The following is a 116,685-nucleotide window of genomic DNA, read 5'->3' as shown; positions in this document are numbered from 1 at the left end:
GAGAAAGAAACAGGCCAATTGCTCCTGTCCCTTGTTCCTAAACCCTCTCCAGAGCCCAACCTGTCTGTCCCATTCACCTGCTACTTGTTATGCTTTGTTTTCTGTCTTTATACTCCTGTCCCTCTAGGAAGATGGGAGACAGAAACCTGCCTCGTACCTGCTTGTGTTCCTGCCTCTGGTGTTTCTATAATGAACTTGGTGTGGGGGAAAGTAAGAGTGTGTTTGATTGAGTTCTGGTCCCAGTCCTTCAGCCCCTTATAGTAGTAGTATACATCCCAACCCTGGCCATAGCCTTGTGAGGAGAGGAGTATTTTCCTCAACTTGATCTTGAGCTTGGCCATGTGACTTGCTTTGGTCAAAGAGATATTAGCAAAGATGACACACACAAAGAATGGAAGGGTGCCTGGGTGGTAGGATTTGCCCTGTCTCTCTTTTGCCATCTCCATGAGCATAGTATACCTCTGGCAGCTTAGTGGTCCAAGAAAATGAAAGACGTGGAGTACAGCTACCCTAGAGGACCTACAGAACTTCTGTCAGAGACAGAGAGCTACTCCAGCCAAGCCACAGACATGTAAATGAGAAATGCATGCTAACTGTTGCATGCCACTGCAGCTCATGGTGGTTTGTTTCACAGCAGTAGCTGGTCTATATGGAGAGAGATAAAGAACTGTAAGGAAGGCATCTGAAGGTGTGGAAAGTCACCGAGGATGGGGACTTGGTTCAGGGTGGGATAGAAGATAATTGATTATGCAGTGATCTCTCATGTGTCTTTTCTGGCTTGAACATTTTAGGGTTCTGCAGTCTCTTGTAACTGGATCCTGTTCACTCTTTCTTGTTCTTAGAAGGAATGACTAGGGGTGCCCGTGCCTGGGTGCAAATCTGATCCCCGACCTTAAGAAAGCTGAACAGAACTCAACGTTGTAGCAGCGTAGGTCATGGAGAAGACAACGTGGACTCTTGTTAAGAAGGATGGAGATTTTTTCAAATAGCCACAAACTCCTGATGGGAATAGATTGAATATGAATGTGATTCAACCATCATAACCCACTTTTGGTTGGTGGGTTAGCTGAATCTTAACAGATGCCAGGGGTTTTACTAACTTCCATTCAGTGGCTGCTTCCACTGAAAACAAACTGGTTCATAGGCTGCTAAGATGACCCCCATGCCCCTGCCTCCTGGTATTCATGCCTTTGTGTAATTCTCTCCCCTTGAGAGTGGGCTGCACCTAATGACTTTCTTCTTTTCTTTTCTTTTTTTTTCTTTTTTTTTTGAGACAGAGTCTTGCTTTCTCGCCCAGGCTGGAGTGCAGTAGCACAGTCTCGGCTCACTGCAACCCCAGCCTCCTAGGTTCAAGCAATTCTCCTGCCTCAGCCTCCCAAGTAGCTGGGATTACAGGTGCCTGCCACCATGTGTGGCTAATTTTTGTGTTTTTAGTAGAGACAGGGTTTCACCATGTTGGCCAGGCTGGTCTCGAACTCCTGACCTCAGGTGATCCACCCACCTCGCCCTCCCAAAGTACTGGGGTTATAGGCATGAGCCAGCGCGCCCAGCCATAAAGGCACTTCTAAGTGTGGCTCGCTGGCTGCCATCTTGGTGTGAGACAGGTGGTTGGGTAGCCCCCAAGTCCTTACTGTATGAAGAATCAGGAAATCTGAATTCCTTAGAGTGGGACCTGAGAAACATGCTTTCTTGAGGCCATTTCCTCCCTGCCGCCCACCTCCACAAACTGGTTTGGGGGAAGGATGGAGATAATGATTTGAAGCCCTAGTATCATCCAACTTAAAGCTCAGAGCTCTGGGTCTCATAGTTTCCCCCCATGAGTCAGGGGGTAGAGCCATACCTTTTGAGTCTGACCTTTCCTGCTTCCTTTTGTCTCTGATTTCCGTCACAGAAATACCTACAAACTGCTGTCATAAAACATCCTGCAAATGCAATAAGAATGAACAGTACAAATAGTGTCCATTTGACTTATGACAAAGAGGGTTTGACTAAGCACCAAAGGCAACAACCGCAGAATTTCCAAACTTCTGGAGAAACAGCCCCAAACCATGGTGTCTTAGGCAGTTTCGTGTCTCCTAAAGCCATGACATGAAATGAATGCAAATGTCTGTGAGTAGAACAAAGGTAAGTGGCTGTGCCTGGGTTTTTCCCATCATAGAAACATCTGGCTGCTTGACTCCGGTTCTGTTTTCATCAGGAGGTTTCGCACCACAGAAATGGAGCTTCAGAGCTCTCCCAGATTTGAATTTCCCTGAAATATGGTCAGAAAGGATAACAGGAAGCAGGGGGTGGGGGTTGTGCTCCACCACCAGAATCATTACTACCCAAACATCTGGAACCCAGCGTGGCTCATGGGATGTTCTTGGCAAGTCACAGAAGAAAGTTGCCAGGTGTCCCCAGAGTGGCAAGGAGGACGGAGGCCGGCTCTCTTGGCCTGTCTTCTGAAAAGAACAGTTTGGCACTGAAAAGTTTTGCAAAGAAGAAGAAAAAAAAAAAGATGTTTCTGTTGTTAATAATGTCCCAGGAGTGGGCTGTCATTTTCCCAGTACAGTCATAAAGGCGATCCTTCAGCCTATGAGAGTATCCTTGTACTTTTCTTACTTAGACAGAATCCCACTCAGGCTGGAGGCAGTAGCATGATCCCAGGTCACTGCAACCTCCACCTCCCAGGTTGAAGCAATTCTTGTGCGTCAGCCTCCCGAGTAGCTGGGATTACAGGCACCCGCCACCACACCCGGCTAATTTTTACATTTTTGTTAGAGACGGGGTTTCCCTACGTTGTTCAGGCTCATCTCGAATTCCTGAGCTCAGGCAGTCCCCACATCTCGGCCTCTCAAAGTGCTAGGATTACATGCATGAGCCACTGCGCCATCCTTGTACTTTTCTAAACATATATTTTTTAATTTTACAAAAAAAATTCTTTCCCTTCTGCCAGGAAAGTGATTTTTTCCAATTGTTCACTCAATGTATACATATTTTGAATACAATGCACACAATAACGTGTGCCAGACACTATTGGAGACATTGGGAACACAGCAGTGAGTGAACCAACTTGTCCCCAAAGCCCCTTGATCTCACAGAACTCACTAACGAACCTGCTCAGTTCTGCTCATTATCCTTCTTCACACTGATATGTGTTTTATTTTTCTTTCCAAGATTGCTGGGTATCTTTCTGTGAGGTGTCTCTTAGTCTATAAAACCATGGAAATATCTTCCTAATCCAAGTGACCTCAGTTGCCTACCCCCCCACAGGCAACTTCAACCTTAGGACTCTGGCCAGACTCTCGCATCCTTATGAATCTTTGGATGTGGGGAAGTGCAGATGCCTTCCATTTCTACCCTACTGCCCCATGCATGGTCCAGCAGTTCAAAATTCAAAGAATGACATGGCGGGAGGAGGCCTAGGAATTCCTCCCCACTCTCCCCTCCTGGCAGGAAGTTATGTAAACTATTCTGGATGAATGAGATTCTCGATCTTAAAGGCCTTATACATTGACATTCTGGAATTCCCTCGTAATGTGGGATTAAAATCCTTTTGGACACAGTCTATGTCTATTTGCTTTTGTTGGTTCCTCTGTTGTTTGATGTCCTCTGAGGTAGGGGTCCGAGATAAGGCAGCCTCGGCCTCCAGACTCCAGCCTCTGCCGTCAGCAACCAGCACAGTGGAGATGCTCACGTGAGGGGCTTTTCTTCCATAATGCTGTTTCCAATCTGTAATTAGATCTGTATTTTTTCAAGTGCGTGCTTTCTTGCTTATTGTCTTCATTCCCCAATAGAACACAAGCTTACCGAGAGCAGAGGTTTCATCCATCTTACCCGTGGCTTTTCCACCAGTGTCTTCACATAGTGGGTGAACAATCAGGGTTCCTGTTAGTCTTTTAAATTTTAATTTAATTTTTATTTTATTTTATTTAGAAATGGAGGTCTCGCTCTGTGGCTCAGGCTAGAATGCACTGGTGAGATCATAGCTCACCACAGCCTCAAATTCCTGGGCTCAAGTGATCCTCCTGCCTCAACCACCTGAGTAGCTGGGACTACAGTTGTGTGCCACCATGCTCGGCTAATTTGCTTATTTTATGCAGAGATGAAGTCTCACTCTTTTGCCCAGGCTGGTCTCGAACTCCTGGGCTCAAATGATCCTCCTGCCTCAGCCTTCCAAAGTGCTGGGATTACAGGTGTGAGCCACTGCACCCAGCCCCACTAGTCTTTATATTGCCTATATGAAAATTAGAAAAAGGTGCCTCTTCTGAGCCAATGATTTAGAAAATAGTAACCTCTCAGGGCAAATAGCTTGACAAATAGATAGCACCTTGGTGCAAAGGGGAAAAAATGCCCCTTCCTCTAGACAGACACAACCCCAAGCCAGGCATATAGCTTCGTGAAGAGTCTGTAGGCTGCATTTCACCCTCTAACCTCTTGGCTGGGAATCCTTGTGCAGGGTACAAATGATACAAGGGGAAGGGGCATGAGAACCAATAAATATTTGATGAATGAGTTAATGAATGAAAGGCACATCCTCGGGAGATGTGTGGTGGTTTTTAAAAATGTCTGCAAATTCTATGACAGCCCATTGAGAGCTTTGGACCCATTGATTGGCATCCAGTCAATCAACAGTATGGTGCAAGCAAGTATGTAGCTTCCAAGACTGGGTCACAAAAGACCATGCATGCTCAGCCTGGTTCTCTGGAGGACCTACTTACTGAGCACCTACTTATTGGCATTGACCCAGGCACCAGGACTACAATGATGAGCAGAAACAAATACAGCTCAATACCTCATGAAGTTTACAGTCTGGTGGGATGCACTACTATTAGGATGGCCACAACATGTATCATCCAAAGTAGGACCCTTCTGAGAGTGAAAAGGGTGCTGTTAGTAATTGCAGTGGGACAGTAAGCATACCTAGAACCAGCCCAGGGTGACAAGGGTGTGCAATTGCCCTAACTATAATCAACTAAGTAATCCCTCAACTAAATGTGAATGTATCAGTGTGACAATGTGCTATGAAGGAAGAGAAACCCAGGGCTCTGCAAATCTAGCGTAAGGGGATTGACTCAAGCAGAGACATCAGGAGGGCTTCCCTGAGGAAGGGTGCTGGAGCTTAGGCCCGAGACCCAAATGGTAAGTAGGAGTTGTTTGGTAGAAAGCAATGAGAGACAGCACCAAGTGGAGGTGGCAGCTCGTGCAAAGGCCTCGTGGATGGGAACATGAAGGGCAGGAGGGCCTGAAAGAAGCCACTGCAGCTAGAAAGGCCAGAGTGAGGATGAGGCTAGAAAGATGGTCGGGCTATCGTAAGGCTGGGGAATTTGTTCTAGAAGCAATGGAACACCATCGAAGGTTTTTTCTTTTTCTTTTTTCCCCTTTTTTTGAGACAGAGTCTCACTCTCACCCAGGCAGGAGTGCAGTGACATAATCTCAGCTCACTGCAACCTCCATCTTTTGGGTTCAAGTGATTCTCCTGCCTCAGCCTCCTGAGTAGCTGGAATTACAGGTGCCCGCTGCCACACAGGGCTAATTTTTGTATTCTTAGTAGAGACGGGGTTTCTCCATGTTGGCCAGGCTGGTCTCGAACTCCTGACCTCAAATTATCTGCCCGCCTCAGCCTCCCAAAGTGCTGGGATTACAGGGGTGAGCCACTGTGCCCAGCCGAAGGTTTTAAGTCAGTAGCAACATGATCTGATTGACTGCTGTGTGGAGAAGTTTGGGAAGGGAAAGCGTGGGTTCAGGTTGAGAAATAAAATGAGAAATGATAGTAACTTGAAATTCAAGATTTCATTCATACTGCAGAATGATGTTGGGTCTGGGGGTAGAATAATCCAAAGGGGACTCTGAGGTTCTTTTGGGGAGATGTCTAGAGAAAATCATGTTATTTATAGGACTGAAGAATCTGGGGGTCAGATGAAATGGTCACTTCTCTGGGGGTCATATGTGAAGGGCTAGGTGCCTTGGAGTGTCTGATGGTGCAGATGTTTCTTAAAGTGCTGGGGACACACTGAACTCTGGGGATGGTCTAACTCAGGTAATAAGGAACAATTCGCTGGGCAGCTTCTATGTGAGCTGCACTTTGATGATGGATTAGTTGGCCGGAGAGCAGGGGGCAGGGGTGGTTCCCTAGGATGCCTGGTCACAAATGAAGCTTCATGTATTTACCCGTCTGGCTTCCAAAGGGAAGCTTAGGGCAGCTTACCATCAAAGACACAGACACAATAGAGCTGACACAAAAGGAATACAAACTACACAGATGGAGGAGGAAGCAAATACATGAGCCCAGAGATTTGGAAAGGTGAATGCACCTATGAGTCACCAAGGAACACAGTAACTATGTAAATTTCTAGACCCCACTTCCTAAGGTGCTGGTACAGTAGATCTGGGGTGAAAGCCCAGGGATCTGCATATTTAACAAGCCTCCCTCCCCTGCAAAGTGATTCTGACATAGGTGATGAATGCACCACATTTCAAGAAACACCGCTTTAATCCTTTCAGCAAACGCAGCCATAGTAACTGAGTATCAAATTTAACGCTGGAGCCCCTGACACCGTAGGCACGATGGTGAGCTGACATCCTATTGAGAAAGGTTTTCTTGGCTGATGGAGAGCCGCCTTATATTCCCACAGAGGTGGCCCACAGGAGAGCATCATTGGCTCAGTTGAACTACCTTGACCTTCAATTGCATCTCTCTGTTGCTAGAGAGGGCTTTGTGTCAATCCTTGCCTAGGGTAGGAGTCAGATTTTGCCACTAAGTCACTGTGGCACAAACAGCACCAGAATAATCAGCCTAAGTGTGTAAACTGCTGGAATATGCGGGGTCAACTTCGCATTGAGAATGACGATGAGCTGGTAAGATAAGGGTTAACATTTCCAGCCCTGGAACAGCCACTCTCCCTCCTGGGAGAGATCCTGGGCAGACAAGGTGGGACCATGTTTGCTCAGCCTCCAGGACCAGAAAAACTGGGAAGTGTAGGGATGTGATGCCTTTGAAAATCTAGTGTGTGTGCTGGCCTCAGCTAAGCTTCCAGAGCATCTTTGATTCTGTGCTACTTGCAATTTCTCCTACTTCTTTATTAATCCTTTCTTAGGTTTCAGTAGCCCTTTCCTTGCTTCTGAAAAGCTTGAAACCTCTCCCCAGGCATTGAGAAATGGGAGGGAGACATAGATGGTGGGGTGGCGGACTGATGAGGACAGAATTTATCTAGGACATTGCTAATTAAAAGTGTGGTCCATGGACCAGCAGCATCAGCGTCCCTGGGAACTTGTGAAAAATGCAGACTCTGAGGTCCCACCCAGCCTTGGTGGCTCAGAATCTGTATTTTCACAAAATCTCTAGGCGAATCACCTGCATGTTAAAGTTCGAGAAGTGCTGCTGTACTTATTCCTTCATCCCACAACTATTTTTTGAGGGCCTCCCAAGGACCAGACTCTGTCCCAGTGCTGGGGCACAGTGACAAATGAAAATGACATAGTCCCTGACTCAGTGAAGGGAACAGACTAGTGAGGGAGCTATGAGATATTAATAAATACCCAAGCAAACAAACATTCAATTACAAGTTGTAGCAGCTACAATTCAAGAAGGAAAAAAAGATCCAAGTGATAAAGTATTAAAAAAGTTGTGGCCGGATGTGGTGGCTCATGCCTGTAATCCCAGCACTTTGGGAGGCTGAGGCGGGCAGCTCACATGAGGTCGGGAGTTCAAGACCAGCCTGACCAACATGGAGAAACCCTGTCTCTACTAAAAATACATAATTAGCCGGGCGTGGTGGCACATGCCTGTAATCCCAACTACTCGGGAGGCTGAGGCAGGAGAATCGCTTGAACCCAAGAGTCGGAGGTTGCAGTGAGACAAGATTGCGCCACTGCACTCTAGCCTGGGCAACAAGAGCGAAACTCCATCTCAAAAAAAAAAAAAAAAAAGGTCGTAAGACAAACAGCAGACTTGGAGAGGGATTTGTAGCAGACAGAATAGACAGAGTTAAAAGGAGAGGAAAGACTAAGGACAGCCAGGGCCAGGGAAGGCCTCTCTGAAGACCTGTCTTTTAAGCATGGAAAGTGGGTGGTCCTTGAAGGAGTTGGAAGATTCTAGAATGGATGCCCAGGTCTTGTCCTGGATCATGCAAGTGAATTAGAACCTGAAATGTCAGAGCTCAGATTGTAAGATTCCTGGAGAAGCAGCTAGCACTGACCATACACGGTTATAAGTTCATCCCATCCATCTGCACCCATAGGATCCTCTTCAACCCAGCCCTATTCAGCCTGGTGCTGAAGTATGGAGGCTGAGTTTCCCCGGGCTCATTCCTTGCTCCAGGATTGTAAAAGCCTGTTAGACATCAGTCCTAGGGCTTGGAAACTGTTATTCTAGGGCCTCCTTCTTCTAGGGTGGATCCAAGGTTTTGTGGCCAGAAAACTGGCAAATCAGCCTTTGGCTAAAGATTAGGGAAGGAGATGTTTTGTTCTGTTTTTCCTGAAATGCTTTCTAAATGTTCCCCCTCCCAAGGGTACTAATCACCTCTCCAACCAGCCAGTTCCGATGGCATGACAGGAGCCCACAGCATAAGTCTCCACATGGTCACCCCCTCCCCTGGCAGCACTCCAGACTCCCCTAACCAGAGAGAGGAGGCATCAGGTGGGAGGGGTGCTCAGAGCTGAAAAAATCCTGGGAAGCTGGAGAAATGAGGGAGGGAACCACAAAGACTTTTTCCCAACCTAATACAATGGAGGTGATCCCCTGAGTGGGGGTGCATTGGGCGGGAGGGGAGTGTTTGTTAAACATTTACATCACTGGGTCCATCATCCAAACCCACTGAATCAGAATCTCCAGGGGAGGGGGCTGGAAACTATCATTTTTAGAAGTAAGGGGTGGAGCACTAGGCCACTGTATGTCCAGGCAAGTTGGAAAATCTGATGTGGAAGGAACAAGCTCAGAGAGGACTTGACTTGCTCAAGGGCGCATGGCAGGTCAGGAAAAAACACAAGATGTTGGTCAAGAAAACCAAGCTCCTGGTCCAGTGGATTTTCTCTTAATTTGGTTGGTTTCAACCTTTGTTTTTTTTTTTTTTCTTTAAAGAGATGGGGTCTCACTTTGTTACCCAGACTGGTCTCAAATTCCTGGGCTCAAGTGATCCTCCCATCTTGGCCTCCCAAAGCGCTGGGATTACAGATGTGAGCCACCATGCCTGGTCTCAACCTTTTAAGAATCAGAATCTTTTATCTTTTTGTTCGAATGAAATATTGTGGGGAGCAGAATGTATAAGTCAGATCTAAAGGACTGGGGGTTGAGGGGGCCATGGCACGTAGTAGGTGCTCAACAAATACCTGTTGAATGAATAAAGAATAATATCTCTCCTAAAGAAAGAGCACACAGGCCTCAACTCAGAAGTTTGGTTAGGCAACAGCCTCCAGGTAGAATTGAAAAACATTGTTTTGCTTTGGCTCTATTTTTCTAATATCCTTCTATTAAGTCTAGAGATTGTGATTTTCTATTTATGGTAGTGGTAAAAAAAATTCATTTTAAAATAAATTTAAGTCAAAAACATAAGGTGATGTTTTTTTTTAGTGAAGTAAAATCAAAGGTCATGAAACTTTTTCTGTAAAGGGCCAGATAGCAAATATTTTTAACTTTGCAGGCCATACATCTCGACTATAAATGGGTGGGCCTGGCTGTGTTCCAATAAAACTTTATTTACAAAGGCAGACTTGGGATCATATCTGGCCCACAGGCTGCAATTGAACAAACTCTGAAATAATAATATAGGTAGGAGGTACTGAAAAGGCAGTAACTGTGAAGGTGGTATTGGGATGACCACATTCAGAACTCTAATCCAGCATAAATCTAGGAAATCAAGGACAATAACACGGAGGAGTAGAGAGTGAATCTTGGGGCCTCTTCCCACGTGCAGCCCCCAGAACTTTCATGGCACATCTATTGATCCTGCCCTTTTGCGTCCCCCAAAGGGGATGTTAAAGGATCCCCCCAGAAACATTCTAAGGGCTTTAGTTCCTGTCTTTCCTCTTTGCAGTTGTATCCAGTGCCCATCCATTTAATAAACTGGGGCTGGGTCTAAGGACACTTAGCAGACATAGGAGGGCCAAGGAAGCGCCCTTCAACCCAAATCACCCTCTCGTATCCCCTTCTCTGTGCCAGGCTCTGCAGAGAATGTTCCTTTGGCTTCTCGAGGTGTCACTGGGTAAAATTCTTAGATGGGAAACCCGCTGAAGCCATTATCAGTCATTATCCCATTAGCTACACATCACCTGTTAACACCTTAGCTAGAGCACGAACAACCAGCTTTGCAAAGTGACAGAACAGAATATAGAGTGGAAAGAGTCCAGAGAGGTGGGGCCCATCCTTGCATTTTCTAGGAAGGGAAAGTAAAACTTAGGTGAGAGAGAAAGGAGACATAGCAATTGATAACAGACACCAGACTGTCCTCAGTATCGCCCATCTAAGCTTCTCTTCCTTATTCCCACCTTATTGAACACCTAAGTGCTGAACGCTTTTTACATGCCCTGGCTTCATCTAATCCTCGCCACACTAGAAAGTAGGTGCTGTGACCCCTGTTTTGCAGATGAGGGAGCAGAGGCTCAGACAGGTTAATTAAGTAGGTGGCAAGAGCCAAGACTCAAAGGTCTGTGGAACTCCAAATTTTATTTTTTTCTTTTTTTTTGAAACTTAGCTTCGCTCTTGTTGTCCAGGCTGGAATGCAATGGTGCGATCTCAACTCACTGCAACCTCCACGTCCTGGGTTCAAGTGATTTCTCTGCCTCAGCCTCCCGAGTCGCTGAGATTACAGGCATGCGCCACCACACCCAGCTAATATTTTTTTTAGTAGAGACGGGGTTTCGCCAGGTTGGTGAGGCTGGTCTCGAACTCCTGACCTCAGGTGATCTGCCTGCCTTGGCCTCCCAAAGTTCTGGGATTACCACACCCGGCCTCCAAATTCTTTAAAAAAATTTTTATTATTATTGCTACTATTTTTAGAGACAGGGTCTCACTATGTTGCCCAGACTGGTCTTGAACTCCTGGGCTCAAGTGATCCTCCCACCTTGGCCTCCCAAAGTGCTGGGAATACAGGCATGCGCCACCATGCATGGCCGAAATTAGGTTTTTCATTTAAGTTAATGTATTTATTTTTAGTGATATATTAGATGTACATATTTTTAGGGTACATGTAATAATTTGATGCATTCATATAATCAAATCAGGATAATTGGAATATCCAAGGAGCTCCAGATTCTTAAAGACCACACTCAACTGTCTTGTGTCCCCCTCAAGGTTTCTCTCCTTACTGGCCTCTTCATGTATTTATCTTGACCCAATCTCCATTTCATTTCCAGCCCTGGAATACTTCCTCCTTTCCCTCCACCAGGAGGTGAGATGCTCTCAGAAAGCCCGACTCAAGTGACCTCATGCCCAGCAGGAAGGATGCCAGGGAACCTCTGGGTCCTTTGAGTTGATGGTCTCAAACCCAGAGTCAGTGCAGACTAGGGCTGCTCTGAGGGTGAGAGATCAGGTGCCTCCCCATCTGCAGGGCAGGAGTGTCACAGTTCACTGGCTGGCACCCTCACCAGCCCACACCCTACACTCACCCAACCAGTTGGACCACACCACCCACATGCCAGGCGGATCGGTTTGGACGGGCGCACAGCATGACCCAGCTTGTCTGCCGCCTGTCCTCGTCTGCTGGGTTCCTCCCATCCTCCCACCTCCCAGGTGCCCCAGGTCCAGGTGTTCAAAGGCTCCTCCGTGCACACGCCCCTCCTCCATGAGAACGCTTTGTGTGTCTCTCAAAGAAGAGAAACAGATCGTTTCCTGGAAGCTCAGGGAAGATCACTGCTGGGGATTCCCTGCCCCTGGGTGCTGGGCTCCCCTTTGTGGGAAGTGATTCTGAAGCCCAAGGATTCCTGTATAGAGGGAGGTTGGAGAAGTTCTTCCCCAAGGGGATGGAAGGCCAGGTTGGCGTTCTGATATGCCTTCCTTGTCTCTTGCCTGGCGTCAGTTTCCCCGTTTGAAAACAGGACAAATAATTCCCTCATTGTAACTCCCTGAAGTATTCCACAGGAGGATTACTTGGCATTACACACACTCCATTGCCCCCTTAATTAATTTATTCATTTATTCAAATATTTTTAAATTTTGTATTTTAAAATTTTATATTTGTATTTTTTTTGAGATGGAGTCTCACTCTGTTGCCCAGGCTGGAGTGCAACGGTGCCGTCTCGGCTCACTACAACCTTTGCCTCCCAGGTTCAAGCGATCCTCCTGCCTCAGCCTCCTGAGTAGCTGGGACTACAGGGGCCTGCCACCACCACACCCGGCTAATTTTTGTATTTTTAGTAGAGATGGGGTTTCACCATGTTGGCCACGCTGGTCTCAAACTCCTGGTCTCAAGTGATCCACCCGCCTCGGCCTCCCAAACTGCTGAGATTACAGGCATGAGCCACGGTGCTCGGCCTCAAATATCATTTTTTTGAAACGCTGGCCAAGTTCCAGGGGCTCTGCCTGGCCCAGGAATGTAGGAGGAGGCACAACACTCAGAGAAGGGGCTTACACCAAACAGGGGAGGCCAACAAAAACAAATCAACATATAAGGCAGCCAAGCAACCCCAGCTCGCGATATGTGCCCTGAGGAAAAACAGCTGGAGGACGTGGTAGACACTGAGGGGCAGGGCAGGGCCTCTCTGAGGACACCACAGATAGAGGCTGAAACAACCAGAAAGAACCACCGTGAGAAGGAAGTTCTGCCGCTGAATGTTCTGAGCGAGGAAGCAGCAAGTGCAAGCGCCCTGGGGTGACTAGGAGCTTGCCCTGTCCGAGGTATAAACAGTGACAGTGTTGCTGAAACATGGTGCACGATGGGGAAAGTGGCAGGAATGAGGTCAGAGGGAAAGGCTGTGGCGGGAGCCTATGGGGAGCCCTCTGAGGATTCTGCGTGCAGCAAGAGCCTCCCCAGCCACGGGAGATACAAGATCTTGCATGACTTGGGAGGAGCCTAGAAGTGGGTACCACCTTCCTCCCTCACCCCTGGTTCCCTGGGGCTGGGACTCCTATTTGGAGAGAGGATCTGATCAGTTTAGGTTGGGTTATACGTCCACCCCCATGGACATAGGGAAGCCAGAACCCCTTATTAGACACCCCCTGCCCCCCAGATCTGCACAGCGTGGCCAAAGGGTAGTTCCCAAATGGGAATGCATGCAGCTAGCAGAGAAAGGAGGACTGGGCACTGGGCAAACAGAAGCCACAGCTGTGCACTCCTTTCCACCTGACTCTCACTTCCGACCTAGATTCCGATGCCTTTCTCTGCTGTCTGAGCCCCACTCGCCACCATTTCCTACCCACCCCAGGAGTTTCTGGGATACTGGGTGGCACTCATTTGTCAATTAATAGAATCATAAAACCAAGAGAAATGCCCAGGACCATCGTGTCACTGTTGCACTTTGGAGCTGGAGAAACTGAGTCTGGCGTGGTGAGAAGCCATGGGTCCTAGAACTCTGTGCTTCTCATTTACCCACCGTGGAATTCTGCTGCTGCTTTTAGGATTCCTGAAGGAATTCCTTGTCCCCCGCTCCCACCTTCAGCAGCCTCATTTCACCCATGTGGGTGTGGCCACAATGTAAGGAGATGGTTTTTCTTTTCCTTGTGCAACCCAGCTAAGAAGTCTGCATCACACCTCATGTTTCCCCATAGACATACTACAGCTTAGGGAGCTGGCTATGCCTGGGTTTGACTGACTGTGTGACGTTACACAGGTCATTTAACCTCTCTGTGCCTTCATTTTCTCACCTGTAAAATGGGACTACTACTACTGCTCCCTACCTCCTAGGATTGTGGAAAGGTCGAGTTCGTATACGCAAAGCACTTAGAATAACCCATGGGGTATATTACCTTCAGAGTGGTGATATGTAATTTCTAAGCCCCTACAATGACTTGCACACACCTCATGCTTTGAAACTCTTTGTGAATTTCTTTTGTTCCTTCATTCAACTAACACCTTTTGGGCATTTGCCAGGCCCAGGCACTCATGGTGAACCGGCCAGACAAAGTCCCCACCCTCTCTAGGGGTAGAGATAGACCATAGGGCGGGGGGGGGGGGGGGAGCCAATCAGTCAATAAACAAGAAAACAAGACACTTTCAATAGTGACAGGTGCTAGGAAGAAATGAAACAGGGTGACAGAGAGAGAGAGTGGTGAGGGCGCTGTTTAGGCAGTGATCTGGGAAGATCTCTCTGAAGGGTGACAGTTAGACTAGAAGAGTAACCAGCCATGGAACAAAAACTTCTTGTAGAGGACATAAACAGCAGGTGCAGAGTCCCTGGGGTAGGGAAGAGTCACGTGTGTGTGATGGAAAGGAGGAAGCTGTTATGGCTGGAATGAGTTGGGGGAATGGGAGATAAGGAGAAACCAGAGAGGCAGGCAGGGACCACATTAAGCAGCTCTCCTTGACCATGGTAGGAATTTGAATTTGATCCTGAGGATGGTGGAAGCCTGTGAACAGCTGAAGCAGTGGAGTGAATGAGCCAATTCATGTTTTCTGGCTACTATGGGAGAAATGGATTGGAGGAGACAAGACTAGAAAAGGAGAGACCAGCCATGAGGCTGCTGAGAAACGGTGAGACATATCCTTGGGTCCCTACAGAGCACTTAGCCAGGCACCTGGGGCGCCTCATCAAAGAGCACTGCTCACAGCCTGCAGGTGGTCCCTGCTTGCGAGGCTGCACCACTCCACGAATGAAAGAGGATAACTCCATACAACCTGGGATGCCCTGGGCAGAGAACTGGAGATGTGTCCCTGCCTGGAACCTGCTCTGGGATCAATCTTTTTTTTTTTTTTTTAATGAGATGGAGTCTTGCTCTGTCGCCCAGGCTGGAGGGCAGTGGTGCAATCTCAGCTCACTGTAAACTTCGCCTCCTGGGCTCAAGCGATTCTCCTGCCTCGGCCTCCTGAGTACCTGGGATTACGGGCACCCGTCACCACACTAGGCTAATTTTTCTGTTTTTAGTAGAGACAGGGTTTCACCACATTGGCCAGGCAGGTCTCGAACTCCTGACCTCAAGTGATCCACCTGCCTCAGCCTCCCAAAGTGCTGGGATTCCAGGCGTGAACCACTGCACCCGGCCAGGAATCAGTCTTGTTCCAGCAGCCCTGCTAGGGCCCTGGCTCTGGCCTCCTTCCAACTTCCGGGGAGTGCCCAGGGCAGAAATCCGGCCCTGCCCACCCTGGGCTGCACACCGATAACCTCCCCAAAGGGAAGCCGTTTGTTTGGAAGGAAATGGTGCAGAATGAGCAGTGGCCACGCTTAAAATAGGGCTCGGGCCTGGTTTCCAGGGCTGAGCTGAGAGCGCTGGAGCTGAGATTTCAGTGGCTGAGATGTTCGGTGGCCTTTCCCGGGGCTGTGGAGATCAGATTTGGTTCAGCACTCTCTGCCTTGCCCCAAGGAGCTTCCAAGAGTTTGCATATAATGTCATTCTTGTGGCAATGCGCTAAGCACTCAGGGACATAATCACTTTTTTTTTTTTTTTTTGAGATAGAGTTTTGCTCTTGTCACCCAGGCTGGAGTGCAGTGGTGCCATCTGAGATCACTGCAACCCCTGCCTCCCAGGTTCAAGCGATTCTCCTGCCTCAGCCTCCTGAGGAGTGGGGATTACAGGCACTTGCCCCCACACCTGGCTAATTTTTGTATTTTTAATAGAGACGGGGTTTCACCATGTTGGCCAGGCTGGTCTCGAACTCCTGACCTCAAGTGAAGGGGCATGATCACTTTTAATCCTCAGTCCTGGGAAGTGGGGGCATCATAAGCCCTCATTTCAAAGAGCAGAGCACAGAGGTGTTGATGGGTTTAAAGTCCTGTCCCAGAGCAAGCTCCTCTCAATGCCTTGGGAGGCTCGGGAAGAAGATGACAGTTCCACAGAGGGGTCTTTCGGGCTGACCCATGACACTTTACTCTCCCTGTCTCCATGTCCTCCTTCATTCTGGCATTTTCTTGTCCCCATCTCACCCCATGATGAGGAAGAGGGTTGGAAGTTGGGAATTATAATCGCCTGGCTGCACACTGGCAACACCTGAGGAACTTTTAAAAGCTGCTGCTGCCAAGACCCCACCTCTGACCAATTCAGTCAGGTACTGGGGTGGGGCCCTGGCACTGGTCTTTAAAAAAAAAAGAAAGATCTCTCCGGGGCATCCTAGCATGAAGCCAAGGCTGAGAGCCACTGCTTTAAAGCCTTTCCATTTCCAAGCCTGCAGTTCCCAGCCTTGAGGCATTGTCGCAAGTCACCTGGGTAGATGTCATTATGAACTCACGTCTGAGCCGCACCCCGGGCCAATTAAGCTAGGATCCCTGAGGATGGGGTCTGGGCACTATATTTTTAAAGAGCTCTCACAGGTGATTCCCAAGGGCAGGCAAGGTGGGGAAGCTCTGTGAGTCCAGTCTCGTAGGTGTACAGATAGGGAAAGTGAGGCTCAGAGGAATGTGGCCACTTGTCCAGGATCACACAGCAGCTAGTGGAGTTCAAACCCAACACTCTAGACGCCCCCAGGCTAGCACAGCCCTGATGGATGAGGTCTAGGGGCCTACTGCCTGCTGTGATCGTAACCATCAGCCCTCGTGACCCTCACCCTTCTGTAATTTCCCCTTTGAGGATGGGTGGGACCTGATAATATACCAAGCTATCGCTCCTGTGACTATATTACCTTTATTACCTTACTTAGCAAAAGGGATTTATCGGTTGACTTTGATTTCCTCAAAAGGGACTTATCTAGGTGGGCCTAATCTAATCAAATAAGCCTTATAGAGGCAGAGTATGGCCCGGTGCAGTGGTTCATGCCTGGAATCCCAGTACTTTGAAAGACTGAGATGGGCAGATCGCTTGAGCCCTGGAAGTTGAGAGCAGACTGGGCAACATGGCAAAGCCCCATCTCCACAAAAAAAGTACAAAAATTAGTTGGGCATGTTGGCACACACTTATAGCTCTAGCTTTTCGGGAGGCTGAGGATGGGAGGATTGCTTGAGCCCAGGGGGTTGAACTGCAGTGAGCTGAGATTGCACCACTGCATTCCAGCCTGGGTGACAGAGCGAGACTCCATCTCAAAAAAAAAACAAACAAAAACAAAAACAAAAAACCCACCACCCTTCCCGGTGGGTGGCCCATGGTCCCCTCCTGTGCCTAGGTAAGTACAGGCAAATGCAGCAAGGTTAGTGCACCCAGTCTCCCCAACAAAGGCGTGACCCACCTTCTGAGGCTCTTTCTCAAAAAGACAGCTTTGCCCACTCCCTCCCTTCCTTTACTCAAAAGTCCCAGAGACTTTCCCTGACCCCAGTCCACACTTGATATACTGCACCCCACCAAGCCCACCTTCCTTGATCCCTTTCTTTGCATCATCCTGTTGTATTTCCCCACAGCGCCACCTGAAATCATCTGCTTCATTTACTCGTGCGTTCATTGTCTGCACTCACCCCCAACCCATAGCCACAAGAACCCAAACCCAGAAAGGCAGGGACCTTGTTGATCTGGAGCCTAACGCAGTGCACCAGCCAGATCGGTGGGACTAGTGAGGGGTTGGCAGGGAGAGGGTTGGGTTGAGAGGGAGGGGAGGAGCCCGGGGCAAAGAGTTGACCCTATGCCAGTTGCCTTATGCATCCCACCCCAGGATCCTGGGATCCGCTGAAGGACTCCTCGGTCCTCCAGACTTCAGCCAGGCCATGCGCACTTCCTGCCTTTCAGAGAAGCCCTGGCAGGTCCCCTGGAAGTTCCTGGAGGGTCTGAGCTCAGAGACATGGAGGGAAGGAGATGAGGCAGGGTGAGCTGCCAGGGGAAACTCCCTGCTCTCTTCCCGCAGGTCCCTTAGCTCGGTGTTTTTCAAATGATTTGTGAAGGACCAGTCTGTACATCTGTTTTCAGTTGCTGATTCATCACGCACCAATACTTTCACAATTTACCATAAAAATCCCCCTGTGCCTACATGTCGCAGCAATGGCTAATTGCTATGTAGGTTTCCAAACCCTTACTCTGGGAACTGCACTCAGCCCTTCGGGAACAGATAACTGTTTGTGAATGGCTTGCAGGCCACACTTTGAGCTTTACAGATCTGGATACGCCAAGGCCCAGGATGGGTGGGTGGGTGTTGGCAGCTACAAGGGCCCTGACACCTGCCCAGAGGCTGGGCATTGGAGGGATGAAGGGCAGCCGGTGAGGCGGGGACCTGATGTGCAAGCCTGTGCCCCCAGCAATAAAGAGTGAGGGCTGGGAAGTAGGAGAAGGAATCTCCTCTGTCCTCAAACCACAGGAGACAGGCAGACAGGAGTGGGGAACTCCTCCAGCTCCGTCCATGCCTCCTGGTCCTTCTCACAGTTCAGGGGAAACTTCTTTGGGGGAGGGAGCAGTTTTGCCCCACTCTGTACTTGTCATCACCATGCCACTTTGGCCTGGAGTCATTAAACTCCACTCGAGATGTTTGCCTTGTACCTTCTAGTGCAGATTCCAGTCCAGGAGGAATGCATGCTCATGCCATGAAGGCAGTGTCAAAGGGCCTTGCATCTCTCTGCACCCAGCCTGGGGACAGCTGGCTTCCATCTGCCAGACGTCAGGCTGTTCACAGGGGTGGGGTGGTGATACCGTCCCAGCCCAGCATTCAGGGAGCTGGCATCTCAGATTGCCCCACCCTGCCCCTCCCCGGCCCTCAAGAAGCTGAGAGGAGAGTGAGATCAAAACTCCACTCCATCAAGAGTGGGCTGACCAAGCCCCCTCGATTTCTGGGTGGGGTCCCAGGAATGCCTCACCCCCGTCTTGCACACAGTAGGCACTTGGAGTATTCGCTAAGCACATGCAGGGTCCTCAGCCGGTCTGGAGGGAGCCCCAGCCCAGTGGCCTTCCCCAGGGACACCTTAGTAGCCTTCAGGCCTTGGCTACATTGTTCCAATTCCTGCAAGTTTGGAATGTCCCTGTTTACTGTCAATGTCAATCTGACTGGGAGAACATCCAGTTCCCAGAGGCCTTCTGGGGGCCAGCGGGGGACCCAAGGCTGAGAGATGGGAGCAGGCCACACCTGGGCCCCCCAGCTCCCTTCAGGATCCCCTATGTTGCAGACCCCAATCCAGGCACACTGTCACTCTGGGTCCTGGAATTGCACAAGCAGATGGGTGGCAGCCAGCAGGAGTTCCACAGGGCCTCATACCTCTACCCACGCTTTCCAGCCCCTCCCTCCTTGCCCTTTTATCTGGCAGGATATGGGCAGCAATGGCTCCTTCTGAAAGGAGATGCCCCTCCTCCTATGCCTTTGATCAGAGTCCCTCTGCCTCCCACCTCCACCTGTACAAACCCTCTCTGACTCACAGATCTCAGCTCTGTATCCAGATGGCTTGGATTCAAATCTTACCTCCACCATTTCTAACCGTGTTGCCTGGGCAAGTTACTCAACCTCTCTGTGCCTATTTTCTCACCTGTAGAGTGGCATGTTGGGGACATTTCTTCTATTTCTGGCTGCCCATTATCTCGGAATCCCATTTCTGTAACTGGAGATTTCTACATTTGCCCACAATGTGAGTCTGTACTCGTTAATGTAGAAGTCAGAATTCAATTCCCCAACCCGTTTGATCATCAATCTGGTGCAATCATGTAGGACTTCCATGGAGAGAGAGATCATTAGCTCAAGCACTATCTTTTCTTTGGTGAACATGGTAGCAGGAACAACTGGATCTTTGTGTCTGAAGAAGCAGTTGCACAGTTGCTAAAGCATCCCCCATAGGGTAGTTGGGTGTTCTCTCTCACTACCTACCACCCAGACCCGGTTTTCTGTCTCCTCACCCTGAATTCAGAGAGCTGCCTACTTTTAAAAAGCCTTTGCTGCTTAAATTAGCTAAAATTCTGTTATTTGCAACGAAGACCCTTAAGAAAGTCATGGGGACAATAGTAATATCTGCCTCTTGGTGGTGTTGTAAAGATCAAACCCTCCTACAGGCTTGGTGGGAAGTCAAGAGGAAGCCAGCCCAGCTCTTTGAATATCTTCCTTGTGTCTGCGGTGTCCAGCTTTATGGTTTGGGGACAGTGTCCTGTGCCTGTGTCCCAGAACACAGCCTCACTTGCAGGCAAATTGCTTTTCTGAGCCTTCCCACTCCTTTAAGAAGCACAAGAACCCCAGGGTTGCACTAGGTCCCAGGGTCAGTCACTCACCTCCCCGAAATAAAACCAGGACATCTGACCCATATGCCAAAGAGCTCCATTCTCTGAGGGCAGAATCTGAAACAAGACCTGTTTGCTACAGGAGATGCTATGGCAGCCGGGGCTCCTGCAGCTGGGAGCAGCCCCTTTCCCCTTGGGAAGTTCAGTGGAGACCGAGAAGCATTGAGGCTCCTGACACAGAGGCACATCCCCAGTCCCAGAAATACCTAACTGGAGTAGACCTGGGACTTCTAGGTCCCTGCTAGTTAGTGACAAGGCCAGATCTTGCATGTGGCTCCTATATTCTTGGCCACTTCCCTGGAGCAGCCATGGTGAGCTTGACCGGGCGGATCTTAGAATCCACTGCCTTGCAGCCCCAGAACTGACATCTTCCCTTAGTATCCCAACTTTCTGTATACGGAGACACGCCCCCACACAGCCACTCTCGGGCAGGTCTGGCCTCCCAGGCATCCTGAGAGTGACCCATCAGTCACTGAGAGAATCGATGCCAACCCTTGTCCACTGGTGATGCCCAAGTCATGGCCTCTTTCCATTTGCCTCTTATTCACCACAACAGGTCGCCTTGGAGAAGACCTTCAGTGTCCCACTCAAGTACGTCTCTGTACTTGGTTGAATGGTGTCCCCCCAAAACTCACGTATACTTGGAACTTCAGGAAATTACCTTATTTGGAAATGGGGATCTTTGCAGATACAATTATTAGTAATTAAGATGAAGTCATACTGGATTAGGGTGGGCCCCAATCCGATGATTAGTGTCCTTATAAGACAAGGGAAATTTGGACACAAACACACAGGAGAGAAGGAGGCAGAGGTGGGAGTGATGCAGCCGTAAGCCAAGGATTGCTGGCAAACGCCAGGAGCTGGGATCAGATTCTCCCCCAGCCCTTCCTGCAGGAACCAGCCCTGCCAACACCTTGATGTTGGACTACTGGCCTCCGAACAGTGAGAGGACGCATATTGGTTGTTTTAAGCCTCCTAGATTGTGGTAACTGGTTACAGCAGCCCTGGGAGATGAATGCAGTTTCCTTTTAATTAATCTTGTTATGAACAGCAAAGACAGGATTGTGGGAAGGAGTGAGTGCCAGTGATACTTTTCAGACTTGGGTTCTGTAGGCAAATAAAGATGAATTGCCCATCTTTTCCTCCCCGTGGTGTTTAATTGTAATTTAAACATAATTGTAATTGTGATGTGTAATTTAAAGGTGGCGACAGCCGGTCGTGGTGGCTCATGGTGAAATTCTAGCATTTTGGGAAGCTGAGACAGGCAGATCACTTGAGGTCAGGAGTTTGAGAACAGCCTGGCCAACATGATGAAACCTCGTCTCCGCTAAAAATACAAAAATTAGCCAGGCATGGTGGCATGTGCCTGTAATCTCAGCTACTCTGGAGGCTGAGGTGGGAGAATTGCTTGAACCCGGGAGGCAGAGGCTGCAGTGAGCTGAGATTGCGCCACTGCACTCCAGCCTTGGTGACAGAGCAAGACACCATCTCAAAAAAAAAAAAAAAAAAAAAAAAAAGAAAAACAAGGTGGTGAGGATTGCAGTTAGGAAATTTTGCACAAAGAGCTCATGGGCCTTTGGCAAAGGAAGCAATTGAGACACCGTCCCCGATCAATGGGTCAGGGATTGTCCAAACCCTTCCCAACCAATAGATGTCAACTCTGTAACCAGGCAGCTTGGATTCAAATCTTACCTCCACCATTTCTAGCTGTGTTACTTGGGCAAGTTACTCAACCTCTCTGTGCCTCTGTTTTCTCACCTGTAGAGTGATGTGCTGGGGCCTTTCTCCTATTTCTGCCTGCCCATCATCTCTGAACCACCTTTCTTTAACTGGAGATTTCTCCGTTTGCCCATAGTGTGAGTCTCTACTCATTAATGTAGAAGTGAGCTCAACAGAAATATAGTAAGAGGCCGGTGGCTCACGCCTGCAATCCCAGCATTTTGGGAGGCTGAGGCGGGTGGATCACCTGAGGTCAGGAGTTCGAGACCAGCCTGGCCAACATGGTGAAACCCCATCTCTACTAAAAATAAGGCTGGGTGCGGTGGCTCACACCTGTAATCCCAGCACTTTCAGAGGCCGAGGTGGGTGGATCACGAGATCAGGAGATCAAGACCATCCTGGCTAACACGGTGAAACCCCGTCTGTACTAAAAATACAAAAAATTAGTTGGGCATGGTAGCACGGGCCTGTAGTCCCAGCTACTCGGTAGCTGAGGCAGGAGAATAGCTTGAACCCGGGAGGCCGAGGTTGCGGTGAGCTGAGATCGCGCCATTGCACTGCAGCCTGGGTGACAGAGCAAAACTCTGTCTCCAAAAAAAAAAAAAAAAAAAAAGTCAATTTATTTTATTTTAATGTATTAAATTTTTCAGAAACAGGGTCCTGCTCCCTGCTGTGTAACCCAGGCTGGAGTGCAGTGGTGCAGTCATAGCTCACTGCAGCCTCAAACTCCTGGGCTCAAGTGATTCTTCCACCTCAGCCTCTCAAGTAGCTGGAACTGCAGGTGCATGTCACCATGACTAGCTAATTTTTTGTAGAGATGGAGTCTTGCTATGTTGCCCAGGCTGGCCTCAAACTCCTAAGCTCAAGCAAATCCTCCCTCTGCAGCCTCCCAATGGACTGGGATTACAGATGCAAGACACTATTCCCTACCCAAATATCTCAATTTAAACAGTAGCATCTAATTTTTAAGTTTTGTGTGGAAAAACTGAAGATGCCAGTTTGCACTAATTTTTATGAAACAATTGGCCAAAAACTGATGGTGTAACTATCTCCAAGCTGTAGATATATTTCATCTTCTATACTCAGCAAAAGACTCCCATTATCCTTTATTTGAGTAGTTCAACCAGTGACTTTTGGAAAGTGGCTTAGTGGCTTCACGCCTCAGTTTTTTCATTTGCAAAAGAGAGATAATAATAGTTCCTACTGCATAGGGTTGCTATGAAGATTAAATGAATTAATTTTGTAATTCACTTATACAGAATAAGTGCTCAGTAAGTATTGGCTGTTATTATTATTATTGTCAGCCAAAGCGGCTTGAAGGGGGGAAGTTCTGTGTTACAGAATGTTCTCAACTTAGCCACTCTGAGCCTCCTACAGGCTTCCTACTGCCTTCTTGGGTTCTCTCCCTGCCTATGGAGACTCAGCCAGAAGAGATCCTTCTTCCTGACCCACCCCCACCAGTAAGTGGGGGTCCCAACAAGGCGCACACAGTCTTCGTGAAGACAGAGATTACATCCTGGTTTTGGTGTGTTTGGGATGTAGCCTCCTGAGCACTGTGCCTCCAAATCATGTTTGCAAAGTGATTGTTCAAGACCAATGGTTGGGAAGCTGAATGGTTCAGGATCTTGGCTGGACGATAGATGAGAGGAGGCCCCTGGCTTCCCAGAGGAAGGGGAAGAAAGGGATGTGAGTGAGTTAGCGGACTGGCAGGGAACAGAGAGCAAGCGGGTAATAGCTTGGGCTGGTGGCTGACCCACCCACCTGGGGCAACCCCCACACTGCATCACGAAGCTCTTACTCACAATAAATCCCCAGCCCCACTCCCATGCTTGACAGCATCCCTAGCTCCCAAGCACATTCCTTAGCATCCAAGAGCTTCCTGGTTTCCCCTGCTGACTGCCACCTTCTTCCCAGCTTTGAACTTGATGCTGCCTGGAGCCCCTTTCACAGAACACACTCTCTCATGCGCACCAGCTGTTCCTGCTGCTCAGAAACCTCTCTCACCTTGCTGGATTCTTGTCCTCCTATGAAACTGCCTCCAGGAAGCCTCCTAACTCCCCACTGGGGTCATGCTCTTCCAGGATGAGGAGGACATTTCTGTTCACTTGACCATTTCCCTCATCGAGGCTGGCAGCACCACAAAATGGCAGGGAGGGGTCTGAGCCCCCGGCTGCATACTATGAGGTGGACCTGGGAACCCTGAGGAGGACCCCTTAACCTTAGGTCCTCCCCTGCCCCCCCGAAACTTTATTTTTTACCAAAGATCATCTAAGGATCTCTATTGTACACCCACTCGGTTCTGCACGGGGTGCAGGGGAAGGAGGAGGCTCTCCCTACCTTAGGGAGGTATTATGGGGTGAATTATATCACTCCCAAAATGCATATGCTGAAGTCCTGACCCCCAGTAGCTCAGAATGTGACTGTATTTGGAGATAGTGTCTTTAAAGAGGTAAGTTAAAGTAAGGCCACTCAAGTGGGCTGTAACCCAATATGACCAGTGTCCTTATGAGAAGAGGAAATCTGGACACAGACATGTACAGGGGGAAGACAATGTATAGACACAGGGAGAAGAAGGCCATCAACTAGCTAAGGAGAGAAGGAACCATCCCTGCTGACACCTTGATCTTGGACTTCTGCCCTCCAAAACTGTGAGAAAATACATTTCTGTAGTTTAAGCCAGGGTCTCCAACTCCCCAGGGAACCAGTTAGGAATCGGGCCACACAGCAGGAGGTGAGCGATGGGCAGGCAAGCAAAGCTTCATCTGTATTTACAGCCACTCCTCATCACTTCCATTACCACCTGAGCTCCGCCTCCTGTCAGATCAGCAGCAGCATTAAATTCTTACAGGAGCTGGCTGGGTGTGGTGGCTCACACCTCTAATCCCAGCACTTTGGGAGGTCAAGGCAGGCAGATCACCTGAGGTCAGGAGTTTAAGGCCGGCCTGACCAACATGGCGAAATCCCGTCTCTACTAAAAATTCAAAAATTAGCTGGGCTTGGTGGTGGGTGCCTGTAATTCCAGCTATTTGGGAGGGTGAGGTGGGAGAATCACTTGAACCTGGCAGGTGGAGATTATAGTGAGCCGAGATCACGCAGCTGCACTCCAGCCCGGGTGACAGAGCAAGACTCTGTCTCAAAAAAATAAAAATAAAAAATAATTCTTATCAGAGCATGAACCCTACTGTAAACTGCACATTCGAGGGATCTAGGTTGCGTGCTCCTTATGAGAATCCAATGCCTGATGATCTATCACTGTCCCCCATCACCTCCAGATGGGACCATCTAGTTGCAGGAAAACAAGCTCAGGGCTCGCATTAATTCTACCTTATGGCGAGTCGTGCAATTATTTCAGTATATATTACAATGTAATGATAACAGAAATAAAGTGCACAATAAATGAAATGCACTTGAATCATCCCCAAACCATCCCCCGACCCCCATGTGTGGAAAAATTGCCTCCATGAAACCAGTTCCTGGTAACAAAAAGGTTGAGGACCGCTGGTTTAAGCCACCCAGTCTGAGGTGCTGTGTTAAGGCAGCCGTGGCAAACTTACATAAGGAATTGATAGTTCTTCGTTTCTGCCTTCATAAAACAGAGATAATAATGGTCTCTACCTCATAAAGTGGTCGGGAACACTGAACAAGTCAAATGCACATAAAACAGAGCTGCAATCGACAAATACTACCTGCAGATCTTGTTATTGCTGTCATCATCTTCATTCATCCATTTGGGACAGATAAACTTAGCAACGAGAAATAAGAGAATGCCACAGATGAGAGCTATGAGGAGCTGATACTGATGCATCAAACAATCCCAGGATTTCAGAGCCGGGAAGCCCACTTGGTGTCCCCCTCCCTTGTCTGATGAATGAGCAGAAGAGAAGGGACTTTCTCAAAGTCTCATTGTAAATGGGGAACACCAGGGCCAGAATAGAGCTTCCAGGCTCCAAGCCTTGGCCACACCATCATGCCGCTCGTGGGTTTCTATTATTAACCAAAATGCATGCTGGTTCTTGGTTGCACAGCTTGCATCAGGGCCTGGCCAGCCCACTCTTGGGGTGCTGGATTGATCCTTGCTTGATGAGACACAGACTGCAAGGAGGAAACAGTCTGGCCAGTAGGGAGTGGGAAGTAGCTGCTTCCAGCTTTGCATCTGCTAAGCTACTTACTCTAAGAGCCTCTCCACACCCAGGCAGCCAAGAGCTTCCCTCGTGTGGGACCTCTGCCCAGGACCTGGAGCTGAGCAGACAGCCATGAGGGGTCCTCCCTCTGCACACTATCTGGGAGCAGGAGAAAATGGGGGCCTCATGGGGCTGACCCTAGAGCTGGGCTAAGCCACAAGGGCACAGAAGGCAGGCAGGGTCCGGTTCTCATTCTGCCAGTCCTTGCCCCCTGAACTAACAGTAGTTCATGCCGGATTCCTGCTAAGAAGAGATGACTCCTGCTGTGTGGAATGAGAGCTGCTTTCTAGGCCACTTCCAGGAAGACAACGAGCTGCTCTCTAGCTATGCACTTAGCTGTGGTCCCAGAAGCCCCTACGCATCGAGGAGACCCAGGAGCTGAAGAAATCTACGAGTTCTCAACTCTGATGTCATCACATGCTGTCCCTACTTCCCAATCATCCAATCTCGGCTTGAAACGCTCTCAGAACAGGGAACTCACTACTCCACAAACCATTCTATCCCATTGTAACAGAGGTTTTAATCAGTGCTACCCAACAGAAATACAATGTAAACATGTTAACATTACTTTTTAAACGACATTTAAAAAGTAAAAAGAAACAAGTCAAATTAATTTTAATATTTTCTTTTTCCCAATAGATCTAAAATATGATCATTTCAACATGTAATCAATATTCAAAAATTTAGGCCGGGCACGGTGGCTTACACCTGTCATCCGAGCACTTTGGGAGGCCAAGATGGGTGGATCACCTGAGGTCAGGAGTTCGAGACCAGCCTGATCAACATTGCGAAACCCTATCTTTACTAAAAATACAAATATTAGCTGGGCGTGGTAGCATATGCCTGTAATCCCAGCTACTCAGGATGCTGAGGCAGGAGAATTGCTTGAACGTGGAGGGTGGAGGTTTCAGTGAGCTGAGATCATGCCACTGCACTCCAGCCTGGGTGACAGAGCGAGACTCAGTCTCAAAAAAAAAAAAAGTTAGAAATTTAATGGGATGTTTTACATTCACATGGATTGTACTAAATCTCAGAAATCTGGTGTGTATTTTACATGTCACCACTTCTCAATCAGACTAGCTAGATCAGTGCTCAGTGGTCACTTGGGGCCGACGGCTACTGTGTTGGATAGTACAAGCGTAAATTATGGTTTTTTCTTGTGTTGAATTAAAATCTAACTCCCTGCTATTTTTACCTGTTGATCTGTTTTTTTGTCCACTGTGCTTAGCGGGCTTAACTCCTTTTCTATATACTAGCTATTTGGTTGTTGTTTGTTTGTTTTGGTTTTTTTGAGACAGTCTTGCTCTGTCACCCAGGCTGGATTGCAGTGATGTGGTCACAGCTCACTATAGCTTCAACCCCCAGGGCTCAAGCGATCCTTCCACCTCAGCCTCTAGAGTAGCTGGGACAACAGGTACACACCACCACACCCAGCTAATTTTTGTTTTATTTTGTTTTGTTTTGTTTTGTTTTGTTTTGTTTAGAGACAGGGTTTTGTCATGTTTCCCAGGCTGGTCTCGAAATCCTGGGCTCAAGCAATCTGTCTGCCTTGGCCTCTCAAAGTGCTAGGATAACAGGCATGAGCCACCACGCCTGGCCCCTGACATTATCTTTTTATTGGACTGTGTTGCGCTAACCCGTTTCCTTCCATGCTAAATATTCTCCATTCCTGCAACAGTTCTGTGCGTGACATCACTTCTAATCCCTTCCCCCGGATGCTTCTTTTGATCAGTGTTTCTAGGAGTGAACAATGATCTATTTTTCTGTAACTTGGTAGCTCATGTCCTTTGCCCAATTTGAGCATAAGTGATTTTTCCTTTTGTCCTACTGATGTTCAATTCAATTATTTCTGTAATTAGGAATATTTACCTTTGTCTGTTGCAATGTTGTAAACCTTTTCTCCCAGTCATTGTTGGCCTTTCAACTTTTTCTATGCTATCTTTGGCTATACAGGTTTCTGTTTTCAGGAAGTCAATCTGCAAATATTTTCCATTTGTAGCTTCTGGACTTTGTGGCATGCTAAGGAAAGTCTTGCCCACTCCCATGTGTATGAAAAAGTATTATCCTGCATTTTCTTTCACTGTGTCCACTTTTTAATACTTCCTTCATCTAACTGGAATTGTTTTGTGATACGAGGAAAGGGTCTAACTTAATTTCCACCCCCCCAAATGTGTAGCCAGTTGTTCTATTTTGTGAATAATCCATTTTTTCCCCACTCATTTAAAATGCCATTAAAAAAAATCATTCTTAAGGCTAGGCATGGTGGCTCACTCCTGTAATCCCAGCACTTTGGGAGGCCGAGGCGGGTGGATCACCTGAGGTCAGGAGTTCGAGACCAGCCTGGCCAACATGGTGAAACCCCGTCTTTACTAAAAATACAATAATTAGCCAGGTGTGGCAGCGTGCACCTGTAGTCCCAGCTACTTGGGAGGCTGAGGCAGGAGAATTGCTTGAACCCCAGGAGGCAGAGGTTGCAGTGAGCTAAAATTGTGCCATTGCACTCCAGCCTGGGTGAGAGAGCCAGACTCTGTCTCAAACAAACAAACAACAAAAATTAATTAATTAAAAAATAAATAAATAAAAATAAAAAAATCATCTTTAGCGTCTACGTTCTCTTTGTCAGCAGAGAAGCAAGACTCTAGCAGCTCCAGGGTTGCATATGATCAGCTCAACAAACTCAGCAAAAAGAGGTTTCCTCTTCTCTAATGGTCCCAGGAAAAGAGTCCTAGGACTGACTCCCAATGGACAGCCTAGACCAACATGGAACCAATGGGAGAATAGAATCTGCTGACTGACCACGTCTGATCCCCCTGTCTCCCTCAGGAGCGGAGGGGAAGAATCACTTTAGAAAGGCGGAAGCGTAGATACTCAAGGGGAAATTAGGATGCTGTGGACAGAAAGAACAGATGCTGTTCAATCAAAATGCTGCCTACCACAACGCAGCTGCCCTCTTGGCCTGACACTGGGTGCCCCACAGCCCCATCTCTGCAGGCATCTGGGGAGTCCAGATCCCCTCTGCCCTATCTAGACCTCCCTCTCCAAGATCAGCTAGACTTGTGTCTGCCCCAGGAATTCAGATCTGAGGCTGGGCATGGTGCCTCACACCTGGAATCTCAGCACTTTGAGAGGCCAAGGTGGGCACATCATTGGAGGTCAGGAGTTCGAAATCAGCTTGGCCAACATGGCGAAACCCCATCTCTACTAAAAACACAAAAATCAGCCGGGTGTGGTGACGTGTGCCTTTCATCCCAGCTACTCAGGAGGCTGAGGCAGGAGAATTGTTTGGACCCAGGGGTGCAGGTTGCGGTGAGCCGAGATTGTGCCACTGCGCTCCAGCCTGGGCGACAGAGTGAGACCGTTTCAAAAAAAAAAAAAAAAAGAAAGAAAAGAAAGAAATTCAGGTCTGGTTCCAGATGCCTTTTTAGGGGGATCCCACAGCCTAGATAATCAGCCCAGCGAGGTTGGGTAGGACACTCCTGCCCCCTGCCCCTCCTGCCCCCTCCCTCCTGCCCCCTGCCCCTCCTGCCCCAGGACCTTGTCCACATTGCTTCTCTCTGCCAAAAAGAGCAGAGTGCAGGAAGGCCAGGAGGAAGGAAGGATGCCAGTAGGATGTGGATGCTGTTTACAAACAGAAAGTGGCTCCTTTCTGCCCATCTCCAGGAGTGGTGCTGCCTTGCTCAGCTACTGCAGGGAGGGTCCCTGGAATGCCCCTTCTGGCCTCTTGCCAAAGACCCACAGCCAATCCCTGGGTCACCAGGGGACAGCTTGAGAATCCAGAGATCAGGCTCTCTAGAGAAAGGTTTGCAGGCCAGACTGCAGACCCAGAGTGTTGACCTAAGAGAACAGATGGCTGTGTTTCTACACGGGGACGCCCCAGCCCTTGACACCTCATACCACAAGGTGGGCACGGTGGGCCCCTCCCTCTCACTCTTGAGGCCTCAGGGAATCAGGATGTGATTTGGGAGGAGTCAGTGGATGAGAACAGAACCCCAGTTTTTTTGGTTGCCCCCTCCATCTCCATCAGCCCCTACAAAGGCCGCATAATAATAATATGCTAAGCAGAACAATAGTAAGTGAAAACACCATAGAAAATGGAAATTGAAACTCTCTTTAGGTCAGGTGCAGTGGCTCATGCCTGTAATCCCAGCACTTTGGGACGCCGAGGTGGGCAGATCACCTGAGGTGAGGAGTTTGAGACCAGCCTGGCCAACGTGGTGAAACGCCATACCTACAAAAATAATAATAATTAGCTGGGTATGGTAGCGGGTGCCTGTAATCCCAGCTACTCAGGAGGCTGAGGCAGGAGAATTGCTTGAACCTGGGAGGTGGAGGTTGTAGTGTGCAGAGATTGCGCCACTGCACTCCAGCCTCGGCGACGGAGTGAGACTCTGCCTCAAAATAAAAGCGGCAGAGGAATAAAAAGTCTCTTTAGTAAACTTTGCTCTGTTGGAAGACGGGTAGCACTTCAACTAAACAAAAGCAGGCTGCTTGCCTGCAGTGTGAGGGATGCTTGAGTTCAAAGCTCAGCCCTGCCACTCGCTGACTGTGACCCAGTGACTTGCAGAAACTTCCTTGGCTCCATAGACCCCTGTGACATGAGGCTGAGGACCGTCTCCACCTTATAAGACTGTTGTGAGGATTCAAGACATGAGTAACTGCAGTAAACCAACGATAACAGGAACAACGTGTTGGGTGCTTATGGGTGATGACAGCATTTGCAGAAGTGAAATGAATGGCAGCAACATTATAAAGGAGGGGAGGGAGGAATTGCAGATACTCAGCGAAGCCCTTGAGTGTTATTAGAAAGTGGACTCAGGGCTAGGTGCAGTGGCTCATGCCTGTAATCCCAGCACTTTGGGAGGCTGAGGCAGGAGGATCACTTGAGGTCAGGAGTTCAAGACCAGCCTGGCCAACAGGGTAAAACCCGGTTTCTACTAAAATTACAAAAATTAGCTGGGTGTGGTGGTGAGCACCTGTAGTCCTGCTACTCCTCCTGGGAGGCTGAGGTGGGAGGATCGCTTGAACCCCAGAGGCGGAGGTTGCAGTGAGCTGAGATTGTGCCACTGCACTCCAGCCTGGGCAACAGAGTGAGACTCCATCTCAAAAAAAAAAAAAAAAAAAAACCCACAAAACAAAAAAGTGGACTCAGATGACTTATAAATGTATAGTAAACGTATATTACAAAACCTCTAGGTCAACCACCAAAAAGTTGCTTAAAAGAAGTATAATTGATATGCTAAGAAAGGAGAGAATATGGAATCACATAAAACACTCAAAACCAGAGAAGGCAGAAAAAGAGAAGATTTTTTAAAAGTAAAAACAAGTGCACTGAATGCAAAGTAGTTACAAATGTGGTAGGTACTAATCCAACTACATCAACAATCACTTTAAACGTGAATGGTCTAAATACACCAATTAAAGACAAAGACCTCAGAATGGATTAGACAAATCAAGACCTAACAATGTGTTGTCCACAAGAAACCCACTTTAAATACAAACAGGAGTGCTAGGGTGAAGGGCGGTGGAGCCAAACTGCCCAGGATTTATTGGGCCCCTTCCCTTCCCCTTCCCCCCCTCCCCTCCCCTCCCCTCCCCTTCCCTTTCCTTTCCTCCCTTCCCTCCCTCCCTTCCTCCCTTTCTCTTTTTTTGAGACAGCGTCTTGCTTTGTCACCCAGGCTGGAGTGCAGCAGTGCAATCACAGCTCACTGCAACCTTGACCTCCTGAGCTCAAGCAATCATTCTTTCTCAGCCTCCTAAGTAGCTGAGACTACAGGTGCACAGATGCACGCCACCATGCCTGGATAATTTTTTGATTTTTTATAGAGACAGCGTTTCACTCTGCTGCCCAGGCTGGTCTCAAACACCTGGGCTCAAGTAATCCTTCCATCTCAGTCTCCCAAAGTGCTGGGATTACGGGCATGAAACACCACACCTGGCCAATTTAATTTTAATAAGCCTCAGTTTCCTTTTCTATAAAATCAGAATAGTAGTAGTTCTGATGAAAAACAGTATAATTGATATGCTAAGGAAGGAGATTAAATGAGCTAACTCACATAAAGCATTTATTTATTTGAGAAGGAATCTCACTCTGTTGCCCAGGCTGGAGTGCAGTGGCACAAGCTCGGCTCACTGCAACCTCCACCTCCTGGATTCAAGTGATTCTCCTGCCTCAGCCTCAGAGTAGCTGGGATTATGGGCACCCGCCACCACGTCTGGCTAATTTTTGTATTTTTAGTAGAGACGGGGGTTTTCACCATGTTGGCCAGGTCAGGTCTGTAACTCCTGACCTCAAGTATCTACCCCCCTCAGCCTCCTAAAGTGCTGGGATTACAGGTTTGAGCCACTGCGGCTGGCCCCACATAAAGCATTTAGAATAGTGACTGGTACATAATAAGTGCTATAAGAATATGCTGTTTTTGTTATTGTTATTATTATCCAAGTGCAGCTTCAGAATAAATTGCGGAGACCTCACTCCTAATGAGCCTTTTACTTCAAAGCTTCTCCTAAATAGAAATTTTAGAGCCACTAATTTTTCCTTGTTTTGTTTTTTTTGTTTTTGTTTTTTTTTTTAAGAAGGAGTCTCACTGTCACCCAGGCTGGAGTGCAGTGGCGCGACCTCGACTCACTGTAACCTCTGCTTCCTGGGTTCAAGTGATTCTCCTGTCTCAGCCCCCCAAGTAGCTGGGACCACAGGTGCATGCCACCACGCCCAGCTAACTTTTGTATTTTTAGTAGAGACAGGGTTTTACCATATCGGTCAGTCTGGTCTCAAACTCCTGACCTCAGGTGATCCACCCGCCTTGGCCTCCCAAAGTGCTGGGATTACAGGTGTGAGCCACTGCACCCGGCCCGTTGTGTTTTAAGACCAGGATCGGCTACATAATTTTCAGGGCTCAGTGAAAAATGAAAACACAGAGTTCCTTGTTCAATATTACAAGGAATTTTAAGATGGTACTTCTGTGTGATTGTACAGGTAGAATGTCCATGAAGCCAGCCGTGTATAAGACCACAGATTAAGAAGGCAAAGTCAGAATCCACGATGCCAACTGCCCAGTCTGTTCCACCCCACCCGAGTCAGGAGGATTGTGACCTCCTGGCTATGAACACATCTCACCTCTCTGCCCCCAGGGAATCCCAGCCAAGGAGAACATTTTGAGAAAAAAAAAAAAAAAAAAAAAAAAAAAAAAAAGAACTTCAGCAAATGCTCTGTGGAGCCCTAATGCTGGCTGTCTTGTGAAATCCTGGATCCAGGATTTCCGGGGAGCTGGGGGCTCCTTTCTGGGCCCCATGTGAGCTGGAGGCCAGTCTTGCAGAAAGGAAGGGCAGAACTCAGACCGCTTCTGAGAAATGCGCTCAGGAGTGGGCTGAGAAGTTTTGGTTTCCTGGGACGCCTGCTCCAGGGAGCCCGCAGCAGCAGGAGCAAGTCATGGCCTGTCCAACACTCTCACCCTTCACCCTCAAGTCACCCAGTTGGCCACACTTTCCTAGGGGGGCGGAGGTGAAGGGTGGCAGAGTCTTCAGAGCCTTTTATTAAAACCTTTTGGATGCTTTGTTTACCAGGCCTGGCAAAGTCCAGGGCTCTGGCTTACCCTGGTCTCTCCCTGTCCTGCCCCAAAGGTCACCACCCAGAATCCCAGTCCCTTGTCCTTTGGGGCACTCTCAGAGCTGCCCTTCTGGGGAGGGGGAGCCAGTGAGCACAGAACTCCTGTTAGCGGCAACCTCCGCCTGGGGTGCCGAGCCACACAGGCGATTCCCAGAGAGTGTGGGCGGCAGACAAACAAGCGTTCAGTGTCAGCACAGCCCACCCAGCTCTGAAATGCGTCCTTTCTGTCTCCCGGGGGTGGGGCCTGACAGTAACCCCTGGGGCCCAGTGACAGCAGGGACCACCCACTCCCTAGCGCCCCTACCTCCCACTCCTCCTACTTTGCAGATTCAGCCCTCCCCTCCCATCAAGGGACAGGGACAAGTCCAGCTCTGCAGGGTGTGGGCCAGTTGGTTTTTGATCTGAAAGATACTGTTCATCCCAGCCTGGGCAGGGCACTGGGAAAGCCTCTGGCTCCTCCCACCCTCTCTTTCCATTTCCTGCCCCCTCTGGCGCCCTGCCAAGCTAGAAATCCTGAAATGCAGGCTGCAGCCTCTTGTGGGTGCCGGCCTGGCTGCAGGGTAGGAAGCGAAGAGGCAGGAGAGCTGGGGAAAGAGGCCGGCTCTTTCTGCTACCCCCAGTCCCTCCTCCCTTCACCCCTACACTCTCACAGCAGATGGGGGAGCCCCACTACCACACCTGACCTCCAGAGCAGAGGCGATGTTCACAGAACCCGAAATTAACAAATACAGACGGAAAGGGGCTCCCATGGAGAGATTGCCAGGGAGAGAGGAGCTGTTTGAAATCCAGGATATATCGTGGTGGAACGAATAGTTCAATTCCAAGTTTAACACTTGGAGGAACTGGAAGGGGAGGGAAAAAAGAGGAAAGCAGTGCACGGCAGGAACTGGAAAGGGAGAGGGAGCAAGGGAGCAGGTGCAGCTACTAGATTGCATGACCTGAAGTGCAAAATGCTCAAAGCAGTGCCTAGCATTACCCGGATGCCCAAAAGGCACATCTTCATTGCTGTCGTTGTTACCCTGTCCTGTCTGGGTCATCAGTTTCCCACAGGTGTAACTGATTCTCTGCCTCCCCCTGATTTGGGGGAGAGATGCCCTCCCACCAGGAGGTGGGTCCAGCTACATCAGGGTGGGTACTTGTGTCCTCTTCCCACACTCGCCTCGATCCTAGACCCCATTTGGGTTTTATTAACATCCTGTTCACTCTCTCTCAGCTCTGATTCCCAGCGCCCACATCATCCACCTTGGCATTCTTCTTGTGGGCTAGTCTTGTGTAGGCCAGGTAAGAAGTACGGTATGCTCAGAATTGAATCACAGTTAGTTACTGTGACTAATTTCATTCATTCTATAGCCATCCATCCACTTAATAAAGATGTCTTGAGCCAGATCCCATGCCAGATGCTGTGCTGGAGGTGGGGTTGCAACGATAAAGAAACGGTGGTGCCCACTTTCTGGTGCTTAAAACCTAGGGTAGGGGCGTCCCTCTGCTGCCAGCCCGTGGTGGTTGTTCAACATCACCCAGCTCCCTCCTTCGGAGCTTCTGACTCTACGGATAGGAAAGGGTCAAGCAATCTGTATGTTTAAAACATATATATTTCAAATGACTCTATTTTCAAGGCAGTTTGGGAAACTGCATCCTAAGGAAAGGAAATCTACTGGACTGGGGAAAAAAAGAAGCTGAGAGGACCCATCAGCGAGATCCGGTAAGGCTTTCCTGGGAAACTGACGGACAGCTGTGACCTTAAGCACAAGGCTGTGAAGTGGGGCAAAAAGGGAGGGACAGGGACCAATGTTCCCGGAGGAGGGAACAGCACGCGCGAAGACCCTGATGTGGAAAAGTGCAGCTCGGGGATAATGGGGAGCTGGAGAGGTGGCTGTGAGTTGAAGTCAGAGATGGGGTGTCCTAGGAGCCCTGGGAGGGTTTTGTGCAAGAGGCCTGCTGTGATCATTGTTTTGAAAAGGTTTCTCATTCAGCAGATGCCTGTACTTAGCCATACAGGCCCCGTGCCAGGTTCTGGCAGAATCAGGCTTCTCTCCCAATTCCCTCTTCCTGTCGGGCCCTGGCTAGCCCCGCTTCTGCAGGCCTTGGCAGTGGGAGGAGGGGAAGCCCAGGCGGCCTGGAGGCCCCAGCTCCGCTCCTCTCCCTGTCTTGGCAGACAGAAAGCTGTAGACTGGGTTTTGGCATCTCCCACCGGCTGTGTCTGCCTCAGCATCCCCCCAGACCCAGCGGTAGGTGGGCACCCCTTAGGGAACCTGTTGGCCCTACTGCCAAAAACTCCTTTGCTCTCCAGAAGGTGATGTCAGGTCTACCCCCCATCTCCCGACACACATTCCACCCACCTCCTCCAGCCCAGAAGGGGTCACCTGCCAAGACGCTAACTGAGGGCCGCGGGGAGCTCAGAGGAGCAGGCATGCGGCCCCTCGGGCAGAGTCCACATCCCTGCACCTGACTCAGCCCCGCGCTCCTACCACCACCTCATATGCTCCAAAGTCTTGGGGAGCAAATGGGGAGCAGGGGGATCCCCAGCGGCTTCTCAACCCCGCAGAAGCTGGTGGGTAGGAGGCAGTGGCAGTGGGGGGAGCAGGTGGGCAGTGCCCGCGGTGGGCTGGGCTGGGTTGGAACAGAGCTGGCCAGGTGCCTGAGGTCTGCGCAGGGCCGTGGCGGGTGTGGTGCGCACCAAAGGGCGGGGCTACAGAGTGGCTTCATTTGCATGCCACCGTGAGGGGCAGGGCCCTGCCGCCTACCATAATTCTTGTCTGCGATCTCCCCACCTCCGCAGCAGCCAGACTTTCCCCCACCCAGCCTCGTTATCTCCTCTTTTATTAGATTTAATGCTCCTAAACCAAATTCCTGGAATCCAGGGAAGATAGATGGGGGTTGGGCACAGAATGAACCCCGCCCTGCAAACTGATGATATGCTCCCTATTCCATTTCTGGAAAAAAATCAAGTCCACGGGGATTTCTGAGAAACCAGTATGGAGAGGTGCGACACGGAGCGGGTCATATCCGAACAGCGTGTTCTGCATCCTTCCATTCCAAGGGTCATTTACTCTCTTCCCCAGCCTCATGGGGTCCTCAAACTCTCTCCTCCTCCTCCTATTCCAGAGGCAGCGGTGAGAAGCCCCCTTCACCCAGCATGCACCACTGTCTTGCTAAATCTGAGTGCAAGTCAGCGAGTCCTAGGTGGGCAAGGCCCCTGCAGGGTCTCCCACCTGCCAGGTAGCTCTCCGTTTTGAAGCAGGGTGTCCCTAACAGCTCCTAGGCCAGCAGGAACAGCTAGTGAGCACCTGCTGTGTGCCAGTCTCTGTGGCCCCGACCTCATATACATTCACTCAAATAACCCTTGCTAAATAAGCCCTTATGAGTAGAGACTATTGTCATTGTCCCCATTTTACAGATGAGAAAACCGAGGCTTGGAGCGTGTAAGTGAGTGGCAGAGGCACCCAGAGGGGGAGATGAAGAACTCGGATTTAAATCCAGGCAGAGGGGCTTCAGACGTGAGTGCGTGCTTTAAACTCAAGTGCTGACCCACAAAGAGGGTGAAAAGCTGTCATCTGTGCTGGGAGGGACATAGGGTGACAGGATGCAAAAGCACAGAGCACCCTTAAAAGGTGACAGGGGCCTGAGTCGGGACTAAGGTGAGCCAAGGGAGGCATACAATGTGATGAGGTCCATGGGTTTGTGCCAATGCAGACCCTATAGTTGAAGGGCCAAGACAGCAGGTCCTCCTTATGTGTATATAGATTTATTTATTACGTAAATTTTCAAGATATTTTCCAATTTTTTTTTTTTGAGACAGAGTTTCACTTTTGTTGCCCAGGCTGGAGTGCAGTGGCACGGTCTCAGCTCACTGCAACTTCTGCCTCCTGGGTTTAATCGATTCTCCTGCCTCAGCCTCCCAGTTAGCTGGGATTACAGGCATGCACCACCACGCCCAGCTAATTTTGTATTTTTAGTAGAGATGGGTTTTCACCATGTTGGTCAGGCTGGTCTCGAACTCCTGACCTCAGGTGATCCACCCCCCTCAGCCTGCCAAACTGCTGGGATTACACGCATGAGCCACCGCGCCCGGCTAATATTTTCCAAATTTTTGATCACTAAGTTTTCTTGTATCTAATGGAAATTTCCATGCAGAAATTTCCTTAGAAAGGTCCAAGAATAAGGTTGGAGGAAGGAAGAGAATGGGCTGCACCAGCCATAACTGACCCTTTCTCTTTCTTAAAACATCAAGGTGAAGGCCGAGCGCGGTGGCTCACGCCTGGAATCCTGGCACTTTGGGAGGCCGAGGCAGGTGGATCACGAGGTCAAGAAGTTCAAGACCAGTCTGACTAACATGGTGAAACCCCGTCTCTACTAAAAATACAAAAATTAGCTGGGCATAGTGGCATGCGCCTGTAATCAGGAGGCTGAGGAAGGAGAATCGCTTGAACCTGGGAGGCGGAGGTTGCAGTGAGCCGAGATTGCACCACTGCACTCCAGCCTGGGCGACAGAGCGAGACTCTGTCTCAAAAAAAAAAAAAACCACCACCACCAACAACAACAAAAAAAAAACAAGATGAAATTAGTATAACATAAAATTAACTATTTTAAAGTGTTCAGGAGTATTCACAGTGAATTCACAATGTTCATCAGCTCTATCTAGTTCCAAAACATTTTCATTGCCAACCGGAGACCAGGTACCCTTGGGCAGTTGCTCCCAGACCATCAAGAGTGAAGTGAGGCCAGGCATCATGACTCACACCTGTAATCCCAGCACTTTGGGAGGCTCTTTAGGAGGATGGCTTGAGGCTAGGAGTTGGAGACCAGCTTAGGCAACACAGTGAGACCCTGTCTCTACGAGAAATAAACAAAATTAGCTGGATATGGTGGCGTGTGCCTGTAGCCCTGTAGTCCCAGCTACTCTGGAATTGCTTGAGTCCAGGAGTTGGAGACTGCAGTGAGCCATGATCACACCACTGCACTCTAGCCTGGGTGACAGAGTGAGACCCTGTCTGGGAAAAAAAAAAAAAAAAAAAAAAAAAAAAAAAAAAGGCCAGGTTCAATGGCTCACGCCTGTAATCCCAGCACTTTGGGAGTCCGAGGCAAGTGGATCACTTGATCTCAGGAGTTCAAAGGCCAGCCTAGGCAACATGGTGAAACCCTGTCTCTACAAAAAATACAAAAATTAGCCGGGTGTGTTAGCGTGGGCCTGTAGTCCCAGCTACTTGGGAGGCTGAGGCATGAGAATCGCTTGAACCTGGGAGGCAGAGGTTGCAGTGAGCCGAGATTACACCACTACATTCCAGCCTGGGGGACAGAGTAAGAACTTGTCTCAAAAAAAAAAAAAAAAAAAAAAGGTAAGAAAAGAAAAGAAAAAAAAACTTGAAGTGACCCAAAGTGAAGACTTCTTAGATTTTGCACTCCCAGGGTCCTGCCTGCCTTGCCCTGGTCCTCCCTGATCTGCCTTTCAGTTCGTGGATAAGGACAGCCTCTTATCTGCTCTCAGCTCCTAGATAAGGGCAGCCCCTTATCAGGAGAGGAGGCCCACACCCCTGAGGAAGGCAGGTCTCTCTCATTCACACCCTCAGCTGATGGGTCTCCCTTATCTTCCGAGACCACCAACAGCCCAGGGCCCAGCAGGGGCGGCTGCAGACACCCACTCCCAGCACACACACACACACACACACTGCCAGGTGCTGACCTACCAGGCATGTGGCCTGGGCCAGCAGCCCCTTGGATATCCCCGACTCAGGCTGTCCAGGGTTCTGCAGCCCATGGGTGCCCACACCCGTGCCTGCCCCCGGAGGAGCGCCAGGAATCCCAAGCAGCCTTGCTGGGTGTTGGGGGAAGGGAGGGGCCAACTGTCTCGGAGACGCAGAGAATTCCACCAGGGAGCTAGTCTGGGGTCACATGGGATCGGAGAAGGTGTGGCAAGAGGCTTATAGCCCAGCCCCCTGTGCCATATGGAGACCAAGAATGTCCTGCATGTGGAATAAGACTCCATATCGCCCCTTAGGAATTTTAATTGTGTGCTTTCAACCTGTCTCCCATTCCTGCTCTGCCCCCCACCCCTCACCCTGGGAGCAGGGACACTTATTTAGAGTGCCTTGGGAATCACAGGAGCGAACAGCCAGGACTTTGTGTGACAGTGACGCACTGATACTTCTGGACCAGGCAAAAAATGCAGCCGCCTCCCTCCCAGGCAGTGCCTTGTCACTGACACTGGCTGGGAGTAGAGGATCGGGGACAGAAGCGCCAGTGGGGGGCCGCCTGGGTGGTGGGTGCATAAGCGCTGAAGGCCAGGGCCAACCCATCCTATAGCTGTGTAACTGTGGGCAAGGGAATTAGACTTGCTGTGCCTCAGTTTCCTTATCTGTAAAGCAGCGTTGAGCGTGGGGATTAGATAGAGAGATAGAGCACTTGGCATCTATCTCCCAAGCGTTCAAGCTGTTAGTGCCAGTCCAGTTGTTTTATTTTTGTTTATCTTTTTTTTTTTTTTTTTAGAAATAGGGTCTTGCTCAGTCACCCAGGCTGGAGTGGAGTGGCACCATCATGGCTCATTGCAGCCTCGAACTCCTGGATTCAAGTGATTCTCCTGCCTTAGCCTCCCAACTAACTGGGACCACAGGTGCACACCACCGTGCCCAGCAAATTTTTTTTTTTTTTTTAGAAATGGGGTCTTGCTATGTTGCCCAGGCTGGTCTTGAAGTCTTGGCCTCAAGCAATCCTCCCACCTTGGCCTACAATTGTTATTGTTATCATTACTCTTTTCTCCAGAGAATGGAGAAAGGTTTAATCAAATCAGCCCCTCTGAGAGCAAGGCTGTGGGGTCCTCTGCTCTTTTAGAGGCCCCTATGGGGCTTGGCTTTTGCCTGACCCTTTTTGGTCTGTGGGTCCACCCTAAACAACAGTTTTTTCTTTATTTGGGAAGCTGTGGTCAGTAGTAGTTCAGACCCTGGATTCTCATAACTGGACTTAAATCCTGTCTCAGTCATTTATTATTTGCAAATCCTCACTTATGGGGACCATTATATAGATAAGGAGACTGTGTGGCCATGGGTTTCTTAAGCTCTCTGTGCCTTAATTTCCATTTCCATGTTTCAGGGCTGAGTGATGATTAAAATGAGATGGTACTTTTAAAATTGCCTGGCACAGAGCAAATCCTCAAAAAATATGAGCTGTTATTCTTAATATATTACTGAATACCCCTTAGATATGGAGGTATTAGTCCTATTGTCCTAACTTCGTCCTCACAGTCACCCATGAATGGGGGAAATGAATATTGGCCCCCTTTGACAGATAGGGAAACTGAGGTTCAGTGACTCAGTGACTTTCCCAGGGCAACACAGCTAGTGAGGAGTGGAGTCAGATTAGATCTAGTGTGAAAGTTCTGCTCATGCCAGGATCAGTGGGTAGCACCTGACATCTCAGTGCTTTGGGAGACTGAGATGGGAGGATCTCTTGAGGCCAGGAGTTCAAGACCCGCTTAGGCAACATGGCAAAACCCTGTCTCAAGAAGGAAGGAAGGAAGGAAGGAAGGAAGGAAGGAAGGAAGGAAAGAAGGGAGGGAGGAGGGAGGAAGGAAGGAAGGAGGGAAGGAAGGAAGGAAGGAAGGAAGGAAGGAAGGAAGGAGGGAAGGAAGGAAGGAGGAAGGGAGGGAGGGAGGAAGGAAGGAAGGGAAGGAGGAAGGGAGGGAGGAAGGAAGGAAGGGAGAGAAGAAGGAAGGAAGGAAGGAGGGAAGGAAGGAAGGAAAGGAGGAAGGGAGTGAGGGAGGGAGGAAGGAAGGAAGGAAGGAGGGAAGGAAGGAAGGAAAGGAGGGAGGGAGGGAGGAAGGAAGGAGGGAAGGAAGGAAGGAAAGGAGGAAGGGAGAGAGGGAGGAAGGAAGGAAGGAGGGAAGGAAGGAAGGAAATGAGGAAGGGAGGGAGGGAGGGAGGAAGGAAAGAAGGAAGGAAGGAGGGAAGGAAGGAAGGAAGGAGGGAAGGAAGGAAGGAAAGGAGGAAGGGAGGGAGGGAGGAAGGAAGGAAGGAGGGAAGGAAGGAAGGAAAGGAGGAAGGGAGGGAGGGAGGAAGGGAGGGAGGAAGGAAGGAAGGAGGGAGGAAGGGAGGGAGGGAGGGAGGAAGGAAGGAAGGAAGGAAGGAGGGAAGGAAGGAAGGAAAGGAGGAAGGGAGGGAGGGAGGAGGGAGGAAGGAAGGAAGGAAGGGAGGAAGGGAGGAAGGGAGGGAGGAAGGAAGGAAGGAAGGAAGGGAGGGAGGGAGGGAGGAAGAAGGAAGGAAGGAAGGAAGGAAGGAAGGGAGGAAGGGAGGAAGGGAGGGAGGGAGGGAAGGAGGAAGGAAGGAAGGAAAGGAGGGAGGGAGGGAGGAGAAAGGAAGAAAGAAAGGAAGGAAGGGAGGAAGGAAGGAAGGAAGGAGGAAGGGAGGGGGGGAGGAAGGAAGGAAGGAAGAAGGAAAGGAGGGAGGGAGGAAGGAAGGAAGGAAGAAGGAAAGGAGGGAGGAAGGAAGGAAGGAAGGAAGGGAGGAAGGGAGGGAAGGAGGGAGAGAGGGAGGGAGGGAGGGAGGGGAGGGAGGGAGAGAGGGAGGGTTCTGCTCTTGACCATGGTGTCATCCCACCACCTCTTTTAAATAATGACAGAAGAGGAGAACCCCATCTCCACATGAGATTAGGTGGCCTCCTTCTTTATATTTTCAGGATGTGTCAAAGAAAATCTATAACAACAGAAGGCCAGTATCAATTCAATAATGTATTGGTTGAACCCAATGGCATCCACGAACATTTCAGTAATAGCTTAAAAAGTGTTGGAGATCTATTATTTTTTTCTACCCATGTTTTGGTGCTCAGATGGGCTCAAGGATTCTGTCCCAATAATGCTGAGGTTTTCCTAGACGTCTTCACATTGGGGGAACCATTATACAGACAAGGTGACTGAGGCTCACTGAAGTGCAGGAACCTTCTCAACTCAAGCGCCTGACTTCAAAGTTGATTTTTCCTGAAAGATCACTGGCCCCCATCTGCCTAAATGTAGCTGCATCTGGGGGTGTATAGGCCCTGTGTCTCCTCGTAGCACTTGTAAGTGCCTGGGGGGTCACAGTCCAAGTTGACTCATGTTCATTCCCCACTGTACCTGTTGCCCAGGTGAGACACAATAGGTGTTTATCTCAGATGGTAACAAGAAAGACGAGCAGTGGCCAAATTTCAGGAAAGATTAGGAAGGTAGTATGCACATGACTTGCTGATGAATTAAATGTGGGGTGTGGGAGAAAGAGAGGATTCAAGAATGACTCCAAGGTTGGGGATCGGCTGGTGGGGCATTTACTTAGGGAGGAACAGAAAGTGGCCTGGAGCTGGACGGGTAAAGCTAGAAATGTCATCATGAGCTGAGTTCAGGAGTCTGGATTTAGAAGCCAGAAATGTGGGTGTCAGTGGGGGGATGAATGGGATTAAAAGGAGGGGAAGGCACGCTGGGCTCATACCTGTAATCCCAGCACTTTAGGAGGCCGAGGTGGGCCGATAGCCTGAGATCAGGAGTTCGAGACCAGCCTGGCCAACATGGTGAAACCCTCTCTCTGCTAAAAATACAAAAAATTAGCTGGGCACAGTGGTGTGCGCCTGTAGTTCCAGCTACTTGGGAGGCTGAGGCAGGAGAATCACTTGAACCCAGGGAGGCAGAGGTTGCAGTGAGCTGAGATTATGCCATTGCACTCCAGCCTGGGTGACAAGAGCAAAACCCCATCTCAAAAAAGAAGAAAAAAAGAAAAAAAAGAGGAGAAGGAGTAAAATCCCCTATGGAAGAGGTATGTTAAGAAACAGAGGCCTGGCTGGGTGCGGTGGCTCATGGCTGTAATCTAGCACTTTGGGAGGCCGAGGCAAGCGGATCTTGAGGTCAGGAGATCGAGACCATCCTGGCTAACACAGTGAAACCCTGTCTCTACTAAAAATACAAAAAATTAGCCAGGCGTGGTGGCGGGCACCTGTAGTCCCAGCTACTTGGGAAGCTGAGGCAGGAGAATTGCTTGAACCCAGGAGGCAGAGGTTGCAGTGAGCCAAGATTCCACCACTGCACTCCAGCCTGGCTGCAGTGCAACAATTCTATGTCACTTAGTGTATTCACAATGCTGTGCAACCACCTCTCTCTAGTTCCAAAACATTTTCATCACTCCAAAGTAAAACCCTGCACTCAATAAGCAGTCACTCCCGTTACCTCTCCCAGCAATCACATCTATTTCTTTGGATTTGCCTATTCTGAACATTTCATATAAATGGAATCCTACACTGTATGAGATCTGTGTCGCTTTTTTCACTTAGCATCCTGTTTTCAAGGTTCATCCACGTTGTACCATGGATCAGTGCTTCATTCCGTTTTATGGCTGAATCAGACTCCGTTGTACGGTTTCAGCACATTTTATTTTCCCATCCAACCATGGATAGACATTTGGGTCATTCCACCCTTTGACTAATGTGATCAGTGCTGCTCTGAACATTCGTGTACGAGTATTTGAGGATCGTTTTCACTTCTCTTGGGTAAACACCTAGGAGTGAAATTGCTGAGTCATAGGGCAGTTTTATGTTTAACTACTTTTTGAGGAGTGCAGTGGCATAACCTCGGCTCACTGAAACCTCCGTCTCCCAGGTTCAAGCGATTCTCCCACCTTAGCCTCCCCAGTAGCTGGGATTACAGGTTTGCGCCAACACACCTGGCAAATTTTTGGATTTTTAGTAGAGATGTGGTTTCCCCACATTGGCCAGGCTGGTGTAGAACTCCTGGCCTCAAGTGATCCACCCACCTCGGCCTCCCAAAGTGCTGGGATTACAGGCGTGAGCCACCACACCTGGCCTCCCATAGCTATTTCTCTTTTTCCTTTTTTTTTTTTTTTTTTTTTTTAAGACTGAGTCTGGCTCTGTCGCCCAGGCTGGAGTGCAATGGCACAATCTCAGCTCACTGCAAGCTTCGCCTCCCAGGTTCACGCCATTCTCCTGCCTCAGCCTCCCAAGTAACTGGGACTACAGACACCCGCCAACACACCCGGCTAATATTTTGTATTTTTAATAGAGATGGGGTTTCACCGTGTTAGCCAGGATGGTCTCGATCTCCTGAACTCGTGATCTGCCCACCTCAGCTTCCCAAACTGCTGGGATTACAGGCGTGAGCCACCACACCTGGCCTTCCATAGCTATTTCTAAAACACTCCATCAGCCAGACACGGTGGCTCATGCCTGTAGTCCTAGCACTTTGGGAGGCCGAGATGGGTGGATCGCCTGAGGTCAGGAGTTTGAGATCAGCCTGGTCAACATGGTGAAAACCTATCTCTCTACTAAAAATACAAAAATTAGCCACGTGTGGTGGCAGGTGAGTGTCATCCCAGCTAGTGAGGCAGGGGAACCGCTTGAACCCAGGAGGTGGAGGTTGCAGTGAGCCGAGATTGCACCATTGCACTCCAGCCTGGGTGACAGAGCGAAACTCCATCTCAAATAAATAAATAAATACTCCATCTACCAAGGTTGGCATTCAAACCTAGAACTTGTGATTGCAAATCCTGGTTATTTTTGTTTTTTTCTCAGCGCCACACTGCTGACAGTCCCCTGCACCTCGGACTACCCTCATTCCATAGATGAGGACCACAGGTTAGAAGCTTGTTCAAGGCCACACAGCTCCTAAGTCACAGAGCTGGGCTCTAGATTTTGAGCTGCCAAGTCTAATCTTAAAACACCATGGTCTACACTGTGCTCCTAAGGTGACAAACAGGTGAGAGAGAGAGAGAGAGAGAGAGAAGAAAGGAAAGAAAGAAAAAGAAAGAAAGAAAGAAAGAAAGAAAGAAAGAAAGAAAGAAAGAAAGAAAGAAAAGAAAGAAAGAAAGACAGACAGACAAGAAAGAAAGAAGGAAGGAAGCAAGAAGGAAAGAAAGAAAGAAAAGGCAGAGAAGAAACAGGTAAGTTAAAAAAAGAAATTCAGCCCTTTCAAACAAAATACTGTTTTACTTTGTTTCTCAGCCTTTTCCAATTTTACGCCAGCGTGGAACGAGGCACCAGGGCGGTGCTCAGGTGTGGCCCACCAGGCGCGGGGTGCAGGGGAAGGTCTTACGCATGCCCATGCACTTCTCCTTGTCAATGAAGAGGGTGTTGGCCTTGATGCCGAGCTCGTGCTCCAGCCGGCACTTGGTCATGACCAGCAGCTGCAGCATGTCCTGCGTCTCCCGCAGCCGCAGCTTGAGGGTCTGCAGGGTGTCGTCGATGGTGAACACCTCGTTCACCAGCCTGGGGTGAGGGCAGAGGAGATGGCAGGGGTTATTCATTTATTTTTATTTGTTTATTTTTTGAGACAGAGTCTCACTCTGTCACCCAGGCTGGAGTGCAGTGGCACGATCTTGGCTCACTGCAGCCTCTGCCTCCCGGGTTCAAGTAATTCTGCCTCAGCCTCCTGAGTAGCTGGGATTACAGGCGTGCACCACAACGCCCAGCTAACTTTTGTATTTTTTTTTAGTAGAGACGGGGTTTCACCATGTTGGTCAGGCTGGTCAAGAACTCCTGACCTCAGGTGATCCACCTGCCTTGGCCTCCCAAAGTGCTGGGATTACAAGTGTGAGCCACAGTGCCTGGCCTGGCACAGGTTATTCGGTTCAAGGTAGATGCACTCACTGTGCACTGGGAACTGTGCCTGGCACTGAGAGACAGCAGCGAGCAAGACAGGCAAGGCTCAGCCCTCCAGGGGAAGGCAGAGGCAGAACAGGTAGATAAGTAAACACACAAGAGAACTGTCAAGGGTAATGTACACAAAGGAAGAAATAAGACAGGACAGTAAAACAGGACAGGAGACCAATCCGGAGATTCCTCGGTAAGTTAGCCATAGACTTACCATACAGTCCAGCAGTTCTGCTCCTGGGTATGTACCCAAAAGAACGGAAAACAGGTGTTCAAACCAAAATGTGTACATGAATGTTCACAGCAGCCCTATTGACAATAGCCAAAAGGTGGAAGCAGCTCAAATGTCCACGGATGGATGGATGAGTGGATAAGCACAATGTAATCGAGCCACAAAATGGGAGATTATTCACCTATAATAAAAAGGAATGAAATACAGCTGGGTATGGTGGCTCACGCCTGTAATCCCAGCACTTTGGGAGGCCGAGACAGGTGGATCACCTGAGGTCAGGAGTTCAGGACCAGCCTAGCCAACATGGTGAAACCCCATCTCTACTGAAAATACAAAAAATTAGCCGGGCGTGATGGTGGGTGCCTGTAATCCCAGCTACTCGAGAGGCTGAGGTGGGAGAAGCTCTTGAACCCAGGAGGCGGAGGTTGCAGTGAGCTGAGATCACACCGTTGCACTCCAGCCTGGGCACCTGAGCGAAACTCCGTCTCAAAAAAAAAAGGAATGAAACACTAATACCTGTGACAACATGAATGAACCTTGAAAAACGTGATGCTAAACAAAGGAAGCCAGACACAAAAGGACAAATACTGCATGACTGCAAGCACAGGAAATGTCCAGAAGAGGCAAAGCCATACGGACAGAAAGTTAACTGGTGGCTTCCAGAGGTCAGGCGGTGGGGAGAATGTAGAAGATTGCTTAATGGGTATGGGGTTTCCTTTTGGGTTGATGAAAACATCATAGAACTAGAGACTGGTGAGGGTTGCACAACATCATGAATGTACCAAATGTCACTGGTGGTAAATTTTGTGTTACGTGTACTTTATCACAATTTTTTTTTTTTTTTTTTTTTTTTTTTTTTTTTTTTTGAGATGGAGTCTCGCCCTGTCGTCCAGGCTGGAGTGCAGTGGCGCAATCTCGGCTCATGGCAACCTCCACCTCCTGGGTTCAAGCAATTCTCCTGCCTCAGTGTCCCAAGTAGCTGGGATTACAGGCGCATGCCGCCACACCCAGCTAATTTTTCGTGTTTTAGTAGAGACAAGGTTTCACCGTGTTGCCCAGGCTGGTCTTGAACTCCTAAGCTCAGGCAATCTGCCAGTCTCAGCCTCCCAAAGTGCTGGGATTACAGGCATGAGCCACCACGCCTGGCCCTATAATTTTTTAATAAACAGGATAACAGGGCTAGCCTTGTCTAGATAAGAGCCTCACTCAGGTCTTCCTTACTGGCCAGGGCAGCATCCCTAGCTGCTACGAGTGAGTGTTGGCTGCTAATGGCCCACAGGTCCGCACTTCTCCAGAGAATTATGTTGCTCAGCCAATCGGAGCTATCTCACCTGGGAGGAGAGTCCCTGCCAGCGGCCACAGGCAATGGCTGGCTGACTCAGGTACAAAGGGCCTCTGGTGCAGACATGTCTGTGATGCACTTCACGGTCTGGAGCCCCTTGCAGGATCAGCTGGGACTGGGCTGCCCCATACTACTTCCCCACCCCTCTCCTTCTGAGGCTTTGCTTTTCTAGAACTTTCCGAGGAGAGGACTTTTTTTTTTCTTTTTTCTTTTTGAGACAGAGTCTCACTCTGTCTAGGCCAGAGTACGGTGGTGTAGTCATAGCTCACTGCAGCCTCAACTTGCTTGGCTTAAGCGTTCCTTCAGCCTCAGCCTCCCAAGTAGCTGGGTCCACAGGCATGCAAAACTGCACTCGGCTAATTTTACATTTTTTGTAGAGACAGGGTTTCGCCATGTTGCCCAGGCTGGTCTCAAACTCGCAGGCTCAAGCAATCTGCCCGACTCAGACTCCCAAAATGCTGAGATTACAGGCATGAGCCACCGCACCTAGCTGATTTTAATTTTTTTTTGTTTTGTTTTTAGATAAGGTCTCCCTCTGTCACCTAGGCTGCAGTGCATTGGTGCCACCATAGCTTACTGCAGCCTCAAAACTCTGGGTTCAAGAGATCCTCCTGTCTCAGCCTCCCAAATAGCTGAGGCTACAGGCATGCACCACCACACCTGGATAATTAAAAAAAAAGTTTTTATAGAGATGGGGTTTCTTTTTTTGCTTCCAGGTTGGTCTCAAACTCCTGGGCTCAAGTGATCCTCCTCCCTCTGCCTCCCAGGAGAGGACTTTGAGCAGAGAAGAAAGATGAGACTTAGCTGGACATGTGAAGGCCAAGAGGGAAAGTATGCTGCAGCAGTGCCGTGGAATAGAACTTTCTGTGAATATGGAAAGGTCTGTATCTGCACCATCCAATGTGGTACCCACCAGCCCCACGGGGCTAATAAACACTTGAATGTGGCCATGCAATTGAGAAGCTGAATTTTAGTTGTATTACTTTAATTTAAAATTTAAATTTTGGATGGGTGTGGTGACTCACACTTGTAATCCCAGCACTTTGGGAGGCTGAGGCAGGCAGATCACTTGAGGTCAGGGGTTCAAGACCAGCCTGGTCAACATGGTGGCAAAATGCCATCTCTACTAAAAATACAAAGAATTAGCCAGGTGTTGTGGTGCAGACCTGTAATCCCAGCTACTTGGGAGGCTGACCCAGGAGGCAGAGGTTGCAGCCTGTCATCCCAGCACTTTGGGGGGCTGAAGTGGGCAGATCACTTGAGGTCGAGAGTTTGAGACCAGCCTGGCCAACATGGTGAAACCCGGTCCTGACTAAAAAAAATATATATATATATATATATATATATATATATATACACAAAAATTAGCCAAGTGTGGTGGCAGGTGCCTGTAATCCCAGCTATCTGGGAGGCTAACGCAGGAGAATTGCTTGAACCCAGGAGGCAGAGGTTGCAGTAGGCTGAGATCACGCCACTACACTCTAGCCTAGGCAATAGAGCAAGACTCCATCTCAAAAAAAAAAAAAAAAAAAAGAGAGAGAGAGAAAAGCGCATGCAAAATTAAAGGGCTTGGGTTTGTTCTCAGTGCTGTGGGAAGCCATGGGGTGGGGCCAGGGGGTTGAAACAGGGGAATGGCATGCTGACTCGAGTTTCGGGATAACCTCCTCCAGGCAGCTGTGTAAGATGAGATTGGAAGGGGGCAAGAGTAGAGGCAGGAGAAAGGTTAGGAGGTTATTGTGAATCCACACAGAGTGGACTGGATGGTGTTCCTCAGAAAGATATGTTGAAATCCTAAGCCCTGGTGTGTGTAATGTTATTAGGAAATAGGGTCTTTGCAGATGTAATGAAGTTTAGGATCTTAAGATGAGATCATCCTGGATTTAGGGTGACATCTAAATCCAATGACTGATCTTCTTATAAGAGAAAGGAGAGGGAGGTCTGAGACACAGAGACATGCAGGGGAGAAGGTCATGTGGAGACAAAGGCAGAGATGAAAGCGATGCGGCTACAAGCTAAAGGACGCCAAGGATTGCTGACAGCCCCCCGGAGCTGGGAGAGCGGCAGGGAACAGAGCCTCTCTCAGAGCCTCCAGGAAGAGCAACCTTGATTTGGGACTTCCGGCCCCCAAAGCTGTGAGGGAATAAACTGTGTCTATAGCCACCCAGTTTGTAGTGATTTGTGATAGCAGCCCTGGGAAATGAATGCAGCAAGGTGAGCTGTGACGGTGGCTTGGTTGTGGGACTGTGCTGGGGGTCCCACCTCTGGGGAGAAGAGACAATGAAACTGTGCTCAGAACTGGAGGATATGAAGCTGGGTGAACTTCCCCATGGTAAGCCTGGGCTAGAGAGAAGCAAAGCGAAGTGACAGAAGCAGCCTGGAAACTTCCGCCAGCACTGTCCAATAGAACTTTCTAGAGCAAGGGAGATGTTCTGTGCTATGTTGTCTGATATGGTGGACCCTAGCCACATGTGGATACTGAGCCCTTGAAATGTGGTTAGTGTGAATAAGGAATTGAATTTTTAACTTTATTTAATTTTAATTAAAATTTAGTTTTTGGTTTTGTTTTTTTTTTTTTGACAAGGTGTTGCTCTGTTGCCCAGGATAGAGTACATGGCACGATTATAGCTCACTGCAGCCTCCAACTTCTCTGCTTAAGCAATCCTCCCGCTTCAGTCTCCTAAGTAGCTTGTACTATAGGCACGCCACCATGCCTGGCTAATTTTTGTATTTTTTGTAGAGATGGGGTCTTGCTATATTGTCCAGGCTGGTCTTGAACTCCTGGCCTCATGCGATCCTCCTACCTCAGCCTCCCAAAGTGCTGGGGTTACAGGTCTGAACCACCACACCTAGCCTTTAAAGTTCAATTTTAATTGGCCTTTCTTTCTGGGGGATAGGCATGGATGGGACCCTAGTGATTGGAGTAGGTCAGGAGAAGAGAGACCACTTGTAGAAGGAAAAGGAAAAAGATGGCCCAAAGGCAGGAATGGAGAGGACGGGGACAAGGAAGATCATGCACACATGGGACAATTTAGCCACTGGAGAAGGGAGACAGCCTGAATCCTATCATCTGCTCAATTCCCAAGACAGCCATGCATACAAACCAAAACACAACATACACAGATGCAGACACACACACACACACACACACACACACACACACGGCCCGGCTCCTGAACCAAACATGCTCCACCTCCTTGCTTTCTGTCTGTCCTCTTCAGTGGTATGACTGCTGAACGGGAAACGGGAAGGCAGAGAGCTTGTCTCAAAGCAGTAGGTCCTCCAGGCAACTCCCCCAGAAGCCCTGTTCTGTAGAAGTCCCCTGGCGGGGCCGGCCACTGTGGCTCACGCCTGTAATCCCAGCACTTTGGGATGCCGAAGTGGCTGGATCACTTGAGGTTAGGAGTTTGAGACCAGCCTGGCCAACGTGGTGAAACCCTGCCTCTACTAAAAATACAAAAATTAGCCGAGCATGGTGGCAGGCGAGTGTAATCCCAGCTACTCGGGAGGCTGAGGCAGGAGAATCTCTTGAACCTGGGAGGTGGAGGTTGCAGTGAGCCAAGATCGTGCCACTGCACTCCAGCCTGGGCAACAGAGCAAGGCTCAATTAAAAAAAAAGTCTCGTTGGGGAGGCAAAGGTATCATCTGAGCCCTCCACTCCAGGAGGTACTGGGGTTCAGCCTGAGCATCGAAGAAGCAGGGGCAGATGGAAGAGAGGTCAGCAGAGCCCAGCCCCCACTCTCCTGCACCCAGGACCTAAACCCTATCCATCTCACTTCCAGGGCTGAAGACCTAGCAAGCCAGCAGCAGGTCTACTGGGTGTTGCTCTGTTGCCCAGGGTGGAGTGCAACAGCACAGTCATAGCTCACTGCACCTCCAACTCCTGGGCTTAAGCAATCCTTCTGCCTCAGCCTCCTGAGTAGCTAGGACTACAGGTACATGCCACGATGCCTGGCTAAGTTTTGTATTTTTTTTTAGAGATAGTGTCTTGCTATGTTGTCCAGGCTGGTCTCAAACTCCTGGCCTCAAGTGATCCTCCTGCCTCGGCCCTCCAAAGTGGGACGGACCCCAGGCCCTCAAGTTCAAAGCCTTGGATCAATTTGCCTGCCCCTCCACCCCACCCCAACACATACCCTGCTTTTTCCATTTCCTAAATGGTTACTTAGGCAGTAACTGAGGCTGTGCAAAAATCATTGCTTCGGCACCACCCAACACTTTTTCTTGATTATCTATCCTCCTTCTCCTAACTGATAGCTCTCTTCTTGACATCTTTTCACATCTAGCAGTGGGGTCTCCACACCAGGACGGAGGGAGCAGGGTCCATCACTGGACCAAGACCTGCATTCCCTGCCCAGTAAAGCCCTGGCTTAGTGCTGTGTGACTGGGACAGCTTTTTCAACCTCTCTGGACCTCAATTTATCTTCCCATTTGACAACAGTAGGAGTAACTGACTTCCCAACTCCCCTAGGAGTAAGACTAAGGGGGAAAGAACTCGAAAGAAGCTCAAGGGATTGCAGTTAGTTAGACATCAGGGTGAACTTCCCTTGCTGTAGGCCAGGGCTGAAATAATGTGCCCAAGGAAGCCTGAGGATGGTCCTTTCCATCTTTTTCTCTTGGGGGATATCAACTCAGTACGCTGTCAAAAGAAGTACTGCTATGCAACCCGGTGAGCACAGCCCTGGGCACAGAGAATGCAGAATAAGGTTTATGGAGCAAATGAGCAGCTGAAATGGGGCCGGACTCAGTCTCTTGCCACTCCACCAGAAACTCTGTTAGTGCCCATAGAAGGATGTTTCAAGGATGACCCTCAATGATCCCCACCTCCTTGTATCACATCCTTGAGTGTGGACCTAGAGACTTGCTTCTAAAGAAGAGCATGCAGAAAGAGTGATGGGCTGTCACTTCCATGGTTAGGTTACAAAAGACAGTGTCGTCCTTGCTGCTGGTACTGTCATTGTCCTTCTGGCTTGCATGCTTTGTTGAAGCAAGCCACCATGCTGGAGAGACCCATGGGTGAATGAGGGTGGCTGCCAGCCAACAGCCAGCGAAGAACTGAGTTCTGCCAACAAGCATGGGAGTGAGCTTGGATGTGGAACCTTCCCCAGTCCAGCCTTGAGATAAGACCACAGCCCCAGCTGACACCTTGATTGCAACCTGTGGAAGACCCTGACATGTGGAACCTAGCAAGGAACCTAGCCCAATTCCTAACCCACAGAAACTGAGATAACAAATGTGGTTCTTTCAAGTCACTACCTTTTGGGGTAATTTATTACACAGCAATAGACAACTAAGATAATGCCCCTAGCACGGCGAGAACAGAGTGGCCAAGTGGTTTGCCCCAAGTCAAACAGCACGTTCATGGGAAATAATCCCCATGTCTGCTGAGTTATTCCTTCTTGGCCTGGCCATCATCGTATTACAATCCCCGCCCCTGCCCCCCACAAACATCCTTTCTGGGTTGGCATAAGCTTTTGACCCCTGTCCTGTGAGAAAGCCCTTCGTCAACAGATGCCAGCCTCCTTAGCACAGCAGGATGGGTGGGATCCATCAGCCAGGAGCTCATGAGGCTCTTCCAGGGCTTCACGGTGAGAACTTTACAAACAGGGAGGTGGGAAGTGAGTGAGGAATGGGTGCCTCTTTCATGGGAGCCTGGAGAGAGAAGGTAAAGCCACTGCCTGGGGGGCTACCATTCATTGCCTTGGCTTTCAAGGGAAACAGGAGGGTTTCTAGAGCACAACGGAGTTACAAAGCCACCCCTCGTTTAGGCAAGTGAGAAGACCACGGTGCCCAAGGTGGGACTCCCAGTGATGAGGAAGCCACGCAGTGGTACAGCCCGAGCTGCATCTCCGAACTCCACCCGCACCCTGCACTCTGTTGAGTTGTAGGACTGGATGTCCTGATTGAGGGAGGGTCCATTTTTCAGACCCAGTGCACCTGGGAGCTCCTGAGACCCACCCCTCCCCCTTCCTGGATTCCCAGGGGTTCTCCCACCTCCTCTGGCCTCCCTCGCTTACTTGAACTGCGGGATGTCCCTGCACAGCTCCATGTTGGGGCGCCAGGTCCGGCACTCCAGCCTCGTCTGGGCCACCTTCAGTGGGCCCTCCTTGGCCTTGATGGACCTTTCCAGCAGCATGATGGTGTTCTCGGCCTGGAAGATCTCCTGCAGCGTCTGCAAGGGAACACACAGGTGTCACCACCCACCAGGCCCTTTTGACCTCCTCTGACTGGGGGTCTGGGAGGAGCTTAAGTCAACAGGTCAGCCTCCAGCCAGGCACTTAAGATACCCCTTCCCCAGCCTTGAGCGCCTTTGAGGCAGGAAGCTCACCCTTCCTAAGAAACCCTGAGGCTGGGCACAGTGGCTCATGCCTGTAATCCCAGCACTTTGGGAGGCTGAGGTGGATGGATCACCTGAGGTCAGGAGTTCTAGACCAACCTGGCCAACATGGTGAAACTCTGTCTCTGCTAAAAATACAAAAACTATCCAGGTGTGGTGGCAGGCGCCTGTAATCCCAGCTAGTTGGGGGGCCGAGGCAGGAGAATCGCTTGAACCCGGGAGGCAGAGGTTGCAGTGAGCCGAGATTGCGCCATCGCACTCCAGCCTGGGAGACAAGAGTGAGACTTCATCTCAAAAAAAAAAAAAAAAAAAAAAGGGTTAGAAACCCTGAGAAGCCACTTCAGGTACCCTCTTGTCACCGGGGCACTGTGGACATGGAAGACCGGCCAGTACCATGGTTGGTTTTGTTCTGAATCTCCAATAGCCATTAGAGTTGCCAGTCAGTGCTCAGCAGGAAGAAAGCAAAGGAAGGGAGTGAGGGTGAGGAAGAGGGAGAGGAAGGAAAGAAGGAAGGCAGATTGACAGAGATTGACAGAGACTGTTAATCTGAAATAATCTCTAAGCCAATCTCTAAGCCAGTTTCACTTCATCTGGGTTTTTCCATATAGACTCAGAGTTTACCTTCTCAGCAATTACCTTCTTAATTACTGAGAAGGTAAACTCTGGATCTGTATGTATTTTCCATTATTATTATTATTATTATTATTTTGACACGGAGTCTCGCTCTGTCACCCAGTCTGGAGTGCAGTGGCATGATCTCTGCTCACTGCAAACTCCACCCCCCAAGTTCAAGTGATTCTCCTGCCTCAGTCTCCCAAGTAGCTGGGATTACAGGCACCTGCTGCCTCACCTGGCTGATTTTTATATTTTTAGTACAGATGGGGTTTTGCCATGTTGGCCAGGCTTGTCTCAAACTCCTGACCTCAAGTGATTCACCTGCCTCAGCCTCCCAAAGTGCTGGGATTACAGGCGTGAGCCACCGCGCCCGGCCCATTTTTTTTTTTTTAAACAAATCCAGAGTTTACTCTCTTAGTAAGTAGTAGATCAGTGAATGAAGAAGGAAGAAGGGAAGGAAATAAGAATGGAAGGAGGGAGGGAGGGGAGGAGAGGGAGAAAGGAAGGCAGGAAGGCAAGAAGGAAGACAAAATTTTTTTTTTTTTTTTGAGACAGAGTCTTGCTCTGTCGCCCAGGCTGGAGTGCAGTGGCCCAGTCTCGGCTCACTGCAAGCTCCGCCTCCCAGGTTCACGCCATTCTCCTGCCTCAGCCTCTCCGAGTAGCTGGGACTACAGGCACCCGCCACCATGCCCAGCTAATTTTTTGTATTTTTAGTAGAGACGGGGTTTCACTGTGGTCTCGATCTCCTGACCTCGTGATCCGCCCGCCTCGGCCTCCCAAAGTGCTGGGATTACAAGCGTGAGCCACCGCGCCCGGCCAAGACAAAATTTTTTATCTGTCAAAATATCTTTCCCAATATGATGTCACCATTGTACCCTACAATTTATGAAAGTGCAGATCTCAGGGATGGGCAGGCAAGAGCCTGCTGAGGTCTGAGAATGTTCTACATCTTGATCTGAAGGTTTCACAGATATAAACATAGATGAAAATTCATCTTCAAAATCCACCAAGCTGTGAGCTTTACTGACTGTTATGCCTCAACAGAAAATAGAATGAGAATCAGAAGTGTTTGTAACAAACCTGCACATTGTGCACATGTACCCTAAAACCTGAAGTATGATAATAAAATAAAAATAATAAATAAATGAAAGTAATTAAATATTAAAATAAAAAACACATTACATTATACAAAAAAAAAGAAAATCAGAAAAAGTCAAATACAAGGCACGATTGGTGAAATGTCAACATTTGTGCTGGGTACATGAACGTCTTTCATTTATTTTATTTTTTTGAGACAGGGTCTTGCTCTGCCACTCAGGCTGGAGTGCAGTTGCGCAATCGCAGCTCACCACAGCCTCGACCTCCGGGGCTCAAATGATCTTCTCGCCTCAGCCTCGCAAGTAGCAGGGACTACAGTCACACATCACCACACCTGGCTAATTGTTTAATTTTTTTCAAGAGATTAGGACTTGCTATCTTGCTCAGACTGGTCTCAAACTCCTGGGCTCAAGCAACCATCATGCCTCAGCCTCCCAAAGTGCTGGGATTACAGGTGTGACCCACAGCACCTCGTGGGAGTCTTTTATATGATTCTCTCTACTTCTGTGTGTTTGAAACTTTCCACAACAAAAACTAAAAGAATGAGAGAATGAACAAAGAAGGGGCTCAAAAGCCTATGCATTTATTCCAGAAGGAACCTGTCCCTGCACTTGGCCAACCACAAACACACCGGGAACTGAGACACTGGCACGAAACGATGTCACCTCACCGTGACTGAAACATCCACTCTCTACCCTCTTGTCACCCAGTGGCCCTCGACCTGTGAGCAGTTCTGCTGGTCACAGTGTCCCTCTCCTGTGACAAGGCCCTTTGAGGACAGGCTGTCCTGACACCCCTCCCCAGACTCAGCAGGACACAATGGCGAGGTTGCATGTGCTCAGTCTCTGAGAAGCCTAGAAATGATACAATGATGTCCTGTCATGATGGTCTCCAGCGATCAGAAAGATGTGCCAGTGCAACTCATGACCGTGAAGAGTTCGATTTCATTTGCCCAGAGACTCCATACTACCTAAAGAAGCCATTCATCAGCTCCACCAGGAACGTCTCCATGGGGTCACTGCTGGACATGCACCTGCTCTTCCATACAATGGCATCTGCCTGTGAGTGTGACTGCTACCTTGATATAAGACCACAGTGAGTCAACATCTTTGACCATTTCTACCCTGTTCACGTAATTAATGAAGAGGATAATTCAAAGAAACAACCAGTGAAGGCTTACTTGAAAGGTTCATCATCAAAACCATGGAGGTGTGGGGAAAGAGATAGACAAGATTATGATGTAAAACAAAAAGTACTATCTGCAAGTGATGGGGGTAATTAATTCAACATTTGTTCAATACTGTTTACCTTTTCCATTTTAGACTAGTGATAAGTGACAATGATTTACAACAGAAGGGTCCCAAAGGCATCTTCAAATCATACTCAAATTCGAGTGCAGTGGCTCATACCTGTAATCCCAACGTTTTGGGAGGCCAAAGTGGCAGAATCGCTGAAGCCCCGGAGTTTGAGACCAGCCTGGGCAACATAGCAAGACCTTATCTCTACAAAATAATTGTAAAAGTTAGCCAGGCATGGTGGTGCACATCTGTAGTCCCAGCTACTTGGGAGGCTGAGGCTGGAGGACCGTCTGAGCCTAGGAGTTCAAGGTTGCAGTGAGCTATGATTGCACCACTGCACTCCAGCCTGGGTGACAGAGCAAGACCCTATCTCCAAAAAACAACAAAAAAAACCCCAAACAGTTGTACATTCCAATATATTCTCCATCCACACACCCACACACCGGAGACAGATTGGGAATAACAGGAGTGCTGAACTGGAAATTAGACCACCAGGGGCCAAATCTTGGTATCACCACTATACCTATACAACCTATACTATAAGACCTTGGGCATCCATGTCCTTAAATGGAGGTGATAAAAGTGCCCACCCAGCAAGTATGTGACAAGAATAAAATGGAATACTGCATGTGCAGCTTTCCAAGAGTCCCTAGCACATACTAAGTGCTCATCAGAGGTCAGCTATTCCAATGATCACACTCTATTTTTCAAGGAAGAGACCAATACATTGAAATACCATTGTTTCCAAGAAGCCTCATCCCATCTTCCCAGTTGAAACAAATCACATCTCTGGCATAAGCAAAGGTTTGTGTCTCCACTAACACACCTCAGATAGACTGGTTCACAGCAGGGTAGGTTGGGTGCCCCAATCAGAGTGCGAGCCACTCCTGGGGAGGGTCCAGGCCCACCTGTCCCCTTTTGTGTCCCCTCTGCATCCTAGCGCCTGCTCCCAGATCTGCCTTGGGACTGGAGGCTGGCACTGCCTCACAGTCTGATCTCCCGCCAGCCCACCCCCAAAAGCGTATTCATGCTTTTTCTTTCTTCTTTTTGTTCTTCCTCTTCCTCCTTCTCAGTCTTTCTCTTCCCGTTCTCCTTCCTTCTCTTCCTCCTCCTCCTTTTTCTTTCTCCTTCTTCTCCTTCCTTCCTTTCCCTTCCTTCCTTCCTTCCTTCCTTCCTTCCTTCCTTCCTTCCTTCCTTCCTTCCTTCCTTCCCCCTTCCTCCTCCCCCATTCTTCCCCTCCTCCTCCTCCGTGGGACAGGGTCTCTGTTGCTCAGACTGAAGAGCAGTGGCGGGATCATGGCTCACTGCAACCTCTGCCTCCCGGGCTCCAGTGATCCTCTCACCTCAGCTTCCTTAGTAGCTGGAACTACAGGTGCCTGCCACCACACTCAGCTAACTTTCTGTTGCCCAGGCTGCTCTCAAACTCCTGACCTAAAGTGATCCTGCCGCCTCAACCTCTTGAAGCACTGAGAATACAGGCACGTGAGCCACCATGACTGGCCTGTACATGACTTTTTAAAAAACAGATTTTTTTAAAGCTTTATAGCTTTGTTGAGGCATAGTTGATATACAATAAATTACACATGTTTAATGTTTACAATTAGCTGAGGTTTAACTTATGTATATACCCATGAAATCATCACCATAATCAAGATAGTGAATGAATCCATCACTCCCAAAAGTTTCTGTATACCTCTTTATAATCCCTCCCTCCTGCCTCCGCCTACCCTAGGCAACCATGATCATAGATAAACACTTCTGTCACAATGCATTAGTTTGCCTTTCTAGCATCAGAATCTGAAGGTATATATGTATTTGTTTTTGGAGGGGGGCAGGTCTGGCTTCTTTCACTCAACATAATTATTTTGAGAATTATTCATGTTGTTGTGTGTATCAGTGATCTGTTTCATTTCATTGCACAATATTCCACCATATAGCTAGACCACAATTTTCATCTAGCCACCTGTTGATGGACATGTGGGTTGTTTCCACTTTGGGGCTATTACAAATAAGAGCTGCTATGAACATTTGTATTTGAGTCTTTTGGGAGATGTATACTTTATTTCTTTTGGGTAAATGCCTAGGAGTGGAATAGCTGGATCATAGAATAGGTCAATGTTTCACTTTTTTAGAAACTGTCAAAGTTTTCCCCCAAGTTTCCAGTTTTCATTCTCACCAGCGGTATTCAAGAGTGCCAGTTGCTCCACACCTTCGTCAGCACTTAGTGTGGTCAGTCTTTTTAATTTCAGCCATTCTCGTGAATATGTAGTGGTATATTATGGTTTTAATTTGCATTGTGCTTGTCTCTTTGAAGAGCAGGTCTTCAGAGAAGCATGTGGATTAGCCCAGGTGGTACAGGTGGGCAGGCGGGTTGGGGTGGGGCCTGAGGGGTGAGCATCAGAGATGCTATTAACTGAAAGAGGCTCCTATCCCCACACTCTCCTCCCATGGTCCACAAGCACCAGCCACTGAGATGTTACAGCCAAGAGGGGCCTGGCATTTCCAAGGGAGAGGAAAATACCACTCCTCATCTCCCAATACACTTAGGTGATTATCAGCAGGCACTAGACACCCCTAAATTCCCCCAGACCCTACCGTGTTTGGAGTTGGGCATTAATATCACATAGAGGCCTGGCGTGGTAGCTGATGCCTGTAATTGCAGCACTTTGGGAGGATGAGGTGGGAGGATCGCTTGAGTCCAGGAGTTTGTGACCAGCCTGGGCAACATAGTGAGACCTTGTCTCTACGAAAAACAGACAAAATTAGCCAGGCATGGTGATGCATGCCTGTAGTCCCAGCTACAAGGGAGGCTGAGGCAGGAGCATCACTTGAGCATGGGAGGTTGAGGCTGCAGTGAGATCACGCCACTGCACCCCAGCCTGGGTGACAGAGTGACACACTGTCTAAACAATAAATAAATAATCACATGAAAGGAGGAGAAAGGGACTGTGTCCCTTGAACATCTCAACTGGAATTAGGCAAAGCCTTCACAACTTCTAGCACAAGACTAGCTCCAAAGAACAGTCGCAGAGAGCAACAAGCTCTGAAGAAGCTCAGCTCAGGCGATTCCTTGTAATCTCTTTTCCTGTTAAAAGCTAAGGGGCTGGCCGCAGGCTGGTAGGGCTGAGAAATGACAGAGCTACTGACATTCACCCAAACCAATCTGGATTGCCGTGCCGTGCCCCTGGCCAAACCTCTTGCAATATGAGTACATGACACATGTCTTATCTTTTGTGTTCTGGAGCTTTGATATCCGAGGCCTTGCTGACCCTACAGGCACCGGCCCTTCCAGGGTTAGCCAGTGATAACCTAGCGATAAGCAGGCAAGTCGCCCTGGAGCACACTCTTCAAATGCAAAGCAACCAACCTAGAGCCCATAGTCCAACCACCTCCTTTACTGGGCATTCACTGTCCACCAGGCCACAATACACCTGCTCTAATCACCCCAGGCCAGGTACTATTCAACTAGGGACAGTCCCTATCCCCCAGAGCCCACTGAAATGATCCTAATTAGCCATTTCTAAGCCTCTTACCCTGTCCCACTCTGTCCTTCCCAGGGAAACCATAACCAAAGGCTCCTGCCCACATTTCTCCCCCTCCCTCCCTCCTTCCTGAGCCACCCCAGTGCTCCCCCTGTGGACCCCTGTGGTGTGGAATGCCCCCTCTTCTTGGGAACTATCTTTTGGATGGTGATCATCTGTTGATCTGTTGCCCTTAGTCTGGCTTCTTTTACTTAGCCTATTGTAAGAATCATTCATATTGTTGTGTCACTGGTCTATTTCACTTTACTGTTCAATATTCCACCTTGGAAGTAAACCAGGGACAGAAAGTTAAACACCACATGCTATCACTCATATGCAGAAGCTAAAGTGTTAATATCACAGAAGTAAACAGTAGAACAGAGGATACTACAGGCTGGGAAGGGGAAGGGAAAGGGTGGGGGATAGAGAGTGAGTTCTTAAAGGATACAGAGTTACAGCGAGGTGGGAGGAATAAGTTCCAGTGCTTTATGCCACTGTAGGATGACTACAACGTAAGTTCCAAATAGCTAGAATGAGGATAGTGGCTATTCCCAACATGAAGAAATGATGTTTGAGATGACAGAAATGCAAGTTACCCTGATCGCTACACATGGTGTACATCGAAACATACGCACAATTACTGTGTCAATTTAAGAAATAAAATAAAGGCTGGGCACAGTGGCTCATGCTTGTAATCCCAGCACTTTGGGATGCCAAGGCAGGAGAATCACTTGAGGCCAGGAGTTTGAGACCAGCCTGGACAACATAGTGAGACCCCATCTCTAAAAAAGAATTATCTCGGCTGGGCGCGGTGGCTCACGCTTGTAATCCCAGCACTTTGGGAGGCCGAGGCGGGCAGATCACGAGGTCAGGAGATGAAGACTATGGTGAAACCCGTCTCTACTAAAAATACAAAAAAAAAATTAGCCGGGCGTGGTGGCGGGCGCCTGTAGTCCCAGCTACTCGGAGAGGCTGAGGCAGGAGAACGGCGTGAACCCGGGAGGCGAAGCTTGCAGTGAGCCGAGATTGCGCCACTGCACTCCAGCCTGGGTGACAGAGCGAGACTCCGTCTCAAAAAAAAAAAAAAAAAAAAAAAAAAAAAAAAAAAAAAAAAAAAAAAGATTTATCTGGGCCTGGTAGCTCATGTGTACAGTCCTAGCTAGTCAGAAGGCTGAGGTGAGAGGATGGCTTGAGCCTATGAGTTTGAGGCTCTAGTGAGCTGTGATGGCACCACTGCACTGCAGGCTGGGCGACAGAGCGAGACTCCGTCTCTTAAAAAAAAAAAAGTAAAAGTAAAATATAAATATAAAAAAATTACTGTATGATTATACCTCAAAATTTCCACTAATACACTGTGTTTTAAAACAATGAGGCCAGCTCTTCACATAATATTCATGATACAGCCTGTGCTGTCCAACATGAGGCCGCGGGCCACATAAGGCTGTTAGGCACTTGAATGTGGCTAGTGCAAATTGAGATGAGCCGTAAGTAAGCACATAACATGCACCAAACTTAGCACAAGAAAAGTGTTATAAAATAGTTCTGTAGTAATTTTTATAGTGACAACATGTAAAAATAACACTTTGGTATATTATTACCAAAGTATTATGCATTACATAAAACATATTATTAAAATCAATTTCGTGCCAGGCAGGGTGGCTCACGCCTGTTTTACCAGCACTCTGGGAGGTCGAGACAGGTGGATCCCTGAGGTCAGAAGTTCCAGACCAGCCTGGCCCACATTGTGAAACCCCATCTATACTAAAAATAGAAAAAAATTAGCCAGGTGTGGTGGCGAGGGCCTGTAATCCCAACTACTCAGGAGGCTGAGGCAGGAGAATCACTTGAACCTGGGAGGAGGAGGTTGCAGTGAGCCGAGGTCACGCCATTGCCCTCCAGACTGGGCAACAAGAGCAAAACTCTGTCTCAAAAAATAAATAAAATAAAATAAAATCAATTTCGCATTTTTTGCTTTTTCAAGCAGCTACTAGACACTTTGAAGTTACACAAGGGGCTTGCATTGTATTTCTATTGGAGAGCACTAGTCGAGGCCCCGCTGAGCACTTGTCAGTTTACTAAGTCCTTTCCCGTCTTTTACATCATTTGATACCCACAATAGCCCTGTGAGAAAGCGAGTCAGTGACTACTATTCCCATTGAACATATGAAATCAACTGAGGCTCAGAGAGGGGCTGTAAACAGCTAAGTGCATCATCAGAGGTGGACATGAGGCTTGAAAGCCTAAAGTCATTTTTCTCAAAGTGGCATTCACAGACCCCCACATGGGATTCTTCCCGAAGGGCTTACTATCTATGTGGATCCTTGCACCCTCCACGCTTGCTGCATCCAAATCTCACCTCCACAGATCCTTGTTTAAATGTCACCTCCAGGACTGGCTGGCACGACTGTGGGTGGGGAGAAGCCGGGAGGACTGGGTGCGCGTGCAGGGATCAGAAGCTGGTTGGCGGGTGAGAGGTTTTCTCGCTCTAGGGAGATTCTTCAAGCAATCACTATGTCAACAGACACAGGTGTTTCCCTTCCTTCATATGAGGAAGATCAGGGATCCAAACTTATTCAAAAAGCTAAAGAGGCACCATTCGTACCCGTTGGAATAGCAGGTTTTGCAGCAATCGTTGCATATGGATTATACAAACTGAAGGGCAGGGGAAATACTAAAATGTCCATTCATCTGATCCACATGCGTGCGGCAGCCCAAGCCTTTGTTATAGGAGCAATGACTGTTGGTATAGGCTATTCCATGTATCAGGAATTCTGGGCAAAACCTAAGACTTAGAAGAAGAGATGCTGTCTTGGTCTTGTTGCAGGAGCTTGCTTTAGTTAGACATCTCATTATTGAAGTTACCTATTATTGTTGGAAATAAACTAATTTGTATGGGTTTAGATGGTAACATGGCATTTTGAATATTGGCTTCCTTTCTTGCAGGCTTGATTTGCCTGGTGACCGAATTACTAGTGACTAGTTTACTACCTAGGTCATTCAAGGAAGTCAAGTTAACTTAAACATGTCACCTAAATGCACTTGATGGTGTTGAAATGTCCACCTTCTTAAATTTTTAAGATGAACTTAGTTCTAAAGAAGACAACAGGCCAATCCTGAAGGTACTCCCAGTTTGCTGCAGAATATCACATATTTTGGATGTTGTATAAGAGCCCTATTTGCCCCAGTTAATTCAACTTTTATCTGCCTGTTTTGTGGACTGGCTGGCTCTGTTAGAACTCTGTCCAAAAAGTGCATGGAATATAACTTGTAAAGCTTCCCACAATTGACAATATACGTGCATGTGTTTAAACCAAATCCAGAAAGCTTAAACAATAGAGCTGCATAATAGTAGTATTTATTAAAGAATCACAACTGTAAACAGAATAACTTAAGGATTCTAGTTTAGTTTTTTGTAATTGCAAATTATATTTTTGCTGCTGATATATTAGAATAATTTTTAAATATCACCTCGAAACAGAAATATGTATTTTAAGCACTCATGCAAAGGTAAATGAACACTTTTTAAATGTGTGTGTTGCTTATTTTTTCCATAAGAATTGTAAACATTGAACTGAACAAATTACCTATAGTGGATTTGATTAATGACTTATGAGCAAGCTGGTTTGGCCAGACAGTGTACCCAAACTTTTATATACTATACAGACGGCTATTACACTTGTGAAATTCTCTTGTCTAATCTGAATTTACATTCCATGGCGATAACATGGTATAAGTATTGTTATTGAAGTAAGTGACCTATGTCAAAAATAAACAAATAAATAAATAAATAAATGTCACCTCCAAAGAAAGAGCCTCCCTATCTACTCTATTCAGAATGGACAGCCACCTCCAACACTCCACCCCTCTCCTGGCTTCCCCCTTCCTTCCTGGATCTATTTGTCTGCATGGATCGATTTGTCGCCAGACCCTATGGGGGCACCAGGAAATGGCTTCCTCACTAGAACATAAGCTATCAGAAATTAGGGGCTGTGTTTTGTTCACGCTGTTCTCCCATCACCTAGAACAGTGTTTGGTGCAGTATTAGGGTTACCAGTTAAACTACAGGACTCCCAGTTCCCAGTTAAATTTGAATTTCATATAAACAACAAAGCACTTTCTCGTGTATGTTCTTTTTTTTTTTTTTTTTTTTTGAGACAGAGTCTCGCTCTGTCGCCCAGGCTGGAGTGCAGTGGTGCAACCTCGGCTCACTGCAAGCTCCGCCTCCCAGGTTCACGCCATTCTCCTGCCTCAGCCTCTCCGAGTAGCTGGGACTACAGGCGCCCGCCACCACGCCCGGCTAATTTTTTTGTATTTTTAGTAGAGACGGGGTTTCACCGTGGTCTCGATCTCCTGACCTCGTGATCCGCCCGCCTCGGCCTCCCAAAGTGCTGGGATTACAAGCGTGAGCCACCGCGCCCGGCCTCGTGTATGTTCTATAATGGACTGCCTGAATGTTTGTGTTCCCCCAAAATTCCTATATTGAAAGCTTTGTCTGTCCCAGTGTGTTGGAGGTGAGGCCTCTGAGAGGCGATTAGGTGATGAAGTGGAGTTCTCCTGAACGGAATTAGCGCCTCTATAAGAAGATGCCAGAGAGCTACTTTACTGTCTTTCTGCCAGGTGAAGAAAAAACAAAGGCTATCTACAACCCGGAAGACGGCCCTCACCGGAACCTGATCATGCTGGCACACTGACCTTGGACTTTTAGCCTCCAGAACTGTGACAAATAAATTTTGTTGTTTACAAGCCACCTAGCCTATGGTGGTACTTGGCTATAGTAGCATGAATGCACGGAGGCAAGCCCGTTATTGCATGAGACATGCTGACGTTAAAACATGATTTGTAGGTCACGCACAATGGCTCACACCTATAAGCCTAACACTTTGGGAGGCTGAGGTGGGAGGATTGCTTGAGCCCAGGAGTTCGAGACCAGCCTGGGCAACATGGTGAAAGCCCATCTCTACAAAAAATACAAAAAAATTAGTCAGGTGTGGTGGTATGTAACTATGGTCTCAGCTACTCAGGAGGCTGAGGTGGGGGGATTGCCTAACCCCAGGAGGTGAAGGCTGCAGTGAGCTGTGATGCACCACTGCACTCTAGCCTGGGCAGCAGAGCAAGATCCTATCTCAAAAAATAATAATAATTTGGCCAGGTGCAGTGGCTCATACCTGTAATCCCAGCACTTTGGGAGGCCAAGGCAGGCAGATCACCTGAGGTCAGGAGTTCAAAACCAGCCTGGCCAACATGGTAAAACCCCGTTTCTACTAAAAATACAAAAATTGGCCAAGCATGGTTGCAGGCACCTGTAATTCCAGCTACTGGGAGGCTGAGACAGGAAAATCGCTTGAACCTGGGAGGCGGAGGTTGCAGGGAGCCAAGATCACACCATTGCACTGGGCTGCAAGGCTGGGCAACAAGGGTGAAACCCTGTCTCAAAAAAATAAATGAAATAAAAACATAAAATTTGTTGGCCGGCCATAATGTCTTAGTGCCTATAATTCCAGCACTTCGCGGGGCATTAAGGTAGGAGGATCGCTTGAGCCCAGGAGTTTGAGACCAGCCTGGGCAATATAGTGAGACCCCATCTCTAGGTAAAAAAAGAAAAATTGGCCAGGCGTATAGTGCACATCTGTAGTCCCAGCTACTTGGGAGGCTGAGGAAGGATTGCTTGAGCCCAGAAGGTCGAGGTTGCACTGAGCTATGATCACAACACTGTACTGCATTCTAGCCTGGGCAACAGAGTAAGACTCTGTCTCAAAAAAAAAAAAAAAATTTGTTGATGTGACATTCAAGTTTAACTGGACATCCTGTATTTGTCTTTGCTAAATCCGGAAACCCTACTTATGGTAGTAGCTCAATAAACATCAATTGAATGAATGAATCACAGTGGGATCTGGAAGTCTAGCTTTTTAACCAGCTTCCCCCCAGTGACTCTTGTGTACATTAAAATTTGGGAACAACCTGCCGTACAAATTATAGAGTCCTGCCCATCTCATATTTTAAGATAGGGGAAAACTGATTACATAGTAAATTGCTCCTGACCGAGGTGGGATTGCAAGTTTAACACCCAGTCTCTGCCTTCAAGGATTTTACAATCACTTTGTTCTTTTCCTTTCTCATAAGCTGTAAAACATTCACACATCTTAATATGCAAGGAATGACTATTTTAGTGAGGCTGGGCCCATACCCTATGGACACCAATAAATTGCTTAAAACAGAATTTTTTTCAAAGAATCAAAGTCCTGGCTTCTGTATTAGCTTAAGAAAAAATCCAGATAGCAGTTTGCTCCCTGAAGAGGACAAAAGGATGCCTGCTTCCTACTGGTGGAGTCAAGACGGGAACCTGAGTTATGGGAGGGCAGGGAGGCCCAGCCTCCTCCAGAGCCCACCTAGGAAGGAGGCCAGCCCTTCACCTGGTCCTCCGTGAGCCACAGCAACTCAGCCCACACGCTGGTTAAACATTATCCCTTAAGAATGTTCTGTGCCCAGCGTGTGAGTGGCATATAAACACTCAATGGGGGAACACCTCTCTTGGAAGCCCTGGGGATTTTCTTCAGAAACCTCCCCTTGGTGGGGGCAGTGGGTGGGATGTACAACCCTTAGAATGCACCACTTCAGCCCAGCATAGAAGAAAATAAAGTCCTTATATAGATGAAAAATGCTTCTTGGTGCCACTTTGCCCAGTGTTTGCCCTGTCATGGAAAACAGCCCCTACCATCTAGGCGTCCCTACTTGAAGAGCCTATTGCTGGGGTGGAGGGGACATTACTGAGGGTTCAGCGGGTGATAAGAAGCTGATAGTGGGCTGGGCGTGGTGGCTCACAACTGTGGTCCCAGCACTTTGGGAGGCTGAGGCAGGCAGATTGCTTGAGCCCAGGAATTCGACCAGCTTGGGTAGCATGGTGAGACCCTGTCTCTACAGAAAATTAAAAAAAAAAAATAAGCCAGGTGTGGTGGTGCACACTTGTAGTCCCAGCTACTCAGGAGGCTGAGGCAGGAGGATCGCTTAAGCCTGGCATGCCGAGGCTGCAGTGAGCTGTGATGACGCCACCGCACTCCAGCCTGGGTGACAGAGTGGGACCCAGTCTCAAAAAAAAAAAAAAAAAAAAAAAGCAGCAGCTGCCTGTGGTACACACCATCCCTGCCCCACCCTGAGCCCATCCAGGGCAGCTCCCAGAGTGCTCCTCTCCACCAGTAGGCGCTGTTGCTAGGGAAATCTAGAGATGCCTCAGGCCAGAGACCTGAGCCCACCTTGTCTCTTTCTTTGTTCACTTTCTCCACTCCCTGGTCACCATGCTTAGGGCTCAGTCAACCTGTGATGGGGACCTGAAACTTTACAAAAGGCCTGTCTCCTGGGTCTGGGAAAGGAAGATCTAATATTCATTCGTAAGCTCAATCCTTCATTCATTCATTCATCCACAGAATCATTGATTCATGTGTCGACGCAACAAATGTTCGTTGAGCACCTACTTAGTGCCAAGCACTGTTCTAGGCGGTGGATCCAGCAGTAAGCAGAACAGCTGGAAAACCCTGTCCTTGTGGAGTGGACATTCTGGTGGACTTTACACTCTGTTGTTTGCTTTTTTATGCAACACACACTTGTTGAGCACATACGAGTACTCGTTACAAGTGAGACAAATGGTCACTGTCAGCATCACAGGAACTCAAGTCCCTTCCACCTCCTGTTAAAAATGTTTATTAGATGCCTTTGATGGACAGCACATGGGCGGGGGACAGAGCCACAAAAAAAGACACCATGTTAGTTCTCCTGGAATTCCTGTGTAAGCGGAGGAACAAGGGCACAGCCACACACGACCATTTATCAAGTGTTTACTCCAGGCCGGGTCCTGCGCCAAGACTCTTACATGAATCATCTCATTATAGGACCATACCAATCCTATGCAGAACATTCTAGCAACATTCCCTGGCTTTTATTTTTATTTTATTTATCATATTTTTTTGAGACACAGTCTTGCTGTGTCACCCAGGCTGGAATGCAGTGGCGTGATCTCGGCTCACTGCAACCTCCGCCTCCCAGGTTTAAGTAACTCTCCTGCCTCAGCCTCCTGAGTAGCTGGGACACAGGCGTGTGCCACCACATCTGGCTAATTTTTGTATTTATTTATTTATTTATTTTAGTAGAGACAGGGTTTTGCCATGTGGCCAGGCTGGTCTTGAACTCCCAGCCTCAAGTGATCAGCCTATCTCGGCCTCCCGAAGTGCTGGGATTACAGGCATGAGCCACCGCGCCCTGCCTGCATTCCCTGGTTTTTAGATGAGAGAAATGAGATAGTTACCTCCTTGTCAATTCTCTTTCAAACCTGCTGACCATTTCCAGGCATGAGGCCCCAGGTGGTGCCAGCCTATCTTTGTCTCTCTAGCCCTTGGCCATCTTGCATGGTGCACAAAAAGCAGCTTCAGCATTGAGCAGTTTCTGCAGGCCACAGGCTCAGACTGCATTTGAATGGTTGGCTCTGCTTCCCTTATATTTATTTTCTAGCTACCCTCTGCTTACAGCAAGTGCTGACGGTTTTCCATTTATTAAAGTGACCTGAAGTTTCTCTTCTATTTTCATTTTTAATTTTATTTATTTTTAGAGGCAAGGCGTCTCTCTGTTGCCCAGGCTGAAGTGCAATGGCATGATCACGGCTCACTGCAACCTTAAACTCCTGGGCTCAAGTGATTCTCCTGCCTCAGCCTCCTGAGTAACTGGTAGTACAGGTACATGCCACCATACCTGGCTATTTTTTTAAATTTTTATTTTGTTTGTAGAAATTGGATCTCACTATGTTGCCTAGGCTGGAGTGCAGTGGCACTATCATATCTCACTGCAGCCTAGAACTCCCGGGCTCAAGTGATGTTCCCAATCCAGTCTCCTATGTAGCTGGCATTACAAGTGTGGGCCACTATGCCTGGCTAATTTTTTGTAGAGACGGGGTCTTGCTATCTTGCCCGGGCTGGTCTTGAACTCCTAGCCTCAAGCCATCCTCCTGCCTCAGCCTCCGAAAGTTCTGGGATTACAGGCATGAGCCAATGCACTCAGCTGTGTCTCTTTTAAATTATTATTCTTTTAATTTTCTTTTTCTTTTTAACATAGGGTCTCTCTCTGTCACCCAGGCTGGAGTGCAGTGGCACAGTTTCTCCTCACTGCAGCCTCGACTTTCCAGGCATCAAGTGATCCTCCCACCTCAGCCTCCTGAGTAGCTAGGACTACACCACCATGCTCAGCTAGTTTTTGTATGTTTTTGTAGACACTGGGTCTCGCCATGTTGCCCAGGCTAGTCTTGGACTCTGGGGCTCAAGTGATCCTCCCACGCCAGCCTCCTAAAGTGCCAGGATTACAAATATGAGCCACCATACTCGGCCTATTTTTTGAAATTTTTAGCTGACTCAGTTTAAATAGAAATACAAAATCAGTAACGGTCCAAGTGGCACATGAATATGGTAAAACTGAGAACATGGCCCTCCTGCACTTGGTACATAGATATAATACAGGTGAGAGAGAACTGAAGCAGAGCTAGGAGGAGGACACTGAGGGGCAGGGACCACTGCGGAGGCTGTTCCTACCCCATACCCTTCCCAGGTTGGAGACTGGCACTGACAGCTGCCTGTTTCTCCACCACCCCAACCCCATTCCACTTTCTTCCTCCCCCTGTTGTCCACTCCCACTCCCCCTGCAATTTCTTTTTTTATTTTTATTTTTATTATTTTTCTTGAGACAAAGTCTTTCTCTGTTGCCCATGCTGGAGTGCAGTGGCGCAATCTCAGCTCACTGCAACCTCCGCTTCCCGGGTTCAAGCAATTCTCCTGCCTCTGACTCCCCAGTAGCTGGGACTACAGGTGTGTGCCACAAGGCCCAGCTGATTTTTGTATATTTAGTGGAGACAGGGCTTCACCATGTTGGCCAAGCAGGTCTCGAACTCCTGACCTCAGGTGATCTGCCCACCTTGGCCTCCCAAAGTGCTGGGATTACAGGCGTGAGCCACTGTGTCCGGTCCCCCTCCCATATCTTTACGGGGCCTGTCTGCAGGTTTTCTAGAATTGGCTTCCCTAGAACCTATCAATGACTCATACCCAAGGCAAATCTGCCCACGTGGGTGTGCACTCCGCCAAAAAACACGCCCCTTAACATCTTGTCCAGACTCTGTCATTCAAGGCCAGGGTCATCTTCATTATAAGGGAGGAAAAAAGCCACATCTGGCCAGGTGGGTGACTCGCACCTGTAATCCCAGCACTTTGGGATGCCAAGGCAGGTGGATCACCTGAGTCAGGAGTTTGAGACCAGCCTGGCCAACATGGTGATACCCAGTCTCTACTAAAAATACAGAAATTAGCCAGGCGTGGTGGTTTGTGCCTGTAATCCCAGCTACTCAGGAGGCTGAGGCACAAGAATCGCTTGTACCTGGGAGGTGGAGGTTACAGTGAGCCGAGAGTGTGGCACTGCATTCCAGCCTGGGCGACAGACTAAGACTCCATCTAAAAAAAATAAAATAAAAAATAAAACAAGCCACACCGTCTCCATCTGGGGGGCAGCCCCTGCTTGTGCACTAGAAACGCTGGGGCACCATGACAGCTTCCAGAAGTTTGAAGAATGGGAATCCCAATGCCAGAGAGGCAGATGGCTGCATGGGCTGGCCAGGGGCAGGGGCTGGAGACAGGGCAGCCTGAAGCTTCATGCTGAGGAGGAAGCCCAGGGGACCTTCATCCCGAGCTGCAGGGACAGTTTAGTGACACGGTCTTCCTGCAGGGCAATCCAAGGCAACAAGATCAAATCGGGGAGCTTCCCCCCGACCTGGGACGTACCTCCCCAGGTATCCACATGCCTCATTCTCTCACCTCCTTCAGGCTATGGCTAAAAAGCCAAGAAGGCCTTCCCTGACCATCCCAGTTTAAATTACAGCCCTAAACCAGCCAGCACCCCCAATCACCTGCTTCCCAGCTTCATTTTCTCTCTAACCCCTATCCTTGGCATACTGTATGTTTTACTCATTAATTTTGTTGTTAATTCCCCTAACCCAAAAGCAAGCTTTTCCTCTGGGGAGGGATTTTGGTCTGTTTTGCTCACTTCTGAATTCCCAGTGCCTACATGGGATCAATGTCTGGGGCACAGTAAATAATAATGATGATGATAACAATAATATGCAACACTTAGCATACTGCTATTGTGTGCCAGGCACTTTTCCAAGGGCTTTGCATATATTAATTAATTAGCAGGTGCTCAGCGAACACTGGCTCCCTGGATGGATAAATACACACCATGGGCTGTGCGTTTAAGACAAGAGTACACGGCCGGGTGCGGTGGCTCACACCTGTAATCCCAGCACTTTGGGAGGCTGAGGCGGGAGGATCACCTGAGATCAGGGGTTTGAGACTAGCCTGACCAACATGGCGAAACCCTGTCTCTACTAAAAATACAAAAAAATTAGCCAGGTGTGGTGGTATGCGCCTGTAATCCAAGCTCCTTGAGAGGCTGAGGCAGGAGAATCACTTGAACCCAGGAGGCAGAGGTTGCAGTGAGCCAAGATGGCACTATTGCACTCCAGCCTGGACAACAGAGCAAGACTCCATCTCAAAAAAATAAAAAGGACAAGAGGACAAGCATTGGCACCAGACTATCTAAATCCCAGCTCCAGCACATCCAAGCTGGGTGGCCTTGGGCCAATGTCCTACCCTCTCTGAGCCTTTCCACTATAACAGGGATCATAATCCTTCCTAGTCCATGGGCTGGAGGTGAGGTTTAGTGAGACAATCCAGCAATGTGATTAGCACAGGGTCTGGGAGAAGGAACTCTTAAAAACCTTAGCAAGTATGGAAACCCTTCACTGCCTCAGCACACAGACCTGACAGACGCAGATACCTTTCTGGTCACAGAGCAAAGGTGGCATGCCCAGCTCTTCCCACAGTGCATGCTTTTCTGCCACACATTCTGAAAAATGCCAAAGGAAAGTCCTGCTCCTCTCCCCACCTGCCCTCCCACTCTCTCCAGGCCAGGTAGAACGATCCCTTATATACACAGACAGACACAAACAGACACACACATACACACACACACACACACACACACACCCTCCAGGCCACGTAGAACGATCCCTCATATACATAGGCAGACACACACACACACACACACAAACACACATACACACCCTCCAGGCCACGTAGAACGATCCCTCATATACATAGGCAGACACACACACACACACACACACACAAACACACATACACACCCTCCAGGCCACGTAGAACGATCCCTCATATACATAGGCAGACACACACACACACACACACACACACACACACACACACCCTCCAGGCCACGTAGAACGATCCCTCATATACATAGGCAGACACACACACACACACACACAAACACACATACACACCCTCCAGGCCACGTAGAGCGATCCCTTATATACACAGGCAGGCAGACACAAACACACCCCACCCTCTCCAGGTCAGGTAGAATGATCCCTTATATACACAGGCAGAGACACACACACACCCCCACCCTCTCCAGGTCAGGTAGAACAATCTCTTATATACTCAGGCAGGGACACACACATGCACAGACAGAGCTGGCATCTCTCTGCCCATCCCCCAAGCTCTGAGGTGCTTCCCCAGAATCCCCACTGCAGGCCCCCTCCCCAGGGATGTTAACCTTCCTGTTCCCATGAAGTTGGAAGAATCTGGGGAAAAGAGGCTTCTGGGGCACAGCCTAGCATATCCTAGTGGCTGGGCGAGGCTGCTGGGGATTGGCTCAGCGGGTCACCCCATGGGAGGAGTCCTGGCATCCTGGGTCTGTCTGGCAGCCAGCCCTGCCTTCCCCGCCCAGGCCTGCCTGGGAGCTGGAAGTCTGGTGGGAAGAGAGTGATGGCGTGCAGGGCTCACCTCACTCCCTTTCCCGCCCAAACTCTGTGCTCTGCATACAACAGGCTGCCTGCCAGTGGAGATGAGGCGAGACTGGGGAGCAGGAGTCCTATGCCTCCCATTTGCTGTACACCTGGGGACAGGTTACTTCACCTTCCTGAGCCTCTCTATAGTTGCACAGATGTAGGTTCAATTCCACCTCCTGCTGTGTGACCTTGCATGGATCACAACCTCTCTGTGCCTCATGCAATCTGCACTCAACATCGATTGAGCCCTTTGTAGCTGCCAGACACTGTGTAGAGCACTTGTTCTTTTGTCTGTAAAAACCGGCTTAATAATAACTTGCCAGGCCAGGCGTGGTGGCCCACGCTTGTAACCCAAACTCTTTGGGAGGCCAAGACGGGCAGATCACCTGAGGTTAGGAGTTCGAGACCAGCCTGGCCAAATGGTGAAACCCAGTCTCTACTAAAAATACAAAAATTAGCCAGGTGTGGTGGCAGGTGCCTGTAATCTCAGCTATTTGGGAGGCTGAGGCAGGAGAGTCACTTGAACCTGGGAGGCAAAATGTGCAGTGAGCCGAGACTGAGCCATTGCACTCCAACCTGGGCAATAAGAGTGAAACTCTGTCTCAAAAAGAAAAACAAAACAAAACAAAAACACTTGCCCACAAGGTTATTGGGGGGACTAAGTAAAATTGTGTGTGTGTGTGGACGTGTGTGCGTGTGTGTGCACGTGCACGTGTGTGTGGTAGCTGCTCTATCATTTTTTTAAGAGACGTTCTCACCCTGTTGTCCAGGCTGAAGTGCAGTGGCACTATTATGGCTCACTGCAGCCTCAACATCCCAGGCTCAAGGGATCCTCCCACTTCAGCCTCCCAAGTTGCTGGAACTATAGGCACATGCTACCACACCCAGCTAATTTTTGTGTTTTTCATAGAGATGAGGTTTTGGCATGTTGGCCAGCCTGATCTCAAACCCTGGGCTCAAGCAATCCACCCACCTCAGCCTCCCAAAGTGCTGGGATTACAGATATGAGCCACTGCACACAGCCAGTGGTTAATTTTATATGTCAATTTGACTGGCTTGACTGGGTTAATTGTATATGTTAATTTAAAGGAATACCCAGATAGCTGGTAAACCATTATTTTGAGGTGTGTCTGTGAAGGTGTTTCTGGAAGAAACTAACATTTGAATTGATGAACTCTGCGGTCATGTCCAATGTGGGCAGGCATCACCCAACCCACTGAGGGTCCGAATAGAACAAAAAGGTAGCGGAAGGGTGAATTCACTCTCTCTGCTTTAGCTGGGACATCCATCTTCTCCTACCCTTGGACATCAGAGTTGCTGGTTCAGACTCTGACAGAGGCTTACAGCCTCAGCCCCTGACTCTTAGACCTTAGGACTGGAACTGAATTACACCATCAAGTTTCCTGGGTCTCCAGCATGCAGACCAGAGGTTGTGGGACTTCTCAGCCTCCATAACCTCACAAGCCAATTCCTACAACAAATCTCCTCTCAGATACATTTCTATACATCCTATTGCTTCTGTTTCTCTGGAGACCCCTAAAACAGTGTGTAAATTGCTTAGTCCAGTGTCTGCCACCATGCCATGGACTGTCCTGTCTCCCCACCCTCCCCTCCCCCACCCCCCACAGTCTGTGATGAGATTTTTCACTTGGGATCATTGATTTTTTTTGTTTTTGTTTTTTTTAATGTAAGACAATAGGAAATTCAGATTCACTTGAAAGAATTTGTCTTTAGAGGCAACTTAAATTCTGTAAGGCAGAAGAGAGACTTATTGCTGGAGAAATAACTGCCTTTCCTAAAAAAAAACAATTGAGGACTACATTTATCCTTCAAGAATTGTTATCTCTTTTACATACACATACATGGTGAATGGGTAACTCAAAAGCCAATTACATAAAGAATGTTGCCTTTACAAACAGCCTCCAACCATATTTACACATTCTTACTGCTCCCAATCTAAACGGAGAGAATGTAGTCCATTAGGAAAAGCAGGCCTTCAGAACCCACCAGAACTCTGGGGTTCCAATCCCAGTTCCGCTACTTACCCCCTATTCAACCTTGTACAAATTACCTGATCTCTCTAAACCTCAGGTTTTTTTTTAAATTATGAAATAATATTTTTAAGGTCTGCCATATAGGATTATTGTGAGGGTTATGTAAGATTATATGTTTATATGTGGGTGGCATTGTGGCTACTTGACAAATAGAAATGGCAATATTAATACCCATTTCCTCTTAACCTATGGAACACTATAAAAGACTACATTTCCCAGGCTCCCTTGTAGCTCCAGGCCATGTGACTAATTCTAGCCAGTGGAAAGGAATCAAAATGTTGTTTGGGACCCTTGGGAAGTCTCTTTTAAAAGGAGGTGGTTGTACCCTTCTCTTTCTCAGGTATCTTCCTGCTAGCTCAAACTTAAGATGTGATGGTGGAGCTCCAGCAGCCTCCTTGGACCATGAGGTCTAAGTGTGAAAAATAAATGCTTGGGTGGTGAAGCAGAAAAACAGCAGCCTGGGCATCTGATGATACCATGAAGCCATCTTGCAACCCAAGATTTATTTTATGTGAGAGGAAAGTAGACTTCTAACTTACTTAAACTGGGGTTATTTGGGGTCTTTTATTACATGTGGCTGAACCTAATCCCAAATGAGTTGTCATATATAACCAAAGAGTTCATAGCAAATCATCCGTGATGAGGGTATCTAGACCTCAGCACTACTGACATTTTGATAGACTCTTGGATAACATTGGTGGAGGAGGCCGTCCTGTGCATTGAAGGATGCTTAGTTAGCAGCATCCCTGGGCTCTACCCACTAGATGCCAGTGGCACTCACTTCCAGTGTGACAACCAAAATTATCTCCAGATATTGCCAACTACCCCCTAGAGGAAAAATTTGCCCCAGGTTGAGAACCACTGCTCTTGATTTATTTATTTTTATTTTTATTTTTTTGAGAGTCTTGGTCATCACCCAGGCTGGAGTACAGTGGCATGATCTCAGCTCCCTGCAATCTATGCCTCCTGGGCTCAAGCGATTCTCCCACCTCAGCCTCCTGAGTACCTGGGACTACAGGCATGTGCCACCACGCCCAGCTAATTATTTTTATTTTTTGTAGAGACAGGGTCTCACCATGTTACCCAGGCTGGCCTCAAACTCCTGGGCTCAAGTGATCCACTCATCTTGGCCTCCCAAAGTGCTGAGATGACAGGTGTGAGCCACCATGCCCAGCCATCTTGATTTATTTGTTGAAAAATTAGGAAGCCGAAGAGGTAAGGCCTATAGAAGTAAACCCCTAGAAATGAATACAAACACCTGAGATATAATAAACTGATGTCAAGAGGAAAAGATAATCAAAGGCACAAACATTTGGGTTATACAGATTTCTCCAGAGAAGTATTCAACTGGGTACATGCAAACTATTTTTTGTTTGGTTTTTGAAACAGGGTCTTGCTTTGGTTGTCCAGGCTGGAGTGCAATGGTGCAGTCACTCCTCACCACAGCTTTGATCTCCTGGGCTCAAGTGACCCTCCTGCCTTGGCCTCCTGAGTAGCTGGGACTACAGATGCACATCACCATGCCTGGCTAATTTATTATTTTGTGTAGAGATGCGGTCTTGCTAGATTGCCCAAGCTGGTGTTGAACTCCTGGGCTCAAGTGATCCTCCCACCTCAGCCTCCCAAAGTGTGGGGATTACAGGTGTGAGTCATTGCACCCAGCCTACATTTTTGGCTTGAAATTCAAGCCTAGACTCAGATTCATGGACAATTAGTTGTATATAAAGCCAAAAATTAGGGCTTCCTTTTTTTTTTTTTGAGACAGAGTTTCACTCTTGTTGCCCAGGCTGGAGTGCAATGGTGTGATCTCGGCTCACTGCAACCTCCACTTGCCAGGTTCAAGCAATTCTCCTGCCTCAGCCTTCTGAGTAGCTGGGATTACAGGCGTGCACCACCATGCCCAGCTAATTTTTTTGTGTATTTAGTAGAAACGGGGTTTCACCATATTGGCCAGGCTGGTCTCGAACTCCCAATCTCAGGTGATCCACCTACCTCGGCCTTCCAAAGTGGTAGGATTACAGGCGTGAGCCACCATGCCCGGCCTAGAGCTGCTTTTAAACAACTGTATTTAGGATAGGAATCAAGAGGATAAGACAGTAGAGAAATAGGAGTGAATCGAATGCTATAACCAATGACTTCCAAAGTGATTTTAAGTGGTAAATGATAACATTAAGTCACAATGTAGAAAAGTCATTCCCCTTTCAATATTTTTTTTTTTTTTCCTGAGATGGAGTCTTGCTCAGTTGCCCAGGCTGGAGTGCACTGGTGCAATCTCAGCTCACTGCAAGCTCTGCCTCCCGGGTTCATGCCATTCTCCTGCCTCAGGGATGGGACTACAGGCGCCCGCCACTACGCCCGGCTAATTTTTTTTTATTTTTTTTTTTTTATTTTTAGTAAAGACGGGGTTTTCCCGTGTTAGCCAGGATGGTCTCGATCTCCTGACCTCGTGATCTGCCCGTCTCGGCCTCCCAAAGTGCTGGGATTATAGGCGTGAACCACTGCACCTGGCCTCCCTTTTCAATTTTTTCCAACACCTTTATTGACATACAATTTACCAAAAAGTTCACCCACTTAAAATGTACTGTGGTTTTCAGTATAGTTACAATTGTTCAGCCATCACTATAATCTAATTTAGAACATTTTCACTACTCACCCACAAAAGAAACTTTGTATCCCCTGTCTTTGAATCTGATTATTGTCTTGTAATCTAAATGAAAGAGATGACAATTCTTTTTTTTTTTTTTTTTGAGAGAGTTTGCTCTGTCACCAGCTGGATGCAGTGGCGATCGGCTCACTGCAAGCTCTGCCCCGGTCACCCCCCCCCAGCCCCCGAGCTGGACCGCGCCCGCCACCACGCCGGCTAATTTTTCTTTTTGTAGAGATGGGTTCACCGGTCTCGATCTCCTGACCTCGTGATCCGCCTGCCTCGCCTCCCAAGTGCTGGATACAAGCGTGAGCCACCCGCCGAGATGACAATTCTAAGTGTTGACTATGATGCAGAGAAACTGGACCACTTATATGCGGCTGGTGGAAGTCAGTATTTGTCAACCTCTAGAAAGCCGTTTGACAGAACCTACTGAAGCTGAAGATACACCCACTCTATAAGCCAGGGATTCCGTTCCTGGGAACGCCCATGAGAAAGGAGTCCGTATGTCCACCAAAAGACTTGTGCTAGAATGTTCGTAACAACTTAAACATCTACCAACAGGAGGATGGATCAATTGTGGAATAGTCCCACAATAGACTACCATCCAGCAGTAAAAAAGAACTTCTAACACACACACAACAATACAATGGATGAACCTCAGCGATATTATATTGAGTGGAAGCAGCCAAGCACAAGAAAAGAACATACTGCACGATTCCAACATTATGAATTTCCAGACCAGGCAAATCTAACGGCTGGTGATAGAAGTAAGAATGATGGTGCCTTTGGGGAGGGGGTGTAGACTGGGAGGGGGTATGAGGGGGGCTACTGGAACTAGGAATGTCCTAGGCTTTGATCTGGAACAGGGTTTCTTAACCTCATCACCTATTGACATTTAGGACCAGATATTTCTTTTTTTTTTTTTTTTCTTTTTTGAGACAGAGTCTCACTCTCTTGCCTAGGCTGGAGTGCAGTGGTGCCATCTCAGCTCACTGCAACCTCCGCCTCCCGGGTTCAAGCAATTCTTATACCTCAGCCCCCTGAGTACCTGGGATTACAGGCATGTGCCACCACACCTGGTTAATTTTTGTATTTTTAGTAGAGATGGGGTTTCACCATGTTGGTCAGGCTGGTCTCGAACTCCTGGCCTCAAGTGATCTACCCACCTCGGTCTCTCAAAGTGCTAGGATTACAGACGTGAGCCACGGTACCCGGTCTGGGACCAGATAATTCTGTGTGTGGCATCTGTCCTGTGCATTGAAGGATGCTTAGTAGCATCCCTGGCCTCTACCCACTAAATGCCAGTAGCATCCATCCCGCAAGGTGTGACAACCACATTGTGAAATATCCCCTGAGGGGCATAATCACCCCATGACTGAGAGCCACTGAACTAGGTACTGGTCACACATGTGCACACACACGTAAAAATCAAATTCAAGCTGTACCCAGATTAATGCAGTCAAATATCACATGTACCTGATGAATATGTACGACTATTATGTCTCCCTAATAACAAAACATTTTTAAAAATTTGACGATTAATACAGTTGTGTTCTTTGCTGTGTTATACCTTTGTTTGTTTGTTTGCTGATTTTGAGATGGAGTCTCGCTTTGTCGCCCAGGCTGGAGTGCAGTGGTGGGATCTCGGCTCACTGCAAGCTCCGCCTCCCGGGTTCACACCATTCTTCTGCCACAGCCTCCGGAGTAGCTGGGACTACAGGTGCCCACCACCACACTCAGCTAATTTTTTGTATTTTTAGTAGAGACGGGGTTTCACCATGTTAGTCTGACCTTGTGATCTGCTCACCTCGACCTCCCAAAGTGCTGGGATTATAGGCATGAGCCACCGCGCCCGGCAAGACCTTACTTCAAAAAAAGTTTTAATAAGCCAACTGCAGAGAAAACAAATCAATGTATTCACATTCAAAATAAGAAAACCATGAAAGGCCTGTATGCTCATAATTAGCGTTACGATAGCTTAAAGGTGAAAGGTGAATGGGTGAAATTTGGGGAGGATAGATTTCAATGGGCACAGGGTTTTGTTTTGGGGTGACGGAAATGGAACTGGGTAGAGGTGGTGGTTGTACATTATTATCAATATTAAACGGCAGTGAATTGTTCACTTTAAAGTAGTTAATTTTATGTTATGTGAATTTCACCTTAATAAAGGAAATAACTCCTTTTTGTCTCCACCACCCCCAATACCCATTACTATTTTAATTTAAAAGGAATCCACCTTCAGAAGCATTTAATCCAATTCCCTAGATATCACAGGCAACATTCTGAGACATTAGGCAACGTGATGAGGTCACAGCTGAAGAGATGCAGATCCCCAGATCTCCAGTATGGGCTCCAATTTAATGTCCCCCACCCTCCAGCCTCCATCAACCCACTTATTCCAGTGTAAGGGTCAAGACAGGGATTGCCTGTGTGATAGAAAAGGGCTCTCCTCAGTCTTTGGAACGTGGCTCAGAAAAAGAGCCTGCCCAAGGCAGGTGGCAGGTGGCTCTTTGGGCCACATGCCCCCACCTTTGGCTGACCAAAGGTTTTCATGTTAAGTAACTCCCCCCACCCCACTCCCACCTGCTGGCAGAATTCTGTGCAGGGCGTCCTGGAGGTAGAAACCCTAGGTAGGAAGTCAGGAGGCCCAGGTTCCCATCTCAGCCCTAATACAAACCAACTGTGGGGCCCAGACCCCCACTCAGAACCCCTGACTGCTCTGAGCCGCTATCTCCTCATCCGGGAAATAGAGACTGGCCAGGTAGCATTCTCTATGAATTCCACCTTCAAACTCCCACACATGCCCAGAGCCACTTCCTTCAAAAGCCAGTCAGAGAATGTTACCAGCAGGAGTGCAAGGCTCTATGTGTGTGTGTGTGTGTGTGTATAGTTTGTATGTATGTATGTATTTATTTATTTTTTTTTTTTGAAGACAGAGTCTTGCTCTGTTGCCCAGGCTGGAGTGCAGTGGCATGATCTCGGCTCACTATAACCTCCACCTCCTGGGTTCAAGAGATTCTCCTGCCTCAGCCTCCTGAGTAGCTGGGATTACAGGCCCACACCACCATGCGCGGCTAATTTTTGTATTTTTAGTAGAGATGTGGTTTCGCCATGTTGGCCAGGCTGGTCTCGAACTCCTGACCTCAAGTGATCTGCCCACCTTGGCCTCCCAAAGTGTTGGGATACAGACATGAGCCACCATGCCCGGCTGTGTTTTGTTTTTACTTCTTCAAGTCCATCCTCTTTAAATTGCTGCAAATCTCAATACACAGCTTTATGATCTCTGTTGAAACTATTCAACCTGGCCACTGTAGCACAAAAGCAGCCACAGACAACATGAAAATGTACTGGGCATGGCTGTGCTCCAATAAAACTATTTACAAAAATAGATTGAGGGTCGGGGATTTGGCCCTTGGGGCTGTGAGTTTGCAACCCCTGTTACAAACTATTCCAGGGGAAATCACAGTCCCCCAGAGCTGCCCATCTCATACAAGTCTGCTGCTCCTCTGGGGTTTCTGTGTTCAGAGAAGAATTTCTCCAGGGCCTCGCTACTCAAAGTGTGGTCCCTGGACCAGCATCTTTGGACTTGAAGAGCTCGTTAGAAACCCAGGCCCCACCCCAGATCTCAGCACAGAATCTACATTTTTACAAACTCCCAAGCTATTCATATGCATATTAAAGCTTTAAAGCAAGAGAAAGACATGATTATGTTTGTAGTTTTATGCAGCTCTCTCGGGCTGCCATTTGGAGGATAGACAGAGGGGACAATCTGGACAAGCTGAGAGACAGGAGGACTCACACCCAGGTAGTGTGGACACCTGCAAAAGAAATGAGGTCACCAAAGTATCCAAAAGGTGAAGTAGGAAGGACTTGAGAACTTATGGAATGTGCGCAGTGAGGAGAGGCCAGTGGTATTCGGATTCCAGTGTGCCCATCTCACTACAATCCAGAGGAACCTTCTAGAAGAGAGGTTGGGGAGCCACCAGCGACTGCCAAGCATGTGGCCTTGGCAAATCACCAAACCTCTGTGAGCCTCAGTTTCCCCACGTGTATAAAGAAGATGATAATAGCATCTATCCCAGAAGGTGACTTCCAGGATGGATTTAGGTAACCCGTGTAATGTGTTCAGCACTGTGGCCAGCACATAGTAAGCCTTCCAGAGCCCTGGGTCCCTCAGCCTCCACACTATCTATCCTACCATCTGCCTAGCCATCTACCTATCTACTATCTTTTTTCCTTTCTCTCTTTTTAAATTAAACCTTAATGCTAGCAGATCAGGGTTTCTTAGCCTCGGCACTATTGACATTTGAGGCTGGGTGATTCTCCATGGTGGGGGGTGGGGACTGTCCTGTGCACTGTGGGATGTTTGGCAGCATCCCTGGCCTCTACTCGCTGGATGCCAATCATCAGTAGCACGCACCCCCATTTGTGACAACTAAATGTCTTCAGACATTGCCAAATGCCCCTGGGGGAAATGGGGGCAAAATCACCTTGTTTGAGAACCACTGCTTTAGATGTTGACCTATTACTGTTGTCATAAGGCTGGATGGAGGAGGGGGAACTGTCCCTATTAACCTGAAGCCCAGAATCTAGAGCAGGACTTGTGGAGTCCTAATAAGTTAGCAACAACGAGGAGGGGGCCCCAGGTTGGGGAGAACAATTGTTCTGAGGGACGGTTAGCCACAAACAACTCACTTGCACAGCATTCTGTTCCCAAATACTTTGTTCTGCACGTAGCCCTGGCAGCACCACCCTATAAAACTTCCTTCCAGCTCCTGCCTCTTTGCAGGCAGCCCCTTCTGTGCTGTGCTGCCCATTGCTTTCTTGCAACGTATCCTTGTACTTTCTCCAATACATCTGCCTTTCTTTACCCATGACTCTCTTGGCAAATTCTTTTACCATCTGCAACACTGGCCCCTGCCAGTCGCACCCATGACAGCACCACCTGGAGTAAAATCACAGCTCTGCCATTTCCTAGCTGGAGTGGTTAGCGGTGGGGACTTTAGGCAAATCACTTTTTGTAATGAGTCCTCAGTTTCCGCATCTGTAAAATAGGTCTAATAATAACCCCCTGTTCGTGGGAGGGAAAGATAAGCTCACCTAAGTAAAGCTCTCAGTAAGGCTAATGTGTCTTTTGTTGTTACAGTAAGTTATTATTTTCTTTCTCCTTCTGCTTGCAGCAGGATGGAAAACTCAATTACGATCACCCACTCTCATCCCCTGCAGAGGAGAAGCCGAAAGCAAATCTCCACTCCACCCACCCACTCACCCTCAACCCCGCACCCAGAATGTGGAAAGGGTTGAGGTCAGCACTGGGAATGGTCTCTGGCCATGCATGGGGTGTGAAAGGCAATTATCAGGTCTGCCTCAGATAAAACCAACCTTGGCTCAGTGGAAAAGTGTGCTGATATTCCCGGCTGGACTAGAAATCCACCCAACAGCTCTGAAAGCAGAGATATGTTTGGCAGGGTTGTTCGCCATGTAAAACTATCTGCCTGTGTCTTGTGACAGTGGAGAAAGCCTCTAACGCCAAGAAATTATTTTTGATGTGGAAGGAAAAAAATGGATTTAGCAGTTCCAGCCAGCTTTAGGCTTCTGGATGTTTTGTGCAACCTTGCAAATTTATTGTTTTCCAAATTGCATGAAGCCAAGGAGTTTCCAAGGAGATGCTTGGCTCAGTGCAGATCCCCAGCTCAGGAAAGGGGAAGGCAGCTTGAAATCCTTTTCTGGTCAAATGGTGGAAGATTTTCAAGTTCAGCCAAATTCAGGAGCAAGGAGAGAGAGAAAGCGGAGAGGAGCGCTCCGGAGGGACCCGGCCAGAGATTCAGAACATGAACGCCCCAGAGCTGGGACTCTCAACCCTTGGCACTCTTGACATTTGAGCCCAGATATATCTCAGCTGTGGGGGCTGTCCTGTGCATTGGGGGCTGTTTAGCACAGCATCCCTTGTCTCTACCCACTAGATGTTAGTAGCATTCTCCACTCCCAGCCATTGCAACAACCAAAAATGTCTCCAGACATTGGCAAATGCCAGTGGGGTGCAAATTCACCCTGGTTGGGAACCACTACTCCAGGAGATAAATGTTGAGCAGGTCCTGCTCACAGCTGTTTCTGTCAAGTGGTGGCCCGGCTGCTTTCGGAAAATGTCAGGCCAGCACATGCATCAGCTGTTGAGAGGCTGTCTGAGGTCAGAGGTCCTGAAAGTCCTGAATGAGGTTAGAAATGGGTAGAAACTTTCTTGCCTGAGAGACCAATATGCTCTTAAAAAATTCTGTTAATTCATCATTTCAGGCCTTTGAGGGCCTCCTTCTTAACACTTATTACCATTTTTAATTAATTGTGTGTCTGCTTATTTTTTTTAACTCTATTTCCCCCTCTAGAATGTAAGCCCCCTGAGGGCTGGGATCTTGTCTGTTGTTCACTGTTGAATCCCCAGCGCCTAACTCAGTCTAGCACATAGGATGGGCTAAGTACATATTTGCTGCAGGGAGGGAAGGAAGAAGGAGGGAGGGAACAACAGATAATTGTTGCATGTCTACACCTGGAAGATATACCTAGACGGCTTGTTAAAACTCAGATTGCTAGACCCCGTTTGCAGACTTTCTGATTCAGTGGGTCCTGGATGGAGCCTGAGAACGTGCATTTCTAACAAATTCCCAGGTAATGCAAGGACCACACTTTAAGAACCACTGGTCTGAAGACCTAACTTTTGGTCCTCAGTCCTGGGCTGTGCATTAGAGTCACCTGGGGAGCTTTAAAACGATCTGCTGCAGGCCACACCCTGGCCAATTAAATCAGAATCCCTAAAGTGAGGCCCAGGCATCTGGGAGATTCCAATGTGGCACTAAGGCTGAGAGGAGCTCACCTGCACCTTCTCACTTGTTCCTCACAGCTGGTAGGATTGTTGCTTTCTTATAGATTAGGAAACAGATTCAGAAGGGTTAGTTACTGCCTCAAGACCCCTTAGTCATACCAAAATTCAAACCAGGTGCCAGGTTCTTTCAGTTACTTTGTTGTCCCACCCACTTCAGCAGATCAGAAAGCAGACCATAGCTTTGTACTATTTTTATAGCTAATAGTCATTGATCACTAAGGGATGGGCATAGCTGCTGTTATTCTCACAACTGCTTATCAATCATCATTACTCCCATTTCACAGAGGAAAAAACTGAGGCACAGAGAGGTAGGGCAACCTGACTTTGGTCACACAGCCAGGAAGTGCTGGAACCAGAATTGATCTCAGCCCTCTGCAATACACCATGGGTCTTACCTGTGGGGACACAGAAGGTGGAGATGGAAGGGGAGGCTGGACCAAGGAGGAGGCCAGCAGATGTCAAAGCTGGAGAATAGGTGAGGCTAGCCAGTAGGTCCCATGCTAGCAAGCAGACAAAGACACAAAGGTGGACGAGTCATGACTTGGAAAAAATTAGGGGACTGCTGGGGCATAACATTACCCGGGAGATGCCACCGCAACCCTCTGCCTTGGCCAGGCTGCACCTTATGTTCTTCTCATCTCACCAGGAACCAATCCCAGTGATTGCCCTGCCCAGGGCTTCCAGGCAAAGCATATGATTGGCTGTCACCATTTGACGCCGGCCATGGGAAGAAGGAAGTACTAGCGTCCCTGAGCATAGGTGGTGTTCACAAAATGAGCTAGAAACAGCCTCATTTGTGCTGTCCTCTCCCGTGTTCATGCTCTGCATCTCCTGCATGGTCCCTCCAACTTCCTGCATCTGTCGCCTACCTCCCCAGATTGGACCTTGGCTCCACCTTCCTGATTCCAGCAGCTCCTCTCCCATTTGGCAGAGTGTTCCCATGAACTGATAACCAGTGACACAGTCCCCCTGACCAGTCCACCTTTTGGCACAGCTCTCAGAATTTCCCATGTCTGAGCTCCCAGGGACCCCTCATGCTGGGTCCGTCCAGGCACACGCCACCCACGTACTATGATGAGACCTGAGCCCACGTGACACTGGAAGGACTTTTGATTCCTCCTGGTTTTAAGGTGGGCATCAGGTAGAGACCTACCTATGCATGCATATGGCCCTGAGACTTTTCCTGAGAGCTACAGCCTGAGATAGCCGGAAACCCATAGATAGCAGAGCCTCTGAAAGCCACATTCACACCAAGCCCAGGACCTACAGGAATGTAGTCTTAAACAGAACAGGGGGCCGGGCGCGATTGCTCAGGCCTATAATCCCAGCACTTTGGGAGGCCGAGGCTGGTGGACCTCGGAGTTTGAGACCAGCCTGGCCAACAAGGTGAAGCCTTGTCTCTACTAAAAATACAAACATTAGCTGGGCATGGTGGTGCACAGCCGTACAAGGGTATGGATGCCCTGAAGAACCACCCTGTTCACCAAGCCACGGGGAGTAGGCACAGTCCAGGTTTTATACACCCAGATTCTTCCTATCTTCTGGAATCTTGTAGTTTATAAGAGAGCAATTGGCCTCTTCCGTCAACAGTCCATGAGTTCAGGACTCACGTAGATCTGAAGAATTCTGGAGGTCTTCTACCTCCTCAGACCTTCCCCTCCTGTTCCTCAGTAGTGCCTGCAATTCCTTTAAAACAAGGTTTCTCAGCCTCAGCACTACTGACATTCAGGCCCAATAATTCTTTGCTGTGGGGGGCTGTTCTGCGGCGTGAGGGATGTTTAGCAGTATCCCTGGCCTCTACCCAGTAGATGCCAGCAGCACCCCCTCACCCAACTGTAGCAACCAAAAATGCCTCCGAACATTTCAAGTGCCCTCTGGGGGACACAACTGCCTTCAGCTGACAACCACTGCATTGAAGAATTACTCAGGCCACATGAAAATGCAGACTGCAGAGAGAGGGGAACGCCTGCACAGGAATGAACAGCAGCCGTTGCCTACTGAGTGTCTGCATGGGCGGATCATCTTCTGAAGCCAGGGATGGGGTGTTGTTCTGAAGTCAATACAAGGCATGAAAAATGTGTCTGGTCAAAAGTGCCCTTGAAACCTGGTCATCCCTCCATCAGGACATACGGCTGTTTCCTTAGTTGAATACTGATGTGGGTGTGCTTTCCTAAAACATGGCAGTCACTTTCATGGCACAATTGCCCATATGAACTATCTACATTGATGCAGGGGTAACTATTCTGCCAGGGATTCCGATGAAATGAACTAAACTTCATTCAGCCTAACACTGGCTCCTCACTATTTTTTTTTTTTTTTTTTTTGAGACAGGGTCTCGCTCTGTCACACAGGCTGGAGTGCAGTGGCGCAATCACAGCTCACTGATGCCTCGGCCTCCTGGGCTCAAGCGATCCTCCCACTTCAGCCTCCCAAGTAGCTGGCACTACAGGCGCACGCCACCATGCCCAGCTAATTTTTATGTTTTTTGTAGAGACGATATCTTACTATGTTGCCTAGGCTGGTCTCAAACTCCTGGGCTCAAGCTATCCTCCCACCTCAGCCTCCAAAAGTGCTGGGATTACAGGCATGAGCCACCACGCCTGGCTTCCTTCCTTACGTATCTTAAAAGTCTCTCCCGTACACAGTGAACTGTAACCTAACTGGATGTGTGAACAGCCTGGAACCAACTCCTATACCAATCACAGAATTTTAGCCAATCGCAGGCAGCCAACTGTTCAAATCATGTTCAAATAAGGCAAACAAACAATGAGCAGTAACCAAGCTGGCTGTTTCTGTACCTGACTTCCGTCTTCTGTGCGTCACTTTCCTTTTTCTGTCTGTAAATATCATCCGACTACCTGGCAGCTTCAGGGTCGCTCTGAATCCATTCTGGTTCAGGGGGCTGCCCAATTCACGAATCATTCTTTGCTCAATTAAATTCTGTTAAATTTAATCTGCTTTAAGTTTTTCTTTTAACATTCCCAAATTTCAGGTACTGGGCAGCATTGTCATCATATTTCCCATATCCCCATACCATCTACATAATCATTTAATATTTTTCTTCAAATCAGCCTGTTTCAGCCTTTAACATATGTATTTGAAATGAAATCTTTAAATTATTTCCACAAGTGGAAAGCTACTATTGTTTTCCACAAATAGAGGGTACCATAACAATAGGGAAAATGGGAAAAATAAGTTAATAATTCTTTTTTTTTTTTGAAATGGAGACTCGCTCTGTCACCCAGGCTGGAGTGCAGTGGCATGCTCTTGGCTCACTGCAACCTCCACCTCCCAGGTTCAAGTCATTCTCCTGCCTCAGCCTCCCAAGTAGCTGGAACTACAGGCATGCGCCACCATGCCCAGCTAATTTTTGTATTTTTAGTAGAGACGGGGGTTTCACCATGTTGACCAGGCTTATCTGGAACTCCTGACCTCAGGTGATCTGCCTGCCTCGGCTTCCCAAAGTGCTGGGATTACAGATGTGAGCCACCAAACCTAGCTGGAAAAAGAAGTTAATAATTGTATCTAGGTTCTATTGCTTTCCAAAGCTTCTAAGCCTGAGGCCTGATGCCTTTGTTAGAAAAGTAGACGGGCAAAGGAAGGACAGGTGTTAAAGAGAGGTCGGCATCATGATGAGTCTTCCCCCACGACACCATAAGAAAAGAGAGAGACTTTCTCCCTGGATGCAGTGGTGTTTCATGAGGAGGGTAGCACAGGGCCAGGCTGCCAGCTCCACTTCCCCAGGGCTGGGCCAGTTTTAGAAACCAGCTGTCAGTAGCTTGGCTGCAGGCTCCAGTGCTGGAAGGAATTGGCTGCAAAGCACAAAAGCATTTCCCACGGCACAATGGGTTCCAGACCTCCTTGGACAAACAGAGGGGTTGGCAGTAGACACGCAGGACCTCAGATCACCAGCAGGGGCCCTCACCCCTCAGACGCCAGGCCTTCCTGCCCAGGCCTTCCTGGGAAGGGGCGCTTTTGCTGATGCTAACAATGGCTGCTTGGGAGTCAAAACCCCAAAGAAACTTCAGAATGAAACCAAAGCCCTTCAAGGTTAAAATTCATAGCCCTTCTCTGTTCTTTTCAAACTCTTCCTATGCCTGGATGTTTTGTTTATCCGCCTCTCCGAATTTCCTCTGATATATAAAGCAGAGTGCACAAATACAGGGCTACAGGATCAAGTAAATAATGCAAATGAGGGAAGTGCACTGTAATAGGGAGTGGTGGGGCCTGAGGCTAATTGGAGCACCTGACCCCAAAGAGAGGCAGCAGCCACTCAACCCTTACCCACTGTTCCCTTGTAGAAACATGAGCTCTGAATTGCTAGAGCTACTAATTTTTCAAGAGATGCTGGAAATCTGAAATTTTTTTTATGTGAAATCCCCATTTTTTACCAAATATTTTTTTAACTCTATGAGAGTGCATACGACTATGTGTACACGAGTGTTCACTGCAGCTTTATTTGTAACAGCCCCAAACTGAAAACAGCTCAAATGGTTATCAACAGGTGAGGCCACGCACGGTGGCTCACTCCTGTAATCCTAGCACTTTGGGAGGCTGAGGCCGGTGGATCACCTGAAGACCAGCCTGGCCAACAGGGTTAAACCGTATCTCTACTAAATATACAAAAAAAAAAAAAAAAAAATAGCTGGGCAAGGTGTTGCACGCCTGTAAAACCAGCTACTCGGAAAGCTGAGGCAGGAGAATCGCTTGAACCTGGCAGGCGGAGGTTGCAGTGAGCCGAGATCGCGCCACTGCACTCCAGCCTGGGCAACAAAGAGAGACCCTGTCTCCAAAAAAAAATTATAAAAGGGAGATTGGCAGGCGTTAAGAGAGGTAAGGAAGGCATTCTAGCACTTTTGAGATGGTCAGAAGCAATGAAGAAGGAATAACCTTCTCATTGTATGATTCAGTGATATTAATGCTACATCCATGTAACACATCTAATATTTCACCTGCCAGGGTCTAGTTCCCACAACGTCAGAATAAGCACTTTCTCCATAGAAGTATCCCTGACCCCACACATCCTACCCCCAAAAACCATATTTGTGCATCTTTTCCCCCCACACATTAAGAGATCCCCTACTCAAATGCACATTCACTTGGGTAATTGCATGTAAATGAGGGGTTGTTTTTCTGGAAGTCTCAGAAAGAATCAGCACTCAAAGGCAGCAACCCACTCTGTGGCCACCAACTTCTTTAGTCCAGAGAAGTCACCAGCTCCTCTGCTAGCAGTGGTCAGTATGACACAGTGATACCTGGAGCCTCAAAGTGCAAGGATGAGGCCCCGGGGCAAGCTACGAGGCTTGGGGTGTGGCCGAGGTGACAGAACTCTAGCATCCCAGTGAACAGATGAGGCTGTCTGCACAGCTCCATACCACTGTCTGCATGTGGGGCCGTGTAGATCTGGCCTTACAAGGTGGATTCCTGTGACCACTTGGGAAATAACTGCCTTGCAGCACAGGTAAGGATGGGCACTTGGAATTTTCCAGAAAGGCCTTTTGCCAAGGAGAATCAGGCTGAGCTCAACTAATAACAGTTACATTTTTAAAGACAGCGTTTCAGTCCAGGCACGGTGGCTCAAGCCTGTACTCGCAGCACTTTGGCAGGCCAAGGCGGGTGGATCACCTGGGATCAGGAGTTTGAGACCAGCCTGGTCAACATGGTGAAACCTCATCTCTACTAAAAATACAAAAATTAGCTGAGCATGGTGGCAGCCGCCCAGCTACTCAGGAGGCCGAGGCAGAAGAATCGCTTGAACCTGGAAGGCAGAGGTTGCAGTAAGCCAAGATCTCATCACTGCACTCCAGCCTGTGTGACAGAGTGAGACTCCATCTCGAAAAAAGAAGACAGCATTTCATATCCTCTAGCCAAAGTAAACTGTTGAAGGGTGAAATGGTTGTTATATATTTATCTTCATTGCGTCAAATTCCTTTATTATTTTAGAAAAACACCATGTGAAATTCACCAACCAGAAGACAAATCCTTGCTCAGGAAAATGTCAATAGTGTAGGGTTAGAGTTTGGTGCATTTCGGATGGGTGCTAGCTTATTTGCAGAACAGCTGGTGATTAAATTATAACTATTAATAAAAATCCATGAGGTTGCAAAAACCCTCCAGTCTGCAGTGATGAGGTTGTTAGTAATAATTCAAAACGTCCCTGGAGGAATTTTTATTTTTATTTATTTATCATTTATTTATTTATTTATTTCAACTTATTTTAATTTTAATTTTTTAGAGACAATGTCTTCCTCTGTCACCCAGGCTGGAGTGCAGTGCCGCGATCATAGCTCACTGCAGCATCAAACTCCTGAGCTCAAGGGATCCTCACTAGAGGAATTTGGAAAGGGAAAAGCTTTTGCTCTCCCCACCTCCATTCAAAAGATCCTTTCTCTCTCCATCAGTAATTATATTAATACTTACAGTTACCTTTTACTGAGTGTTTATCATTTGTCAAGCACTGTTTTAAGAGCTCCAGAGATTAATTCATTAATACAGTAATGTTACCATGTAGAAATTCCTATCCCTGTTTCACAAGTGAGAAACCAGGTACCAATAGCCAACTAAAAGAGCCTTCCCAAGTCATCCCCAGACCACAAACTTCAGGCAATGAAACATGACAATGAACTACATTTGATCCACCATATGAGATGCCTCATTAAAAGAAGATGCACAAGAGCCAAAAGATGGACGCCAGCAAGTGTCCATAAATGGATGAATGGATAAGGAAAATGTCATATAGACAGACAATGGAATATTATTCTGACTTGAAAAGGAAGGAAATTCTGACACATGCTACAACATGGATGAGCCTTGAAGACATTATGTCAAGTGAAATTAACCAGTCACAGGACAACTACTGTATGATTCCACTTATATGAAGTCCATAGAGTAGTCAAATTCTCAGAGACAGAAAGCAGAATGGTAGTTACTTGTATTTGTCTGTCCTCATGCTGCTAATAAAGACATACCCAAGACTGGGATATTTATAGAGAAAAAGAGATTTAATGGACTCACAGTTCCACATGGCTAGGAAGGCCTCACAATCATGGTGAAAGGCAGAGGAGGAGCAAAGGCACATCTAACATGGCAGCAGGCAAAAGAGAATGTTCAGGGGAACTCCCTTTGATAAAACCACCAGGTCTCACAAGACTTATTCACTATCACAAGAACAGCATGGGAAAAACCCGCCCCCGTGATTCAATTACCTCCCACCGGTTCCCTCCCACTGACACATGGGATTTATGGGAGCTACAGTTCCAGATGAGATTTGGGTGGAAACACAGCCAAACCGTATCACCATGGATATGGGGGGAGATGGAAAAGGGGAGGGAGTGTTTAATGGGTGCAGAGTTTCAGTTTGGAAGATGGGAAAGTTCTGCAGATGGATGGTGGTGATGGATGCACAACGTGTGAATGTACTTAATGCCACAGAACTGTACACTTAAGAGTGGTTAAAATGCTAAGTTTTTTTTGTTTGCTTGTTTTTTGAGATGGAGTCTTGCTCTGTCCCCCAGGCTGGAGTGCAGTGGCGCGATCTCGGCTTACTGCAACCTCCGCCTCCTGGGTTCATGCCATTCTCCTGCCTCAGCCTCCCGAGTAGCTGGGACTACAGGCGCCCGCCAACATGTCCGGCTAATTTTTTGTATTTTTAGTAGACACGGGGTTTCACCGTGTTAGCCAGGATGGTCTTGATCTCCTGACCTTGTGATCCGCCCGCCTCGGCCTCCCAAAGTGCTGGGATTACAGGCTTGAGCCACCATGCCCAGCCTAAAATGCTAAGTTTTATGTTATGTGTATTTTACCATAATAAAAATGGATTTTTGCATGAAAAAAGGAGACATTAAAAGCATTCATTCATGAATGCTTCATTCTTTAAAAAAACCTCTGTACAAAACTCTACATTGTAGGCTGAGCATGGTGGCTCACACCTGTAATTCCAGCACTTTGGGAGGCAGAGGCAGGCAGATCACTTGAGCCTAGGGGACTTGGGCCCGGAAGTTCAAGACCAGCTTCGGCAATATGGCAAAACCCCATCTCTACAAAAAAATACAAAAATTAGCTGGGGCATGGTTAGGGGATTCCTGTAATCCCAGCTACTCAGGAGGCTGAGGCAGGAGAATTGCTCGAACCAGGGAGGCAGAGGTTGCAGTGAGCTGAGATTGTGTCACTGTACTCCAGCCTGGGCTACAGAGCAAGACTGTCTCAAAAAAACCACCTCAACATTGTAGATTCCTTCCATTCATTGCACAAAGATGTAAGGAGTACCAGGCAGTTACTAAGCAGTAGGGGAACAAGGTTAAATCAGGACAGTGCTCTGAAGATACATTGGCAAGTAAATCAACTAGTACAGTAAGATCACAGCCACTAGCACAGACATGGTGCCTACTACGTGACCACACTCCTTCAGGTGTTATACCTGCATTAACGCAAATAATCCTCACGGCAGACTTTTTTTTTTTTTTTTTTTTTAAGACAAGGTCTTGCTCTGTCATCCAGGTTGGATGGAGTGCAGTGGTGCAATCACAACTCGCTGCAGCCTCCACCTCCCAGGCTCAAGCGATCCTCCTTGCCTCAGCCTCCTGTGACAGTAATTCTTATCCTCATTCTACAAACAAGGAGACTGAGGCTCAGAGAAGTTAAGAAAGTTGTCCAAGGTTATAGAGGATTCATCACACCCATGCAGTCTGGCTCAGGGTCAGAGCTTCTAGCCAAAAGATATGAGATGGAAGAAGCAATGAAAACACAGTCTCAGAACGCAGTGGCCACCCGGATATGGTGAGTGCAAATAAACCGTGGAGTTTAGGAAGGATTCCTGGAGGAAGCGACTTTTGAGCTAAGTTCCAGAGCAGGGGTTCTCAAAACTACAAACTGTGGACCAAATCCAGCCCACTGCCTAGTTTTGTTAAGTTTTATTGGAACACAGCCACGCTCATTTGTGTACAGATTGTCCACGGCTGCTTTTGCAGTATAGGGGCAGAAACGATATGGCCTGCAAAGCTGAAAACAATTATCATCTAGCCTTTGACAGGAAAAGTTTGCCAACCCTGTCCTAGAGGATTAGTAGGAAAATAGTTCATGAAAGATAAAGGGAAGGTGCACAGGCCAACTCGATGCCAACTTTGCCTTCTCCAGGTATCTCACCCTTTTCTGGTCCTTCTTCCACTTGATGTCACCACCACAGCACAGGCAGCCTTCCCCCGTCCCTGGGCCTCTTCTGGAGCCTCCTAACCACTCCATCCATTCTTTTTTTTTTTTTTTTTTTTTTTTTGAGACAGAGTCTCACTCTGTCGCCCAGGTTGGAGTGCAGTGGCGAGATCTCGGCTCACTGCAACCTCTGCCTCCTGGGTTCAAATGATTCTCCCACCTCACCCTCCCGAGTAGCTGGTATTACAGGTGCATGCCACTACGCCCAGCTGATTTTTGTATTTTGAGTAGAGACGGAGTTTCACTATGTTGGCCAGGCTGGTCTCGAACTCCTGACCTCAAGTGATCCTCCTGCCTCTGCCTTCCAAAGTGCTGGGATAACAGGCATGAACCACCATGCCTGGCCCCTGCATCCATTCTTAACCTCTGCATCCCTTCTGCCACCTAGGCAGAAAAGAAATCAACAAAAGGACAAGCTTGGATCCAAACACCGTCCTGCTTAAAACCTTCAAAGGCTCCCCATTGTTCCTACGTGGGAATCCAAACCCTTCACCAGGCCTACCCAGACCCGCCCACCCCTTCCTCCAGCTTCGTCCTGGATGCATCCTTTGCTCTTGCTGCTCTCTCCAGAATCCTCTTCCCACCAACTTTTGGCTACTCAACTCCCTGTTGATCTGTTCTTGGTGGCAACGTCCCCTGCTTCTCTGCTGTACTCAGTGTGGGTCCCATGAGAATCTCTGGCTCACCCACACTTGCTCTCTCCCTATAACAGTGTTGCAATGATGTCATGGAAACTCCTGTTTCCAGGTCAGGCATGATGGCTCACGCCTGTAATCCTAACACTTTGGGAGGCCGAGGTGGGAGGACTGCTTGAGTCCAGGAGTTTGAGACCAGCCTAAGCAACATAGCGAAACCCTGTCTCTACAAAAAACTAAAAAATTTGGCCAGGTGTGGTGGCACGCACATGTAGTCAGTCTCAGCTACTTGGGAGGCTGAGGTGGGAGGATCGCTTGAGCCCAGGAGTTCAAGGCTGCAGTGAGCCGTGATTGTGCCACTGTGCTCCAGCCTCGGCAACAGAGCGAGATCATCTCAGAAAAAAAAAAAAAAAAAGAGAGAGAGAAGAAAAGAAAAATAAACCTTATTTATTTATTTTATTGTCTCTTTTGGAGTACCACACCAAAGGGTGGCAGATGTAGGTGGGCTGAAACTACCACTGTAATTTCCATCAAACCCTGCCTGCAGCCCACTAATCCCCCCAAAGATAGAGACACAATAAAAAAGGGCACAGTTATTTTATTTTATTTTTTTTTTGATACGGGGTCTCACTCTGTCATCCAGGCTGGAGTGCAGTGGTGTGATCTTGGCTCACTGCAACCTCTGCCTCCCAAGTTCAAGTGAGTTCTCCTGCCTCAGCCTCCCCAAGTAGCTGGGATCACAGGCAAGCACCACCACACCTGGCTACTTTTTTGTATTTTTAGTAGAGACAGGGTTTCAGCATGTTGGCCAGGCTGGTCTCAAATTCCTGGCCTCAAGTGATCTGCCCGCCTCAGCCTCCCAAAGTGCTGGGATTACAGGTGTGAGCCACTGTGCCTGGCCTTAAAAAGGGGGACTGTTCTGCTAATACAAATTCAAGGCAAGTTCCCTCTGACTTGGCTATCATCCAAGTTCTTTCTGTGTATAAATTTCACAGCCACCACTGTTCTTCCAGGAGAATGTCAAGTCCCCAGATGCCAGGGCCCATATTTATATGGCTCCTCATTTTATTCCTAGTGCCTAGCGCAGCATCTGGCACCCAGTGGGAATCTAAATTTGCATTGAGCAGGGAGTATAAATTCCATCCAAAGAGGACTCCAAGAGCCAACCCGGAGGTGTGAAACAGCATGACGCAAAACGCCTAAAGGGCACACTGGTGTGGGCATAGCAGGCAGATGACAGAATCGGGCAGTGCTGCAGACTCCTCAGATCCCAAAAGCACCCCACCCCTCAGCAGGGAACCTTTAGACTGTTACAGTACTGTTCAGGCCTTTAGAAGTCAAAGATTACACTTCCAAAGATGCTGCTGTGGACAGAGAAGATGAGCTGGAGTGGCAGAGACAATGGTCTGCCGGGCTCCGTTCTCTGCACCTGTTGTGCTCAGCCACATGGGTCTTAGATGGAAAATAAGGGGTCCTGGGAGCGTCACAGCCTCTTGGGGACAACTAGGCTAAGCTCCAGGCTCCATCCTCCACTGAGCAAGACAGGATGGACTATAGATGCTTAAATCCCGCCAGAAGCTCAGCCCTTGGCCCCTTTTAGAAAGAACAAGACCACAGACCTTGGGAGGGAGGGTAGTGGTTTGGCACCAGGGGCAGGGCCAGCTTGGCCCAGATAACACTCAGATTCACGGGAGAAGCGTGAGGGCTTGGCAGAGAAGGCAGGGGTCCTGGGAGGATCTGCTCACCTTTGCCAGCTGTGTCTGCAGCTTATTCTTCACATCCGTCACCTCGGAGATGCGGGCGTTGAAGGCCAGGTTGGTGTCTGTGAACTGCCTCCACATCTGATCCGACAAGGTCTGAAAGAGGTGCTCCGCCTCCTCCCGCAGCCGGATGGACTTGGCCCGAATGTTCTGAGAGTGTTTGATGTTGTCGTTACTGAACTTGGCCCAGGTCTCGGGTACGGAGATCCTGCAAAGGCACAAGGGTGAGTTGCAGCAGTCCTGGGAGACCTCAGAATCTGCGGTTTCTCCACCTTGGCAGTCTTGGCCTCCGGGTCGGGATTATTCTCTGTCCTGTGCATTGTGGGATGTTTAGGATGTTTAGCAGCATCTCTGGCCTCTGCCCACTAGATGCCAGGAGCTCCCCAACCACCCCGTTGTGACAACCAAAAAATGGCTCCAGACACTGCCAAATGACCCTGCCAAATGGGAGGGTGCAGTCACCCCTTGTTGAGAACCACTGTCCTGATCCAATATCCTCATTTTACAGGGGAGGCAAGAGAACCCCAAAGGGAGCAGCTGGTTGGCAGAAGGGCACTCAATGGGTGGGTCAAAGACAGGGGATCCCGCAGAGAGCTCTTTTCCCTAACACCCAGACCACCACCACCAGAAACACGACGTGGACAAGCCAAGAAGCAGGCTTTGGGCCTGCTTCTTCATTGGGGTCCCTGAACCCCCCAACTCTGCGATGAGAATGTGGCCATGCTACTTTCACTGCCATTCATTCATGGAATATTTCCTCAACTTCTACCACATGCCAAGCATTATTCCAGGCACTTAAGAGATAGCCATGAACAAGAACGGCAACATCCGTGTCCTCATGGCAGTTAAGTGCCAGAGGAGGGAGATTGACAGTGAGTGAGGAGATAGTTACACATTGTGTTATGTGCTGGGAAGGGATTTAGAAACTGGAGGGCTGGGCCAGCCATGCCTCTAATCCCAGCACGCTGGGAGGCCGAGGCAGGCAGATCAGTTGAGCCCAGGAGTTCAAGACCAGCCTGGGCAATGTGGTGAAACCCACGTCTCTCTAAAAAATGTCAAAAAAAAAAGTACCTACGTGTGGTGGTGCATGCCCGTGGTCCCAGCTACTTGGGAGGCTGAGGTGGGAGGATTGCTTGAGCCCAGGAGTTCGGGGCTGCAGTGAGCCATGATTGCACCACTGCACTCCAGCCCGGGCAACATAACAAGACCCTGTCTCAAAAGAAGCAGCAGCAGCAGGAGGATGAAAGAGACAAATGGAGTGTTGTCATTATGTGTTGGTCAGGGTTGTAAACGGGAATAGATGGAATACTTGGAAGGGTGTTCAGATCGTCTGGGATTAGAAAATACATGAAGTGCTGAATGTGATGGCTCATGGCCGTAATCCCAGCACTTTGGGAGCCCGAGGCAGGAGGATTACTTGAGGTCAGGAGTTCGAGACCAGTCTGGCCAACATGGTGAAACCCCGTATCTACTAAAAATACAAAAATTAGCCGGGTGTGGTGGCACACACCTGTAAGCCCAGCTACTCGGGAGGCTGAGGCAGGAGAATCACTTGAACTGGGAGTTGGAGATTGCAGTGAGCTGAGATCGTGCCGCTGCACTCCAGCGTGGGCAACAGAATAAGACCCTGTCCCCCCCCACAAAAAAAGTAAAAAGAAAATGCATGAAGCTGTCACTATCCCAGCTGTAAAGGGCAAGAGAAAAGGAAGCAATAGGTGTTATAAAAGCCCCAGAAGAGGAGGAACCACGGTCGACCACAGTGTCTGCGAGGGAGGTAGAAGGAGAAGAAATCGTAGCCTCTCCCCTCCCACACTCTGTCTTCTGCTGTGCCCCTCCTCCTTGCTGAAACCATCTGGAAACCAAAGGACAGAGAGCCCAGGAGAGGAGGTCTGCAGGGGACAGTCTGCCGTGCAGGACACACAGCGTGGCAGCTGGAGAATGGATCTGCGGAGATCAATGGACATGGACACAGCCTACATTAGCAAAGGCAGGCAGGAAAGGCCTCTGAGAGGTGGTGACACACGAGGAACTCCTCAGTAAAGGTCTTCCTGGCAGAACATGTAAATCCCTGCAACAAGCAACCAATGGACCATGTGGGGTTTTCTCATCTGGGAAGGCTTTGAGGAAGGGCATGCATTTCTTTGAGCTGCCTTCAGATCCTGGGTAACTTCTCAAGGTCTTGAGTGGCGGGATCTTGGCTCACTGCAACCTCTGTCTCCCATGTTCAAGCAATTCTCCTGCCTCAGCCTCCTACGTAGCTGGGACTACAGGCGAGCACCACCACGCTTGGCTAATTTTTGTATCTTTAGTAGAGACGGGGTTTCACCATGTTGGCCAGGATGGTCTGGATCTCTTGACCTCGTGATTCGCCCACCTCGGCCTCCCAAAGTGCTGGAATTATGGCCCTGGGCCACCGCGCTTGGCCTCTTTTCAGACATTTTAAAGCACACTGAGGTTGCATGGTGCATAGGAAGTTTTAAAAATCATATAGTGTGTGTGATTGTTTTGCCTGGCTTTTGCGGGAGTTAAAAATCAAGCAATAAACAGGCATCTCGGGCTTCTGGAGATAGGAGTGGCATTAAGTCAGGTTCAGAGCTTTCATCCAACCGGGACCTGAGGCTCAGAGAGTGAAGCATCACTTGTTCAAGGCCGCACAACAACACCCCATCCCAGGACACTGAGGAAAGAGGAGATGATAAGGACAGCAGAGAGAAACATGCAGATTTACTTCGAGTGTCTCTGTTGCCTCTGAATGGGGGGACAGTGTCAATGTCATAAATAGCAACCTCTAAGCCCTTGTCCTCCCCTGCAGCAGACAGCTGAGCTCCCCAGAGAAAATAACCCACTTAATCACGTTCTCCCTGGGGAGGAATTTGCCAAAGACAGTCTGCTCCTCAGCAGGCAGTGTGTCTCAGTAGGGGGAAGTGCTTTCTGGAGTCTTCGTCCTCTAAAGATGGAGAGGACAGCTGCCTTTGCTGGAGAGGCAGGAAGGCACCATTCGTAAAACACACAGGCTCAGTATTCAGTGTAGATTCAGAATCACAGCTCTGCCACTTGCTGTGTGAGCTTGAGCCAATCCACACACCTCTCCGAGTCCTAGTTTCCTCATTGTAAAATGGAGATAATAATGGCACCAACCCCCAGGGTTGCTGAGTGTTTAAATGTAAAGTCCTTATCATGGCACTGGACAGAGTAAGCGCCCAAAAAATGTTTATTATTCATGAAATGTTACATATGAAACTGTCAGCACAATTTCTAGCACATAGCCAACACCAGGTAAAAGGTGTCTCTTCCTGGCCAACATGGTGAAACCTCGTCTCTACTAAAAATACAAAAATTAGCTGGGCATGGTGGCATGCACCTGCAGTCCCAGTTACTCGGGAGGCTGAGGCAGGAGAATCACTTGAACCTGGGAGGCAGAAGTTGCAGTGAGCCGAGATCATGCCACTACACTCTGGCCTGGTGACAGAGGGAGACTCTGTCTAAAAAAAAAAAAAAAAGTGTCTACTGCCATCATCATCATCATCATCATCGTCATCATTGTTAATCCATGGTAACGAGAACTGCAGTGAATAGAGATACTGCAATTCAGACAGTCACCAAACATCTTCTTTCATCCGCCCAGAGATAGCCCTGCTTTAAGAAAACCCCAAGGCCAGGCGTGGTGGCTCACACCTGTAATCCCAGCACTTTGGGAGGCCGAGGCGGGTATATCACCTAAGGTCAGGAGTTTGAGACCAGCCTGACCAACATGCAGAAACCCCATCTCTACTAAAAATACAAAAAATTTAGCTGGGCGTGGTGGCACGTGCCTGTAATCCCAGCTACTCGGGAGACTGAGGCAGGAACATCGCTTGAACTTAGGAGATGGAGGCTGTGGTGAGCCGAGATCGCACCATTGCCCTCCAGCCTGGGCAACAAGAGCGAAACTCCGTCTCAAATAAATAAATAAATAAATAAGAAAACCACAAATGCAAAGCCCCAAGCTCGCACATCTGGGGAGCCATTAGTTGCCACAAAAGGCAGCTCTCTTCTCCAGATGGAGTCTCTAGATGGGGGACTTTAAGTGGCGGGTCCCTCCTGGGTGTGGAAATTGGAGGCTCCGGGGCTGCCAGGTTTCTGGAGAGGAATCTGTTTGGGAAGAGAGACCCTCTGGACTCCCTGTGCAGATGAGGGGGGCCAAGCCCTCAAAGTGCTGCTCAGCTTGCCAGTGCCATGGAGGAGAGCACCTTGTGAGGAAGAGGAGGAAGGTCCCCAGGAGTTGTCATTACCTGAAGTCCCAAAGGGTCACCTCAGCACTTCGACATTTGTAAGATCCAGAAGGTGACCCCAGGCTTGGGCCAAGGAGACTGCCAAGGAACACTTTCCTTCTCGCTTCCCTTCCTCCCTTCCTGTGGTTCCTCTTTCCCTCCCTTCCTCCTTTCATTCATTCTTTTATTCAATAAAAATTTATTGCATACCAACATGTGCCAAGCACAATTCTATGTGCTAGGGATTTTTTTTTTTTAACAGAAGAAGGCGGAACTAAGATAGACTCCACCCTCTTTCTCATCCTGAGCATCTCTCAGACCTCATACTACCAACTGGGAAGCATGATTTCATTCTGCATAAAATCTCACAATGCTGTGATATGCCCACGATCATGACAGGCTCACAGAAGGCACCACCTCACAGCTGCTGTGACGAGAAAATGAGGTCACACAGTAAGCACTTAATAAATGTTGGCTGTTACTATTCTATACTAGGCTCTGTGCTTAAAACTTCACACACCCCCTTTTTCATACTCACAGCAGCCCTGGGAAGTGGGTACTAATTTTCTCCCAGTGGTATAGATTCAGAAATGGCCCAAAGAAATGAAGTGACTTGCTCAGTGTTAGCGTAGAGGCTGGGATTTGAAGCCAGGCAGCCTGGCTCCAGATTCCACTCTCTCTCTCTCTCTCTCTGTCTCTCTCTCTCTCTTTCTCTCTGGCTGGTCTGGAAAACTCCTGGAACTCCTGGCCTCAGGCAATCCTCCCTCGGCCTCCCAAAGGGCTGGGATTACAGGGGTAAGCCACCAAGCCTGGCCAGGCAAGAATTCACCCTGTTAAACCACTACCGGCACCAGACGACCCCAGTTGGTCTCCCTGCCAAGCTTGTCACTTGTTTTGGAATTTTTTTTTTTTTTTTTTTGGTGAAACTGCTGGGTAGCAGTGGCTGTGCGACCCTCACTAAGCCAATGGCATGCTCTCTCTTCCTGAAATTTGGATCTTGAACAGTGGGGCAAGGATGTGAAGATGAAGGCGCTCTGACCACACAGCTCCCACTGCCACAACCTTTCCTTCCAGCCTTCCCCTTGAGTTCGTGGCTCCCCCACAGCCCCCCTGGTAAATTCCATTTTGTCTTAACTCGAATTGGATTCTGCGGCCTGCACTAGAGGATCCCCGTTCAACCACACCACTTCCCACTTAACTGGTGCACGATGCCCCCTCGCCATTCGTTGGCAGGAGCAGAAGCCCTCGCTCCAGTTGGACACGCCAGGGATGGGGAGGGGGAGTCTGATACTTACGTGCCATCAATTTTCTCCATGCCGTGGAAGAAGCTGATGCAGTCTGACGTATTTCTCAGGTTAAAGCACTTCTCATCGATGCACTGGGCCGACCTTTTGTCCTCGAGGTCCTTCTCCAGTGCGTGCTGAGCATCTCGGTTATCTCTGCAGGGAGAAAGGAGTCATTCCTGGACTGTGCAACTTCCCAGAGTTCCCAGCCTGGGCCACACAGCAGGTGTGTGTTGCAAGCCCTGGACTCCCAGGAAGCCACTCAGTAGCTTCTCAGTCCTCTTCCCACCTCGGTGCCCCACCACATACCCAGAGGCTCCCCCCAAGCCAAACAGATTTGTCCTTTATTCTTTCTTTCTTTCTTTTTTTTCAGACAGAGTCTCACTCTGTCACCCAGGTTGGAGTGCAGTGGTGCAGTCATGGCTCACTGCAGCTTGACCTCCCAGGCTCAAGCACTCTTCCCACCTCAGCCTCCTGAGTAGCTGGGACTACAGGCACAGGCCACCAAGCCCAACTAACTTTTTAAATATTTTGTAGACATGGTCTTGCTCTGTTGCGCAGGCTGGTCTTGAACTCCTAGGCTCAAGTGATCCTCCTGCCTCAGTTTCCCAAAGTGTTGAGATTATAGGCATAAGCCACCACACCTGGCCCCTGTTGTCCTTTACAAGAAGGATGGGTAAGTATTTACTGTAAAGGGTTGCATGATAAATATTTTAGGCTTTGTGGGTCATATGGTCTCTGCTGCAATTACTCAACTGTGCATGAGAGCAGTGACAGACATGTAAAAATGGATGTGGCTTCATCTCAATAAAACTTTATTTACAAAAACAGATGGTGGGCCAGATTTGTCCCTCCAGCTATAGCTTGCTGACCTGCTTTTGAAGATATCAACCCACACTTTGGACAAAGCCTGATACAAGTCAAATCACTTTGTAAATCAATCATTGTGTCTGACCCTATGCTGGGCACCAAGGGATGAGACGCGAATAAGACGATCTAGTCACTGCCTTCAAGTTGCTCACAGATTTGTGTGAACAAATACAAAAAAAATATATATATATATAGAACAGAATGGTAAAGGCATTGTGCAGGTTTGAAAATATGAAATAACACAGAGAAGGAAACCATTAACTGAGGGTGACAGGGTGGTCAGGGAAGGCTTTGCAAGGAGGTGTCTGAGCTGGGTTTTCACAATAAATAGGAGTAGACCTTATGGGGGAATTGCTGCTGGGGGAATGAGAATTCCAAGCCGAGAACATCACACGTGCCAACACAGAGAAGCTAGAAACCCCAGATATTTAGGGACCTCAGGATCAGGAACTGGGTAGACTCAGGGGCTAGGTGAAGACAGGGACTAGGTGAAGACAGGGATTGGGTGGGTTCACGGACTGGGTGGGCTCGGGGGCTAGGTGAAGACAGGAATTGGGTAGGGTTGGGGCTGGGTGGGATCAGAGACTGGGCTGAGGTAAAGAGAGGACAATGGATCAGGGCCAGGGCTTAAGCCAGGAGGGCTGGTTGGTATCTTGGCTAAGAAGCTTAGATTTAAAGATTACTGCCAAATTCCAGACATTTGAGAACCACTTCCATGATTCTTGTCAAATACCAAACTCTACTATTTACTATTTTTCCTTTTTAAAATCACTTTTATTTAATTAATAATTTTTTTGAGACGGAGCTTCCCTTTTGTCGCTTAGGCTGGAGTGCAGTGGCACGATCTCAGCTCACTGCAACCTCCGCCTCCTGGGTTCAAGGGGTTCTCCTATTTCAGTCTCCCTAGTAGCTGGGATTACAGGCACCTGCCACCACTCCTGGCTGAAATTTGTATTTTTTTAGTAGAGACGGGGTTTCATCATGTTGGCCAGGCTGGTCTTGAACTCCTGACCTCAGGCGATCTGCCTGCCTTGGCCTCCCAAAGTGCTGGGATTATAGGCGTGAGCCACCGCACCTGGCCTAAAATCACTTTAAAAATGTAAATAAATGTATGATAAAAGGAAAATTTACATCCCTGTCTTTAAAGAAAAACCCATCACCCTTTCCATTAATAGAAGGTCACCTCAGACCTAAATATTAATACTAACTAGGCACTCACTAAATCCTAGCTAGAATCTATTTCTTCCAGAAGGTTCTAAGCCTGGACCTTTTTCTGTTTCCCTGTTGGCTGAAAAAAGAGAGATCAGTTGATGTTACAGACACATAAGCAGCGGCTGAAACTTTTGCCTTGGGGTGTTTAGAAGAATTGTTAAGAGTAGAGAAGGGAGTAACTTCTGTTAAGTGACGGTATGTCAGACACCAGCTAAACCGAGTGTCTCTATCTGTTCTCTATCTGTCTCTCTGTCTTTCCCTCTGTCTCCCTCCCTTCTGGTGTCTGTGTCTCTGTCTCTCTAACCTTTGTCTCTTTCTTGGTTTCTCTCTGTCTGAGCCTCTGTGTCTCTCTGGGTCTCTCCCTCCCTCCCCTCCATCTGTATCTTTTTTTTTTTTTTCTGCTGTGGTTGTTGGTTGCGGGTGAGAGGTTTCCAGCAGGCCAGGAGCCAGGAAGTGAAATCCTCACAGTGGTGGGGGTTCCCACCTGTCAGGAAGCTCGGGTCATGTCGGAGCAGGAGGAACCCCTGTCCTGGGGCCCTTGGCGTTTCCAAATTGGCAGAGACCTGGAGAAATGGGCCCTGTCCTGACTAATAGCTGGAATGTGAAGCGAGGCCAGGATGTGGAAAGTAAACATGTCAGAGAATTAGAGGGAAACCTGGGGGCCTCAGAGTCCAGCGTGTCCAGCTTCCTGGCCCTTGTCATGAGGCCTGGGGAAAGAGGAGGCAGTCCTGTCCTCCTTACTTGGCCCATAACCAAGGGCCAGACCAGTGCCAAGCTCACCCTGCTGTCAGCCCACCAGGAAAAGCCCAAACGTGGCTCCTTCTCTGTCAGGAAGTGCCTTTTCTCACCTGGTGAGGCAAGGACACCACCCTGCCCAGATGCAGGCCTCAGGCTTCGCAGAAAACCATGAGCCAACAGCCTGGTGTTGGCCACCTGAGCAGGTCAGCAGCAGAGCTTCCCCAAGGGGGTGAGAACACACCAGACTATGCCTGGCTAATGAGGCTCTGGCTGGCTCTCGGTTAATTAGTATAATCCCAATCCCTCTGGCAGCACAAGCGATGAGATGGCAGGAGTCATCTGACACACAGCCACTGCCCAGCGACAAACAGCCTCCATCCAGGGTGGCTCAGCCTCCAGTCTCCACAAAGTGAAACGCTGCCCTGACCTGCTCTCATCCTCTTCCTCACTCACTCTGTGCTTGCTTTCTCTCTTGCTGTCTGCCTCAGTTGCTCTCATCTCTCTCTGTCTCTATCCAAGCTCAAGCATCTCCCTCTCTCTTTCTGTCTCTCTCGCTCTCTCTTTTTTTTTTTTTTCTTTGAGACAGTCTTGCTCTGTGGCCTGAGCTGGAGTGCAGTGGCACGATCTTGGCTCACTGCAACCTCTGCCTCCTGGGTTCAAGCAATTCTCCTGCCTCAGCCCCCCGAGTAGCTAGGATTAGAGACATGTGTCACCACCCAGCTAATTTTGTATTTTTAGTAGAGATGGGGGTTTCACCATTTTGGCCAGGCTGGTCTCGAACTCCTGACCGCAACTGATCCACCCACCTCGGCCTCCCAAAGTGCTGGGATTACAGGCGTGAGCCGCCGCGCCCAGCCTCTTTTCCTCTTTCTCCATATCTGTCTCTCTCCATCTCTTTGCCTTTCTCTGTCTCTATCTCATCTCTTGCCAGATGTTTCTGGCATATCTGACTCTGTGCGTCTCTGTCCCTCTGTCTCCCTACTCCCCACTCCTGTCTCTGTTTATCTCTTCATGTCTCTCTGTCTCTTTTGATGTCAGTGCTCATCTCTGTATCTGTGTCTCTCAGTCTCTGGGACTGTCTCCATCTGTCTCAGTCTTCCTGGTTCTCCCAGATCCCCCCACCTCTGGTTGCATCATCTGGGGTTGCACAAGCAGCCTCCTGATCTCAGTCTCAGGATTTCTCTTCTGAGGTCCAGCTCTCCACTTCAAGTCTGGTATTGGTTCACTCTGCCGGCTCAAACTATCCCATCTCCCAAAAGTCAGCCCTCCTGTCCCCACCAGCGCCACAGTTTGTCACATCCCATGGCAGCTACAAATGGAAAACCATTCTCTCTCGCCATAAATAGATCACAAAAATAACTAGAAGAAAGAACAGAATAGAGAGCCCAGAAATAAATCCAGCATTTACAGTCAATTGATTTTCAGCAAAGATGCCAAGAACATACAAGGGAGAAAGGACAGCCTCTTCAATAAATGGTATTGACACAAGTGGAAATGTACATGCTGAAGATTAAGTTAGAGCCCTATCTCACACTGTAGACAAAAATCGACTCAAAATAGATTAAAGATTAGCTGGGCATGGTGGCAGGCACATGTAACCCCAGCTACTCAGGAGGCCGAGGCAGGAGAATCACGTGAACCCGGGAGGAAGAGGTTGCAGTGAGCTGAGATTGCACCACTGCACTCCAGCCTGGGTGACAGAGGGAGACTCCATCTTAAAAAAAAAAAAAAATAGATTAAAGACTAAAATGTAACACCTGAAACTGTAAAACTACTAGAAGAAAACATAAGGGAAAAGTTCCATGACATTGGTCTGGACAATGACCCCAATAGCACAGGAAATCAAAGCAAAAGTAGACAAATGAGATTACATCAAACTAAAAAGCTTCTGCACAGCAAATGAAACAATCAAGAGAGTGAAGAGACAACCTAAGACATGGGAGAAAATATTTGCAAACTATACTTCTGATAAGGGGTTACTATCCAAAATATGTAAGGAACTCAGGGAACTAAATACCAAGAAAACAACCCAGTTTTAAAATGGGCAAAGTTATTGCAGCACAATTTAAAATAGCCAAGATATGAAATCAACCTAAGTATCTCATAACAGATGAATGGATAAAGAAAAGGTGGCATTTATACACAACAGAGTACTACTCAGCCTTAAAAAAAGAAGAAAATCCTGTCATTTGTGACAACATGGATGAGCCTATAGGACATAATGTAAAGTGAAATAAGTCAGGCACAGAAAGACAAATATCTCATGATCTCACATATATGTGGAATCTAAAACAAGCGAACTAATAAAAGCACCGAGTAGAATGGTGGTTACCAGAGGCTGGGGGTGGGGTATTGGGGAGATGTTGGTCAAAGGGTACAAATTTCAGTTCGTCAGGAGGAATAAGTTCCAGAGTCTTGGTGACCGTAGTTAATAACAATGTGCTGTGTTCTTGAAAGTCACTGAGATTTTAAGCGTTCTCATCACAAAAAATAAGTATGTGAGGTAACATATATGTTAATTAGCTCAAATTAGTTCCATGTTTTGAAATATACATGTAATTTCAAAACATCATGTTTTATATGTATAGCCTATACCACTTTTGTCAATTAAAAATGAATAAGTAATTTAAAAAATAAGTGTAAGAAAAATGCAATAAAACAAAGACACTGGCCTGTCCCAATTCTCCCTTTGTTAAAATTTGCCTGTTTAAATAAGAGTATTTAGGCCGGGCACAGTGACTCACACCTATAATCTCAGCACTCAGCACTTTGGGAGCCCGAGGTGAGCAGATCACCTGAGGTCAGGAGTTTGAGACCAGCCTGGCCAACATGGCAAAACACTGTCTCTACTAAAAATACAAAAAATAGCTGAGTGTGGTGGCATGGGCCTGTAATCCCAGCTACTCGGGAGGCTGAGGCGGGAGAAACGCATGAATCTGGGAGGTGGAGGTTGCAGTGAGCTGAGCCCGTACCACTGCACTTCCAGCCTGGGCAGCAGAGTGAGACTTCGTCTCAAACAAATAAATAAACAAATAAATATGCACATTTAAGGGATTTTATTTACTGAATTGATTTTTATTTTATTTTTTAAGCTTTTACGGGTACATAGTAGGTGTATATATTGGTGGAGTACCTGAGATATTTTTGATACAGGCATGCAATTTGTAACAATCACATCAGGGTGACTGGTGTATCCATCCCCTCCAGGATTTATCATTTCTTTGTGTTACAAACATTCCCATTTATACTCTTTTAGTTATTTTTAAATGTGCAACAAATTATTGTTGACTGTAGTCACCCTATTGTGCTTAAGGTTTTTTTAAGCCAATCAATTTATAGACAAACTATAGGTAACAATAGTCCCGGTGATAGGTGGAATTGTGAGAAATTAGGACAGGGGCACACAAATTATTGAACTTCAACTCTGTTTTTGTCCTTTCAGCCATCATCCCTCCTGCTACATTTGCATCTTCTCTGTCCCAGCTTCACCCCGATGTCTTTCTAGGGGTCTCCAATGTGTCTGCCCCTGACCAAGCTCTTTGATCTAAGGGTAGCTTGCCTGAGATGTCTTTCTCCCTAACATCCAGCTCTAACCCCTTCGGGGGATCCAAGGGCTCCTTAGAGGAGGAGGTGGGTTCTGGGGCACAGCAAACCAAGATGTGTGCTCCCAGGGCTGATTTGGAAGCTGCCCGGCCCCCCTGCATCCACCCCAACTGCCCATGTGCACCAGGCAGCGGGAGGGACAGCCACTGCCAGGTTGCCAGCCTGTCCCGTGCTTTCTGTGTCTCTGTGTCAAGAGTGAATGAAGTAGAAAAACCAGCAGAGCAGCGTGCCCTGAAACAGTCAAAGGTGAGTGCCAGCTGCAGGTGGAGGCGAGGCGGCTGCTTCCAGGGGGAGCTGGTGCCAAGGGCTTCACTATGGGGCCCAAGCCCTGTAAAACTTAAGCCTCCCTTTAATTGTGAAAGGGGCCCCCAGGCTTGCCAGGATACTGGTTACATAATCTTGTAAGAACAAAAAGCTGATTTCTTTTGAAGCCTCCTGGCTCAATGCGTCCACCAGCTCCCTTGTGGAGGTGCCCAGCCGCTGGCCTTGCTACCTGATACCCCCCACCCTCTGTCATCTCCCAAGGTTCAGAACTCAAATGGGGAAGCCACAGGCTAAGAGGGGCCTCAGGGAAGACAGTTGCCTCCTGCCAGGGCTCTCGTTGTAAACAAGAGCAACCAGTGATGCACGCGTTGTGAGAGTCAATTGTGCACATCTCAGTAACATCATATTAGCAGCTTAAAATCAGCCATTGTGGTAGCATTTACACCAGCGAAACTGGCTGATCCTATGATCAGGACTCTTTTATTTTTCCTAGAAAGCTGGTTGTTGAACATTTACCAGCACACCACTGACCAAAAGAACCACCCAGAGACAAGTGGGCCCATCTGGCTTGTCCCCCAGAAACCTGGGAGTCTTAAAACAAACCCCAGGGAGAGGGAATTAAAAAAAAAAAGCCCTTACCGCATCTGGATATCAATTCTTTGAGCTAATTTTCTCATCTGTTCTTGGCAACATTTTAGCAAATCCACTTCCTGAAATGAAAAATGTCAGAAAGAGCGGTGCCTCTTAGAACCTCACAGTCTTGTCTCTCAGGCCAGGACCTCTCCCCTCCCCTCTCACTGACCACCCTCGACCCCAAGAGGTGAAATGTCAGCGTGGGGCTCCTGCGTCAATCCACGTGACCCCAGGCCCAGGCAGCTAAGGGTTGATTGTGGAGGCTCCATCTTTTTTTTCTGCCCTACTTTCTTTTTATAGACTCCCAGAATAAAAGAAAATTTAGCACCTACTATGTGCCGAGCACTCACTTATAGATTATTTTATCATTACATTAAATAGTGCATATGACGTGGTACAGCCTATGACATATAGTAGGTGCTCAATAAATACTAGCTTTTATTATTGTTATTGGTATATTATTATCAAGCCCATTTTGGAGATGAAAAGACTGAGGGTCAAATAACTCCATTTCTCCCCTTTCCTAAATTGCAAACTAGGCCTCCACCCATGCTTCCTGAGCCCTCGCTTTCCACAGGGTGACATGTGTGGCTTCTGCTTCTGACAGGTAGCTCAGTAATTTCTCTGACCTGCTGGCCTTCCTGCCTCCTTCAGGGGGCTGGGCAGACCCAGAAGATGCCTTACCCGGATAAGGTTTTTCTCCACGTTGTCATGGACCAAATCAATCCCCATCCTCTTCTCTCGATGGTACAGACACTCCAAGGCCACCTGTGGGAACCAGCAGAAAGAGCGTATTCTTCCTGCAGCTGTATGTAGACCCTGAGCAGAAGGGACTCACATCCACCCTTGCCACAATCTGTTTCTTTCTCCTGGAAACCTGGTGCTTCACGTGACCTCATTACTGGGCACTGGATGGGCTTCTGTCTCCCCTTCTCCCCGGATGAGAGCTGTGGGTTGCCATATGACCAATGCGTCCGGAGATGCAAGGTCCATGTAGAGAAACCAGGATAAAGTCGCATCGCGAGAACCAATTTTGATTCCCATAATTGCATCAGCAGCCCCAAGCCTTCCCAAAATACAATAATACATAGAGTAAAACTTCATAATAATTTCAGATAAGGGCCGGGCACAGTGGCTCACGCCTGTAATCCCAGCACTTTGGGAGGCCGAGGTGGGCGGATCACAAGGTCAGGAGATCGAGACCATCCTGGCTAACACGGTGAAACCCTGTCTCTACTAAAAATACAAAAAATTAGCCGGGCATGGTGGCGGGTGCCTCTAGTCCCAGCTACTTGGGAGGCTGAAGCAGGAGAATGGTGTGAACTCGGAAGCTGGAGCTTGCAGTGAGCCAAGATCACGCCACTGCACTCCAGCCTGGGTGACAGAGCGAGACTCCGTCTCAAAAAAAAAAAAAAAAAAAAATTTCAGATAAGACAGTGTTGGCTGCCATCCTCCATGTAGCTTGTCTTCTGACTTCAATTGGGGCTTGACCACTTCCTATTGTGTGCATTTGGGCAAACTGCTTAACCTCTCTGATGCTTTCCTCCTCTGCAGATGGGTGCCATACTGGTGCCTATCTCGCAGGTTCCTTGTGCAGGTGAAGTCGACTTGACAAGTGTAAATCACTGAGAACATTGCCCATAAATATTACCTGTGAATATGCATGAAAACCCCTCTTTGTAGATCTCCCAGTGGAGGGACATTTTGGGGAAGTGGTCAGGACAACCCTGCCACCTAGCCCTGGGCCTTATAACTCTCATGCAGACCTGGGCAGAGCAGAAGAGAGGACAGGACAAGGGGCTTTTCAGGGGCGCTCCATGATAGGAAGCTGACGAACAGCAGTGATTGGCAAACCAGCCCGTGATGTCACAAAGGGCCCAGGAGCAGAAGGAAGCAGGATGTCAAGGTCTGGATGTCAGGATGCAAATGTATGTGAGAACTCAGAAATGGGAGGGGGTCACTGACCCGTGCCACACGGATTTCCAGAGCCTCTTCTGTGAGTCATGCTCTGCTGAGGTGCTGGGGATAGCACAGTGAACCAGGCTGAGAGTCCCTGCTGTCACACAGCCTGTGTTCTACTACGGGAGAGAACACCCATAAGAAACTCAGTCAGGCTGGGCGCAGTGCCTCCCTTATGCCTGTAATCTCAACACTTTGGGAAGCCAAGGTGGGAGGATTACTTGAGCTCAGCCTGGGCAGCATAGTGAGACCCCAACTATACAAAAAATTTAAAAATTAGCCAGCCATGGTGGTGCAAGCCTATAGTCCCAGCTCCTCAGGAGGCTGAGGTCGAAGGATCTCTTAACTCCAAGAGGTCAACTAATGAGTCAAAATCATGCCACTGCACTCCAGCCTGGGCAACAGAGCAAGACCCTGTCTCAAACAACATCAACAAACCAGGAACTCAATCATTTCCAACCTTGTGAAGGGCCAAGAGGAAAATATTCAGGGCAAGGTGAGTGGGTGAGGAGTAACCAGCGGAGTGGTCAGGGAGGAATTTTCTAAGGAGGAGAAGGACTGTGTCATGAGAAGCAGAGATGCAGAGCTGGGTAGGAATGCACCAGAAGGGAAAACAGCAGGTGCAAAGGCCCTGAGGTCAGCAGAGAAACAGACAGGAAGCCATTGGCACCGGATTAGAGGAAGTGAGGCTGGAGCAATATCCGGGACAGGGGTTATGGGGAGGGGTGGAAGAATTTGGGAATTAAGATGTTAATTTCTGGGGGGCCAGATGCGGTGGCTCACGCCTGTAATCCCAGCACTTTGGGAGGTCGAGGTGGGTGGATCACAGGGTCAGGAGATCAAGACCATCCTGGCTAACACAATAAAACCCCGTCTCTACTAAAAATACAAAAAATTAGCCGGGCATGGTGGCGGGTGCCTGCAGTCCCAGCTACTTGGGAGGCTGAGGCAGGAGAACGGTGTGGACCCGGGAGGTGGAGCTTGCAGTGAGCCGAGATCACGCCACTGCACTCCAGCCTTGGTGACAGAGCAAGACTCCGTCTCAAAAAAAAAAAAAAGGTGTTAATTTCTGGTAGGCCATCAAGGGAACCAGTGGCTGCTGTGAGCACAACGGGTTGGAAGGGAGCAGGAATTGGGAGACCAGGAAGAAGGTGGCTTACAATGCGCAGGGAGAGGTTGCCTGGATTGTGGGGGCAGCCCGGGAGATGGAATTGAGATGTCGATGGCCCCCTGCCACCACATGGCTGATCAGAGAAAACCAGATGTGACCAGGCAGAGCTGGACTTTCCAGACAGGATGGGGGAGTGAGAAGAGAGTGGGAGGACAGCAGTAGGTTTGGGATGTTGCTGTAGGGCTCTGAAAAGCCGCCCTGCCCATCCTCCTTCCCAGGGAGAATCTGGGGTTGTATGGAATCTGCTCCCTGCATTCCATGAGTTTGGACATCCTAGAGTGATGGAAACCTATGCCATGTCTCCCACGGGGATCCAGAGGCAGGATCTCTCCTACAGAAACCCCTGTAGCTGCAGGAGGCTTCCAGGCAAGAGGTCCTGAGTTCCCCACACACTCCAGGGAGCAGCCGATCATCTTCCTATGTGGCCAAAGTCAGTTTCCATAGGTGCTGCTCGTTCCTCACCCAGTGTCCACTCAACCCTTTCCATGATTTTCTCCTGGATGTGGTGAGAAACATTCGCTTATCCAGACCCCTTTGCCTCCAGAGAGTCCGTGTGAGTGCTGGCTAATAGGCTAAAAATGGAAACACACAACGGACCTTCTAGAAAAGACATTACCTGATAAAAAGCAATGGCGCCCATTGATGCATCTGCTCTTTGTTCTACCCTTGCCTTCCTGCCTCGAATGAGAATATCAAGAGGCCCCTGGCATGCAGGAACTTGCAGTATAAAATACAAAACCTCCTTGGGAACAGGAGGACAAAAACCACATACTGTGGGTGGCAGAGCAGAAAGAGAGGAGTCTGGGTCCCTTCTGGCACCAAGTTGAGGCTGCAGCCGCCTGATCTGTCTCTCTCTGGAATTTTCCTTATGACAGAAAAATAAATTCCTGTTTGGCTAAACCACTATTGTGGAGTATATGTTACTTGCAGCCAAAAGCTATCCTAACTGAGCAGGGAGATGACTGGAGGCTAGGAGACCAAGGAAGTGTTAAGAATGTCCACACTTAGTTTTTGTTTGTTTGTTTTGTTTTTTGATATGGAGTCTTGCTTTGTGGCACAGGCTGGAGTGCAGTGGTGCGATCTCAGCTCACTGCAACCTCCGCCTCCTGGGTTCAAGAGATTCTCCTGCTTCAGCCTCCCAAGTAGCTGGGATTGCAGGCATGTGCTACCATACCCAGCTAATTTTGTATTTTTAGTAGAAATGGGGTTTCATCATGTTGACCAGGCTGGCCTCGAACTCCTGACCTCAGGTGATCCACCTGCCCCAGCCTCACAAAGTGCTGGGATTACAGGCGTAAGCCACTGTGCCCAGTCACATTTCGATATTTACTCATTTATTCAGCATGTATTTATTGAATGCCTACTCTGTGCTTCGCCCTGTCCTAGGCTGGGAATACATTCAAAACGTTAGTATAAACAACACCAATCAGCACCAACATTGGTCACTACGGACCCACACAGACATACATGTGCCCTGCACTGAATAGCAGTCTTGAACACATCAGTGACAAAGCAGGCAAAAATCTCTACCTTGATGAAGACTGTCCTGTATTCTAATATTCAATCAAGTATGGAGCATGTTAGAGGAGAAGTATTACGGGGAAGAATAAGGCAGTTACGGGCCAGGCGAGGTGGCCCACGCCAGCAATCCCAGCACTCTAGGAGGTCAAGGCGGGCAGATCAGATCGAGACCAGCCTGGCCAATGTAGCGAAACACTGTCTTTACTAAAAATACAAAAATTAGCTGGCCATGCTGGTGGGCGCCTGCAATCCCAGCTCCTCAGGAGGCTGAGGCACGAGAGTCGCTTGAACCCAAGAGGCAGAAGTTGCAGTGAGCCAAGATCGAGCCACTGCACTCCAGCCTCAGTGACAGAGGGAGACTCTGGGTAAAAAATAAATAAATAAATAAGGCAGTTATTTTAAGTACGTGCTTTAAGGACCAGAATACACACATGCTCAGGCATGCATACGTATGCACACAATATTTTCATGAAACCCCTGCAACTTTGATGTAGCTTCAAGGTGAAAAGGAAGTTCTATTCAGTCCAAGAAACCCTGATTTGACTGGGATTATCCTGAATTGACTAAGACTGTATTACTGATCGTATTCGATGGTGCAGCTCAGACCGACCTGCAAGGTGCCTGCCACCTTGATCTTCAGTCAAGGGGAGTGGAATGAGGGTGCAGTATCCCCATCACACAGCCACAGCCCTGTCACCACCCCTGTACTCGCCTGCAATGGGCAGTTCACCTCACCGGCCGCGCACTCCAGCCGCCTCTTGACTGTCTCCAAGTTCTGGTTGTCAGTGAGAAGCCTGTCCAGCTCATAGCTCAGCTCCGACTTCCAGAAGCCGATGTCTGACAGCCTCTGGCCCAGGTTCCAGGAGGTGCCCTCCTGCATCTGGTGCGTCAGCTGGTCCTTGTCCTGCAAGAGCCTCATGGAGTCATCCGTCAGCCGGCTGGCCCACAGCCGGGAGGCCTCGGCCCCACGCACCTGCAGCTGGTTGGACTGGTCCCAGTCGCGGGTGCTATAGCGAGAGAAGAGTGCCGAGCGCAGCGCGGGCAGGACGGTGGGCGGCCGCAGGGTACTGGTGCTCTCGTCCGGGCAGGTCTGGACATTGGCTATCTTGTAGAAGAGGCTAGGCCTCTGTGAATTGAGGTAGTGGTACCCGGGCAGGTGGTAGGGCTGACAGCACTCCTGGATCACTGGCGCCTGTACAGCTGGCAGTGAGGTCAAGCCACAGCATTTCTTGGGACCACAGTAACTGGCGGTCTGAGTGGTCCCGAGAAACTCCATCCTCCCTCATGAACCCCACTCGGGCAAAACTCTGCTCAAGGAGCCCAAGGCATCACCAGGAAAGGCGAAAGTGCTTCTCTTGGGGACTAGCAGAACCTCTATGACTCAGCACTGGTGTCATAAAGCCTGGGGAGAGGGACTCTTAGCGGGGCCTTTGCTCATTTACAGGCCAGCTGGGGCCATATTGTCCAAAACAAAAAGACAAAAACAATAATTGGCAAAGTGAATGTGAGTTTCATAATCCACAGATTCGGTTGCAAGAAGGGACATTTTATGTTCCTATTACAACTGGGCGGGAGGAAAGTTAATGTAGTTTAGCCAGTGAATTCAATCAGCTTAGGGACAATTTGGTCAAAGCGAGTTGTTTTCTTTCTTTCTTTGTCCCCAACATGGCATCAAAACGGTCCATCTGAGGTGAGGCATGGTAGCTCATGCCTGTCATCTCAGCAATTTGGAAGGCTGTGGCCAGAGGATCACTCAAGTACAGGAGTTACTAGTATAGGAGACTAGCCTGGGCAACTTATTGAGACCCCATCTCTACAAAAGAATTTTAAAACAAGCTGGGCACAGTGGCTGGCACCTGTGGTCCCAGCTACTCAGGAGGCTGATGCAGGAGGATGGCTTGAGTCCAGGAGGTGGAGGCTGCAGTGAGCTGTGATCGCACCACTACACTCCAGCCTGGGTGGCAGAGCAAGACTGTCTCCAATAAAAAAAGAAGGTTCATTGGTACCATGGAATACCACTCAGCAATACTACTCAAAACAGCACAAATGAATCTCAAATTTTAAGCTATGTGGAAGCAGCTAGGCTCAAAAGATGACACTGTGTAATTAGTCCATGTATATGACATTCTGGAAAAGACAAACCCATATGGACAGAGGACAGGCCAGTGGTTACCAGGGTCTAGAGGTTCGGGGAGAGTTGTTGACTCCAAAGGAGCACAAGAAAATTGGGAGGGGCGAGACAGTATGTTCTAGATCTTAATTGTGTTGGTTACACATTTAGTGGAAACCCATACAAGTTCCCAATAAAAAGAGTAAAATTTACTGTACATCAATTATACTTCAGTAAACCTGATTTTTAAAAATAGAGGGAGGGATCTTGAGTATCAGGAGGCAGAGACCATGTCTAT

At 48.4% G+C, this 116,685-nt stretch overlaps 1 protein-coding gene and 1 pseudogene across 2 annotated transcripts; one reads left to right on the top strand and one right to left on the bottom strand.

Annotated features, from left to right (window-relative positions):
* Window positions 1–45,593: 45,593 nt before the first annotated feature.
* TEKT5 (tektin 5) lies at window positions 45,594–115,625 on the bottom strand. The gene is made up of 7 exons (XM_003269271.4): window positions 114,990–115,625; window positions 110,311–110,394; window positions 109,633–109,703; window positions 102,319–102,462; window positions 96,759–96,981; window positions 53,862–54,016; window positions 45,594–45,892 (listed from the first exon to the last, which is right to left on the bottom strand). The coding sequence occupies exons 1-7, from the start codon at window positions 115,551–115,553 to the stop codon at window positions 45,676–45,678; spliced, it is 1,458 nt and encodes a 485-aa protein (XP_003269319.1). The 5' UTR covers window positions 115,554–115,625; the 3' UTR covers window positions 45,594–45,675.
* Window positions 63,153–63,506, top strand: LOC101177798 (annotated as a pseudogene). Its single transcript, XR_001113525.2, has one exon. The product of XR_001113525.2 is annotated as an HIG1 domain family member 1A, mitochondrial pseudogene (transcript).
* Window positions 115,626–116,685: the final 1,060 nt, after the last annotated feature.

This window comes from Nomascus leucogenys, chromosome 18, assembly GCF_006542625.1.
Source record: "Nomascus leucogenys isolate Asia chromosome 18, Asia_NLE_v1, whole genome shotgun sequence".
Taxonomy (NCBI): Eukaryota; Metazoa; Chordata; class Mammalia; order Primates; family Hylobatidae; genus Nomascus; species Nomascus leucogenys.
The sequence above is the reverse complement of the archived record's forward strand: the minus strand, read 5'-3'. Positions and strand labels throughout refer to the sequence as shown.

What these genes read in the sequence shown, in the direction of transcription:
- TEKT5 (XM_003269271.4), bottom strand. Translation starts at nt 115,553, where the DNA reads ATGGAGTTTCTCGGGACCACTCAGACCGCCAGTTACTGTGGTCCCAAG. An exon ending in AGAATTGATATCCAGATGCG is followed by an intron (nt 102,463 to 109,632) that starts GTAAGGGCTTTT and finishes TTCTCCCTGCAG; the next exon opens with AGATAACCGAGATGCTCAGC. An exon ending in AGGGACATCCCGCAGTTCAA is followed by an intron (nt 45,893 to 53,861) that starts GTAAGCGAGGGA and finishes CCCTCACCCCAG; the next exon opens with GCTGGTGAACGAGGTGTTCA.